Source organism: Gasterosteus aculeatus, chromosome Y (genome assembly GCF_964276395.1).
Source record: "Gasterosteus aculeatus chromosome Y, fGasAcu3.hap1.1, whole genome shotgun sequence".
NCBI lineage: Eukaryota > Metazoa > Chordata > Actinopteri > Perciformes > Gasterosteidae > Gasterosteus > Gasterosteus aculeatus.
Window position 1 is genome coordinate 7,828,478 of NC_135709.1, and position 144,179 is coordinate 7,972,656.

Sequence of the window (144,179 nt, forward strand, 5' to 3'; positions counted from 1 at the left end):
GTAAACAATTGAAGGTCTGTTCTACCTCCAGGTGATACTGTGGTGTAAACAGATATGCTGATAAAATGTAGATTCTTGTGGCGTTTAGAAACATTTACTGAATTTATTGAAAGGTGAAGAACAGCAAATTGATTAATTCTATATGGCAAAGGTAAGGTGGCAGAGCTCATGTAGTTAGTTGGAATAACAGCCAACGAGTCATGTTGCACACATGCTCGTCAGAATTTGATCATTTTAGAAGAAATTGCAAAATTGTTATAATTAGCATTCATTGAATGATGGCCAAAACATGTTTAGTGAGGTCACAGTGACCTTTGCCAACCAAATCTAAAACTGTTAATCATTCAGTCCAGGTAGACATTTGTGTCAGATTGACCATAGCGGGCCAATCGTTATTTATTACAACTGTAGGATTACAATGTACAGTTGTGATTGTATTTGATGTAATGTAATCAACTGGAATGCATGCATGTAATACTTGAACAACAACTGATATTGACTATGGGTCATTCGAAATCCGAGTTACATTGAACTCACCAGAAGACCACTCCCAGAGGTGTGGACACTAACTTTCACACCTTTACGCATTGGTATAAATACCTGTAGGAACCATTGTTCTCGAGTTCACTGGTGGAGGCAACAAACGGGCACTAGGGATGGTCAAAAGGACTGACCTGGGGCCTGTTGGTGGCTGAGACCAGTGGCTCCTCAGCTGAGATGTTCTTTTTACCACAACACCATCTCCTTTATTAAATACATTTGATTTTAACCGTTCGATCTGCGATGACCTCTGTCCGTCCGGCGTTTCTTCATTTATGAACACAACACAACCAAAAGAGACACAAGATGCTTGAGCTGAGTACAACCGGACGCTGAATAAGACATTTTTAGGCAACCAAGCGCTGAACACTATGCAAACATTTTCAGGAAATGGAATCTGTGAATTTTATAATAAATGGGACCAGAATTTTACCAACAATTAAAGTTCTTGCTCTGTTGATGAAGACTTGAAACTTGACTTGATTGAGACTATGCACCCATTTTTACTCAAGTAGTACATCATTAAGAAGTAAGCTTGTTTCCTCATAGACGTCTTTACTACAGACTTCATCTTTTCAACCAAAGGAGTTGCTCGCCGCTGTCATTTAGAAATAAGGCAATTTTAAGGAACTTCCGTGTTGACTTCAGGTATAAAACCTGTAGGGTGCCTCCTGGTAGGTACATATTTACGGACAACCCCCAAGACATAATACTGACAGAAAGTAACCTTCTGCACAGCTGTTGCAGATCTCAGGGTCCTCTGTGCAAAAATAAACAAAAGGGGATTATTGGAACTCATAGGGAAAAGCATCCTGCTTTGTGCACCACTATTATAACCATGATTACAAAAATACATAGCCAATCAACCTTACATTAAGAAGTCACTAGTGTGGTGCTGTTAGCCTCAAATAGCACGATTGTGTCACTTGCCTGTGGAGCAAGTCTTGCAGTCCATCTCAGTCGATGCACTCTCCCGTATCCGGGTCCCGCACCTGCTCTGAAACGCAGACATCCATCATGAAGACACCGAATCACTATCCCTTGAGCCACAGGCGACACAGAAACTGCACTTTACATTTACCTACGGCACAGGACGCAGTTTGGCAGACTCCATTTTGGAGTTTGTAGTGTTCCTGACATTTGGCGAACATTTTGCCATCTGTGCAGAGTTCACAATTGGCCATGCAGGGCAGACATGCATAGTGACCTCTGTCAGGATAGAAACCCCGGGGGCAGTGCGTCCGACAGCGACCTTGCTGAAGGAAACGCTCCTGTCCATCTTCATCTGGGGAGGGAGAGTAGGAGGAGGACACAGGGGATTTGTTAAAGTAAAGCCTACTGTATTTTCTCATCTGACTCAGCTGCCATCAGCCATATGGAGCTCCTGCCAGGAAACGCCCCCCCCCCAAAATCTGCTCTCTTCTAAAAGTGGAAATCAATGAGCTCGTCGTGATGAATGCAGACGTAGAGCCAAATGGGCCTGAGCCTCGCAGGGAGAGAAAGAGTGATAAAAATACGCGCTACTGACTGTGTTCAAGTTTGTTGTGTCTACAGCACCTGAAATATATCGCCTTAATCTAAAACCCAATATAGTCGCTAAACAAATGGATTTCAACGTCATGAACCGACGGCCGCGGCACAGGGCGGCTCTCGGCTTACAAATGACAGATCACAGTTTCGTATGAATTCGAGACTGATGATGTCGGGATCGGCGCTGTGAGCAGAGACAGAGGCACAGTCTGCTGTTGACCAATTCCCTGCCACCCACATGCAGCCTGGAAACATCTGAGCTTCAGCATCATCTCGTCTGCTCGTTGCTGCACTTGAGGCGAGCGAGACGGGGTGCAAAAGCGGCCAGTAAGTAATTCACTGATCACATGTGTGAGGAGGTCACAACCGAGGGAATCCTGGAATTAGGAGGCAGGCAAGCGAGACTTGGTCCAGGTAAAAAAAAAAAAAATTTAAACTTTTTTCTTTATTTGTATAAAAAAGGAAGTTTCCTGATACAGGTTTGATTAAACAGATAAACAACCAAACAAAACCTAAATCATTAACTGAATAAACTTAACATCACCTCATCTGACATCAGCCCTCAGCTACGCATGTTCCACCATTTCCCCCCAACAGTCAATGTCCTTTATTGCACCGTCAACAATGTGCACAGGTGACACTCATTAGGACAATCCAACCCGACATCATCCCCTGTAAAAACAGTGACAGCCTCACTGCCAGCCCTCTCCTCTAGCCTCCAGCACACCTGCAGAGCATGGCAAGCATTCAACCCACATACCATGGGGACAAAGGTGAGTTGTCACCCACTTTGTCACAACATGGGAATTCAATCAAGGTGAAGGATATTGTCTAACTTCAATGAAGCCTTTGTTTAGCTAGCGGTGATTTATTTATTGTCCTTTGCATAGAAAAAATAGAAAACATCCCGTTTTTCAATAAAATATATAAAATATTGAATTCATAATGGCATATGTGAAGGATTCCGTGATGACACGGCGAGTTGCAAGAAGGTGTGCAGGACATTTCACTCACCCACTCCACAGGTAGTGCATTGGAACAGCTCCTGCCCGTCGCACTCGGAGCAGGTGGGATGGCAGTGGACACACTGCTGCTTCCTCAGCAGAAACTGTCCTCTCGAACAGGACGAGGACGGCTTGCATCAGATAAATCCGACACTTCCGAGGACGACGAGAAACGCGACGACGGACCACATGGCTGGGAGTGAGAAGGAGGAGGAGAAGGAGGAGAAGCCCGCGGTCAGTCATGAGGAGTTTGTGCAGAGGCGCGCAGTGTCCGTGCAGCAGGTGCGCTGTGACTGCAGGACAGAAATACCTTCTTCGATCGCAGAGAGCAGCGATGGGGACAATGAGCGCGGACTGCACTCAGCATTTAGGGAAAAGAGGATGTGGCAGAGTGGCTCCGCTCACTTCCATCTCCATGTTTTTGGGGTGTTCTACATCAAGTGGCTTTCCATCTGGGCTCCACCCTCCCACTGTGTGTCACCAAGCTGTGACTAATTATCCTGTCAGGTTGATCACGGGGCTGCTGAGGCTACATGAATGAACAGCCCATCCACTGCAGGTGTGTCTCCCTACCTCTTCTCGGGGGTGAACTTTGGCGTCGGCAGTGTGAGCGAGGCTCAACTAGGCTCAACTTGCCACACAAGTTGTGGCGGTTTTAGACTTTTAGGTAAGTTTCGGGCAATGTTGTTTTACATTCAGGCATTGGTAGCTGATGCGCTCTGTGTTTGCCATAGTCAGCCACTTGTCTGGCTGGAGGTTGTTGGACGAGGGAGCGTGGCTGCCGCATTGTGTGCGTGGCGTCCCATGTGCGGCACGGAGCGTCTTTTGTGTCTCCCCATTCCGCGTCATCGATGGCGCCTGCCTGTCTGCCGACTGAGGTTGGAGGCGGAAGTATGGCCTTCAAACCGGTACAGATCCCCTTAGGCGTAGCATCCAATTCCTACGGTCGGCTGTCTCATCTGTACTGCTTAGATGCACATGGGCCTTGTCCAGCTGTTTCATAGTTGCCTCTGTTACCTTTGATTTGCATGGCGTCGTTGTGGTGCACGATCCTGGCGCAGGAGCACTGAAGCTTCTACGTCCTGCTAGTGGCCTGCTGAAGCGGGCCTCTAAACAGTGCGGGACCCCACTGCTGTTCTGTCTGGGCTGTTTTTCTGTTTTGTGATTTAATCCTTCGTTTCCTTTGTGTGTGTGTGAGTGTGTGGGCCTCCTGGCCGGTATTGTGTTACTAATGGTTGCTACTTTTGTTTTGATGAACAGGAGCTGTTGGTGCCACTGGTAGTAGTGACTGGCTGACCCCGGTGGTGGTGGTTCCCTTCATTTTTTTGTTGTAGTGCACCTCGGTGTCAATAGTTGGTGTGTGGTTTGTTTTTGTTTTCACGTGTGGTGGAACATTAGGCCCATTCCCCCTCAGCAAGTCACCTCTGCCAGTGAGTCCCCAGTCTCAGCCCCCTACTGTATGTTGCATCTCATGGTAACTTGAATGACTGAGAACCTGGGAAAGAGGTTCTGATGTCACCTGCAAAGCTATGTCAATTATAGATTTGCCGTTGTGTATCAGCACAACATCAAACGTGTACAGCCATCATAATATGTAGATACTTTTGGCTGTTAGATTTATATAATTACAACATAAAATGTGTGTCCATTGTCAAAGCCGGGTTATCTCACTAGTAAATGTAGAGAATGGTATATTTGGTAACGTTTCAGCAAGAAATAGAATGTAAAGTCGTTTAAGTGTTTATTAGGTTAAAGCAGCGGTTCCCAAACTCAAGAATGCCGCGGCCCAATTTGAAATCTGAAAGTCTTTTGCGGCCCAGCCAGACCTTTAATCACAACTCTGATCAAAACATAAACTAGGGATGATTAAATGACCTTAAGAATTTAACCTAATAAAAATGTATTAACCGACAATGTTTTGTATACCATTTTCTCCGGAGCTCATATCTATTTACTTTAATACTACAAGAGGGCGCCCCATTTGGCATTGTTTTGTTTGGCGGTGCCTTTTGTTGAATAACGACCGGCGTCGAGCAACCGTTTCGAGCGAGAGCCTTATTGTTTTATTAATCTGCATCATAAATAAAAAATAAATAGTCTTAAGCCACACGCCACAGACAGGTAAAGAGGTGCCTCTTGCGGCTCCTTCCCGGAAGTGCGTTTCTAAGGGAACGTGGGCCGAACGTGCTCGCTGGCTGACGTCACGCCGTGGCGGCTTCTGGAGGAGGCGTGGCTTTGTTCTGCTGCAGCGGAGAAATATGACATGGGGACGAGAGAGAGAGAGACAGCCTGACAGGAATTAACGGCTCGACAGAGTTTCTGGACTGCGAAACGTGAGGATGGGGAGTAATGACTGAAAGCAAAAGGGTAAGGGACGGTCTTGTTTTCATTTATTTGTCCACATAGAGCAACACGGGCCGATTCGTGGCTGATTTGGTAGGCAACACAATGGGCTGCCACTGCAGACAGGTGCACCTGCCTTCATGCCAGTGCTTCGATGCATTCAACTTCAGGTTTCTGTGCGAATTTCTTTTGGTTTTAGGTCAAAGACAAATGCATTCAGGGCCACAAATGTCATCGACGGCTCGGGGTGAAACGTTAGTCGTAGTCTTGCGAGTTAAATGCTGTAAACATGGATGTGGGGCTCCATCTGTATGTTTAGTCACAGACCTTTGTGATGTAGGAACATACAGTTAGCATGTGTAAAACAAACATGAGAGAGCTGAGTATATTCTTTTGTGATGCATATTCTAGAATATCATCTTATTGAAGGCTACGGCTTTTTACAGACGTGTCATTTCAATTACCACAGTATGTTGGGCCAGATGGCTGAACATGTAGATGGTGATGGAATACATAACGGCCATATGTTTCATATAGTAAATCAAAGCAAATTTACTCTTGGTTATCTGTTAATTTTAAAAGGAAACCTTACCATCACTGCAAATACCACAGCTTGATTTAATTCCGATGCCTATGTACGCTTCTTTTAATGTTGGCCTGATTTGAAACATCTACCACATACACCTGCCTATGAAGATGGTAAGGCCACTAATTCATTGCTACGGTATTTTTGCAGTGCAGCAGGGCACCGAGGAGAGGGCGCTTGACACCTGATCAATTGCAACAGTGGATTGTGTTCCTGTCATTGGCATTTAGCTACAGAAAAGCAGAGATGACGCTTGTTGTTAAACCCAGTTGGATTTCATTGTGGCAGTGCCTCTTTATCAAAGTGCTTGTCGACTGATGCTTCTGTGCCAGTTGCTCAAGACCTACTTCAAAAATAAAATGTCACGCAAATAAGTCTTATTTTTATTCACATATTTGGCACCAAAGGACCCAGCAGCCAGGATGTTTTTTTTCTCTCACTCTGGTATCAGGAGGCAGGATCTTAAAAAAACAGTCTAGGTAAATCATCATGTAAACCCCTGAAAGGCACCTGGAAAGGGGGCTTAAATCTCTCGTTTCCTTTTGAAAAAAATTCTACTTCTTCATGCCGGACTCGACCAAAAGTCCTGCAGTGCAGAGGACATGCAGTGAGTCAAGTCCCCATGATAATCACAGCCCAATCACTGCACGGCTTTGAGGCCAGCGTTGTTCTTCAGAAATCTCCACAGGTGGGATGGCGATGTTAAGTGTCTGCAGGCAGAGTGAGGTCAGCTAGAGGCCATGCAGGCGAGCAAACAGACGTCTCTCACAGACACACACACAAAAAAGAGGAGGGAGGAGCTTTCAGGAGTCACTGCCCAGTGGTCACATGTGAGTCTGCACGTTGGCCTTAATGTTGGACAGGCACTTTTGGGAAAATGTGTCCCCCGAACATTCTCAAATGTGTTCGAGAATACAACACACAGAGAAGTTGTAAGCTTGTATGATGGAGCTGCAATAAATGCTTACACCAGTATTCCCTTACCTGCTCTGATAAAGGCTTCAACCACCGAAATGTTGTAATATCTTTTGTGTTTTGTGCCACCATGAGGAAATCTAAACGCCAAAGTGTGAATTTCACTTTTTGTATTGCAATGTGATAGAATGGTTCATTATATTTGCAATGTTCTGCCCCTGAAGACACAATCGAGGTGGCTTTTATGGCTATTCTGGTAATATTATAATAAGAGGCAGTAGAGGTAGTGGCTGTTGAGGTTCCAGTACACCCGGAAGTTTTGCAATAGATGATGTTTTTGTAGAACATTTTCCAGCCAACCCAGTTCGTTGAGTTGGCGTATATGCATTTTTCCATTTGCACACTTTAAACTCTCATGACCGATGTTGTGATACAGACTCAGACAGTGTCCCTCTCGGACAGAAAGAGATCAAAAGGTGTGTGTTCATGTGTGACAGAGACAGTCCTTTCTCATTCCGTTATCCAAATGTGACACATTCAGCAACAGGATTTGAATGTTACCATTTGCCAAGAAGAAACCCTCTCTGACAGACACGAGCCTAACTTGTTTGTGTGTGTCTGCACTTAATTGCATTTATGTTGCCTCACGCCTGGTGTTTAGTCTGGGAGCAGGCTGGTTTGCTGGAGACGTCTGTCGTTGTGACATTCTCCCCAAAAGGCCCAATGTGTGCCGCCATCCCCTGACCGGCCTCCAGTCAGCGAGGGAGCCGTTTCTACATCAAACCGTTTTTAAAGGAAACCCTTGGTGACTCGATTTAGACTCAACCAGGCCCACAGCGTAGGTCATTTACAGTTATTCACAGTCCTTCAGAAAAAGAGGTCAGGCCCATCTCTTGGAGATTCCGTGTGTCTCCATTTTGTGTCCCTTACAGTTCGTTGCCGTTGAAGGAAATATAAAAAAATGTGAACGCAAGTTTGATGCCACCCTGAGAAAAGAGGAGTGCTTGTTGAGCTCGCTTTCTATGTCATTAATTTTCCTAAGTAGAGAAAAGAAACGCTGTGCTATTTGTCACTGTGCCTACTCCTTTCATCATTCCCTTTGTCATTGTAATGTCAATATTAGGTTTGCTGCCCCTTTAGCTGGCTTGTTAAATTGTTCTTTGCCATCAGGCACAGGTGGGAGTGATGTTTCGACGCAGACACACAAAAGATTTTCCAGCGATGATTGTGGTTGAGGTTTGTAGTTTATTGCAGGCAATTGTATAAACAGATGAAGTTTTGCTTGACTTCTGATCGGCTCTGTTCAAGAGTGTCGAAATAAAACTGTTGCATTTGGATAGCTCACTTTTGTTCCCTCAGTCAAACGGATCAAAGTAAAGCGCCGGAAGCTGTGCAGTTAAGTTCAGTGTCATGTGTAACTTCCTTCTACAGGTTTGTTCGACCACACGCTTCAGAAGTGCATTCAGTCCTGCTCTTCAGTTCAGTACAAGTGTGTGTTGATTCTGGACAGGATGAGTGCAATAATCACTTTTTAAGCACGTATTTCTTAGACAAATTAAATTCAATGATTCAATGGATGCACACAACAGTCAAAAACAAAGGCAATTAACCACAATACTGAAAATCAGAAAGCGTGTCGCTTCTTCCTGACCTTCAGGAGGAGATGTAGCGTGCAGCTATAGAAAGTTGTTTGTAACGGTACAAAACATCAAAACTATATTTATGAATCTACTTCTTAATGACTGCAGCAACCTACAAGTGGCAGTACAGGTGTTGGCGTTCGTAATACCTGCTTTATCTCTTTGCTGAAGGACACCCAGTATCTGTACTTCAGTATTTGTGGTAATTGGTGACAGAGCATCACAGCATTCTCGTGGTTCAGCCAGAAAGTTCTTCCCTTTTTTTCCCTCCGGGAACCTGCTTGTTTGTGGGTTTTCATGTATTGTTCTAAATTGAGAACAATGTTATGATATTTCCCCCACATATAATCAATCCAAATAACAGGTGGAAAAAATTCTCTCAGCATTTCCTTTCTTATTGGAGGGGTGGAGATAATGCAATCCTTATCTTTGGGGGTCCTCGTAGGGCTGAATGCAACTACAGTAGTTCCTGGATTTTTCTGTACATCTCCGATGCTTGTTTAAAAAGAAAAAAGCTACTGCAGTAGTGGATTTAGCCAACCTGTCGTTGTGCACTGCTTTGCAGTAAATGCTGTTTTACTGGGTTCTCTTATGGTACAAAAAAGGAATAATCAGGTTGACAAGAGAACAAGTACTGTACACCTCTGCTTATCCCAGCTAGTATGTATGTCTCTGTGTGTGCATGGATTTAGAGGAGAAATCATCATAACCTACTAACATAAAGCTAACCAGGCGTCATCTAAAAGCGCTCTGATAGAGCATATCGATCTGCTATCGTACATATGTATTTAGGCTGAATGTAGGTCTCTGAGCTGGCGAGGCCGGTGGGGAGAGCAAAAGAATCTGTCTTTTCAACACTAGAGAGGACGCTCTCCCTCAGCACAAACTCAAATAGGACATGCCAGCTGGTTTCAGCTAGTCGGTCTGTTTATCGCACGTGGGATTAGAGGAGAAGTTTGCAGATAGCAAGCAATTCTTAAATGCAAGCCTCCTAGCTTCCATGCATGAAACTGCTTTTCCATTCAAAGTATTGTTAACACACCTCACACCACATTGCACTCATTTCCGTCTTCTTCAAATCAACATAGAGGCAGAAGCCTGCTTCTTCAGGTTAAGGCTTTTGTCCCTTTTCACAGCTGGGTGCTCATGCATTCTGTGGAAAAGGGTCCGGTGGGGGGAAAGAAGGCATTGGCTGCTGTCGTGGTTGTGGGGGGGCTGGAGGGACTGACATTTTAAAGGGTTACGATCTTGTTCTGCACGCCGCACACACAGCCGAGCTGCAGCCCCGTTAGAACGAAAGGTCTGACTTGACTATAAGGTCACACAGAAGAATTATCCGCTTTGTTACATGGTTTTTATTTCGATATACGTCGTTCTTGTTTCCGTAGATGTAAAGTCGTAAAATGTATAATTTTCATGGCAAACCTATACCTTCTAAACTTCTTCAGAAATAGTAAAAGGTTTTCTAGAAACCTTCATGTCCCTCAGGTACGCAGTGCTTATGCTCTCCACCGCAGCATTAATTGAAATTTGCTTCAAATATTAATGCATTTAGTGCAAATTGACGACGACTCTCTCCCTCTGTGCATATGTTGGGCTGGCAGTGTGCAGCGCAGCAACAAGATGCAAAGTGACATTCTTGCTTCCTGCAGGATTTTTCTTGCAGCACGTGAGGCGCAGACGTCTGGCTTGTCTTTAAGTTTAGAGAAGGCCCTGAGGAAGGCCGGTTCTTGTGGGAGTGTCAGTGCTTGTGCACGGCTCGATTTACAGACTCTGTCTAGCGGTCAACACCACGGAGTGTTTATCTCGCCTGGTTGGTGTTCGTCCCTCCACAGTTTTGCATTTCTCGCTGTTGGTCTCTCCATCTTCTTGCCACTGGAAGTGGAAGTCAGCGTGGATTTCTTTACTGCAAACAAAGGCCTCCTGTAAGTCCTGCAGGCAGGTGAAGTCAACCTGTAAATATAGAGCACTGCATAGGGAGCCTTTCGGCACACTCGCAGGAGTTGACTGGCAACAAAGGCGGCCGTGGATTGAGCTCTCAGAAATCAAAATGGCTTAATTTGATGAGCGGGTACAGGGTGAAGCGCTCCCGCTTGAATATCTTCTAGATGGCGGCGTATACGAACAGGTACACGCACACATCTGCTGCCCTGAGCCAGAGGTCAGGCACACACACACACACACACACACAATCGCCACGAGAACAAGCTTGCTGTTGTGACTGCAGGAGGCGGAGGGACAGAGATTGAGGCTGAATGACTGACATGGAGGTTGAATTGCAAGTGGTGCTTCCGGTTTGCATTGAAATTCACTGATTAAATCTTGTGCTGTCAAGCGAGGACTTCCAAATAGTTGAAGTGCGTGGTCTGTAGTTTGAGACATTATAGTGTCCCATTACATTCATTTTCCATGCCACTCAAGTGTGCTGTGTTATGACGCAAGCTAATGGATTGTGTTGATTATTCCGCAGCGATGCAAGGAGGAAATTAACTGTTTCCACTGCGTTCATTTTTTTCTTCAACATACAGTTTAATTACCAGAAGTCCACCATAACGGGGATCAGGGGTGGACTTACCATTAGGCGAAACTAGGCGGTTGCCTAGGGCCCCAAGGTCCTGATATTTATGATTAAAATTCTCTCGCTAAAATGCCAGCGGAATGCGTATCGTATTATGTGTGTGTCGGGGCCCCCCCTTCAGTGTCCACTATATTGGATCAGTCCATCTTTTCTGCGCATGTGCAGAACGGATCCAAGAAACGGACAAAACTAAAACCTAACGGCGCGAAGTGGACAGTAAGAGGAGAGTATCACATGGATGAAGCGAAGCGACCCCAGCGGTGCTGAAAGAGGAGGAAGAAGGAAGAAAACCAAACGTCAAAGTTGCAGAAAGTGACAAGTTTCTTCACTGCTCCTGCGGCAGCGGCCAGCAGCAGCAACCCACAACCTGCTCAACCGACTTGGACACCCGTTGAGGAGGCTCCGTCGTGTGCAAATGAACAGGTGAGTATCAAGACTGTCCAAGGGCGATTTAGTCCTGAATGTGTAAAGTTATGCATTAAAAACATAAGAAACTATGTAAGTTATTAAAAACTATCAGTCAGTGTTATAACTTCATATTCATATCGTTTTAATGCGTGTTATCATTTACTGTTGTAGATATTTAAGATTAAGCTAATTTTGAATGAACTCATGTACTAAGTTTTTGCTTTAAAAGTCACCCCACAATGGAAGACCCTTTCAGTTTATCACAAATATTAGCATTAAATCATCATTTGGAGGATACATGGTTTTCACTGGGCAGGAAAGGTTTGAAATATGTAACCAGCCATTTCATTTAATGTACTGTAGTGGAGTTTAAAGTACAGTGTTTGCCTCTAAGATACAGCAGAGCAGACAAAATTGAAGTTGCATGAATTCCTCAAATGTCTACATTAGTAAATATACTGTACATTTCACCACTTGGGAAAAGCCTTATGCTGTGTTTTGTATTTGTTTTCAGAATGAGACAGGGATGGGCTGTAAGAGCGCTCCAGCATCATCCACTGTACTTCTAAAATGATCCAGCACTCTGGCCAAAACAGCTGTCAGATAGTGCACGCTGCTCAATAGTGGAGAGAGGACCACTTCAGGTGAAGGACAGGATCTTCCCGAGGAATGAAGACGGGCACAGAATTACCAGCAGCAACTACATGCAGATGAAAAATGGAGAACAGATATGCAGATCATGGCTTGTTTACAGTGAAAAGAAGGACTGTGTTATTTGTTTTTGCTGCCGCCTATTTGGAAACAGAGAAAGGAGCAATCAGCTGAGTGAGGATGGGTTTAATGATTGGAAAAACATTTCAGCCCACCTGAGAAAGCATGAAAAGTCTGCTGAGCACATTGCAAATATGGATGCTTGGCGCAACCTATTGCAGAATTTCTTAAATCCGCCACTGACGGGGATTGTTTCTGTGATTTATTTATTTAATTCCATCAATACAGCTACAAAACTGTTTTGAAACGGTGTGGTTTTAGTGTTTCCATCTCGCTGTATATTAAAAAAGCAGATATTTTTCTTTTGACTATAACTGAGGTGGGTGGCTTGCTTGCACAGGCACGTGGACAAGTTCTGGATAAGAATGAATTCAATCTTTTACTAGATGCCTCTGATGTTTTGACTCAGATTGGTACACACACAGAACATTAACATGTGTTTTTATACACACACACACACACACACACACACACACACACACACACACACTACAAAACAATGCTTTGTTCGAGGATTTCCAGTCAGGATTTCGAGTGCATCATAGCACAGAAACAGCACTGGTGAAAATTCTATTTGCATCGGTCCAAGGACTCATCTTTTTTCTTGTCTTGCTGGACCTGCTGAAAATCAGGAACTTCCCGTCTCAAAGTGATGCAGACAAATTAGTTCATGCGTTTGTCACTTCCAGACTGGACTATTGTAATTCTTTGTTATCAGGCTGCTCTTGTAAATCTCTTAAGCCTCTCCAGTTGATTCAGAATGCTGCAGCACGTGTATTAACAAGAACTAAGAAAAGGGATCATATCACTCCTGTATTAACTTCTCTGCACTGGCTCCCTGTTAAATCAAGAATAGATTTGAAGGTACTTCTCCTCACCTACAAGGCAGCTGCGCTCCATAGATGCTGGGTTACTTGTTGTTCCTATGGTTTTAAAAAGTAGGATGGGGGCCAGAGCCTTCAATTATCAAGCTCCTCTTTTGTGGAACCAGGTTCCACTTTCAGTCCGGGGGGCAGATTCGGTCAGCTCTTTTAAAGTAAAACTTAAAACTTTCCTCTTTGATTGTGCCTATAGTTAGGGCTGGCTCAGGTTAGCCCGGACCAGCCCTTAGTTAAGCTGCTATAGGCTTAGAATGCCGGGGGAATTCTTAGGACACACCGAGCTCCTCTCTCACGCTCTCGTTCTACAATAATCCACGTTTTATTAATGCACATGACTAATTCAGCTTCTTTCCGGGAGTTTTTTGTTTTTTGTGCTTTCTCCCCTAGCAGGTGTCCGTAGATCGTAGTTCCTTCTGGACCCTGGTCCTGACACCTGCCGTGGCCCTGCTGGCGCCTGCTGCTGCCATCATCATCATCATCATCATCATCATTATTTTAGATATTAATCATATTACTGTACTCGTAAACCAACATTACCCTCTCCTAAAGTCTCTGTGCTCTTCCTCCCCACAGGCTTCTGTAGATGGTGGTTCTATCTGATGGTGGTTCTATGTGATGGTGGTTCTATGTGACGGTGGTTCTATGTGATGGTGGTTCTATCTGATGGTACAGACTGTAAAGCCCTCTGAGGAAAATTTGTAATTTGCGATTTTGGGCTATACAAAATAAAATGAATTGAATTGAATTGACACACGACCCCACACTGCCTCTGTTTTATTGATGAGGCTCTGTTATTGCTATTGTTATTTAACGAAGATATTAACACTCCAACCAATAATTGGCCTAAATGCTGTCACTACGGGGACTGTTTTTTCCCCCAGTGTAACTGGACCCCGACATGTGCCTTGAAGCAAAACATTTTTACAGGTGGAATGTTTCAGGCTCTTGGATGTGCTTTTATCTAGACACACTTTGAACAATCATACAGGATGAATTACATTGTAAAAAAAGCAATTGCAATTGCCAGTGGCCTCACACAAGCAAAACAGCGCATCAAAAAACATTGTGAGGTGCTTCTACAAGAATGGAATTTTTCTTAACAGCATCAGTATGTCATGCTGTAGTGTACTCTGACATCTGCATGCCAAATATATAATAGCTGTAAAATAGACTGAGAATATTTGCCATGCTGTTCAAATTGGTGTGCATGTATAGGATCTGCTGCTGGACCATATTCCAGTTGAGAAGGAGATGCAGTGTCTGTACACCATGTTCACCTCCCACCTGCTGTGTATCTGCCCTGCATGTGGGTGATCATGGCTCACTATGGAGACAATTATCTCATCTACAATTCATCCTGTTACTGTAGTGTGGTTATGCATCTGTGCATTGTGGGAAAATAGCCTGTTGCACATTTGCATTTAACAGTGGGCATTATGGAGAAGAACATCTGTATTAAATGGCAAGAAAGCAATTGTGCATCAAGTATTCTCAGATTAAAGGCTCCCAGTCTTCATTGTTGAATCCTGTAGATCCTCTCACAGTAAGTATTTCCACACTTTATACTCAGCTAATTGGTGTACGGGTGGTTTAAAAAGGAATCTTCCAATTGTGTTCTAAGTAAAAAAAGGAAGGCGTGGGTGGGGAGTTGTTGTACTGGATTAGCATGCATCGCATTGGGTGGTTTCGCATACAATTATTTGTGCAGCAGAGTCCACAACACCTGTGTTTTGTAGTGTAAGAATACGTGTTCAAGATTTGGAGCCTGGTCAGGTTATCAAAAATTCAGCCAATTGACTTCTCTCGTTCTGGGAAATTTATTTGTCAGATCACAGGTCAAGTATCAGCGCTGCGTTTGCAAAGGCAGGAGCAGTTCAGGCAGCACACAGGCCGGAAGAACAACTAACTAACATCAGCAAGAACATCATGTTTTATAACCCTTGAAAGACAGAGAAGGAAAGATTTCTATTGGCCCTAAACTGTGGTAGAGGAGGACCTTCCACCTCCCGCATCTAAGATCCGGTCACATCCAATGTCCAGACTCCTGACTTAACGTAAACATTGTAAACAGAGTGTGTATGTTGAATAGTGTTGGTGTGTCTCTAACCCCCCTTTGGCTGGTAAATCTTCTAGTTGACCCGCAGACCTTACATTCCTCAGCCAGGACATAAACTGACTCCCCATCCTGTCAGACTCGTGTCTGCCTGCTTGGCAGATCCTGCTTACCCCCCTTTACCTAATTCTTAAATCAAGACTAGACAGCAAACCCCCAACTAAGCCCATGAAAATAACTTTTGATTATCAATTCCCCCTTTTTACATAATTCATTATGTAAACCAAAAAAAAAAATCAAAAGAAACCACCAATCTAAACGCTAAATATCTATATCAGTGAATACGGGTGAATGCAGCAGTCCTGGAAATCCCTAAACAGTACAAAAAATCTAAACCGAGTATAATAGACACAGAATACATCCTAGCCTAGAAATATCACACCATCTACGTGTATGCATCCACTATATATGATGTGTGCAACAGTTAGCAGATCACGCGGACAGGAATGTTGAACCTAAAAGGATTTCTTCTTCAGGTCCCTCGAAGTCGGTTCTTACCATACCTATCTCCTCTCCAATCTCCTCCGGCCCTAACAATTGGATCCTTTCATGTAACAAAGCCATCTGGTATGGCAGGGGTATTTTAGCATCTATTGCAGAGGTGATGCATCGGAGACATAGTTGTCTGATAAAGGGGATGCAGCAGCATCCACAAAGGGCAAAAACCACTATTGCGATTACTAAGGTCAGAAAAACTGACAGGAAGAAGCCCTTCCATTGTCCAAAGTATTTACCAAACCAATTACCGACGGTGCCGTCTATACCAGAGTGTTCAGCTAATTCAACAGACATGGCTCTTAGTCCGTGTAATGCTCTAGTAAAGGATCCATCTGGGGCGGTGTTATTGGGGATAAAAGTGCAGCACGCTTGGCCAAACATCGCACACACTCCTCCTTTTTCAGCTAATAACATATCCAAAGCCATCCGGTTCTGGTAAGTCATCAATGAGGTGGCCGATAGTTGGCTGTGCACCCCTTCCAGAGCATCTCTTGTCATATTGGTGAGCCGCTGGATATTGAAATGTACATAATTTAGTTGATCCACATTTTTGTTCACAGTTATAAAAAGGAACAATGATTCCCATCCGGCCGCTATCTGATCCGTTAACTTGTATTGATCAGGTACCCCTCTCGGCACACTATCACACAGTGCGTGGTTACTTCTGCAACTTTGTATGGACCTTCCCAGCGGGGATCAGTCCAACTGAATCTGGCTACTTTACGTATTACCCAGTCATCCACCTCCACTGGTGCACACTCTGCTACATCTTCAGAAAGGATCTCTGTCACCTGTTGAGAGATACTCATCACAGTATTATTACACATTCTCATATAGTCAGATATTTCCACATGTTGGTACTGCAATGGGCTGACAGTGGTAGGCAAAGTGGTTGTTAACGGACAAGGCATCTTTCTTCCCGTTCATACCTCATGGGGGCTTATCCCTAACTTAGAGTTAGGACATGATCTTATCCCATACAGCACTATTGGCAGGGCTGCCACCCACGTCAGCTTCGTTTCAGCACAGACTTTAGCCAAACCTTCCTTTATGGTTCTGTTAGCTCTCTCAACTAGCCCTTGAGACTGAGGATGATAAACTGCCCCGAATTTATGTTTGATCCCAAACGTTTTCTCTATTTCTTGTAGTTCAGCGTTCGAGAAGTGTGAACCATTATCCGATCGTATGACTTCTGGAATACCAAATCTGGGTATTAGTTCTCTGGTCAGCCATTTTACTACGTCTGCTGCTCTTTCTGATTTTGTGGGGATCGCCTCCACCCACCTAGAAAAAGGATCAACGCATACCAACAAATACCTCTTGCCCTCAACTCGATTCTTCATTCCCATGTCTGTGAAGTCAATTACCACCTCTTTCCATGGTGCCATAGGGGCAGGGAAACTTCCAAGTCCAGCCTTCAGTGTTAATCTCCACTTTTATTGCTCTTCAGCCCAAAAGCAAAGCAGAGGGTGGGAGACATGTCTGTTACTTGCAGATACAACTCAGCTCATGCTCAGTTTGATCCAATCTATTCATTCATTACTGATAGATCACCAACCTCTCATGGTTAGCGTGTCCAAATGTAAGGGTGTACTACCTGTTGAACATTACAGGATGACCGTCTGTAACAAGTTTCCATATTTCGTGTACTGGTGCTATAGATGTTCCTTTGATCAGACATTTGCTTCCATCATCAAGATACTGTATCAAGTGTATCGTGCACTATACACTCAATAGCAGCGCTCAACAATTTACCGCCCATCTCTGAATTTAGGAGAAAACTCGAAAAACTACGAACATTAATCTAAAAAATGGACAATATAAACAACAACTCTCCTAATTCCTTATCACCTTCATTCCTCATTTAACTCCTACACAACCTTATCTCTTAATTTTCAATGACTGATTTCCCCTTTTTTAATCAACCTTCCCTACGGGTTTAAGTCTAGTTTCAGCTGACACTCTCAGCAGTCTATAATCTCTAGTCTCCCTTTTTCTACCTGGAATGTGAGTCGTAAACCGTGGAGGCTGAGGGTGCTTATCTAAGCTGTTGGAAAGCAGCAGGGGTTGGTGTGTCACCAGTCAGTTGTTTAGGGCTCGTCAGAACTCTGTCTCCATCAGAGCAAGTGGCATCTGTTGCTGTGGTCACCACATATGGGGAGGTGGAGGCTGGGGTGTGCCCAGTCCCTGGTTCTACCTGGGCTGCAGTGGGTAGGGAAACCTTCCAGGAGGAGCGTTCGACCGTGTGTTTTGGTCAATAGGCTTTGCAAAGCTGATTGTCTTGCCGTGGAAAGTGTGAACGCGTTTGACTGTAAGAACGCAACTATTCCATGCGATGTGTGCACAACAGTCTGGTGTTCCATTGTTATATGGGCCGTTTTAATCAACGCTCTTCCAATAGCAGCTACGTTTCTGACACACAAGGGATGCCCGATTTCCACGTTATCCAGCTTACCACTATAGTACATCAAAACCTTACGATCTGTGTTACCCTCCCCCTTTTGAAACAGAACGGAATTCACAAATACGTTCTTTTCATCAACATCCAGATGGAAGGGTCTCGAGTAGTCAGGGGGGTGAAACGTGCCTGCGCTGGCCATGGCCTGCTTGGTGGCAATAAATGCAGTCTCTGCCCCCCGGGTCCACACCAAAAGCTTTGAGTAGTTTTTATAGCCTGCACCCAATATTAGCGCCCTCAAGGGAGCCACCTGCACCGAGAAATCAGGTATAATATTCTAGCTCCATGTTACAAGTCCTAAGAATTTCATCATTTCTCTAACCGTCGTGGGCCGAGGATGTTGCAAAATGGACGACTTCTGTGTGTCAGTCATAGCTTGCCCTGATGGTGACACAATTCTCCCCAGAAAATTCACCTTATGTCTCCCAATCTGCAATTTCGATTTAGACACTTTGAAGCCGTTTTCCTGTAACCACTGCAGAACCGTTCTGGTAGCGAACATAATCGTTTCTGAACTAGTCCCTGCTAGGAGGATGTCATCCACATATTGTAGTAAAACAACTCCTTCTGGTAGTTCCAACTCGGCCAAAATGGCCGAGTGAGTCCACTCACCCTGTGGTAACCGCGTATATGTATATTGGCGCCCCTTATACGTAAACGCGAACATTTGTCTCGAGCGCACAGCTAGAGGGACACAGAAAAAAGCATTCGCCAGGTCAATGCAGGTGAACCATCTTTTATCAGGGCCTATTGCATTTAACATTGTATAAGGATTTGGGGTGCCATAGTGTGTTGGTACTACAACTTTGTTGACGAGCCTCAAATCATGCACCATTCTATAGTCAGGCTTTCCAGGTTTAGGGACCGGGTTAATCGGGGTATTCCAGGGGGACCCCGTCCTCTCCAATACACCTGCCTGCAGCAACCCTTCAATCGTTTTTTCTATCCCTGCGATTTGTTCCTCCCTTAAGGGGTACTGAGGACGGTAAATTGGGACCGTTCCGGTTCTTAATTCAATTACCACTGGGGCCATTGGAATCAATCCCACATCAGCTCCCCCTTTTGTCCAAAATGTATCAGGAAAATCATCTAGCATGAGCTGTGTGTTCTCATGGTCGGTATTTTCCCTACCATGTGTGCAGCTTAGCAGGTGTTTCTCTGGTATAAGTTTTACTTCTGAGGTATGTGCAATACGGTACATGTCATTAGCCTGAGAGTAATGTAAGTTAACATTTTGAGTGGGCACCCAGTCCGTGGCATCAACCCCCGCTTTAACCATCGGCCCCATGTTCTTAGCTTCTCCTCCGCTTTGGATGAGCAAGGTGATGTGAGGAGCAGAGGTCTCTTGTAGTGCATATAGAACTTGTAACTCAGAGGTTAGTTCCACCGCAGCTGCCACACCTTGTTTCCCCACATAGATCTCTCGGACCTTAACAGCAGAATGTCCATGGACCTCGCTTTCAAACTCAAGTCCACTCCACAGGGTGTCATAGTTCTCATCAGGAGACGGCGAATAGTTCATCGTGCAATGAGGAGGATCCGCAGGTGGTTCAGTCGTGTGTAATACCTTGAACCATGGGCCCCAACGGCGGACAGTCTCATGCAGAACAGTTCGATCATAGTCCTCCACTTTCCCCCACCATTCCTCTGCTTCGTCATTCAGCGTCTGTTGAACTTCAGCTTGCAGCAACTGGTGGCCATAAGAGTGGGGTGTGGCACATCGTTGCTGTGTCCCATCCGGGAATGTTACAGTGATACATCCCTTCGTCATTTGCATAATGATATTTTGGGAACACAAAATGTCTCTTCCCACCAGGTTAATCGGGCAGGCAGTGGAAACCAAAAAGGATTGGTCAAAACAGAGTGATTTCCATTTACATGGGACTCGAATAGAAAGTGGCCACTCCTCTGATTGACCCGAAAATCCGATAACTGGCACAGTATTCCTTGATGGTGGCAGTGGCGTGTTTATTGTGGAATACCTAGCACCTGAGTCCAGCATACATCTGTAATCTCTTCCGTTGATCGTCAGAGTCACCATGGGTTCTGGAAACAGGTTACCGTCAGCCGTCGGATCTGGGCACCCCTATGGCATTTGCTGATGACCTGGGGCCTGATGCCGCAGGCTATTACCCTGTTGTAGTGTATGTGGTGCTTGTGGTGGATAGATATCGTAAGGGTATTGAGCTGGGTTGGACTGAGGCCTCTGACCCTGAGGTGGATGGGGGCATGCGTCGGACCAATGTCCAAGCTGCCCACAGCTGAAACAAGTATTCTGTCGTTGTCTAAACTGCCCTCCATTGTTTGGAACTCGGCCACGATTTCCCCCTCCCCACTGTCTTTTCGGTTGCCTGAAGCCACCGTACAGTGGGGCCCCCATCATGTGTTGTGGTTGCGGGGCATAAGGTTGGGGATAGTAAGCCTGTGGAGGAGTGTACACGGCCTGTTGTGGCTGCTGGCAGGCTGGCGCACATGGGAAGGGAGGGGGGTCTGGATAAGGGCCATATTGAGGTGGCCCTTCCCCCTGAGATGGCGCTGTTGTTTGGGTCATCTGTTTGGCTTCACTCTTGCCCTGGTTCAACTTCTCTCTGCTTTCCTTCAGCTGTGCTTTCGCCAATTGTAACTGAATATTGTTTAATTCACCCTTTTCCTTATCATATTTTTCTTTGCTCCGGTCCACATAGTGTTTAATCTGTGAGGACCAAGCATCAAAATTCATGTCAGACAACCCCACTATTCCTCTTAGTTGGTTCTTCATTGTCTCCGAGACAGATGACTCTATGGCGCCGCGAAAAAGAAGCTCGGTTCTGTGATCATCCATGACATCTTCCCCGAACTTGTTGTCCCATAATTCTCCGACTCTCCTTAAATAACTATTTCCACCCTCACTGTCGTGTGGGGGAACATAAGTGAGTTCTGTGGTAGCCACCTTCACAGGATATTGGAGTCTGAGCTTTGGCCAGAGCACTGACACCCAATTTGCCAGAGGCTCCTCGTCAGGGAGGTCAGAGGTCCCGGCTTCCCCCTCTAACTTCTGGAGGTCAGCTAGTGAGGCACACGCCACAAAAATTATTCTAAGATCCCCCAAACCGGGAACACTACCCGCACACTGAGCAAGGAACCCACGAATCCACGCTGCACCACCCTTCTCTATTTTAGGTAATGCGAGCTTCATCATGCTTAGGTCTGACAATGCGAGTGGCGCATATGTTGTTTTTTCACTTCCGTCTCTACAAATAGCCGTTAACAGTGGTAGTTGATGAGAGGCCGGAGCATCCCGTTTGACTTAGGTTTCAAATCATTACATTGATGCACATTCGCTCTGGCTGCATTCCCCTGATAATATCTGTTCCTATTACCTCTTAACCCCCCTGTCTCATGGCGCTCCATCGGAGTAGATGACTGTGGTTTTTGTGACTCTAGCGCTGCTCCATGCTCCTGAAATTCCTCGTCCCAATCATCTGCAGGGACAGGCTCATCTTCCTCTGACTCAACCTGCCTCCCCCGCTCATCCTGTCCACGCCGGGTGATTGATTGCCGCTCTGCCTGGGCTATGACTTCTAACAAAGTCTCTTCTCCTGCAACTCTTCCTCCCCCTACATTAAATGAGGTCATAGGTCTGTGCTCGGGTTGCCGCTTCTTTACGACTGTCGAGTGACCCTGTGTTGTGTTAGGATTACTCCAATCGACAGGCTCCGGCTGGGGCCTGTCCTCCAAATATTGTACCGTCTCTGAGAGAAAAGCAGAAACCTTCTCCACCCCATCATTCTCTTCATGTGGATATGCGGTTACCTGTAACAACCCTTTTTGAACTACCAAAACCTGAGATTCTCCTGGATTAGTAGCTTTCCCTTGCCTCAGTGGCATCTGATGTGGTTCATTTAACAACCGATTAGCCTCCGCATATGGGCCTGTCGAGTAGGGAGGAGGCGCACTAGATTTACAACCGGTCTCATGCACTTTCTCTTCTCCTGCTTTGGTTTGCGGCAACTGCATTGCCGTCTTACTCACGAATACCGCATTTATTTCTCCCAGAAATGTTCTACAGTCCACTAAGAACTCATCTGCCGTTTCTGCACTTTTCTTCTCTTTTCCACAAAATCTCCCCTTAACGGCAAGGAGCGCATGCGCTTGGTCTTTTCCTCTTCTCGCCATCCTAAGATGGTCCTGCAGCTGCTCGCCTGTTGGTTGAGAATCTGTCTCCCTTCCAAACATTCCTCTTTCCTGCATCTGTGCAACCCACTTCACATATTTTTTTGTTACACATTTCCTATCTTTTTCTAGGGTTTTATCCATATGTCTCTTATAAGTCTTAAACAGGGCGAAACCCAGAGTGCCTTCTTTACACCTCTCCCATATCGTTATGGTTTCCTCCATTTTCATCACAGGTTATTTATTTATTCACACGTGGTTTTTGAACACAAGAGAAAGGACTCAATGCCCAATACTGTGAACCCAATCAAGAACCTTCTACTGTATTAGAGGAAAACAGCGCTCGATTGTTGAGGCTTATAACACCAGTTCACTTGTATTGTTTTATTTCTCTCGTATTTATACCACCATCATTTAACTATGATTTTCCCTTTTACCCTTTAATACATATCCCCACAGATGTGTAATCCGGTCAAACACTTTTCACTGTCGGATTCTCAGTCCTTTTTCAAGTCCTGATACGCCCAGCTTCCGGGTTCGGTAAAACACCAGGAGTTACACCAACCACCCACACATTTCCCAGTATGAAAAACAACAAATCTTTCCCTGTGTCCTTATTTCTTCATCTAATATTCTAACCTGCCAGTCCAAGAATCACACGAGTAGGACTACAGGACCAGAGGTATCTACGTACCACACGGATTGCAATTTGGATTTCTACAGACTAAGATTAACATAAATCCCTGCTCTATTCTAAACTGCCAGTCCACGACATGCAAACGTGGGACCCCAGTCACCAGAGGTATCTACGTACCACACGGATTGCAACTTGGATTTCTACAGACTAAGAGTCGACCTCAGGGAACTCAAGTGAGCCCCGTCGTTCCTTTTTAAACTCTTCATATATTTACCTAAGTCCCTAAACCTAAACCTAAACCCCTACACTGTTCTAAACTGCCAGTCCACTGCATGCAAACGTGGGACTGCAGTTACCAGAGGTATCTACGTACCACACGGATTGCAACTTGGATTTCTACCGACTAAGAGTCGACCTCAGGGAACTCAAGTGAGCCCCGTCGTTCCTTTTTAAACTCTTCATATATTTACCTAAGTCCCTAAACCTAAACCCCTACACTATTCTAAACTGCCAGTCCACTGCATGCAAACGTGTGACTGCAGTTACCAGAGGTATCTACGTACCACACGGATTGCAACTTGGATTTCTACCGACTAAGAGTATATATATTTTTACCTAAATCCCTAAACCTATGGACACTTATTCACTTTCCCTAACGTTGAATTCAGTGTGAGTATGTGCTTATACTTTACATGTGATCAACAGGAAATTTTCAAATTTAGTTTTAAATTTAATGGTCTTATAACGACCTTATTCAGTCAATGGACAGAGACGAATTCTGCAGTGGACAACAAATCTTTTTAGAAGTATCCAATCACAGACATTTTATTCATTTAGAACAAAAGGTTGTCTGCTCACCTGATTCTGTTTTGCGCGCCTGTTGTCAATGCTGAACCACGCCGCCGGTCCTTTCAGCTCGGTCCGGAAAACGGACGTCCCCGTCTTTCTTTGTCCAGGTCAGCAAATCACGTCGGGGTCACCAAATTGTAAGAATACGTGTTCAAGATTTGGAGCCTGGTCGGGGTTATCAAAAATTCAGCCGAATGACTTCTCTCGTTCTGGGAAATTTATTTGTCAGATCACAGGTCAAGTATCAGCGCTGCGTTTGCAAAGGCAGGACCAGTTCAGGCAGCACACAGGCCGGAAGAACAACTAACTAACATCAGCAAGAACATCATGTTTTATAACCCTTGAAAGACAGAGAAGGAAATATTTCTATTGGCCCTAAACTGGCGTAGAGGAGGACCTTCCACCTCCCGCATCTAAGATCCGGTCACATCCAATGTCCAGACTCCTGACTTAACGTAAACATCGTAAACAGAGTGTGTATGTTGAATAGTGTTGGTGTGTCTCTAACCCCCCTTTGGCTGGTAAATCTTCTAGTTGACCCGCAGACCTTACATTCCTCAGCCAGGACATAAACTGACTCCCCATCCTGTCAGACTCGTGTCTGCCTGCTTGGCAGATCCTGCTTACCCCCCTTTACCTAATTCTTAAATCAAGACTAGACAGCAAACCCCCAACTAAGCCCATGAAAATAACTTTTGATTATCAGTAGGCATTTTTTTATTGTTGCCCAAGTTCACGACAGATCGTTGAGAGAAGGTTAAAATGTAAACACCCGCCAGCAGAATTTACAGAGGTGGCTTCATTCGTCTTGTGGTGGTGGAAAGGCGTGATAGATGGGTGCTAATGGTTGATTTAGTAAAGTGGTAATAGTTGTTTACACAAAACAAAGATTCTACATTTTAAATTTCCAACCATCAGCAATGTACGGCTCTCAGCAGGACGCTTGCGACGGCTCTACGGGGGACTCATTTATTACAGTAGGCCCAGCTTTCATGCTTGCATCCACATTACAGCTGTTGTTTGTGGGGGGAAAATGTATTTGAGCTGAGACGTATTAAGTGGGTGTTTCATTCATGTCCTGTCACACTCTACAGGACCATTCGATGGACCATGGGGCAGTCAGTCTTTTGTCTGTCTTTTACTGTCTACGGGCCCTTGTATACATTTGGAGTGGACCATAGACACACGCAGTGTGTTTTTAGTGCTGCTGTGAATAAAGTCAGGAGACTGAACAACTTGGCTCTTCCAAGTTGCTAATACGCCCGATATTGTAATGCAGCTCAATTGTAATTGAGCACCATAAAAACGTGAGTAAATTTACAGAGGTATTGGAGAAAAAATGTGTTTCTGCAATAGCCCGTGTCAGTGCAATATAATTATGTTAGTGAATGTGTACGAGCCATATACATTTGGTATTATTTCATTTAATTTTGCTCTATGCCACTAGGGGGCTGTATGTGCTTTGTGGCTCAGCTGACCTCGGATCAGCCCAGGTAGGCCATTTAACCTGCAGGAATCTAAGACACAGGTGTTACTAATTTGGGAAGCAAACAGTTTTCGACTGTGCCAGTGTGCGTGTGTGCCTTTGTGGTGAGCAATGCGGTTTGTTATTTGGGTACATGTATTATCAGTTAAAGTTTTGCCGTTTTATAATATTTGGATGTAAAATAAACATGCAAGGTAATTTAACATCAGAGAACTCTCCGTTTTGCTGTGTTCGAGCGCACCGGGCGCACGTCTAAACTAATCCACCATATTAGCAACCAGTACTAGACTTCGTTTAGGACTTCGTCAGTACAGAATGATTATTAGTTTAATCTAAAGCATTGATTGATATTTTGAATGCAGTGTAGAATAGTCTTTGATAAATACAATGAACTACAATGTCTATTTGCAGTGTCTACCATAAGGGATGTAATTAGAACTTTTAAGCTTGCATGGACCTTTCATTTAGACTTTTTTCATTTCAAGTAATCAGACTTTTTCTTCAGGACACCAGTGAGTTCTGCTTGGGTAAAATACTCTCGTGCCGTGCAGCCATGCTACTTGAATTTGTAATAGGCATCACCACTACGTTGGCCAAGCAGCAACGCTTAAACTAGTGATAGGGTTAGGGTTAGGGTTAGGGTTTATGCATGGCACTGAAGAATATTTCAGTCCCACTTAGGAGGGCTTCGACGCCGACTCCTCAACAACCGAAGGAAGGCGGCGGCAGCGGTAGAGCGTCCTCTGTCGCTCGCCGTGGCTGCTCTCGCTCTGTTGTTAGGGGTTCGCCTCCACAAGCTGACACTCTCATCTCTCCGCCCGCTGCCTCGTGCGCGATCATCACCATCATCAGCGTGTTTCTTGCGACCCATCGAGGTAAAAGCAGAGATCGCGAGCTCTTTCAGCTGGCGCTGCTTTTTTCTTCACCGCGTCAGTGTCCCACAAACATCAACGCCAGGCTGTTTAAGGAAATGCTTATGAAGAAGACCTTTAGGCAGCTTTACGGGGCTGTTGACTGCTGTAGTTACACACATCACAAGGCAGATTTAAACAAGCATGACATGATGTCATTCTGCATTGTAGGAAATAGGTCGATGATCAAACATTGCCTGTTCAAGTGCTCTACTCGTGAATAGTCAGTCAACTAAGTTGTTTCTAAATGGCACATGATGAAAGTAACAGCTCCAGGGGTGTTTTGGGATTTGTATTTTAACACATCAGGTGTGTGTGTGTGTGTGTGTGTGTGTGTGTGTTCGTGTGTGTGTCAAATAGAGCTCTGTCGATCAGAACTTGGGGCCATAACTTTCAGTGTGATAACTCTCAATGTGTATGTGTGTGTTTCAGGGTCCTCTGCCTCGCCGCTGTCTTCCTGTCCGGCGCTGCCCCTTGGAGCCATGGACTAGCGCTGCGTCTGGTCCTGACAGTCCCACGGACAGCAGATGGCTTTTCAACAACCCTCAGCAAAAACACAGAACGTACGTGTCATAACCGGCAGACCGAGGTTCAGTCACAGTGCTGCGCGTTGTCACAGACAGCTGCTAAATAACACAATGAATGAGGATGGAGATATTTGATACGGTTTTGTATAACAACAAACGAAAAGACCAAAGAAAACCAACAATGACTTCATCCTTTTATCGTGGGCTGTCTCTGTGTGAAATTATTTATTTATACATCTGTGACTGCTGCACTAGGTAACATGTTCCTTTTATTAAGATGGAACACTCTTCTGTTGGAAATTGTATAACTTTTATACTACTATAATACTAAGTACAAAAGTATTATCAGGGAAGTACACTGAAGGTTTAACACCCCATGTCATTTCAACCACATTATCCTGTTTCATTTGTCATCTTTTATAAACTTTAACACTTTTTTTTTTCAAAACCTAATGAGGGGAATAAGTGCAGTTGCCAAATAAATGTGGTCCACTCGAGTACTATACATTACAGGTCATTTAGCAGACACTTTTATCCAAAGCGAATTACATTACACTTTAAACTCATGGCTTTTACATTTTTGCCCAGGGAGCAATTAGGGGTTAGGTGTCTTGCTCATAGACACTTCAATTTGAGAGATGGGCAGTCGGGACTCAAACCACCAACCTTGTGCTTCCCAGCACACCTTCTCAACCCCTGCGCCATGACGACCCTATACAAGGAGTACTACACAAAGTACCTGTGTACTTGAGTAAAAGGAGGTTAAATTTTATCAATGCACCTGAAGCCATGAAGACAGTCAACTAGCTCACCAAATGTGTCTTAATCCACTTAATCCCTGTTTACTCCTGCTTTTTCAGACAAGCCCAGTTGTTTCAGAGAATGATGTTGCCTTTTTTATTTTATATAAATTATTACTAACTAAATGATTGAGACAATTTTTCTAATGATTTACATTCAATTGCAGCATATTGGCTTTGGACTGAGAGTCACGGCTGAGGCTGAAAGTTATGACTTATAATATTCAGCTGTTCCTGTGACTCGCTTCCCGGCACTACACTTGCAAGTCCCTGCAAATCAATAGTGTGATTCTCACCTGATGAGCAGCTAATTATTCTTTACTGAGGTACCGGTTGACCTTTTAGAGTGTAATTATGTGCACATATGTTGTCTCTTTATCTCCTGACATTCCTTTTTAGAAGTGTCTAAAATGCTGTTATCATAAACATTCAGTTGATTTCTAGCAAAGAAGTGTCCATAAAGAGAAAACTATCTTCTCGTCCAGCCAGACATTAGAGGTCACCTTTGATCTGATAACAGAATCTCATCATCAATGACAAACCTTTGGTTGTGACCGCTCCAGCAAATGCCATGCAAGGCAGCCGGCTGAAAGTACGTCGGCTCAACTACGGCTTTGACTCATCAATGATGCGTATGATAACGACTAAAGTTGCCGGTTCTGAACAAAGATGTTTTCTATAATAATGAAGCGGTGCTCGGCTCTGTTTTTTAAAGCTTTTCATTGTCACGTGACGATAAAGCTGAGAGAGACGTCCCGCGGGCGCCCCAGTAGCTGGAGCTGTGCTCAGCGATGTGGGCCGAGTCCCAGAAGGCCGACATGCACGCTCTCCCTCCGCTTGAGGTCACCGCGGGCCTGGCGCCCGAGCCCCGGACCCGTGGGTGTTTGTTTTGTCGCTGACGGGCGCTCTGAACGCCGTTCCTCTTCCGGACCGCTATGCCCGGACGCGTTGGTCCCACGGGGGCCCGAGGGCGGCAACACTTGTGCATCCCAGAAGTGGCATTTAGGATCTAACAAAAGAACGCTTGTTGATCATTAGAGTCTTGGTGTTGACCTGTTCTCTGGCTACGGCCATACCAAACAACATCACGCTGAGTCGCTCCCCAAACCGTTGCTTGGCATCGGCCCTCGCTATCCAGCTCGCGTGGTTTGAGGTACCGGCTCAGACCACAAAAGCCCTGTAAGGCACCCAGAGGCAGGAAGAGGGTTTGGGTTGTTTTGAGTCGTGGGCGGTGGGCCAGAAGCTTTGGAGATAAGCAGGTGTGTCCGCATCTCTGGTCGTACTGTTGATGTTACACGGTGCTGTTGGATATTGTGTTATGACTGTTAGCGAGAGCTGGGTGGAGTTCTGGTGGAGCAGATCGCTGTACTTCCAGCTCAAAGCATTACACATCTGTACGAATGAGCCAAGACAGCCGGCTGGGATAAGAATAAGTGAGAGGGGGGCCGCCCGGTCTCTGTTTTCTCACAGGGGTTTTCAGGAAGTGGCGGGTTTTTAAAAGTGCTTCACTTTAAGAAATGGATTTACTGCAAAATGGTGTCTTTTTCCAGATGACAACGTGAAGGCTGGCGTCCACCAAGGCCACCGCTGCACCTTGGGCAGTGCACACACATGATCACATGACTCTGGACATGGACGTGGTCCTGTCAGACTTTGTTCGGTCCACGGGGGCAGAACCGGGTCTGGCAAGAGACCTGCTGGAAGGTAAGAGACTCAAAGTGTCCTCCGAGATCTGAGGCCGGTGACCAAACAGTTCTGTGAACAGTGAGCCCGGCCTGCTGATTTAGAGGCCTGTGTGACGGTTTTACGAGTGCGCTCCCCAGGGAGAGCTTTGTGCCCTTTCATTGGAACTCATTGAGGAGCAGAGTGCTACTGGCACTTGTATAACTTACATACAGGGCCACTTTGGGGGGGAGAACAGGGGTGAAAAAGTGTACACGGCAACAGAAAGCCGGTTGATGGTCAGTTTAATTGGCTTTCTCGAGACGGTCAAGTGAGGTTTGTGGTTTTTATTTCCACTTTTTGTGGCAACTTCAGTCTCGGACGGTTTTCGCATTGCACTCAAGCCTCTGGTCAAACTGTAGAAGAGAAATGCGGAAATCCGGTTGTGTCTACTTTACAGGAATAAAAGCATGCTCCACAAAAATCAGACCTCCATTAGGCAATGAAATCCTGCGTGTCCAAGAATGTATTTATTTGTAGTCTCTGCGTGTTTATTATGCAGCTAGTGTCTGGTCTGATAAAAGAATTAAAGTGTTGGTGGCTGTTTGTCGATCCCACCCCTTCAGTCATTTTTTTTTTTGATTCTGCTTTGGCCCGACGCCACAGGGACACTAACAAGACACCAAACAAGACACTCTCAGACGACTGGATGTCCTATTTCAGTATCATGCCTGCTGCTTCTCTCTGGTGTTGGCTCTGTTCTCCAGACCTGCATCAATCAGCTGTGACCCCAGGTCTGAGTCTGGATGCTGTGACGAGCAGCAATATGACAGCAAATCATGTGGTGCTTCCCCCTAGAGCAGACCTGGGCATTGTACGACCCGCGGGATGATTCTGACCGGTCCGGGAAAGACTACATGATTTAGAAAAAAAAACATTTTCTAACTAAAACCGCATTGCTTTTATTTTGAAGCCCATTTATTCTCACGATGCACGCAATCGTGCACGTCAACTGTGCGCGTGAAATACGTGTGATTGACAACCTGTCTTCCCTCCGGGTCACCCCTGAACTCTCTACCTTCTGTTTCAAACAAAAATGGACTACTATTTCTTTCTTTACTGAAGTCAAAGGTAAACCTGTGTGTTTCGTTTGTGGGGAGCATGTCGGCGTGTTTAAAGAGTACAATTTGAAACGGCTTTACGAGACCAAACATGGCGATAAATACAACAACTGATGCCAAACGAGCGCGGATCAACGGATTTACTAGCAAAGCTAGAAAAACAACACGGCTGTTTTACAAAGCTGCAGCCAGAGATGCAGCGACCAGAACCAGCTTTGTGATGGCCCACAAAATCGCCTAGAACACTAAGCCATTCTCTGAGGGGCAGTTTGTGAAAGAGTGCGTGGTCAAGTCTGCAGTGCTGCTGCCCAGAGAAAAAAGAAGCGTTTGAAACATCCCGCTGTCCCGCCACACCGTGACGAGAAGGGTGGAGGACATCGCGAAGAATCTGGAGTTTCAGCTGCAAGGTGCAGTGTGAAGCTTTGGATGAGAGCTGTGACGTCCGTCACACGGCCCAGCTGCTCATATCTCCCCGGTGGACGACGAGCGACTTCAAGCTTACGGAAGAGCTGGCAGCAATGCGGGCAATGAAAGGAACCACAACGGGGAGTGATCTGTTCACCGAGGTAAACGCATGCATGGACAAACCGGGACTCCAATGGGACAGACTGGCAGGGGTCACCACGGATGGATGTCCAAATTTGACTGGGAAGGATGTTGGGCTTTTGAAAAGAATGCAAGATAAAGTGAGTGAACTCACCGCAGAGCAGAAATTGGTGTTCATACATTGTGTTATTTATCAGCAAGCGTTGTCTAAGTCAGTGCTTAAACTTAGGCATGTGGTTGATGTTGTTACTACAACAGTTAATTTCATCGGAGCGGGAGCATTGAATCACAGGCAGTTTGTTTCACTATTGTAGGAGCAAGAGAGCGAACATGGTGATGTCCGGTACCACACAGCTGTCACCTGGTTCAGTCTGGGCAAAATGCTAAAAAGGTTTTGAGTTCTGAAATCAGAGATAAAAGAGTTTTGTGAGATGAAAGACAAAACCATCCCAGAGCTGTCTGATAAGGACTGGATGGCAGATTGAACATTTGCTGTTAATGTGACTGCAGTGATGAATGAACTGAACACACAGCTGCAGGCCGAGGGCCTTTTTGCTCATGAAATCCATGTGAAAGCCTTCATGACAAAGTTGCAATTCATTTCAAGGCAACTAGGCAGCAACAATCTCAAACACATGAAAACCCTGAAAGAAGTCAAACCATCATCTGATCACCGGCACAGGTACTCATCCATGTTAGGAGCACTGCATGATGAATTTTCAAGGCGTTTTCAAGATTTCAAAAAGGTTGAGGATGAAATGCAGCTGGTTTTCTCTCCCTTTACCTGCAGTGTTGATAGTGCACCCACTCACTGACCTGCAGTCTGATTCACTACTGAAAGAGCACTTTAAGTCAGCATCACTGCCAGAGTTCTACTCTGCTCTCAAGGAGGAGAACTTTCCAAACACGAGGAGACGTGCTCAGAAGATGTTGATTCTCTGTGGATCCACCTACATATGTGAACAGACATTCTCAGTCATGAAGTTTACCAAATCCAGGTACAGATCCTCTCTCACTGCTGTACATCTGTCAGCTGTGCTTCGCATCTCCACCTCAGACATTCAACCTGACTTTGATGGACTTGTTAAAGCTCCACAGTGACTGGATTTCTCACACTGAATGAAAAAAGAAGAACTGAAGAACACAAAAATGTGGGAATATAACAAGTGAAATGGGACACTTGATATGCTTCTATTCTTTTTTTGCACAGTTCTGAAAATGTTTTAATACAGGCATGTAAAGTCAAAAAGGCTACGAAACTGGGACTGGGACTGATGATGTGATGTCTTTAGAAAGCTAAGAAAATCCTTGTTTCATTAGTATATGAAACTCAAAATGCCCTTTGTTATTAATGTGACTGAAAATGAGTCAAATGTTTCACATTTTGAAAATTATATTTGAATAAATTATACTTTTGAAAGCTAACCTCACCTTTGAATTGCCAAATAATAACATACACTCTTACCAGCAGTCAAAACAATGCCATTTACTGCTTTTAATATAGAAAAAAATGTATATTATACATAATTGAGTTCGGCATTTTGGCCTGGCCCTCCAAAATATTTTCAGTTTCTCATTTGGCCCCCTGGGAAAAATAATTGCCCACCCCTGCCCTAGAGGCTGCTTTATGTGCTGAGGAGGAAAAAGGGTTAAGAAACTAATTTAGGATATTTTGTTTTATTAAAGAAACCGGGTGGTGAGTAAAGCTTGCTCATAAAGATCAACATCAATTTCCCACAAGTCCGCCAATGGATCTGGTTTAATTGAAAGTAATTTACTGAAAAGAAAGGAGTTTTGTAAAGCTGCTGTAGATAGATAGAGATGTTCATACTGCGGACAAATTGTTCCTTTTGCTGAGGACAGCCATTCATAATGAGGGAGCTGAAACAACGTTGATCATGCCACCGTACCAGAAGACTAATGTAGAAGCATTTAAAGAACATGCATTAGGTGCTGAGTGTTGCTGCACCTTCAGTTGTGTTCCTGTATCGGTGCAGCTCAATAAGGTAGAACCAGTTTTGCATTGATCGTGGGGAGAAACGGGGGTTCAGTGGTGCCAGGTTTATCCTTAAGACTGCCCAGAATCATCTGGTCTGGAAGAAAGAAAGGAGACAACTTCCTGCAGGTCTCTTGTTAGGGTTCGGAAAGCCCTCGAGGAAGGCCCGACTCCTTTGTTCTCGTCCTTTGTTCTCGTCCCGGCCGGAAACGAAGATACAAAAGTGTCAATTTGTTTAAATTCAAAAATCAAAAAGTATTTAATGACTAAACAACGTAATAAGGAATAAAATTACACAGTGAAATACAAAGCGAACAGTAAAATCTTTCGCGAAACAGAGAATTCTCTGAGCAAGTCTGACTTATCACAGCGGCTGCAGGAAAATTTTGTCCTTTCCCCGCTTTGGTCCTTTGAAAACTCCTGAGGTGTGTCTTCTTTGGTGCATTTGAATGTCATTGGCTTCTCCTTCAAAGTATCTCCTCCTGGACTCTCCCCTTCACATCGAGGTGTGAAGCTGCAGCTGTAACCTAAACCTCTCTGTCCTATCTGTCCCTCACATTCCAACACATTCAATGTAGATACATTTGGCTTTATGCCTCAATGAGTGAATATAACAAAGCATACATAGCTTAAGTTTTCATCTTATAACTCAAGATGGCGCCGTTGATGGCCGCCACGGTGCTTCGGTGCGCTTCGGTGCGCTTCGTTTTTTGTTGTTTTTGTTGTTAATTACGTTTGCTGCTGCGATTCCCGGAGCTCTTTCACCAGAGATGAGCTCTTGAACATCCGTGGAACAACTCCAGCGGAGTTACTTCCAACTTTCCTGCTTTCTTCCGTGGAATTACTGGACATTCCCCAGTGAGCATTTTTTGGTTGAAAAGACGTTTAAAAGACGTCTATGCCCGACGTTGAAAAGACGTTGCAAAATGGTTTAAAAGTGAAAGTTGTTTCAACGTCTATTCGTAGACGTTGAAAAGACGTCTATGTTTAGACCACATTTCAACGTGATTTTTTAATACGGTAATATTTCGTCCTCTCTTGTGTGCTATATCATTATTTTAGATGTTTAAAAAGAAACTACGTCCACATTTGTAAGTTTACCACCAATATTATAAATCACGTTGAAAACAGGTCGGGCCATAGACGTCTTTTCAACGTTGTTTCAACGGATAAATTGCTCGCTGGAAACTTACAAGTTACATACTTAGTCACAGTTGTCATGTTAACAGCCCTTAACAAGGACAAACACATTATTTTATTAATTTGCATTTATTATAAATATAACACTATACATATAACACTTTTCCTAATTAAAAATACAAAAATAAAATATATATTTCAGGGAAATTAACTATGGATTTAAAAGTGCAGAAACAACATTTCTGTGTTCAACAACAACAATTCTGTGTTTGTAGACCATTTTTCTGAATCATTTGAACTTCATTTTTAGATTCTGTAACAAGATGTGGCTGTGAGTCACTTGAGTTGGGATAGTATACCTGAAATCAGCTGCATCTCCCTCATCCTCACTTGATGATTCTTTGTGTAAAGGGAGTCAGAGTGCACAGAACAGCCCTCAATTGCAGATTTCTCTGGTCAACGTGTTTATTCAATTCAAATCATTTTATTTTGTTCAGCTTTGCAATCTGTAAACATGCAACATCCTGTCCCAAAACCCCCAAAATGTAAAAAACCTTCAACCGGGAGAAACCTGAGGGGAAAACAGCAAGGCAGTAGGTGTGTAGAGTATGAACAATTTAAAGATGTACAGTACATCCAATTCCTACGACAGAAATGATTCTAATATTGTGGATTACTAAGCCAGGGGTAAGGCAGGACCAGTGCAGGGACAACCATCATCAGACGTAACCTCCATCAGATGCAACCACCACCCGCAGAAACCTGTGAGGTGGGAAAGCACAAAGGCAAAGTTGGTCATTTGGGTTTATGATGACAGTAATAAACTAATAATAATAACAGCAGCAGCAGGTGCGTTAGAACACTCATTTATAGATGGTTTACTTATTACATTATCAACAAGATAACAATCAATCTGCAACTTATGGTATTTCTGGAGTAACATGTCCAGGTATATTACACAGTATCATGCTTTAAGCAGCAGTAACTTACAATGTGTTGGCCCTCTTGTTTACAGAGCACAACTTGTTGAATTCAGCCCTTCACCCTTGCAATCTGTATTTAGCCCCCATTGCTTTAAAAACGTATCTTCAATGTGAAATGCAATAACATTTATGGGTACAGCAACAACCTAACGCATTAGTAACACCAAACACACGAAAAATATTCTGGGATGTTTACTTTTGGTCCAGGTCATCATGCTGCACGCTAGCATGCTCCAAGCTAGCATGCTAACTAGCAAACTACCTGCGCTAACGCTAACTAGCTTAACAAAAAGGGCCGTCTTTCCTGTATCGGGTGGGCAGCACAAGTAAAACACCCGGTTATAGTTCCATGTGTGCTTCATTCAAACACTCCCGTACTTACAGAGCAGTGGAGCCGGTAGTCGTGGTTCTATCAGCCCGTTCATGTCGCTCTGCTGCCGTAACTTCGCCTCGTCCGGTCGGAGCTCTGCAGGCGTCTAAGAACTCGCGCATGCGCGTTACAGATGTGAGCGGAGTTACGTGTTTACAAGTAATGTTTGAACCTGCCCGCATTATTATGCCTTAAACGCATCTTATTAACAGCACGCAGTCCGTAGTTTCATATTTATAACGTTTTAAGTGAAATATTAAATACGTTGAAATTACGTCTTCGCGTAGACCAAATTTCGCCGACCAGTTCATTAATTATTATGAAAATCTTAACGTTAATATCGTCTATCTTTCAACCTTACGTTACATCATGACACATTTATCAACAAATTGATGTTTTCTGGCACGTTGATGTTTCATCCCATTTTTAGCCGGTTGAAAAGACGTTGAAATGAGGTCTTAGACGTTCAGACCTCATTTCAACCCGATTTCAACCATATTTCAACGTTGAAATTACGTCTTGTGCTCACTGGGTCTAGTCAAAGGTGCGCTCACCTTTCGTCACGCGGTGAGACGAGAGGAAAACGGGCCGGCTCGCTGGTGAGACTCCGCAGGCGTGGTTCTCGCACTCCGCTGCCATGCATCTTTCTCTCCAACGTGCGCTCGCTGTGCAACAAACTGGACGAAATTCAGCTGCTGATGAGGAGAGACAGAGACTTCTCTACATCCTCCGTCTTGTGCTTCACGGAGACGTGGCTCTGCGGATCGATACCGGACTCCGCGCTCCAGCTGGCGGGCTTCCAGCTGCTCCGAGCGGACCGCGACACGGAGCTCTCCGGCAAGACGAAGGGTGGAGGAATCTGCTTCTACTTCAACAACAGCTGGTGCAACGACGTAACGGTGATCCTACAACACTGTTCTCCTGATCTGGAAACTTTTTTCGTCAACTGCAAACCCTTTTATTCCCCCCGTGAGTTCGATTCATTCATCCTGGTCGGTGTTTACATGCCGCCGGCGGGCAACGTGCACGAGGCTCAGCGGACACTCGCCGACCAGATACGGCGTGTGGAGCGGACCAACCCGGACTCTTTAGTTATTGTCCTCGGGGACTTTAACAAAGGAAATCTCACCCATGAACTCCCTAAATACAGACCGTTTATTAAATGCCCCACCAGAGAGGAGAACACGCTGGATCACTGTTACACCACAGTAAGCAGGGCTTATCACGCCGTCCCTCGTGCTGCACTGGGACACTCTGACCACGTCATGGTCCATCTGATTCCTGCATACAGGCAGAAACTAAAGCTCTGCAAACCTGTGGTGAGGGAATTCAAGAAGTGGACCAGTGAGGCGCTGGAGGATCTTCGGGCGTGCTTTGACTGCACAGACTGGGATGTTTTCAGGACTGCTACTGACAGTCTGGATGAGTTCACAGAGGCTGTAACTTCCTACATCGGCTTCTGTGAGGACAGCTGTGTACCATCATGCACCAGGATGAGTTACAACAATGACAAACCCTGGTTCACAGCGGAACTCAGAACACTACGCCTGCAGAAGGATCAGGCATTTAGGAGTGGGGACAAAGACTTGTACACAGAGGCAAAATACAAGTTTAGCAAGGCGGTGAGAGATGCTAAACGACTGTACTCTGAGAAACTCCAACAACAGTTCTCAGCAAGTGACTCTGCTTCGGTTTGGAGAGGCCTCAAACACCACACTAACTACAAGCCAAAAAAACCCCACTCCATGAATGACCTCCGCCTGGCAGACGAGCTCAATGAGTTCTACTGCAGATTTGAAAGACAATGTCCTGATTCCATCCCCCACAGCTCCACCAACCTGCTGCAGTCCCCCTCCCCTCCCTCCCCCAGCCCATCAGGTGCTCACGCCTCTTCATCATTATCACCTTCCCCTCCCCCACCAGCAACGACCCTCTCTATTCTGGAGAGAGACGTTAACCGGCTCTTTAGAAGACTAAATCCCCGTAAGGCAGCCGGTCCGGACTCCGTTTCCCCTCACTCCCTGAAGCATTGTGCTGACCAGCTGTCTCCGGTGTTCACTGACATCTTCAACACCTCCCTGGAGACATGCCACGTACCAGCCTGCTTCAAGGCCTCCACCATCATCCCTGTCCCCAAGAAGCCCAGGATCACAGGACTCAATGACTACAGGCCCGTCGCCCTGACCTCTGTAGTCATGAAGTCTTTTGAACGGCTAGTCCTGTCCCACCTGAAGTCCCTCACCGACCCCCTCCTGGACCCCCTGCAGTTCGCCTACAGAGCCAACAGGTCTGTGGACGATGCTGTCAACATGGCCCTCCACTACATCCTCCAGCATCTGGACTCCCCAGGAACCTACGCCAGGATCCTGTTTGTGGACTTCAGCTCTGCTTTTAACACTATCATCCCGTCTCTGCTGCAGGACAAACTCTCCCAGCTGCACGTGCCCGACTCCACCTGCAAGTGGATCACAGACTTCCTGTCTGACAGGAAGCAGCATGTGAAGCTGGGGAAACATGTCTCAGCCTCTCGGACCATCAGCACCGGTTCCCCCCAAGGCTGCGTTCTTTCCCCTCTGCTCTTCTCCCTGTACACCAACAGCTGCACCTCCAGTCATCAGTCCGTCAAGCTCCTGAAGTTTGCGGATGACACCACCCTCATTGGACTAATCTCTGGTGGGGACGAGTCCGCCTACAGGTGGGAGTCTGACCATCTGGTGTCGTGGTGCAGCCAGAACAACCTGGAGCTCAACGCTCTAAAGACAGTGGAGATGGTTGTGGATTTCAGGAGGAACAGAGCCCCACCCTCCCCCATCACCCTGTGTGACTCCCCCGTCACTATTGTGGATTCCTTCCGTTTCCTGGGCTCCATCATCACCCAGGACCTCAAGTGGGAGCTGAACATCAGCTCCATCACCAAGAAGGCTCAGCAGAGGTTGTTCTTCCTGAGGCAGCTGAAGAAACTCAACCTGCCAAAGACGATGATGGTCCACTTCTACACGGCCATCATCGAGTCCATCCTCTGCTCCTCCATCACCGTCTGGTACGCTGCAGCCACAGCCAAGGACAAGGGCAGGCTTCAGCGTGTCATCCGCTCTGCAGAGTGGGTGATCGGCTGCAATCTGCCGTCCCTGGAGGACTTGTTCGCTTCCAGGTCTCTGAAGCGAGCTAAAAAGATCGCGGCCGACCCCTCCCACCCCGGACATAAACTGTTTGTGCCCCTTCCATCTGGCAGGAGGCTGAGGTCCATCAGGACTAAGACCTCCCGCCACACGAACAGTTTCTTCCCGTCGGCAGTCGGGCTCATCAACAGAGCCCGGTCCCCCACTGCCTGACTATAACACTCCACCGGTCACTCCCCCTCATACTGCACATGTCACTTTAACTGCAATTCATCACTTGGTCACTTGTCACTTTGTCTCTTGTCTGTTACTTGTTTGTTAGTGCACTTTATGCTTAATATTTAAAATGTGTTTAACTTTATTCCCCTGTTTTATACTAACCCATAGCCTTAGCCTTATTCTTACTAACCCATTGCATTAGCATTTCATTCCACTTTATTTTATTACCTGTGCACTGTTGTCTTGTCTGTCTACTGTCGCGCACTAACCGCCAAGACAAATTCTTTGTATGTTTGACATATTTTGGCTAATAAATGTTTCCTGTTTCCTGTTTCCTGTTTAGTACACCTTTATTACAACACATCATTAATGATCCCCGTTTATCACACTACATCATAAGATCTAAGACAGTTCATGTGGTTCAATTCTCAAGACATTTGCCTCAGTCGGCTGCCTTACATTAAGTTGTTCATTTACTACCTGACAGGAGAAAAAACTCCCAAAAAACCCTCTTTGGGGATAAAATTGTGAGAAATCCATAAAGGACGGCAATTAGCATCCGTCCCCAGGTTTTAACATCACATTGTGACAGAATGTTAATGTGTGCAGTGTTTATATGATTTACATGACTATACATTGTGTTTGATTCAAATTGCATTCACTTCATCTAACATGTTAATCTAACAACACACAAACTATGTGTGTGTGTGTCTGCGTGCATTTGTTACCAGGGTGGGGGTCCCTGCTGCACAACAGGATATTGCTGTCACTCTGTTTAATGATCTGTCTCCCATCAGTGTCTTCAACATCAACATCAAGTTTATTCTTCTCATGCCGCTGCATGTGTTACTCAGCCACTGTTGGGCTTTGTTCCATACGGGCCATGTAAACCATTTCTGGTGCGGCTCATTATTTAAAGTTTGTAAAGAGCTGGGAATTCATAAGATCTTTTTTTTTCTTTCTAAAGACCGTAATCCAAAAATCTGTAGATGTATAGACATGTGTTTCCTCCCATTTCTCTCTTCCCTTTTCTGCTATTGATAACATATTCTGATTGTAAACTGCAGCAAAAAAATACTTTTGATGCATTGAACATAATATTTGGTCAACAACTCTAAACATACTTGTTTAGAAATTCAGGATATCTGAATGTTAAAAAATAAAATCACCCTTCAATAATCATACACATTATATTTTTGTGATATGAGCAATCACGCAGACCATTTTTTTTGTGTCACCCAGGTAAAAATTGGGACCTCGGCGCTGCTCTGAATGATTACGAGGAGCTCAGGCAGGTCCACACTGCCAACCTGCCGCAGGTCTTCAACGAGGGCCGCTACTACAAGCAACCAGAGGCACGTGACACGCCCACCCATGTCAGCAAGATCGACAGGCCATGTGCACAGAAGCAGGAGGACAATGCACAAGGCAAGAGACCTCTCATAACACCACAGTGCCACCACCAGTCACCTTGAGTGAGGTTTCTTCCTCTGTCTCTACCGGCTTCCAACTCATCCGCGGTGTTCTCGCTTCCTCCCCCTTCCAGAGAAGCGTCTGTCCCGCGGGATCTCCCACGCCAGCTCCGCTATAGTCTCGCTGGCGCGGCTGCAGGTGGCCAGTGAGTGTACCAGCGAGCAGTTCCCCCTCGAGATGCCCATCTACACATTCCAGCTACCAGATCTCAGCATGTATAGCGAGGATTTCAGGAGCTTCATAGAGAGAGATCTGATCGAACAGTCCACGATGATGGCTCTGGAGCAAGCCGGTGAGTACTGCTGCGCCATAGAATATGATGCATTCTGGCACAGTGCTTCCCCTGCTTGCTGATGAGGTATGCCACACGATTGGCCGCATTTCGGCGTGTTCTTTTTTTAGATTACACTGCGGTGCAGAAGGCCCACAAAGCGGCGCAAAGGGAAGATACCTCTGGAGGCTAGTAATGTAGACGTGTAGTGTGACAGACTGAGAGTAGGGACACAGAGCAGCAGCATCTGGAAGACGACAGCAACTAATTCAAATCACCCCGGATCCCAAACAATTGATCTCCCAGCTAAAGTTTCCAAACTGACTGAGATTAGTTGTCAAAGTTTCAAATATTCAAGTCTCGAGTCTGCAGAGATTGTAAAGCCTTTCTCAGCTAATTCTTGGAATGGTCACCACATCTTCCTAAAAAGATATGTATCTGCAAATAAAAAATTTAAATTTAATTAATTACAACAACCAGCTGAGCATTAGCCTCCCTTTTACGATCACAGGGATTCTCAAGCAGCATAACAATCGTTCTTTGATATGGCATCAATAAACATATGTAATAGGTTGTAATTGTAGTCCAAGTTTCAAGAAAACCGACTTTTATATCTGACAAAAAAACAAAAGGAGAAATGCACCTGCGTTTTGATCCCGTCCGCGCCAAGGGGTGAATCATTCAGAGCCTCCTCTGTGTTTGCTGTTGTTGAATAAATGATGCAGTCAGATCACCCGAGGCGGCCTGCAGTAAAGCAGCGTGCCGTCCCTCCCTCAGGGACACTGGCAGGGCGGTGATGGAGCAGAAACTAGATAACTGTATAAGTCAGGCTGAGGGAGAGGATACTCACAGCGGGTGTTCGCACGCTGTACGAGTGCAAAGCGTATTGCGTTTGCTAAACATCGGCGTCAAAGTTCAGCTCATTAAGCTAATTAGGGTAATTGTCTTTGGGCCATCGTTGGTACCCTCTCCAGTAGTGTGGAGCTGGAGGACATTCAGTTGCAACGGACTATTGAAGGCTCTTGTAAACATTCCTTATGCATTTCTGACCGAGATGTTTTTGTGTAGAATCTGAAAGGACTGATTAGACTAGGAAGGAGTAGGTAAAAATCTTCCCACAAAATGGCCAATTACATATGTCCCATGTCTAAAATAATGTAATTAGGATATAAACTACACTCAAAATGACAAATTTATAAAGATAAATAAAGTAACCCTTAAAAATGTGATAAATCATTCAAGACATGTATGTGCTACAGTATGTAGGTTGTTTATGGACCTGAGAGTGAGTTATTTATTTTATTGCTCTTAATATGTCTTACTGAAACTTGCTATGAATAAAAAATACATATATCTAATATATATTATATATATATAATATATATTATATAATATATATAATAATAATAATAATTATATATATATATATACATACATATATATATATATATATATATATTTACATTATTGACAAACCCAGTCACCCGTGGAATTAACGTCTTGTTGGTTATTGTCTTTCCCAAAATGTATAATCTTTTCTCTTGTCCTGCCACTTGTCTTTATAGATCGTATTCTCATCCCCGTAAAATCCCTGTAAAGCCCAATTATTCATTACTTTGAAAACATACAAATACCCTTTTTGTGTGTACATTTTAAAAGTACTGTCTCGAAAGTGGATTGAAATGTTTGTAAATGTGCAGGTTGTCTGAACTGGTGGTCCACCATGTGCATTAGCTGTAAGAAGCTGCTTCCTCTGGCCACCACAGGGGACGGGAACTGCCTTCTGCATGCTGCCTCTTTAGGTGAGTCACCCGTGTAACCTAGAGCAGCGGTTCCCAAACTCAAGAATGCCGCGGCCCACTTTGAAATCTGAAAATCTTTTGCGGCCCACCCAAACCTTTAATCTGATCAAAACATAAACTAGGGATGATTAAATGACCTTAAGAATTTAACCGATTAAAATGTATTAACCGACAATGTATTGTAGCGTGTCTTACAGTATGTTTTGTATATCATTTTCTTCAGAGCTCATGTGCCGTGTTTTCCGCACAATAAGGCACACCTTCAATGAATGACATTTTAGAACATTTTTCATATATAGCGCGCATCGGATTATAATGCGCATAAGATACTGCAGTCAGACGTTTGGCGTCGGGGCGGGTGGATGGGGGGGTGTGGGGAGGTGGAGACGGTGCTTTCAGGGTCCGATCGATGCTGCGAGGTGCGTCCGCTCCCGCCGCCCCCCTCGCCATCCACGCCTTAAATCTTAGGCCGCTATCTCGGCAGCGAGGAGAGAATACGCGACCGATGCTCCCCGTCCGTCTCCGCTTCGGTTCGAGCTCGGCCCGCCTCACCTTGGCGGGGGCCGTCGGGCCGCGACATGGCCGCACGGTGCAGATTCTCGTCTCCTTCGGCTGCTCTCCAGCCACGCCACCTGCCAAGGGCCCCTTTTAGAATAACTTATTTTTCCCGTTAAGATGGTTCATCTACTGTAGAGAGAAGGGAACCGTCTCTCGCTCTTTAATCTCATGAAATGCCTGGCAAGCATTTGGCATGTTTGGCAGAGCGCCGTGTACAGCCAGTATGGATCAACCGATTAACCAATTGATCCATATATATAAGGCCAGGGCCGGCGCTAGCCATTTGGGTGCCCTAAGCACAAATGCTTGGTGGTGCCCCCCCCCCCAACCAACCAACCAACCAACCACCACCACCACCAAGGAATAACAACCATTCAGAATTTCTTAGTTAGGTTCTCTTTATTCCCCAAATAACTTCTAAACATAAATAATTTACATAAACAAACATGAAAAGAAATACATTATATAAAAGATAAAATTATAAATACCAAATACCACCACAATTACTAAAAACACAGATTTGGAACTGAATATTGTAAACGCAGAAAGTATTCAAGTATATAACCGTGTAAGTAATAATGTGCACATTTCTTCAGTAAATAATATACATAAGTACAAATAATAATAATAATAAAGTGCAAATTTTAAAGTGCAAATAACCATACATAAGTACAAACTGCACAGTAGAATTTACTTTACCATCTCTATAAAAGAGACCATTCTGCTATCCGATAGAACTATATTACAAACATTTTCACTACCATCATTTGTCAAAGGCCCTACAGAGGCACACGCCTGCATTTCCTAGCTGCAAAATCAGCTATCAGGTCATCATATGACAGTTTCTGAGTCCCCATTGATGCTGATGACAGCCAGACCACTTAAACGTTCCTGCCCCATTGATGAGCGCAGGTACGTTTTGATTAGTTTGAGCTTTGAAAAGCTTCGCTCACCAGAGGCAACTGTGACAGGGAGAGTCAGTGCAATACGAAGAGCAATCCACAGATTGGGATACACCTCTTGAAGCCGATTGTTATGCAGAAATGTCAGCATTTCCACGGCAGATGTCTGTGGTGAAAGCTGAGGAAGGTTGATGATTTCCTGCATCATCTCAGGTCCATCAATGTCAGCCAGTCCCTTATCCGTCAGTGTCTTGTGTACTTCCTTGCAGTGTTTCTTCAAGTCCTCCTTGGACATTCCTTTCACTTTGCTGAAGTCAAGCAGCACTCCATATTTTCTTTGACCTGATTCATGGTCTCAAACCTCTCCTGTAGTGACATGATGGCAGAGTCCACAACACAACTGACAGCAGCTTCGTATGCAAAGAGCCTTTTTGTGCTCCTGAGCCATTTCTCCTTAAGCTCTGGTTCAATATTCAGGGCCTCACAGAGTTCCTTGGCAGTTGACACAGCCTCATCAAACCCAGATTGTCTGTATTTGGAGAGGTTGATTTTGGTACTGTCAATGAGCCTGACAGCAATATCAAGCTGCATGGAACTGGATCGCAGTAGCTTGTTCACCTGGTTTGTAATGGTGAGAAGTTCACACCACACAACAGAGCAAATCACGAATCCCGAAGCACGAAACGAAATGAGGCTACTTCCTCAGCAAGAGCTTGAGCCTCCACTTTTTCCACTGGATCATTAACAGTCCTCCCTTGCCCCCAGGAGAGCATCTCTCACTTCCTTGGTTTGATTTCGGACAGCTGTTACACTCTGAAGCCTGCTCTCCCATCTAACGTCACTCCAAGATTTCAGAGTAAGTTTAACATGTTTTGTTAAAATGGCCCATCGCTGGGTGGCACCAGAGAAGAAATTGAAGAGCTTCTGCAAATATCCAAAGTAGTCAGTGGCATCTTGGGAGGACTTGGCAGCATCAGCTATGACAAGATTGTGTGAGCTCCACAGGGGACAAACAATGCTCTTGGGTTCAACTCTAGCAGTCTAGCCTGAACACCTTGCTTCTTCCCTCTCATGTTGGCTCCATTGTCATAAGCCTGTCCTCGACAATTTTCAAAGGAAATGCCAAGCTCCTTCAATTTCTCAAGGACAACATTGGACAGGTTAAGGCCAGTAGTTTGCTCCACATCAATGTATCCTAGAAAGTATTCTTTAATGTCCAGTTGCAGTTGGAAACAGACAATGCGCACGATGACTGACATCTGTTCTGTGTGACTCACATCTGGAGTACAGTCAAGAATGATGGAGAAATATTTGGCAAAATGGATTTGTCTCACAATTGTGTGTAGTGTCTCTGAAGAGATGATCTGCGTTAGTTTGTTTTGTATCTCATGGCTGAGGTAATGTGTGTGGGAACTGTCACCTTTTAATCTGGCCAAATGATTTTCCATGACAGGGTCATATGTTTCCATAAGCTCTTACTTCCTTCCAGTCGGCTTTATACATTTTGTGCTAAAAAGCTTGCATGCAAAGCAGAACACAGCATTGTTCTGTGAAGAGTACACTACCCAGCTCCTGTGCACCTTTTCTCCATTAGAGAGAACTTTGAACTGGAGGCTAGTATGAAACGCTCTTCCATCCGGTTCCTTAGGGAAGTTAAAATCAGAGCTGACTTTAAAAGGCCCTCTCCGCACAATTTCCACACAATCAGCATCTACAATGTGAGCTGACCATAGAGCAGGATCAATTGGAGGGGGCAGATATGTCTCTGCAGTGTCACTTGCTGATGGCCCCGATGTGACAGGACTCGCTCTGCCTTCAGAAGCGGATGCGGTACCTGGGCTGTATGATGGTTGTTGGTCAGGGTTGAGTGTTGTTACATAGTCTGCAGAACTTATTGATGGTTGTTCTAATTCTTCCTCCTGGCCTTGAGTTGCTCCTTGCATGTATCCAAGCATTGACCCTGCATTCAGAAATACAAGACAAAATATTAAGGGATTTTACTAAAATGCATTTTTGATTGAACCATCATACAAACATATTGCACACATTAGTCTTTGAGGTTTATATAGGCCAATGTTCCAGTGACATAGGTCAAAGAAAAATATCAATCCAAACATAGTTTCAGCATGAGCATAATATACTCTAAGAAATCAGGGAAACGCGTGTTCTATTTGTTGTGTTTTATTAAACTTAACATCATCCTAATGCCAAGATGGCACAGGCTTTATGCCCAGGTATCTCTTAAGCCTAGTTTATGCTTCTGCGTTTTCCCTTGTGTCGCTTTTCACACCTCCTTGCGTCCTTGAGCCTTCATACCACCAACAGCGCGACGACACACACACACAAACACACAAGTTGGCTCTTTTTTTTCCACCAATGAAGTGACAGTATGTAAAAAAAAAAAAAATTCACGGCACACCTGACAGCCTTGTGCCGCGGCACATTGGTTGAAAAACACTGCACTAGAGGATACCCAACACGTAATATTACCATGTCATCCGTAACAACTGTGCAAGACGCTCTCTATTAACCGTGTCTGTGCTGCGTCACAGCTGCTGGATCCAGAGGTGAGAGGGAGAAAGAACTATTTGGAAGAGCAAAAAAGTTCGGGAGGGAGATAACTTACCTACGTGTTGCAGAAAACTGTCATCCCAGGTTCAGTGGGTTGACAGTTTATTCGGGTCCGTGCTGAAGAAGATTGTTTGACTTCACAGTCTGAGGACTGCCGGCGCTGTCATTGTTGGAGCCACCAGAGCTGATTGAATTTACACTGGCAGTCGGACAACAAAGGGCCTTCGATTATATAGTCTGGTGCAATGGCTGTGTCATTGTTTTTATGTCCTCAATCTCACCAAGAAGTAACGCTATCTTGCGTCTGTGTCGATCAGGGATGTGGGGCTTCCATGACAGAGACCTGATGCTGAGGAAATCCCTGTATACCATGATGAAGAGCGGAGCGGAGAGAGACGCTCTGAAGAGGAGGTGGAGGTGGCAGCAAACCCAACAGAACAAGGAGGTTGGAAGAGTAAATGCACCAGATCCACTTTCACGAACGATCCATTAACAAATCCATAACAACGAGCGGAGGGATGAGCCACATGTAACCTGTGTTACCAATGATACCAAGGGTGCAATAGTAGCAGAAAATTCCTTTTGCACTTCATCTCCCTTCTCTTGATGTTCCTGGATTAAAGTGTTTGCCCATCTAATAGAAAAATGGTGTCACCAAAAAGACAAAGAAGCAGTCCAGATGTTCATATTGGTGGTCTCATGTAAACACTTGGAGTCTTGGTTTGTTGTGTGGTAGATGAACTATGAAGAATAGAGATAACTATTGTCCGTGTGTGTGTGTGTTGGTGCAGTCGGGGCTGGTGTACACCGAGGACGAGTGGGAGAGGGAGTGGAACGAGCTGCTGAAGTTGGCCTCCAGCGAGCCGCGCACTCACCTCAGCAAAAACGTCCACACGAGTGGAGGGTAAGCTACTTCCCTGCCGTTCCATCCCCAATTCTTCCTCCCGAGACGCAGCGCGTCTTCCGTTCCCAACGAAGCCGAGCAGCCACGGCGAGTCGCACCGCTCTCGTCCCACATCACACTCTCCCGCCGCGCTGTAATGGCTCGTTCGTTGAGTCACCGCAGGAGGCCCACGATTAAAGCAGGAGTGACCTCCTCACTAAGATGAGCGCGTCGTGGCAATTGATTGCTCCCCCTCATCCTGTTGCTCTTTTTAATCGACTGCATGATTTAATAACATTGCCGAAGCTGCAGTGTGAGACTGTGCCACCTACTGGCTGCCATCGGTATTAATCGTTCGTCTCCGCCACCCTTCCCCACCCCTACCTTTTGCGTAAACAAGTGTAGGAGTGGGTTTATCACAAGCTACTGAGGCAGTTTGGAAACTAAATGTAGTTTCCTCCTCCTACGCACAGAAACCTGGTGGTTTGTCTCTCGTTTCCATTCTCACTGAAATTGCACACGCTTTCTGTTTTGTAGGCGATCGGCATCGCAGCTCTATTTTGGATCGAGAAAAAAACACAACTGTTCATTCAAATATTGTTGACTTACATAACATGGGATTCAACCCGGTTGTGGCAGTCTGCGGAAAATACGGTTTAAAAAATGTAAAGTGTCCATTTAAAAACCATGTAAGAAACCAGGCAAAGACTATTGTATTGATAGTGGGACAGCAGCATCTGAAAACAATTGAATAACTGTGGAATTAGCCGTCCTCGCCGGCATTAACTCGCCCAGTATCAAAGCCCTCACTGAAAATATCCTACAATTTACTCCTTCTTTCTGGCGAGTTTTAACCTGCCTGAGTTAGACTAATACAATAATCAGTTCAGGGACGTTTGATTGTCCTGGTGCGAGATGAGCCCCTAAATAGGATGAGTGGGATTCTCATATTAAGAGGATCTTTATTAGAGTGAATTTGGCTGCGTGGCTGACAACTTAATTGTTGCACATCCTTTGGTTCCCTGGTGGTCTCACGCCCGATAGCTCTGCCTCTGCTTTTTCTCTCGGCCTTAAGCCACCCTCCCTCTTTATCTCTCCCGCCTTCTCTCATTCAATCTCATACGGATCTTTGTACCAGTCTGTTTAAGGTAGCCAGAGGGCAAAACGGATCAGGTCAGATCACACAGGCTCTTGGCATTTACTGTTTTGGCAGATGTTTTTTTGCACCAGTCAATTCCAAGTCAGGAAACGGTCACAGTATCCCATGATCCCACTGTGTTACATGGTTGTCGTTGTTTCTCTCGCAGGGTGGATAACTCTGAGGATCCGGTCTATGAGAGTCTGGAGGAGTTCCATGTGTTTGTGCTGGCCCACGTGTTACGCAGGCCAATCATAGTGGTGGCGGACACGATGCTCAGAGACTCGGAGGGAGAAGGTAGGCTGACCGCATCTTGCACTGATTGGGTTGGATGAGCAGAGTGCTGACACCAGATGTTGCGTTCCAGCGTTTGCTCCCATCCCGTTTGGAGGGCTCTATCTGCCTCTGGAGGTTCCCCCGAGCCGGTGTCACTGCTCCCCTCTGGTCCTGGCCTACGATCAGGCTCACTTCTCCGCATTGGTGTCCATGGAGCAGAGAGACCAGCAGCGAGAGCAAGGTATGCAACTGTGCATCGTCAAAAAAAAAAACACTTGCATAATCTTGACGAAAAGGAATCTGGCGATTTTCTTGACCTCGTGTTTCCTGACAGCAGTGTCACCCGCTGCAATGTGCATTAGTTAGGCCGTCTCTTAACTTTAAGTGGCTTGATCGCAAGAATGAGGGCGAGTGGTCTGCCCGAGGTGAATAATGTATGAGAAAGCAGTTTAATTACCTGTGATCCATTATTAAAGCAGGCCGGTTGACGGTGGGAGGCTGGGAGGGGCCGACAGGGACGGGGAGCGGACAGCGGACGCACTGAGCACCGATCAAATCGTTTAATTGTACAGTGTTGTTTGTCTACATTTCTCTCTCCGAGGTCACTGTTTGACTTTAGATTTGTTACAGTACGTGTTTCCCTATGCAGTTTGCCTCTCTCACGGGGGTCCGTGGTATGTCGCTGCGTAGGACACGTCGATTGTGTTATGTTGACTTTCCGTTTGCTTTGAGTGACTGTTCTCGTCTTGTTGTGCTCCCACTCCGGATGTGTTGCTCATTCTCGAGGTCTGAGCAATCTTCACATGGAGTTCCTTTTAATTGATAAATAGAGAGGATCTCCTTGACAACCAGTCTAAGTAGTCACGGCACTCGTCTTTATCTGACTCAGTGGGTGGAGAACTCGCTTGTCTCTTGTGTGGGCTTCCGGCCAACTCCGTCCCTCTGGCTCCTTTTCTCCCTCCTTCTCCCCCTCGAACACTTATGCAAACTGTTTCTTGCTTCCTGTCCTCCTCCTCCTCCTCTTGTGCTTTTCTGAGCGTGTGAGTTTCGTGTTCTCGTCGTTTTAACACCAACCTGGTTATTAAGTCTGAGCACAACCACTGCAGGCTGGCAGACAGACATGATTACTAACCTGCAGGCCGAGCCCTGAAGTCATTGTCTTTAATGCCAGCAGCACATCAAAGGCAGCCCGCCCCACACACCACTTAGCTATTCAGCTCTTCCACCTTCTTTTGGCCGTTATAATCTGGCTGATCGGGTTCTCCTTTTGTCCACCAGATGGTGCATATGTCCAAATAACCGGCTGTAGCTAGATCACTACACATAACTGTACTTTTTCATTCTGGTACACTGTGTCCTGTGATAGGATCACAGTGCTTTTTGTTTGCAGTCTGAAAACATTTGCACGCCTAGCTTGGTGCATTTGTTCGTCATGTAGTGACTCATATTTCACCGCAATGATACAAATCTGGGCTTGTTTTCCTCTGTTATGTATGTAAGAGGTAATGATGATGTATAATGTTATGAGTGTGTCTTTCTGAATTTTAAGAAATGCTACAATACGGGCTTATATCACTGATCGAATACCAGACAGACAGGCAGAGGGTCAGATAGACGGGCAGATCTAATCTTCTAATGCCAATTAGGACGGAAGAGCACCACCGGGCCCCTAAGCCCTAACTTCATCACCACATATAGACGGGGTCCCGGGGTGAGGCCTACATAGACCCATCCTCTCTGCTTCCAGTCAGGCCGGTGTGTGGACGTATCAGGTGGAGCCTTTGGTCTCAGTTTCCCCCGGCAACAGCGAAGAGCATCCAAGAAGCCGTTGGCCCCTGGTGTGTTCAGGTGCCAGAGGCTGGCTTGGAATACTGGCTCTTTCTTCAGCCGTCGGTAGGGCCGTCGGTGTGTTACAAGGAAGTCCCCCCCCCTCAGTAACCTGACTCTAAATCACACTGCTGCTGACCCCTTGAATGGCTGCTAGGTGGATAGTGAAAAACAAATAGGAGAGGTGTGTAAAGTCAGAGGTTATTGCTAAATAATCTTTTCAAAACAGTGAAGTGTCTATTTTCTGAATGAGGTAGTCAGGTGAGCCCGGAGCTTTCTATGTGTTTTCTATCATCCTGCTGCTGGTCACCTGCTGTGTGATGATGACTGGCTCTTGAGTAGGCGCCGTTGCCGATGTCTTTTATTAGCTTGTTTGTACTGCGGTGGTTACTGTGAATGAGTGGAACTGGACCTCTAAAAAACTGTGGCGCTATTTCAAGTTATGGCCGCTGAACAAAAACACTTCCAGGTTTTCTCTGGCATCCCACCATCAACCCCCTGACACACATTTCAATGAAGTAAATGGCCGTCTTTTACACAAAGACCACCTACATAACGGTGCGGAGTAACCCACCCAGGTCTGGCCAGGTTCCACTATTCTATCTATCAAGCACACCCAGTGTATTTCTCCAAATGCAGCTGGCGCAATTAAATCAATGTGGCTATCAGAATTAAAACTTGATGCAGTTGTATATGTTACCTCAAATAGGATGCTCTTCTAATTACCACCATGGTTCCTCTGTTAAAATCAGTTGCAGAAAGAAGCTCAGGCAATCCTTTGTAAATCTGCCGCTCTGCAGAGTGACCAAAGTCAAGGATTCAAATTTTTCAGTACAAATTGTTCTTGGAAATTTGGAAACATTGGCCCAGTGTCCCTGCTGTGAATATAAGCTTGCGATGGTTGAGGTTTATTCCCACTTGAGGATTTCACTTTCAAGAGGAGAGCGAATCCTCTCTCATGACACAATCGCACTTTCTTGTCTCTTGTTCTCCTGAGTTTGTACCCTATGGTTGAATGCACTTATTGTACGTCGCTTTGGATAAAAGCGTCCGCTAAATGACATATAATGTAATGTTCATTTTGTGTAAAAAAACAAAAAAAGCAATCAAACCACGTAAGCGCATGCTAAGAAAGGTTAACCACCTCATTTCCAACAGCTGTGTCCTCACAGGTTACACCTAAGCCCTCCCGCCGAATCAAAGATGCCAACGTAGCAAGGCGATGCTGGCTGGCGGGTATGTTGCTGAGTGCACAGCTTGCATACCGCGGAGGGCTGTGATGATGTCATCCACGCGTAAGCCATGGGAATCGGTCACTCAAGAACAACAAAACAAGGCCGCCAACAGCGATAGTAAATACATTTCAGCACACTTTAGTCCCTCGGAGCTCAATTGGGAGTGTTGAATCCTAAAATCTGGACCGTGCCCAAGCGGGAACAACAACAACAGCACACACACAGAACTTTGGAATGGTGTGAAAGGAGGACAGCTGCATCGTGGGAGCCAGGACGCCACCTCACACACCTCCGCTGCCTGCCGCATGACCCTTAGTGGGAACTGAGTGGGAGCCAGTTAACTGCTTTCTGTCTGTGTGTGTTTTTAATTATGACTAAATTCTTCTGGGTAGGAGCCTTCTAGGAAATCCCTCTTATTTCCGCTGCTATGACCCTGCTCTCGTTGCCGTTTCTCTCTCCAGGGCCACAGGCATTGGTCATGTTTTTCTGTTGCAAGGTGTAAAATGCGTGCACACGTATAATGCAAAGCCAACAGTGACATTTTATAACACGTGTAGTGATTCATTCTGCTATTAGTGACGTATTTACTCAGCTGTTTAAGCTGTGTTTGCTTAGCAACCACGGGTGTCCGATACAAATAACAGATCATTTTTGCAAATCATTTTTCTCTGTTTCCAAATAGGCGGCAGCCAAAACAAATAACACAGTCCTTCTTTTCACTGTAAACAAGCCATGATCTGCATATCTGTTCTCCATTTTTCATCTGCATGTAGTTGCTGCTGGTAATTCTGTGCCCGTCTTCATTCCTCGGGAAGATCCTGTCCTTCACCTGAAGTGGTCCTCTCTCCACTATTGAGCAGCGTGCACTATCCGACAGCTGTTTTGGTGGATCATTTTAGAAGTACAGTGGATGATGCTGGAGCGCTCTTACAGCCCATCCCTGTCTCATTCTGAAAACAAATACAAAACACAGCATAAGGCTTTTCCTAAGTGGTGAAATGTACAGTATATTTACTAATGTAGACATTTGAGGAATTCATGCAACTTCAATTGTGTCTGCTCTGCTGTATCTTAGAGGCAAACACTGTACTTTAAACTCCACTACAGTACATTAAATGAAATGGCTGGTTACATATTTCAAACCTTTCCTGCCCAATGAAAACCATGTATCCTCCAAATGATGATTTAATGCTAATATTTGTGATAAACTGAAAGGGTCTTCCTTTGTGGGGTGACTTTTAAAGCAAAAACGTAGTACATGAGTTCATTCAAAATTAGCTTAATCTTAAATATCTACAGCAGTAAATGATAACACGCATTAAAACGATATGAATATGAAGTTATAACACTGACGGAGCCTCCTCAACGGGTGTCCAAGTCGGTTGAGCAGGTTGTGGGTTGCTGCTGCTGGCCGCTGCCGCAGGAGCAGTGAAGAAACTTGTCACTTTCTGCAACTTTGACGTTTGGTTTTCTTCCTTCTTCCTCCTCTTTCAGCACCGCTGGGGTCGCTTCGCTTCATCCATGTGATACTCTCCTCTTACTGTCCACTTCGCGCCGTTAGGTTTTAGTTTTGGCCGTTTCTTGGATCCGTTCTGCACATGCGCAGAAAAGATGGACTGATCCAATATAGTGGACACTGAAGGGGGGGCCCCGACACACACATAATACGATACGCATTCCGCTGGCATTTTAGCGAGAGAATTTTAATCATAAATATAATTAATATACGCAAATAAGTGATAACTTTATTAACCATAAGTGTATGAGCATTTTACGGGGCCCCTCAGGACCTTGGGGCCCTAGGCAACCGCCTAGTTTCGCCTAATGGTAAGTCCGCCCCTGGTTTCAGAGACGTAATGCGTCATCCCTTTGCATGTACGAACACTATTTTGACACATAGCATGATTAATAGTGTCAGTAGAGTAGTTGGCAGTAGAGGAATTGATAAGGCAGGGAGGAGGCGGTATCGTCCATCTGGGGCTGCTGTCATGTGGACGACAGCCCCCACAGCAGGCTGCCTGAGGAGAGCGGTCACGTGGACCTGTGGGGTCTAGCTGGTCCTCTTAACACTCTGGTTTTGAAAGGCAGCCATGCACCCGGACACATACACCCCCACACTGCTCTTGTAATGTAAGCACCGCCGCCCACGAGAGGAAGCTCGGGTGGGTGTCTGTTTTGTGTGGTCTGTCCAGTGATTAATGTTAAAAAAAACATCTTTCTACTTGTAAGAAGCTGATCAAACCAGCAGGGTGTGAATGACATTATTTAGCACTCATTCTCCTTCTTTCTGTACTCCAGTGGCTGATTGGACTCTAAACTAAATCATCATGTACATTCCTAAAAGGCTGCAGCGCTACTCAGCTCAATATATATCCAAATAGTCGGCTCATGCCAGACTGAGACTCCTTTACTTTAGCTAACGGATGGTTTCAGTTTGTCACAACCTGGGTCCTATTTTTGTAGCTTTGACCGTCATTCATCCTGCTAATGATACAGCTCAAAGTCTCTGCAGATGTCGGAGTCATCTTTAAAATAAATGAAAATAATATACACAAAAGGAAGGCACCAAGGAAAATCAACAAGGACAAATTCATGTGGAAGAGAAAACAAAAAGCAATGGTAAAATTACCCACGCTGTGTGTTGTGAATCACATTACGGCCTGACTTGTTTCTGTGACTCAACATTTAAAGTGTTCTCAGTTTGGATTTACCTAAATACGGCTGTGGTTGAAATGCTTCTTTGCTGAGACCCCCCCTGGAGTATTATCTCTAGAGATCGCAGTGTTACCATTACAGAGTGTAAAGATCCCATGAAAACCCATTTCACAATTATTTCTTGACGTGGAAAACACACTTTTTTCAAAGTGGTCCGAACAAATGATCAATGTGGTGGAAGATTTTGCACAGACAATCGTTAAGTAAGAAACAAAGGCTCTGAGTCAAGTATTTCTTTTCTCCGTTTATTTCCTTGCAAGGGAAAAAGGGTCACAACAGCTACGTGGTCAGTAGACTGTCAAGAACCTCCTTTTTCCCCCAACACATCGAGGCAGTTCTTATACCTAAATTTAGATATCGGTGGCGTCAACAGAAACCGTTAACCATCTTGTTGAGTATCTATAGCCAGGGTACTGGGAACATCTTATCCATGTAAGACACGTCAGTTCTATGACCGTGTCCCTGCTCTCCCAACATGCTTAAACAAAGGTGGTCATAGACATAACAAACACTTTGTTCAATCTCTACAGCTATGACGCTGGAAACATCTAATCCAAGTGGGAGACATCAGTTCTTATGTCAGGGCCTTTGTGACCTAAGCACTTGCAACTAATAAACTGGTTATACAAATGAAGCATTTAAAAGGGTCACATATCATTTCCCCATTACATTCCACTCTTTTGATTACATAATAATCACAAACTATGCAATCAATTTAGAATGACTACTCTAAAAATTTACCATCCGATATCTACCACATCAAATATCACAAAACATGAACATCTGGACATCGCTCACAAAACTTTGCCTGCCACAGAACAAAAACTCCCTAAAAAACCCTCCGAAATGGGAAAATAGGAAGAAATCTGTTAGGAGAAGATAAAGACTGGAAACCTTCTCACAGGATTTGAGCGTTACACCCCAGATGTCATGTGTACAGTATTGAAATAAAAAAGAAATGAAAACATGTTTAAATCACAATACCAGAACTTGACACATCACACAACACAGATATAGAATATTGTGGAAAGGTCATTATATCAATCATATTTACGTTACATACTAATAAATGCAGGGATAAAAGCTGTTTTTGTGAAAATGTTATTTCTCATTGTTTTAGCAAGCTACTGTGAAACCAAAAACATTTAGAACACCAGGAATGCACACAGACAGTGTGTCACTATGTCACTATGCGTATGTGTCGAGGTCGTAAGTGTTCAGCTCGTCAAGGGAGTCCGAGTCACTGTTGGGGTTAACGTCAGAGTCGTTCCATGATAAGAGAGAACCACTCTTTAGGCAGCGGACTACGGAATCACAAAAAGATGCTGAGATATAATGAAACTGAAGCAAGCAATAATATGAATAAAACCGTAGTGACACAAACGACTACTGTGTCTATGTGGAGGGGTCCTGGCCGTGTTCTTCTTCTTGTGTTGGTCCGCAGGTACACGTTGGGATGTGGAGTCTGCCAACCTTCTTTCTTGTGAGGCACCCGCGTTGTAGACAGTCAACACAGATCACCATGCACTGTGTGTCTGTCGGTCAACTGTCCGTCCGTGGTCACTGGATCGGTGGTGTCGGTTGATTGACACTTTTTGTGGAGGTAGGGTCGCCTGAGCCCACTGCTGGTACTGGATCTGGAACCTTCTTGCAATGGGATGCGTGGACCCAAGTTGCTCTTTCAGCTACCTTGACCGCTGTTTGGGTGACCAGGAGAATCTGGAATGGACCCTGCCACCGTTTAGCTTTCCAACTTTTCCTCCTGAAGTCTTTTACCACCACGAAGTCACCTGGTTGCAGTCGGTGTAGTGGACCCGTTGCTTCTCTTGGAAGTGCAGCTACAACCTGTTTTCTTACATCAGACAAAGTGGAAGACAGTCGAATGCAATAGGTTAACATGTCATTCTCGCACATTGTGGTGGAAGGGAGTGGTGTTCCAGGAGCTTCCACACCTATATGGGGAGGAACTGCGAAAAGGATTTCAAATGGGCTTAGGTTGCTGCGTGTTCGTTTCCTCATCCGCATGTACATCAGAACCAAGGGCAGTGCTTTTGTCCACGGTAGACCTGTGTCTGTGCAACATTTGGCCAGTTCTGTTTTCAATGTTCCATTCTCTCTCTCTACCGCTCCTCCACTAGCTGGATGGTATGCGCAGTGTGTTTTTAAGTCAATACCCAGGTATGCACTTAATTCTGTGATTGCTTGGTTGACAAAATGTGAACCATTGTCGCTAGAAATTTTGCTTGGGATTCCCCAGCGGGGAATGATCTCTGAAATCAAGGCTTTAGCCACTGTGGAGGCTGTCTGCTTACTGGAGGGAAACACCTCAACCCATTTGGACCACATGTCTACCATTACAAGACAGTGTTTCTTACCTTCCGATGGGGAGAGTTCCACAAAATCCATCATTACATGTTCAAACGGTCTTGCAGGCGGTGGATGTGCTGCATGATGTGACACCTGTACTGAACGACCTACATTGTGAGTTGCACATGTTATGCATGCTTGGCAGAACCTTTGTGCGTAAGCTGCAAAGCCTTTTGTGAACCATGTTGCATCAATGATACTTAACATTCCCCCTTTTGACACATGGTCTAACCCATGAGTCAATTTCGCATAGTGAGGGAAGAAATGTTTAGGTAAGCATGGATTACCATTCGGACCATACCAGATGCCGTCTATGAATTTGGAGCCTGAGGAGGACCAAAAACGTCTCTCATCTGAAGTAGAGAGGGACTGCACGGCTGCAAGAGAGGAGGGAAGAGAACACATGGCAGGAACTGGGCGTGATGGTTTGGGAAGAGGACGTCTAGCAGCCGCTTTTGCAGCTAAGTCCGCTCGCTCATTCCCCTTTGCGATGTCGCCTGTGCCGGATGTGTGCGCTGCACATTTACAAACGGCAATAGCTGTGGGCAACAAAATGGCATCCAATAGTTCTGCTATCAGAGTGTGGTGTAACACTGGTTTGCCATCCAATTTGAGAAAATTTCTGTGTCTCCACAGCGCGCCGAAATCATGAACCACGCCAAAAGCGTATCTGGAATCAGATTGTCGGTTGTCGTTTTATCCTTAGCTAGTTTACAAGCTTCTGTTAGCGCGATTAATTCTGCTGCTTGGGCTGAGAGGTGACATGGAAGAGGGCCGGAGCACAGAACAGCTGAGTCTGAAACAACAGAGAAACCCACAAGATTAGAACCAGTCAGGGGATCCCGTGAAGCAGATCCGTCAACATACATTACCATGTCACTGTTGAGCAGAGGTGTATCTGCGAGGTCTGGTCGAGGTATGCACTGAGCTTCCAGCTCAGCCAAACAATTATGCTCCTCTCCATCCTCCGGAGTGGGGAGAAGAGACGCAGGATTGAGGACATTGCAGCGTTTTACTGTAACATTCGGCATGTCTAGGAGACATGTGTGATATCGAAGGTAACGCGCTGCAGATAAATGAGACGACTTCTGTTCGAGAAGAATCAGTGAAACCGAATGTGGAACCAATAATGTTAGCGTAGCATAGCCTACAATGTCACGAGAGGCTGTAAGAGCCTTTTCAGCAGCTGCCACAGCTCGAAGGCACTGTGGTAAGCCTGCTGCTACCGGATCGAGTTTTGCAGAGAAATAAGCTACTGGTCGTTGTTTATCGCCATGGGATTGTAGGAGCACTGATGTGATACATCCAGAACGTTCGTCAACGGTTTGTGTGAACGGTTTGTGAGGATCAGGAAGACCCAAAGTCGGAGGAACTTGTAACGCGCATTTCATGTCCGTGAAAGCTTGAGAGGCTGCAGGGAGCCACTGAATTTTATCATGCGCGCTGAGATTCTTTCCATGTATCAATGCGGACAGAGGTTGCTCGAGTTGGGAGTAATTTGGAATAAATGACCTACAGTAGGAACACGTTCCCAAAAATGACATCATCTGTTTCTTGGTTTGTGGTTTTGGAAGTGTTACAATTGAGGCGATGCGTTTTGGTGATAGTGTCTTCCCTTCACCGGAAATGTTATGGCCTAGGAAATGAACGTTTTGTGAAACAAACTGTAGTTTGGATAGGCTGGCCTTGTGTCCTTCCGCTGCTAAGTGTTGAAGCAATTTGAGTGTGTCCTGTTCACACTGCTGTTGTGTTGGAGCTGCAATTAAACAGTCATCAACATACTGCAAAAGCGCTGTTCCTGGAGACAAAGTGAGGCTCTCCAAACTTTCCCTGAGTGCCTCGTTGTAGATCGTAGGTGATTCTGTGTAGCCCTGACACAAGCGTGTGAAAGTGTAAGGCTTGCCATTGAAATTAAACGCAAACCAAAACTGACTGTCAATGTCCACAGGGACACTGAAAAAAGCATTTGAGAGGAAAACCATCGAGCATCAGGTGGAACCTGTGCCATAATGGAACATTTGGGGCTCGTGCGTGGACGGCTGCATTAACTGCTTTTAGGTCCTGCACGAAGCGCCACTCAGTTGGTTTGCCTGCATCTCTGATCTTTTTAACTGGAAAAATAGGTGTTCTTACCGGCGAGTCAGGACATGGAACAATGACTCCGGCCTTTAAGAGGGAGTTGAACACCGGTGTTATACCGTCAATGGCCTCTTGGCGCAGTGGGTATTGATGTTTGTGGGGACGGAAGTCTGATCGAGGAGTGATGACCACAGGTTGACATTTTTTGATGAGTCCCACGTCATATTTATGCGCTGCCCACAAGGTGTCTGGAACAGAACTGAGGGCAGGAGAAATAGAGGAGACATTAGTCAAAAATGTATCAGTGTGTGTGTCAGAAAATATGTTATTTTCATCCATGACATAAACAGATCTGAGAGCAGGTGTGCAAAATGCGAATGGCTGTTTAAAGAAGCCTGTCGACGGAGAGCGCATCACAAGTGGATCTGGTGTAGCCTCCCAATCTGTCAATGCCTCGCACGCTGCGACAAAAGGTCCCAAATCTCTCCATTGGTCTGTTGCTGCTTTAGACAAGGAGATGTGTGGGAAAGAAGAGTCCACATTAAAGAGGTGCTGCTGAGAGGGGGTGAGAGAAACGGAAACAGCACATTTAAGTGTGGACCAAAACAATGTCATACATGCAATTTGATCATTCAGATCCTGTAGAAATAATGCATCATATTGCTTATCTGGCCCATGTGACACATGAGCTGTGCAGTGGAGATATGAAGCATCCATGCACTCTGCCTCAGGCTGGACGCGTGATGCTGCCAGGTGGGACAGTTCTGATTGTGGGTCAACCGGAAGCCACCACTGGTACACAAACATTGGATCACTTATAACTGTCTTTGCCATCTGGTCAATGGCTCTGCATCTCACCACTTGCAACCCTGTAGGAGTGGAGATGAGGCTAATGCCGAAAGAACACATGAGGTCTCTGCCCATTAGATTAATGGGACAGGTAGAGGACAGCAAAAAGGAATGTTTTACTGTGATGTCTGGTTCAGGGTCAGTTGAGTCAGTGTGTGTACTGGTCATAGGTGCCGTAAACCCCTCTACAATAGTCATCCCTGAAGCTCCTTGTGAGAAAACCTGTTTTCCACTAAGTTTCTGACCTGGAAAATACTTCTGTTGTATTACAGAATGTGTAGCCCCCGAATCAACCAAAAACGATAAAAGTTTCCCTTCAATTTGCACCATAGTGGTGGGCATATTTTCAAATGATTTTCCTGAAAACTTTGCATATGTGTGTTTAAGTGAAAGCTTTTGTTGTGTTCTCAATTGCTCTGTGATGTCCATGAGAGCTTGTTGTTGCTCTGGTGTGTGAGTGTGAGTGTGAGTGCAGGGAGTTAGTGCAGAAAGCGTTTCTTCATTGCAGGCTGTGGTGTGTGTGTGTTTTACTTCCCTTCCCCTGTGAGGCCTCAGCATGGTTGCCGTCTCCCCCTCACATGCAGCCTCCTCCCCCTCCGCCTCACGTCAATCGGAATGTGCGTTGCCACCCCTTCCTCGTCTGGCCAGTCCATTCCAGCAACAGAGCGCTGCACATTCATTTTTATGTCGGGCAATAGTCCATTCATGAAAGCATTCTTCAGGTGTGATTCCCACGTCCCCAGAGCGTCTCCTGTTGGTTCACAGATGAAGCAGGGTACGGTGGTGGGCATGTGTTGAGGAGAGGGCCGCCAGCCCCTGTGAGACTCGGATACAAGGGAGAAGAAGCACATCGGTCATTCTGTTCAATAACATTTGGATCTGGTTTTTCAACCAATGTGGTTTTTGCGCATTTCAATTCTTTAGCCAATTGTTTCCTTTCTCTACATTCACATTCATCCTCCCACCATTTTAACCATTTACTTTGTTTCTCAATGTTCTCCAAGTCTTTGCCTTTTATCACCCTCTGAGTTTTTATACCCTTCTCTTTTCCCTCTAAGCCTGTTCGTAACATGTTCAGTTTTATTCTACTGAAAGAACCATTTGCAGGGAACCCAAAATCTTTTGACCACTCGGGCAAAAACTCTAGAGATTGATCTCCATATTTCCTTCTCATCAGATCCACAATGGGTCCCTCCGGAGAACCCATTTCCTTTTTACCTTTACCGTGTACACCACCCATCTTTCAGGCGTGGTGAAGTAGTTAAAATATAGTCGTCACTATAAGTCTTGATTTTCTTTTACGTAGGAAAAATACAAGTTAAAACCCAACCAGAACTATTGGTTAATAAATATAGGTCAAGGGCGCAAATATCTGTTTTCAGATTACTGTCCGAAAACCCCGATATTGTTCCTGTCTTCCTGTTAGGTCAAGGGCTGAGATTTTGCGATTTCAGTGAACTCTCAAAATCCCTCCTATCTTCCCCTTCGGTCAAGGGTCACAATTGTCAATTGCACCTGTCTTCGCCTTTGGTCAAGGGTCACAATTATGCGTTTTCAGACTGTTAGTCTGAATACAATCGTAATACGCAAATTGCCCCTGTCTTCCCCTTTTAGGTCAAGGGTCACAATAATGCGACGCAAATTGCCCCTGTCTTCCCCCTTGGTCAAGGGTCACAATTATGCGATTTTCAGATAGTTAGTCTGAATACAATCGTAAATGCGCACATTGCTCCCTGTCTTCCTCAGTAAAAAGTTGGATGCTGATGAACCGGAAATACTGTACAATTACTCTTATAATTTTATACACATTTTTCAAATAACCGGATAAAAAGACAAGTTATCATCATTAGAAGCCCAATCAAATAACCGAAATTTGGATTTTCTAAGAAGAGAGAGAAAAAATAATTTAAAAAATCCCAAAGTACTAAATACCCGTCTTTGTAATCTGTTATCACCCGTTATAATTCAGGAAGCCCCGTTTGAAAATCAGAATATCAACTTCTTACCCGATTCGTGTGAAAATCTTCCTCATCGGATCGTGTTGAAGCCAATCAGGTCTCTTTTGGTCGCCGGTCCCCTCTCTCTGAGTGTGATGAGGTATAGGGCAGAATCACGTTTTGGTGGATCCTGAAGGGGCCCCTTCCCGGACGTCCTCGGAGTCCCGACGGAGCTTCAAACGATCCCACTTCTGAAACCAAATTGTGGTGGAAGATTTTGCACAGACAATCGTTAAGTAAGAAACAAAGGCTCTGAGTCAAGTATGTCTTTTCTCCGTTTATTTCCTTGTAAGGGAAAAAGGGTCACAACAGCTACGTGGTCAGTAGACTGTTAAGAACCTCCTTTTTCTTCCCAACACCTCGAGGCAGTTCTTATACCTAAATTTAGATATCGGTGGCGTCAACAGAAACCGTTAACCATCTTGTTGAGTATCTACAGCCAGGGTACTGGGAACATCTTATCCATGTAAGACACGTCAGTTCTATGACCGTGTCCCTGCTCTCCCAACATGCTTAAACAAAGGTGGTCATAGACATAACAAACACTTTGTTCAATCTCTACAGCTATGACGCTGGAAACATCTAATCCAAGTGGGAGACATCAGTTCTTATGTCAGGGCCTTTGTGACCTAAGCACTTGCAACTAATAAACTGGTTATACAAATGAAGCCTTTAAAAGGGTCACATATCATTTTCCCATTACATTAATCAATCAGCTAATCTTCCTCGGTGGACGGAGTTGTCATAGAATTGTAGATGTTAAAATGTCTAATTTGTCTGATGCCCTTTTAAGACATCTTATCCCTGTTTGTTGAAAAAATCCAACCTTAAATTGAAAACTCACTGTTTTGAAGCTTTTGATTGTACTGATATGATTCCAGATCCAGAATAGCTTCAACTCACATTGTAATTTTGTTTTCAGACACGTCCTCATGGGGAAAAAGTACATAGCATGGTTACACTTGACCAGAGATGCCACTACAGTGTACTTTAGCCCATGCAGACAGGCCTCTGAGATAGTCAACATGGCATTACTCTAGTTCTATTTGTGAGGGAGCGGGTGGTGTGAGACGTAGACTCTGGTGGTAAAGCCAGACTAAACTAACCTTCTGATAATCTCATCTCTTCCAGCTGTTATCCCCCTGACCGACTCTGAGCACAAGCTGCTGGCACTCCATTTTGCCGTGGACCCCGGCAGGGACTGGGAGTGGGGGAGGGACGACAATGATAATACCCTGCTAGCCAAGTAAGTCCCGTTGAGCCTATAGCAGGTTGTTGATGCTCATCAACAAAGCACACAGTGACGCTGACTGCGGCGCTCCCACGCAGATGGAAAACATCTGGGCGGTACGTGGGGGATTTCACCCTCTAATTATGAGTCTGTGAGCTCAGGTGACGTTAAAGAGTGAGCAGAGGGGGAACAAATGGTGAGACACGTCAGTCGTCCATAAGGGTTTCCAAGGAATGGCTTCACCAGAGCAGCAACACACTTTTATGTGAGTTTATGTGAGGGTTTGCATTCCTGTCCGGAAAGGGGTCAGCTAAACATTCAACAGTTCACCTCAAGATCAAAAGTGCAAATTTGTTCTCTCAGCAGTAGTTCTATTTATCAGTTGAGATGGTTTTGCTGCGAGTTGTCTACGTTTTTGGATGGAGCCAAGGACATTTTGGCCGTCTTGAATATATTGGGACGAGAAGTGACTCAAAAAAACTACAGCAATGTCTTTCTTTAGAGATAATCCACAGACCTGGTTTCATGTAGGATCTATTTTCTGTCAACCAAACTACACCGGCCAACCGTATTTCCTTATTTAGGAAGGATATAATAGATCCTGCAAGCTCACCTAGCACCACTGAGCTGGCTTATGTTACAGCTCAGTCAAGTACTCGTTCTGTCGTTCTTTTTGCCTGCTGATACCGCTTGCGGGCCTAGCTGGTGGGTCTCTGAATTATCTTGATTTAAAGGGTTTTGTTTCATGTTTCAAGTGGAAAGATATTTTGCTGTTTTCAAAAATAAATAATTTTGAATGTTTCATACCATATATTACCCTTAATGCATTGCAAGCATTCATAGTTTTCTCTAATTAATAATCAATCAAACTTTTATTTTAGACTCAAGGTCCAGATACTACAAAACAGTAAAAGATAATATAAAGATTAAGTCCGTTCCATTAATATGCTAAATATGCCACCGAATTCTGGTCAAAAACACTGTTATGTCACTGCGTGTTATTAATTGTTCTCCACAGTCTCATCTTGTCTCTTGAGGCCAAACTCATCCTGCTGCACAACTACATGAATGTAACATGGATCCGAATTCCATCGGAAACAAGGGTAACTCTTTCTCACACGTGTTTGTGGTTCGTCACGGGTAATTTAGCCCTGGGGAGACTTCAGATTCCAGATGTTCTTGAAACTGCATACTGTTCAATCAATCAGATACATTTACTGTCAGACTGCAATAACCCTAAGAATTCATCTGTTTGTTCTGGCTATAAATCACCGAAAATCAAGACATCAAAGACCCTAACTTTTTATATCTGTTGGGGAATTTGTCTGGAATAGATTGGAAGTCCGTTAGACGTCATTGCTGTGTTTTACTGATTACTGTACTTATGTGTGTGTGCATTTCTATGCAGGCTCCCCTCGCTCAGCCGGAGTCTCCCACAGCCTCTGCAGGTGAGGATGTCCATTCTCTTGCCGAGTCCATGGACTCTGACCGCGAGTCCGTCGGCAGCAACTCCAACGTCAACAACGGCAAGCCCGGCAAGGAGAAGGACAAAGACAAGCAGCGCAAGGACAAAGACAAGGGCCGGGCCGATTCTGTAGCCAACAAACTAGGTAGCTTCAGCAAAACCTTGGGAATCAAGCTGAAGAAGAACATGGGAGGTCTGGGTGGCCTTGTGCACGGAAAAATGAACAAATCTAACGCTGGCTCAGGTCGCAGCGTGGAGAATGGAGGGGAGAAGACAAAGAAAAAACAGTCTAAGTCAACCAAAGGGAACAAGGAGGAGTCGGGGCAGTCAGCCAGCTCCACTTCCTCTGAGAAGGCCACTAGTCCCTCCCCCACAGACCGAGACGGACCCTCCAGCTCCTGCCCCCCGGGGAGACAGGACAGCGCTGCGCGAGAGAAGACCCTGGAAAACTGGAAATACAGCACCGACGTCAAGCTCAGCCTCAACATCCTGCGAGCCGCCATGCAAGGGGAGCGCAAGTTCATTTTCGCAGGCCTCCTACTCACCAGCCATCGACACCAGTTCCACGAGGAGATGATCAGCTACTACCTGACCAACGCCCAGGAGCGCTTCAGTCAGGAGCAGGAGCAGAGGCGGAAGGAGGCCGAGAAGAAGCCGCCCGCCACCAATGAGGTGGCCGCGAAGAAGCCCGAGCACGAGAGCATCTTCCAGAGGGAGAGGTCGGACAGCTCGCCGCCGGAAAGCGGCTCTCCCACCCTGCCTCACCTCGCCCACGCCTGCAACCACAACCCCCAGCCCGCGCTGGGTCTCAGGGTGCAGGGCAGGAACAGTCCCGGTCCCGCAGCCCCTCTCGTCTCTGTCCCAGTCGTTCCACTCACCCCGCCAACAGCCTCCCCGGCCGCCCCGGCGCCCGCGCCTTACTCCTCCCCCAGTATTGGTGCCAAGAGACCCGTGCCCGTTCCGGTGTCGGCCCACTACAGCCATACGCCGTCCATCCAGCGGCACAGCGTGATTCACTTACAAGATGTCAACCTGCAATCATCCATCTTCCAAGATGACCCGTACAAACCTGTGGTGGGCACCCTGAAGACGTGCGCCACCTACCCCCAGCAGAACCGCACACTCTCGTCCCAGAGCTACAGCCCCGCGCGTCTGTCTGGGACCCGCACTGTTAACGCTGCAGAGACGCTGTCCTACAACATGCCTGGCGAACACAAGTCCCACACCTACACCAACGGATTCAACGCGGGAGACATTCAGGACTGCTTGGAGTTTGCTGTTGAGGACAACTCGTCTCATGCGTGGCTGAACCAGGAGAAAACCAAAGTGCGGGGCACCGTCAGCCCTCTGTACTGCTTCCAGCAGCGCCGCTGCAAGAGGGAGAACTGCTCCTTCTACGGCAGGCCAGAGACGGACTACTACTGCTCCTACTGCTACAGAGAGGAGGTGAGGCGCAGGGAGAGGGAGAGCAAAGCGCAGAGGCCCGCGTAGCCTTCACAGCCCCAAGCAGCGGGAGACGCTAGGGGACGACACCATCTGCACTCCGCATTTAGAAAAACCCGACGGCAAACATTTTCCTATTTTGTTGATTGACTGCTCTTGCATTCCTGTCACCCCTCACTTGTTAGTAAGGTTTATTATTTTTTTTATTATATGGAAGCAGTTGAAGAAGTTGAAACGGTGAACAGCTTTGGCCAGAAATTGCGCTGTTTTTTTGTTTGTTTTTTCATTTTGTTCTCATTGAAGTTTACTTTTACTTGTTTTAGAGTGAAAGTCATCTCTCTGTGATGTAACTTTCTGTATTCAAGGGAAAGTTCTTTGTTTTTTAAAGTACAAAAAGATTTGCATCTCATCAGGAGGGAACATTTTAGCTCTTTTAATCAGTTTGAATGCAATACCTCTGCTTGGTTCTTCAGATATTTGTAGTTGTTTTGCAATCAAAAGAAATTCAATGAGAGATTTATATTAGACTAAAGCAATAAATTGGTGATTTTTGCTACACCCTCTCTCAGTTTTGTCTATGCACCAATAATATAGTTACGGTAGGTTTACTGTGTCTTGTAAATTGTAAAGGATTGTCACGGTGTGCTTTTGTAAGGAGATAGATTGTAATGTTGGATTAGGGTGAAAATGTAAAACTATCTGAATTCTTAAGTGTAACTTTGTTCTTGCCAGGGTTTCCTGTGTCAGAATTTGACTCAAGATAGTGTGTAAGATATCATTTCACGTTTGTACCCGGAGTCAACCTCCTTAAGGCCTCAAGCACTGCCAAACTGGCTTCCGTTAACAAGATTACCATTCAAATGTTTCAAGATGCTTTCTTCGGAAAAAAACACACCGAACAATGTGCAGAGGATGTACTGCCCCTAAAATATGCAGCGTGCCTGGTGTGTTTCCCTGAATCGCCTGTTAACTACTCTATTCGGTCAATGTGTTAGATGAGAAGTGTAGAATGATGCGTATTTGCCCAAAGTGTGATCACGTGTCTCTTCCCCTTCTACACAAACAACCTCGGTGTGCAGTCATGCTATTAGCACAGCGCGGTGACCTGCAGTATAGATGTGTCACCGGTCCAGTGTGAGATTGTCTGTCTGTTCTTCTTCCATATCTAGGATGTCCACTGCTCCCTGGCTTCTGTCTCTCTCCTGTACATACTGCAGTGTTGCTCCTCTTTGTTTGTATGTGACAGATTCATGGACTCTCACCATGTTAGGACTGTAAGATATGATTTTGTATTCCTTTAAGAGTTTTACACTACTATAAATTATTAATTTGCACATTAGGTACAGATGTAAATATGAAAAAAAATAGTTTATTGTTACAAACATGGTGTGTCCGCGTCTTTTTTGCTTTTTCCTCAAGGAGGTTTTCATCTGGAAATTGAAAGATAAGATTTTTTTAATCAATATCCAATCAAGTCACGATGTTTCTCTCGATCACGCATGTTGCAATACACTTTTGATATCTACTTGTCTTCACCCTTTTTCTTTTTTCTTGTGAGGCCTAAACACAGACAATAACTCTATAAATTACTCAATTAGGTTGACAGAACGATAAACTGAACATGCATATGTTGTTTTAAACCACATTCAGGATCACCAAAGCCATCACCAAACTGAACCATAAAGGGTCCCGCATTTTCAAAAGCCTCTTTCGCTGTGTCCTCTCTAATAACAGGGCATCTCTGCAGAGTAAAAAGCAGAATTTGAGCTCCAAGTTCAGAGTTCTACCGTTCACTCCCAAGACACCAAACCACATGTCACACGGTTCCCTGAAAATTATAATTGGCACTACTAGAATTCAGCAGCATCTTTAAAGCTATTCTCTGCATTTAACATTGCTGGTCCATAATGTTGTTGGACTCGCGAAAGAGATCTAGACAGATCTGTCTATATTGATGCAAAGGCCACCAAAATATAGAGATTTTTTGTTGCAGATGTTGGTTAAGGTCTAAACAGACTGAATTCAACAATTTCTATTGTAAAACCCTTATGGCTGGTCATTACACTCCATCCCCCAACTTCAAAGTTGGGTTTAAAGTCCCCGAGCTGAAGCTGAGATAACCCTGGTGACATCACCAGGATTAATTTCTCAGACTTCACAAAGCTTCTCCAGAGCCTCGAGACACATACAACTGCAAAGTGCTTCCAAGGTAGTGATGTGTCGTTCGTGAACGATTCGTTTATTTTGAACGAATCCTTACAAGGACTCGAGAGTAACGAGTTTTCTCAAAAAAAGATTTGTTCATTTTCTCATGGCCACGCATCGGGACTTGCATAGGCTCAGCAAAGGAAACAGAAATGATTCGAATGCAGGTCACGTGGAAAATGATCCTTCTGCCAACCAAGTGGTACCAGTGCTGAGCCTCTGCAGGTCACGTGAAAAATGAACGATGAACGAATCATTGATCTACTCGCTACCAGTGCTGAGCCTATGCAGGTCACGTGAAGAATGAACGATGAACGAATCATTGACCCGAAGACTCGGTTGGCAGATGAACGAAACATTTACCCAAAGACACGGCGTTAAACATCACCACACCACACCACAGACTTGGAGCTCAAACTCTGCTTTTCTGCAAATGGGAAACCACAACAACCAATAGGGAAACACAACGACAAATGGGAAACCACCACGGCAAATAGGAAAACACAAAGATAGATAAGAAACCACAACGAAACAACCTCTGGAATCAGCACAGGATTAAACCCTCCAGACTTGCATCACGTCACAGCTAATTCCATATCGACTGACAATAAATTGACTTTTCCATTCTTACACAGATACGTGTATGAAATAATAACTTGCACCACATTGGAATTACATTTGGGTCTAGTCATGTTTTCCCTTTATGATGAATTATTGTGTCACTATGCAGGTGTAGTTCAAGGGACTGTGGATTGGCCATTGAAGACAGGGAACTGGATACATTTCCAGAGTCAAGGCAAACTCTTCATCCATGCAGGGATCCAGACATGCAGGATTATCTTCAACAAACTGTTATGCAAAATGGATTACAGCAGCCACATAATTGGGAGTCAGCCTCAGAACTATATGTCACCTTGAAAGAGATAGCTGGCCTATAAATATGGTCCACTGCAGCCCACACTTAAAGGCCAGATGTTAAAGGAAAACATTCTCGAATATGGCTTAGCTGTTTATTGATGATCAGGTTCACTTAAGTAATGAACGGGAATAACAATCATTAAAAAACTTGGAACTGAACTGGGCATGCACTCTTTGTATGCTTTATGAACTGCATGACAAAAATCCAGACATGGCACAGGATTAAATGCACCCAAAGCCTGGAGAGTTCTGTAAACCAAACCTCATGTTTGTCTTAAAGACACTAGGTTTCAAGGAGAGGGAGCTCCAGCGGATTTGCACAAGTGTTCGACATGGGAAATGGCGAATTTCTTGAGAACTCAACCTTTTTTTCCATAAGACAGGACTAAGACGTGACGAAAAATATCTTAAAAAATCAAAACTGTGACTAAATCTAGTCTAACTTTCGTTAACAGACAACAGACAGGCAAAGTACGGCGGATATTAACGCGTCATGATGACGTCATCCATGAACCGTGGTTCTTGTGTTCTTGTGCACCGACTACGGACCGCAATGACTATTTTACGCTTCGGCGAGTTTGAATGTGGCTTCGTTAGTTTAGCTCAGCTATCTCGGTTTAGCTGACTGTTAGCAGGCTGAAGCCGCGCTGCTTCACAGAAACATGAAGACCCGTTTAACAGACTGTCGGCCCTTTCTGCTCTGTTCTCTGGCGACGGCAGCCAGCGTTTCCTCGCTGGATGAGACGCTCCGTTACAAACGCGTCTAACGTAATAAACTCATTGCAGGTTCTGAAGCCTCACGCATTTCAACTATAATTCACGCGCCACATCGTGAGAAGACGGTGTTAAACCGTCTCGGCCACGGTACGCTCGTTACTAAGCAACATAGAGGCGCCACACACGTGACAGGTGGATCCTTTTGATAGAAGTGCGCAGAAGGGTAGGGGAAGGGAGGGGGGCTACGGGTAAGCAGATGAGAAAATATGTGTTTTAAGGCGGGACTGGAATGTGGTGATTGAGTCAGAGTCTCTGATGAGAATGGGGAGTGAGTTCCAGAGCTTGGGAGCTGCCCTGGAGAATGCTCCGTCCCCAAAGCTGCGGAGTTTGGATGTGGGGGTGAAAAGTAGTCTGGCCGAGGTGGATCTGAGGGACCGATGAGGTTGGTAGGGGGAAAGGAGTTCAGAGAGATAGGGAGGTGCAAGTTGGTGGAGGGCTTTGTAGGTGTGGGTCAAGATTTTGTAGGAGATCCGGTGGGAGACGGGGAGCCAGTGGAGGTCTTTCAGGTCTGGGGTGATATGGTGCCATGATTTGGTGTGGGTGAGTAGTCGTGCAGCTGCATTCTGGACCAGTTGTAATTTATTCATGGAGGTGTTGCTGATGCCGTAGAGGAGTGAGTTGCAATAGTCAAGACGGAAGGAAATGAAAGCGTGGATGAGTTTCTCTGCTGTAGGGGGTGTGAGAGACGGACGGATTTTTGCGATGTTGCGTAGGTGGAAGAAGGATATTTTGACCAGTTGACGGATGTGTGGCTCAAGGGAGAGGGTGGAGTCGAATATTACGCCAAGGTTGCGTGCCTGGGGGGAGGGGGAAACAGATATGCCATCGATGATGAGTGTGAGGTTGTTGGTTTTGGTGAGGGTAGATTTGGAGCCGATGAGGAAGAGTTGTGTTTTGTCGCTGTTGAGTTTGAGAGAGTTCTGTTGCATCCAGGCTTTAATTGCAGAGAGGCAGGCGTTGATGTGGGAGAGCGGTGGGTTGTGAGGGGTGTTGGTGCTGAGGTAGATCTGAGTGTCGTCAGCATAGCAGTGGAAGTCCAGGTTGAAGTGACGAAGGATCTGACCAAGGGGGAATAAGTAGATTATGAACAGGAGTGGACCTAATGCAGAGCCTTGGGGGACACCTTGTGTAACTCTGGATGTGGCAGAGGAGTTTTTGTGAAGGGAGATGAAGTGAGATCTGGTCGTGAGGTATGACTGGAGCCAGCTGAGTGCAGTACCTTCGATACCGATGGCTTGGAGTCTGGTGAACAGGATAGTGTGACTCACGGTGTCGAAGGCTGCACTTAGGTCCAGGAGGATGAGGATGTTGAGGGCTCCGGTGTCGGCAGAGGTGAGGAGGTTATTGAGGACTTGGAGGAGTGCAGTTTCTGTGCTGTGTAGGGGGCGAAAGCCAGATTGAAGGGGTTCAAGCAGTTTATTGGAATGTAGGTGGGATTGAAGCTGGGTGGAGACAAGGCGTTCAAGGGTTTTGGAGAGGAAGGGGAGGTTGGAAATAGGGTGGTAGTGATTAAGACAGGAGGGGGCTAGGCCAGGTTTCTTGAGTATGGGGGTGATTTTAGTCTAGTTTTCGTCGACAAAAACTAAGAAGGATTATAACGACTAAATGTGACTAAAACTAATATGCATTTTTCGTCTAAAGACTGAGACTAAATCAAAAATAGCTGCCAAAATGAATACTGATACGTATGCCAACTCAAACACAAGTTCAATGAAAAAACAAAACAGCCAGCTGGTAGCGATGCTAGAGAGGGAACTATTCCCTTTTACACTGATTTAGCTAAAAAACCCAAAGTGTATTTTAAAGACACAAGGTATTACAACATACCTAACAATTAAGAATCTTCAGCCATTTCAAACAAACTCAACAGTTTTCATGCACAAACAAAAAAGTGGAAAAAAGACTCAATGACCTAACTTTAACAAATATGACAAACATTATGTCTTGAGGAGCAGCTTTGGCAACAAATTCAAAATAAATTAAATAAAAATTCAAAAGGATTCAAATATACAAAATGAACGTTTCTTGTGATTACCTCATCAGGAGGTAAATCCTGAAAAAACAGAAAATTAAGCAGCACTCACTACAACCTGAGGGGAAAAAAGGGGTCATTGATTGCAAAACCGATTTTCCCTTGTCATGGGTAAAATGGACAAAGTGAACCTCATTGATACATTGTCATTGATCCATCGATTGATACCGCTTTCCTATCTAAATCTCGCAACTTGAAACTGCAGCTGTAAAACGATCGGTTTCGAAAAGGCTGAATTTGTGACGTCACAAATGTAGCATCGCCTTTGTCACCCCACTACCTGAAGTTACATACAGAACAGCCCTCTGGTGTTCTGGCCCAAGATCTCAGACACTAGTTTAGCTGTGCGCTGCTTTGTGTACTTCCACAGGAATTACAAAGGAGCTAGTTTGGACATTTTTTAGAAGGATATTCAAAATGGACCTGGGCCATTTTCAGCCCAACCAATGTTACTGAACATACCCTTTTCAGAGACCTTAAAGAACAGTGTGAAATACCCTTAAAATCCAGTCAATGACCCCTTTAATATTTCATATTCTAGAATATTTAAAACAAAAGCCCCAAAACCAAACCTGTAATATGTTCTCGCCATTCCAGGACATCCGGAGGTACTTGGACGGATATCTCTGTAGTAGTCTGTATTGGAGTGCTTTCATGCACAGGTTCACATGGCTGTAGTAAAGCATTAAAAAGACAGTGGGGTTGATCAGAACTTAACACGGCAAACAAAAGACAAAGTTTTCATTAAAAAAAAAGCATACAATAGAGAACAAAAACAAAACAATATGCTTTACATAGCACTCACCAACGTGTCAGCTAGCTCAAATGTTGTGACGGGTCTTTTTATCAGAATCTCTGTGTCAGAGTCAGAAATGTCGGACACTTTTCCAACTGCAAAAACGAAACAATTAAAGTTAGCTTGATTGGTGTCAGTCAAAGACAAACATTTAAAACAAAGTTAACTCCAGAAGAAAGTGATAAATGGAAAGCTGGTTTGAGACACTGCACCAGAAACAGTTGGTTTTTTTACGCATCTACAACTCCAACTTGCAACTCCTTGCAGTAATTTTAACATGAATGCAGACAACACCATGGGGAACTATTTTTAAACTTATTTACGTATGTATCAGAGGTGAAATATCTAGCCACAGAAATGAATGGATATGGCAAAACATGTCAACTTACCTTCTTCAAAATCCTTCTTTGGGCAGATAAAAATCGTGATCCTTGCATATGGTTTGCCTAATTCTGCTGAATATTCTTCTAGAATAAAAGGTCTTTGTGTCCCAGGGGTATTGATGACTTCAAATGCATTTGGATACAGAAGGATGAAGTCTCCTTCATCCAGGTCTTGGTTGAAGTCCCTCATTGTCTTCACACTCTGATGAAGAAGACTTTGAGCGGTGATGTCAGAGACGGTTGATAAGGGAATGATTTTCCCATGTGAGGGCTTTAAAACACCCTTCTGAGCAGTCATCAAGACAAGATTAATCTGCAATAGAAAAAACACAAACTGGTAAGGAGGGTCTTCATCTGGGTTAAATAACAGTGCTTAAAAAAGTGGTTGTTTCTCTGTTGGCAAATGTTACACATAGACCCCAAATGGATCTTTCTTTCAAAATGTGACTCAAAGGAGAGCAACCTTAATCCTTCCTTCAATTCATAGTAAACAGCAGTTTTGGAAGGCCCTTTTGTAATAAAATGAATCAAAATTAATTGATCTTGGTCAACTAACAGGTAATAATATTTTTTTATTCATTTCCACAGAACACATCATATTCATAATCAGGAATATGTCCAACAGATAAACTCAGGGAATGTTGTTTGAGTTTAGGTATAGGGTTCAAATGATGATGGGAAGTCGACAGCAAGTCAACACTGAAATAATGATTTGCTCTCACTCTGAGCTATATCAAGCACAACATGCATTCTTATAAAATGGCAAAGCATACATTGCAGGTTCATAGAAACAAACAAAAGTAACGGTACAAAATAAAACACATGGCTGAGGACACGGTTTCCTTAACAGATATCTAATCATATCTCATATCTCATTATCACCTTAATCATAAATAATTGACTGAATCCTTGATTCAAGTGTTACACTTGGAACACGCCCATTCTTCCTGTAGAAAAGACCGGTAAATATCGCATGGCACATGACCTCAGAAAAATAAAGGACAGACTGGTAACCACTACAGTACCTGTCCCAAACCCGTACACTACGTCTGACTAGTCTGACACCACAACAGCAATGGTTCACTTGCATTGATTTGGCGAACGCATTCTTTTGCCTGCCGCTACACGAAGACTTACGGGATGTGTTCTAATTCACGTATGGAAACAGACAGCTACGGTATACTCGGCTACCACAAGGGTTCACGCTTTCGTCAGGTATCTTTAACCAAGTGTTGAAACAGGCATTAACAGGGTGCTCCCTGCCAGAGGGCACAACATTAATCTAATACGTGGACGACATCCTCCTCACAGCCACTTCAGCGGAATCCTGTTTGGAAGCAACAGACACCGTCCTACGCCGGTTGGCCAAAACAGGTTTTAAGGACAGTAAGTCTAAGTTGCAGGTCGCTAGAACTCAAGAGAGGAGTACTGTCGGGAAGCGGCTCAGGGCTCTCGGCCGCTCACCGGTTCAGTATTCTCCATCATCCACGTCCACAAAACGTAAAAGAAATGCTTTCATTTTTGGGCCTCACGGGGTTCAGTAGACAATTCATTCCGCGCTATTCGAATCTCACTAGTCCTGCGTGCGAAAGTAAACGAGAAAGGGATGCGAAATCTCATTGCTAATCTCGAATGGGACCAAGGGGCGGAGGAGGCGTTTATCAAGCTAAAAACAGGACTGGCACAGGCCGCGGACCTTGCAGTACCGGATTGCAGCGCGCCGTTTTACCTGGATGTTTCCGAAACAACAGGGGTTGTTAATGGGGTTTTGTTTCATAAAAAGGGGGATGGTAAAAGGAAGGGGCTTCTGTATAACAGTGTCATGTTGGATAACATGGAAAAACGACATCATGAATGCACACAACACGCAGCAGGGGTCGCAAAGCTTGTAATAAAAATAGCACACCACTGATTGGCAATTGTTCAGTGATGGCAGCTGCTTTAGACATCCACAGAAGGGGTTGCAGTTGGGATACGCGTTAGTCAGAAGCCATGGGGCAGGGACAGAGGTTCTGGAAGCAGAAAGAATTCAGGGAAGTCAGTCAGCTCAAAGAGCTGAGGTACTCGCATTGATAAGAGCATTACAGCTGGCAGAAGGGAAGGCAGTGAACATCTATACTGACGTATGCAGTAGGAGCAGCTCATGTGGAGCTGGGACAGTGGTTAAGAGCAGCTTTTCTGATGGCTGGAGGAAAACCGATTGAACAGGAACAAGAAATGAAAGATTTGGTGCACTGAAAAAAATCTAACATTGGCTCAAATTAGAAAAATTGAGGTAATCGATCACAACTAATATTCTAGTGTTATACAATATAAATAATTCATTTGATTTGACCTGAAATATTTAACTTCGTGTAAACCCATTTCTGAAGGTTGAACCAAAGCAATTATTTCAGATTTTCCTAAATTAAAATAAATACATTGGTTTTATTGCTTAATGTAAATAATCTACTTTGTTAAACCTGAATATTTTAAATTCATTTAAACAACTTTTGAATATCGGAGAAAACTATTTTTTTAAGTTGTCTCAAATAAAAATTTAAAGTGATACTTTAATATTTATAGACCTGAATTAAAAAAAGATATTTTAATACATTTTAAATTAAACTCAGAAGCCATTCCTTTTCAACACATTTATTGTTGAATGAACATTTTTTGGAACATAGTCCCACCTTAAAAACAGTCCTTCTCAATGATGTCTTTTCCCCTCAAATACAACAGCAACATCTCATTGTATTAACATAAACCAGTGCTTCTCAACCATCACATCTCAAACACAAACAGTAATGAAGACATGCATTTTCAAGTAAACCAACAGCATTTGGGAACATTTTTCTCACTGAACAGTGACCATTTGAAAATGCAATGTAATACAGTCAGAGAGGAATTATTCCTTAAAATCAAAAGTGATGTGTGTGAACGTCCTCAGTTCCATAACTTGCAAACGAGTGAGGTAGCTCCTGATCCTCTTGGTCAGAAAATGCTGCAATAAACAAATCAGTGCTCTCCAGCACAATACCCACTTGTGCCTGTGAAACCTTAGGCAGATTCTTTTGTCCATACTGTAGCAGAAATGTAGTTGTGCGTGTTTCAAACACCAACCCCAGATAAAACGGTGCAAAGTCTTGGTTGTAGAAATGCCATTAAATCAGGCCTAACAGTGGAACTCTACTGTGCCTACTCTTGGCTGCCAAGCTGGGTACTCAGCCTATGAATTTTTGGGGACATCTTTTTTCCACCAAGCTTCATCAGGACCTTTTGCACAAACTCAAGGGTATAGTGCAGATTTTTGGGATAATTTATGTTGAGAACATAGGTGAGCCCGAAGAACATAGCAACAGCCGTTGCTATTGTGGGCACCTCTCTGAGGACCTCTGTCAATGACAATTTTAATGTCCTCGTTTCCACTGACGATTACCATGGCTGCTTCATTTTCCTGCACACACAAAAAAACAAGAAATGAGGACAATTTGATTTGATTTTTGATTTGAAGAATTTTATTTCTTGAACATGTAGACACCAAATAATAAAAAATTTAAAAATCAACATAGACGTAGACCACAAAATGAGAAAATACACCTTTTGTTCAAGAAAAGGAGTAGGGGGAAGCAAAAGCTTATAGATACCCACCCCTTTCTTATCCATATTCTCAATTAGTATATATTACTTTGAAGATTAATATCATACATACATACACACACTGACACACACTCTCACCCACACACACGCACGCATACTCACACGCAAAAATAAATACAATTTAAAATTGGAAAGAACATTTCCTGAAGACAATGCATGCCAATGCTGAACATCATTGTTGAAGCAAAGTTGGTATATAGATATTGTTTGTGTTAGTGAGGGAGATGCCCTTACCTGGCAGTCTTTAATGAGATGATGAACAGGTTCACCCAGGTAGATCATCAAAGATTTGAAGATGCACTCTCTTCTAATTGTGATGTCCACGGTCTGAGGAAATATAGGTATTAATAAAAGCACATACACACCAACTATTCAACTATGGATCGCATTAAGAACCAATTCATAAATAGATACCTCATCTAAAACCTGCAAAGTTGCCTTGGTCAGCTCTTTCACACGCCCTCCCTTGCTCCTGATGACCTCCAGCAGTTTTGACGTGTGCTTGTCCAACTGCGCTAAGAACTTTGTCTCCAAGGGTACTGTTGTCACCCGCATGAACTCAGCATTAATCTGGAGAAACAATAACAGAGCACGCAGAAAGAACTTTTAAAAAGTGTATTAAATAAATTCTCCTCTGAAAAGACCTAAGTTTTTAAGGTTAAAAAAAAATCATCTTTCATGAATGCTCATGAACACCATTGGCATTAACAAATATATTAAGTCCCTCTCCTCTCAAAAATAGGCTTACAGTGCCTTGCATCTGAAAACATACCTCTTCCATCTGAAAAAGTGCTGGCCATCTTGTCAACATGTCTTCAATGCTCGGCTGCTTATGCACTATTTCTTGTCTACGGTATCCAAACGTCTTTGCCATCTTTTCTTTTATTGTTTGACGGTTGTTGTTTTTCTGTAGTTTACATTTCCACATACATGGATAACTGAGGAAAAATAAAAAGGCAGAGGAAAGGACGGTTTTAGGAGAGTGATCTAATTATCACAAATACACTCATGATATTGTACTCAGAACTTACTACAATAAGATGAGGGACTTCCAAACTGGTAGTTGCACAGCAGGAACACAGTGGATCTTGTGGCAGCTCTCCTTAAATTAAGAGAAAAAACGTTTTAATGATGGATATTCTCAATGTTACATGAACTACATCTTAATACAGTTTAAAAATGACAAAACATTATTATGCCTTCTGTTCTTTTTAAATCGGATTTACTATGCCTATGAAATAAAATACCTGACAAAAAATTATTTAAATTGCTTCATTATTACACAGGTCAGTTTAGCTTTACCAAAACGAGAAAATACAGCACAGTAAGCAATGACACACAGTACAATAGCAGAGTAAACACCACAGTACCAGTAATATTTATTCCACTATCCAAAAGTCACAAGAACATTTTTTTTATTTTTACACCGGGAGTTTTAACTAACGTTAGCCCGTTAGCTACGTGCTAACGCCGTGTATAGTGTTAGCTAGCTAGTTAGCCACGTGCTAACGCCATGTATAGTGTTAGCTAGATAGTTAGCTACGATGCTAACGCCGTGTATAGTGTTAGCTAGCTAGTTAGCCACGTGCTAACACCGTATATAGTTTTAGCTAGGTAGTTAGCTACGCGCTAACGCCGTATATACGCTTTTCAGAATGTAAACGTCGACTGGAACACTGTCGCCATCTGCTCCCACCTCACCCGCCTCCCTCCCGAACGGCGAACCCCCTCCCCCCAGCGCCAACCCTAGCCGTACGATTAATTGCCCACAAAAGCAAACACTTAAGACAGACACTTTGTCTGCGGGCTAACATTTTCGCCCAGTCATCTTTAAAAATCGTAATGACTTACCTTAACGTTACCAAAATGCCGTGGGGTCTGATATTTTTCACAACGTCCTCTGCAATGGAAGATTGAGGTGGAAATAAGTTTCCGCCAGAACTTTTTAAAAAATGCGCATGCGCGAATCACTCAATCTAATAAAAATGCTTTGATTAAAATAAAAAAAATCAGTTTGGTGCCTTGCTATCAGTTTACATTGTAGTAAAGTAAAAAATTCGATTAAACCCTAACCCATAAATAAAAAAGTTTAGTTTAATAGAGCAAAGTATTTTTTTTTATTCATTGGAATGAAAAAAAACACATTAAATGAACAACAGCTTTGTTACGCTTTTTTCAGTGTGGCAGCCTTGGCTCTACCGAGCACCGTGGCTATTATTAAGTGCAAAGGACACGAGAACTCCAACATAATGGTGGCAAAGGGAAACCAGGCAGCGGACCAACCTGCAAAACAGCCTGCAGGTTACCAAATGGGCTCCAAAGGGTAAGTGCAGAAGATGAGGGACAGTTGGGGCCACAACTTAATGGGGAACGTATTAGGGAAGCCCAAAAGGGGGCGTCTCCTCAGGAGAAAACGGTGTGGAAGCAAAGGGGGGCTTAAGAGGTTGGAGGCCTCTGGAGGTCCCCTGAGGGTCGCCCAGTTCTGCCGCCGGGCATCAGAAACAAGTGTTTACAGGAGGCGCATGGCTCATGTGGGGCAAACAAAAATTGGCTAAAATCTGTGCACAGACAAATTTTACCTGGGTTCAAGCCCTCCCATTCTTGTTAATGGTCATTAGAAGCTCAGCAAATCAGGGTACGAACTGACCACCGGGAGACAGTTCCCTGGACCCAGTGCCGGCCTGAAGCTTAGGCCCAACCCGGAAGCTCCACCAGGTGAGTATGCATGTCGTATAACAATCTACGAGCTCTTGTTTCAGATTTTGCGGACCAGGTGCGAGACAAAACAGGGGATCAGAACGCCAACAACCCCCACACAGCAGCCTGGGTCATCCTGAGGGTCATTAAGAGAAAGTGGTCAGAGCCTCCAAGGGCGAGTCGTATTATGCCTATTTCTTAAGTCGTGCGTTTTATGTTTTCGCCAGCAGCGGAACTACTTTATAGTCACTGTGTATCTCATCGTTATTAGCGAGTAAGTTCTAACATCGATCATATTCTTTAAGGTTTTTTAGCTGACTCATATTTGTTCGGTACACACAGTATTGCTTATCTTCCACCCAATATCTAACATGGATGATGATGAAGTAGGTTGTTAAGACGATACATTCGTGACACTCATTCTAACACTTTATTGAGTTAAGGAACCTTTTGATTAAGTTCTCACCCGGGACCTACGTATATCTTTGACCTGTAACCCCTCCGTCGAGTGAGCTCGTCCTTACATACCGATTAGGTCCCTATTGCCTTTGGGGGATGACTGGTACCTCTATGTATCAAGATAAGGGCACTCACCGGTGTCTGCAGGTTTTGAAGCGGTGTTCTTGTCATTCAGCCCCTTGGAGGAGGCCCCTCAGTGGAAAGGTTTTGTTCCCCAAAAAGGAGAATTTTTATTTATATAAAAAAGCGAAAAGGTTTACAAAAATTGAATAGAAAACCATAAAAGCAGTTATATCGTTCAAACCCTAAAGGTTAAAAGAGCTAGATTCCCCGTCTTCATGTGTGAGCAAGAAACAAGGAGTAAGCGCGCCGTGTGTTAAAACATCTTGGTTTATATACTTTTTTTTACAGAAGCAATGTGCAAGGCACTGTTTGCGCTACCAGGTCATCTACGGTCATCTCTATACAGAGAAAACAGCTTTGCATATCAAACAGAAACATCTTTATCTTGTATTCTGGTGTTAGTACTAGTACTAGTACTAGTTTTGGTGCAGGACTCTTGGTGCACAAAGCAAAGCATTATGTTTTTGTAAGCATTTTTGTTTTACACAGTATCCGGCTATACAACACAACCCAGAGAGTGACCCGGCAACACAACCACCGAAACCTGAGATCTTTCTTCTATTTCAACATTATAGCCAGTGGTCTGCTGAGCGTCCAGAGGCTCCATTTTCAAAAACGTCCTATTTTACTTGACAAGCCTACGACAATGAGAAATAAAAACTAGAAAATTCCGCAGTAATTTTAAGAGTGTGGCCTAGCCTGCCCGCAGGTTCCTGTGCATGAAACGGCCAAGAAGGTAAATGGTAGCCACAAAGGTTAGCTAACAAACTAAAGACATGACCCATTTTTCTCTGGCTGTTTTAGCCACGTGTCAGCAGTTGGGTCCTGTTACTAGTGCAATTCTAGCTGCCGCCATGTTAGCGTCACGCCCCCCGTCGTCGGCCGTATCGTCGCCGCGCCCACCTTCGTAGCACCGCCCCCCACCGCAACGTCCATGCCTTGCCCCGCCGTCGGCCATATTGTTCCCCCCCCTCGATTTCCTCTAGTGGTTTAAGCCACGTGTCAGCAGTAGGGTCCTGTTACTAGTTCAATGCTAGCTCTCGCCATGTTAGCGTCATGCTTGCGCCCCCCTGCCGTCGTCGCCCTTGACTACTCCCACAAAAACCACACAGACAAAGCCTGGCAAAAAGAGGTATGCTGTCCATTCATTCCAATGGAGCACGAGACTACATTTTATTTAAAAATTAATTGCAGCACCGCCTATTCTTTAAATATTCTGAAAGAAATAGGGTGTGTTCAGGGGTTCAATCCCCACATGCGTTACAAGTTTGGTGAGTTATGAGTCTTGCCAGATTAAGCGCACAAGACTACATTTCAATAAACAATTAATTGCAGCGCCCCCTAGTCCGTCCCAGATCGATCATTTTGTCAATACTGCTACAGGCTCTTTGAGAGTGGCGCTGGATGCTATTGCTCCTCTGGAAAGAAGAATAGCAACAAGAAGGAAGTCTGCTCCGTGGTATAACCCTCAAACACGGAACCTAAAGCAAACTGTGCGGAAACTTGAACGATTATGGCGTTCCACCAAATCAGAAGGATCTAGGCTAGTTTGGCAAGACAGCCTTAAAACATATAAGAAGGCTCTCCGTAACGCAAGAGCATCTTATTACTCATCATTAATAGAGAAAAATAAAAACAACTCCAGGTTTCTCTTAAGTACTGTAGCCAGACTGACTGAGAGTCACAGCTCTGTTGAGCCGTGTATTCCTTTGGACCTCACTAGTAACAACTTCATGAACTTCTTCAATGATAAGATTCTGACTATCAAAGAGAAAATTTATGGTCTCCTGCCTTCAACCAGTGCCGACCTGTCCTCCAATGTAGGAACCTTGGATGCAGCAGTGGGCCCTGATGCCTGTTTGGATGCCTTCTCTTCCATCAACCTTGATCAACGGACTTCTTTATTTTCAAAGTCTAAATCTTCTACTTGTCTCTTGGATCTGATTCCGACCAAGCTGCTTAAGGAAGTTTTTCCTTTAGTTAGCACATCCTTATTAGATATTATGAATCTGTCTTTGTTGACAGGACATGTACCACAGTCGTTCAAGGTAGCTGTAATTAAACCTCTTCTTAAGAAACCTACTCTTGCTCCAGAGGTGTTGGCTAACTACAGACCTATCTCTAATCTTCCCTTCCTCTCTAAGATCCTTGTCCATCGCAAATCAATTATGGGACTTTCTACAAAACAATGCTTTGTTCGAGGATTTCCAGTCAGGATTTTGAGCGCATCACAGTACAGAAACAGCACTGGTGAAAATTATGAATGATCTTCTACTTGCTCAGAAAAAACGGAAGTTATCCTGATAGGCCCAGAGCGCCTTCGAAGCCAGCTGTCAGGTGATACAGTTTTTATGGATGGAATTGCATTGGTACCCAGCAGCACCGTCAGGAATCTGGGAGTTCTCTTCAACCAGGATATGACCTTCAACTCGCATATAAAGAAGACTTCACGGACTGCCTATTTTCATCTACGTAACATATCAAAAATCAGGAACTTCCTGTCTCAGAGTGATGCAGAAAAATTAGTTAATGCGTTTGTCACTTCCAGACTGGACTGTGTAACTTGTATTAACTTCTCTGCACTGGCTCCCTGTTAAATCAAGAATAGATTTTAAGGTACTTCTCCTCACCTACAAGGCACTTGCTGGTGAGGCACCGTCGTATCTGAAAGAGCTTATTACACCTTATTGCCCTACAAGGCAGCTGCGCTCCATAGATGCTGGGTTACTTGTTGTTCCTATGGTTTTAAAAAGTAGGCTGGGGGCCAGAGCCTTCAGTTATCAAGCTCCTCTTTTGTGGAACCAGGTTCCACTTTCAGTCCGGGGGGCAGATTCGGTCAGCTCTTTTAAAGTAAAACTTAAAACTTTCCTCTTTGATTCTGCATATAGTTAGGGCTGGCTCAGGTTAGCCCGGACCAGCCCTTAGTTAAGCTGCTATAGGCTTAGACTGCCGGGGGACTTCGTAGGACACACCGAGCTCCTCTCTCACGCTCTCGTTCTACCATAATTCATGTTTTATTAATGCAAATGACAAATTCAGCTTCTTTCCAGGAGTTTTTTTGTGCTTTCTCCCCCAGCAGGTCTCCGTAGATCGTAGTTCCTTCTGGACCCTGGTCCTGACACCGACCGTGGCCCTGCTGACGCCTGCTGCTCCCATCATCATTATTATTTTAGATATTAATCATATTACTGTACTTGTAAACCAACATTACCCTCTCCTAAAGTCTCTGTGCTCTCCCTCCCCACAGGCTTCGGTAGATGGTGGTTCTATCTGATGGTGGTTGCCCCTGCAGTCGTCCTGCTGTGCGCATGGCTTACTACTCACAATTACTTGAATCATTTCTGTCATAGGAATTGCATGTATTATACATTGTTCATTCTGTACACATGGCATCCATTGTAGTCTGTCCATCCCGGGAGTGGGATCCCTCCTCTGACGTTCTCCCTAAGGTTTCTTCCCTTTTTTCCCTCTTGGAAGGGTTTTGGGGAGTTTTTCCTGTGCCGATGGTGGGTTTCAGGACAGAGGATGTTGTATGTGTACAGACTGTAAAGCCCTCTGAGGCAAATTTGTAATTTGCGATCTTGGGCTATACAAAATAAAATGAATTGAATTGAATTGAATGTTCACATGTGTTACAAGTTTGGTGAGGGCAGGCGAAACCATTTGGAAGTTACGAGTCTTGTCATATTAAGTGTCAGGATCTCCGATCCCCCCGAGTTGGTTGATGAGAAGAATCGCAGCACGTTGATCAATTAAAGTCAAAAGTTAACATTTATTTAGAAGAGAAAAAGATTACATGAGCAATTCTCCGCAGATATCTGGATCTAACTATTGCTTGCAAGCAGGATGTCCAACACACCAGCACGTATCTCAGCGCTCGGTGTAATGACGTCTCCGAGCAGTAAAAACGCTGAGTTTTTATACACATGTGAAGGACATTCTCTGTGCCAGTTACGAGAAGCTACAAAGCAGGTTGAGATAAGAACCCAGGTGAACCTGAGGGTAGCACACACACACACACAAGATCCTCCTCAGTGGCCAGTGCAAATCATAATTAATTGACATAAAGTAAAAAATGTGGATCCGGAACTTTCGTACCGAATAAGATATGAACCAAGGCCATGGACAGAAGTCCTTTGTTTTGAAGCGTCTACGAGCTCGAGCTGACCGCCCTCCCTTCTCAGGGCACAGCTGCAAAGCAACATTTTGTATCATGCTGCTCTTTGAACATCAGGGTCAAAAACAGGACACTTGAGACACGGCTTTAGCACAAAACAATGTTATAATATATTTTACCAGTACATGCATCTCACATAAGCCACACCTATTGTGAAGTTCATTAGCCCATAACTTCTCAAAACAATAAGATATCAACACGATCCTAGGGGGAGACAGGGGCATTGACCCAATAATGATCCTTAGAAAATTTTGTGACCATCGGATATAGCGGGAGAAAATGGCCAAAAACGTGTTTTTCACAAAATTCAAAATGGCGGAAAATCTAGTTTGGTGCATTTGCATACCGCGATTGACTTTTTTGAAGAGCATGTCGAAGAGCACATGTGTGCCAAATTTTAAGTCAATCGGGCATCGGAGGGAAAAACTGGCACTTTTCAACTTTCTAGGCGGCGCTGTGGAGACTTTTCTTAGTTTATTCTCTTATTCAGATAATAGCACACGATTCCCGATCTGTACCGACAGTTTGAGACTATTTTGAGGCAATTCCGACCAAGGAAGGAGATGCATGCCAAACTTTTGTACGGAAGGAGAATAATATAGAAGTAACTAGAAAATGCATTTCCTGTTGAAAATGCATTGGAATGCAAAAAGCTGAAAGCTGAAATGACCTTCAGAAAATTGCTGAAATTACAGAAAGTTGAAGGGAATTTTAATACATTTGCTGATATTTGACAGATATTCTGAAGCTGAATTTTAATAGATTTTCTAAAAAACATACAGAAGTTGCAGGAGCTTAAATGAATTAAAAAAAATACAGAAATAACAAAAGCGGAGATGAATAAAAATAGGTTTTAAATTGTTTGTAGTAATATTAGTAGTAGTATTAGTTATAGTTGCAAATGTGGTAGTAGTAGTACTAGCAGTAGAAGTCGGTTTAGTATCAATAGCAGTAGAAACAGCTGGAATACTAATACTATTAGCCATAGTAGTATTTGTAATAACATTAGTAGTAGTTGTAGTATTAATAGCAGTAGAAATACTAGTAGTATGGTAGTAGAAGTATCATTTGTAGTACTAGAAGTACTAGTAATATTCGTAGTGGTTGTAGTAGTATTTGAAAGAGCAATACGTATTTCAACGAAACCGCTTCATTCTGAGCTTCATGGTTAAGGTACAGATAATCATTGAGGCTTTAATTTTGTAATGATGGAATTGGGTGAAGGGGGGTTGGGAGACAGAATGTTTGTTATTCAAACTAAGAAATTTTTAATTAATAGGCCTCATCACAAACATTAGAGTAAAAATTCCCTCCATGGGGCTTTTATTTTGAAATTATTGGATTGGGTGGGGTGGGGGGGTGTAGATAGAGGGAGGGAGGGTGAGGAAGGGAGGGGTGGTGAGGAAGAGATAGAGGGAGAGAGAGAGGAGGAGAAATAGACAGACAGACTGGCTGATTAACAGTGAGAAGAGGTCAGGGTGGAGGGGGGAGGGGGGGCGAGTGTCTTTATCATATTGGTCTGTTGACAGAAAGCATAGCTGCGTCATGTGACTCCACTAATCAGGTCATAGGAGCAGCTGTGAGTCACAGACAGAGATCCTGCAGCGTGTGAGCGAGTAACCACGACAACGACGCACCTGTGCTCATTAACGAGCAGCTGCAAAGGGCAGAAACGGGACAGCGAGTTACACAGAATCCACACCTCAAACAAATGACATTCAGCGCAAAACTATAACAGCTATCTAAAAAATACAGCGTTTTGACGAGACCCAAGACTCTACCGAACGCATGGATGTGCTTTTTATGTCTGTCCGGTAATAAATACGGCTCCTATGGCCGTTGACAAAACGTGTACCTTCTGGATTTTTTGAGAAATATGTCGGCAGATTTGTATTGGAGCCTATGGGGCTTTTAGCAGAGGTTGTGTGACTGTTGGTCTCCGTAGGTCAAAACTAAAGAACTCTGGGATTCTATGAACACATTAATCCAATCAGCACAACCATGCCCTCATTAATCTGAAGAAATGAAGCCTCTAGAGTGTATACTTTGGCTGCAAGGACAGAAGTTCCATATTTTTTTAACCAGATTCTGGCGCTGCCTCACACTCTTGCCCTCGAGGTCCCCACTCTAGCAGACGCAATACACACTCATGTAAAAGTCATAAACGGAGCGAAGAACTAGTGAAACATAATCAGTGTTTATGAAAAAAGTACAATAGATATCAAGAAGCAGTTTTTTTCATAAAATAGTTGAGACTTGTGTCAACATTTGAAAGTTTAAATGGTGTCTGTAGCTGAAAGATTTGCGAAGCTGAAAAATCTGAAAGTTGAAGAACTTTAAGAGGATTTGAAAACAAACTCCATTTGAAAACCATGTTAAAATATTAATGATTATTGATTTATATAAATTCAAGCTTAAGAGGTAGAAAGCTGAAAAGTCATAGCCCGGAAGCCGGAAAGAAGCTGAACATTTTAATATTTGAAGTATTTTAATAGCTGAAAGTGTGAAGGAGTTGAAAGGTGCCACGGAAGAAATAGAAGATGGAGAAATAAAGATTCGAAGAACAATACTTGGAATGCTTAATGCATTCCAACAATTACATTTTAGTCTAGTTTTCGTCGACTTAAACTGAGAAAGATTAAAATGACTAAATGTGACTAAAACTAATATGCATTTTTTGTCTAAAGACTAAGACTAAATCAAAAATAGCTGCCAAAATTAACACTGGTCTGATGCAAATTTGGCATTAAATAGAAGAACACTGGAGCGAACAAAATCAGACTACCAACACCTCTGAAGTTCACCAATTCAGATTTTGCATCTCTTTTATATAATTTGTAGGAAATGTTTGAATAACTCTCTCTCTCCTTGCACTAAAAGGCTGACTTGGCATTAACCGTTATCCCCAAAGTTAAGCAAACCTCACTGTTTCTCTTCAACAGAAAGAAAATGAGTACAAAACAACATTTTAGATGCTTATTTTAGGAATGTATTTCCAAATGTAAACTTCACTATATCATGCATACAAGTTATGACAACATACATTTTTCAACAATCTGTTATTTTTCATATTTGCATAGGACATGGTCACAATATATTGTCTAACATGTAGAAAATAATGCCATAAAAAAGTACAGCAGAGCAGCTAAGACCAGCACATGTGTATAGAATCCGAGGAACTGTACAACTGTAATACTTGAATGTAGTGATTTTGGTTTGCTGAGAGAGAAAACATACATGACACCTGAAGGTTAGAGTGAGGTCATAAGAAAATATACTGGCCATAGCTGAGTCGAGAGTTATTTACAGATCAGATTATACCGATGCTGAAAGGGGAAGCAGCACCATGGAGTCACTACAACAGGCAACTGATGGTGATGGGCAGAGGAAAAACACACAGAGGTATCAAGAGAGCAACATTACACCGAGGAGCTACGCCGAGGACAAACAGGTACAGGACACCGTAACCAGAAGGCCGGCGGGTGGCTCTCTCTTTGCAATTAAAGGGAGGTCATTCACAGCGCTGTGTGCTGCATAACCTGGAACCGACTAATCCTTTTAGGGCAACAACAACCGAAGCTTGAGCAGAAGACGTTAATGTCAGCAGTTTGGGCAGACAAGCAAGACCACATGCTCAGTGAAGGGTACTAGCAGATGTGGTTTACTGCCCAGCACGTTTCTACTCACTCCGCTTCTCGTCTTTTAGCTCAACCAGAATTACTTTTCTCATAAGATTTAACAGGTTCCGTTTATTCAAGTGACTTTTGAAAAAAAAAAAAATTTTAAAGAAAGAAAACAAAGTTTCTGATTTGAGATGAAGAAAAAGTTCCATATCAAGCACAACATCCATAAATCGACACTTACAGAATGTAACGTTGAAATGTCCAAGCCGAGTTGGGTTCAAAGTTACTGCCACATTCATCTTTCCCTTCATAGCCTTTGGTAACAACTTGTAACGGTGTAGCCTTTGATGCGCAGTGAGAACTAAAAGCTTGTTCTTACTGGGAAGAACTGCTCTCTCTCTTATCATGGCTTCCTCCTAAAACTTTACTCCCCAAGCATTGGGGTTTTGTTGCAAGGGAGGACGTGCATCGGTTTGTCCTGGTCTTTTAAATATTACATATTGCATGTATGTTGTTCATTCAAATTGGCTTTGCCTACAGAGCCCACAGAGGAGAAAGTAGAGATTAAACCTGGGAAATGTTTACAATGAGAAACGTACCTTATGCACAACTCACAATGTGTAAAACCTCAGTCAAGACAGACTTTAATTCATAACCTACAAAAATGCATCGGGTCCATGAAAGCAGCACATTTATAGCAAATGCAATTTTCAATCCTTTGGAAAGGTCAGGCGTTCTTCATCACTAAGATTGTTTATGTCAAAAAATACCGGCAACAAGACATTATTCATTGCTAGAATATTGTATAGCAAAAAAAAGATGCAAAAATGAAATAACAAGAACCAAATGAAAACAAAGCTACACATTCAGATTGTTTACATAAAGCCAAAATTATTATTTAACAGAGAGCACTTGCATAGAAAATATGCAGAGTTGGTTCTGTAATTCCTGTACATCACATAAGAACATTTCAACACTTAAAAAAACTGTACAAGTTTGTTAAATGTCCTATAGTAGCTAGATGTTTTTACCTTTTGAATCTTTATGAAGTTACCATTTTAGTTTTGGCACACAATTGCATCAATCATGCTTGTACACTGACACCAGTGATAAAGATGAGACGATCAGATTCATGTAACTAATATGATTTTTTAAAATAAGATTTATGTTAGTTCTTTACATGCTTTGCTGCAACCAATTCACTTTATATATTTACAATAAGGAGAACAAATATTAACTGGTAAACCTTGTATTTCCATTTTGATGTCATCTAAAAAAAATTTTCTTTGTCAGATGTCAGAATCTGTCAATGATTATAATCATTCAGTTTGATGACAAGATGCTGAAGTAGAGTTTCAAAATAATTTCCAGCTGACATCATCCCTCATGTAGATGATGTTTAAATATATGCATCTGGGAAGAAGAGAGGTGTTTTAAATATCTGTGTAACATAAAATAATAAGAACAAGGTTTTATTATTTCCTGGAAAGATTACATGTGGAATCTATGAGGATGTGCAAGAACCTGACAAAATGATTATATAAAATTTAGCCCAGTGTTTCTTTGTTTTACAAAAAAAACTTTAAATTCTGTCTGTCTTCTTTTCTGCCTTCCTTTCCTCATTCAAGTTGGCACAAATAAAACCACCAAATATTTGTGCTACTCTTAAAGCAAACGTAGGCTACATGATGAATGTTTTGAAAAGATATGAAGCTACAACAAAAGTCAAATATTTCAAGAGGTATGATTTTTGAAAAATATACAAGCATTTTTATATGAGACAAAAAAACAATAATACAAAATCAAGGCTACATTGCAAATTCACAATTCTGTGGTATCTATTATTATGGAAACACCTTTAAAATAGTCTAAATAAGAAAAAAAATGAAATATCTGAAATTTGTTGAACATAAAAAGTTCATCAACCCAAACAGTGCTTTCGTTTTCTGACTTGGAGGAACTTTTGTATAACAGGCTAACTGGAATGACCCGTATCCCGACATCAAGAGTATAACGTGTTTCTGATAAAACGGGTTGAACACTGTTTACAGGGATAAACGTATTATTTTTAACAAAATATTGGGCCTTTAAACAGTTTGGAAAAAAAAGATTCAACCTTATGCTGTATATACCAAAGAGATGCTGAAATTACCCGAAGACAATGGAAACCCAAAGAAATCTGACCATACACCCTTCTAAATAATTATTTGACAACAAAAGCAAGTACAGTAAAAATGGACATGTACAAAACTGTGTTCAATGGCCTTTTGTGTTGAATTATTCAAGTAGATTTTGTACAATGAGAATAAAGGTTTTGAGACACTCGTGCCTGCGGAGGCCTGTATGTCACTGCCGTCAGTCTGGATGGATGGATAGACTGGGATGTTTACACTGTCACAGTCGGCTTGTTTTCAGATGGTAGGAGCTTCCTGCCTGCTGCAAGTCCACTGACACCAAAGGGTCAAAGGTGTTTAAAGGGGCGTTTCACTGAAAAGAGCGCCAGGGTGCCCGGTGCTTACCAAGGCACATGTCAGGACTGTAGTAGGCGTTTCCAATGTGGTCACACAACGACCAGCAGTGAGCACCAAGCCACTGGGAACACTGGGAATACTGGTGGGGGGAGACTGGCAGAATCGTCTGTGCAGCGACTGATGTTACAACAGTGTCCACAAACTGTCCCATATCTGCTTTGTGGACGTCAACCCTGAGGTAAATGTACAGATTATGGATTAAGAAAATGATTCATGAAACCTGCTTGAGGGTGAGATACTCAGAGAAAGTTACACTAAAAACCATGTCAGAAATGGACTATAACAAAGAAAAGAAAATTCATCCATAGATACCACAAAAGCTGCTCAACAGCCAGTTGAAGAGTTTGTTTGTGAAAATCAAAGTTTTTTTTTCCAGAAATTGTGAACGTAAAACCCTCTCAGTGATGATTTTACAAATAGCTGCTGATCAGTGGCATTCAAAGTGTCATCTCACAACCTGGAAACTATTTGAACATTACAGGGTTTTTTTCTTTCATTTTAAAACGTGGTGTTTTGAGGAAACTACTGCATTTGATCCAAATAAGGGATGTTTTCTTTCTGGAGGATGTGACAGAGCTTATTCTTCTTCTGCTGTGGAGAACGAAGGACAAGGCCAGCCATTCATGGACTTACATCTGCCAGATTGCCTCAGAAACCCTCTGTGATTCCAAGGCCCAGTTGTTAACATGCATATAGTGTGAAGCACTGGATTGCAGGGCAGAAGTTCCTGATAGAATGAAGCTGGCACATGCGATTCATGAGGACAAAAGGCTGGAGGGGTTCGACAGGAACAAACACACTGCATGCAACCATTTCGAGCCATAGTGCTGAAGCATTAAAAGAAAATGTTTGCATAACACAGACGGGCCGGGCTGCAGCCGTTTTGATAGTGGTTCCCACTTTCATGGAAGGTTCACAGTGCCTTTTGCCTGACTTATTGAGACGTGTACGTCTAGAAACACAACTCCTCTTTCTCACGGGACATCTGAGATCACAGGGAGGACGACATGAGGCCGGAGAGCACTGCACTTTGCTGATATGTGGGTTTTGGTTCAAATGCTTAAAACAGTTTAAAAGACCCCTTGTGACAAGTTTCAAACCAGCTGTTTTAGAGCGCTGAATTTGGAGCAACGTTTTCCTTGGCATCGTGAAATTGGACTCCCCAGCACTAGTAGAGGATTTCCCCCTGTGCTTAGGAGGGAGTTTAGTGCATTACACACTGCTACCGTTGTCTAGGTAGTAATGTTGTTCATACACTTCTCTTTCTCTTTTACTACAAGTTGTAAGAAACCCGCTAGTTAAAGCCATGTTTCACTCACGGTGTCTACAGTTGGAGGGAGGAAGGTGGAAGGAGGAGGAGATGAGGGTCTTCTTCTCTGTAATAAAATTTGCCTCTTTCATCAGGACCTGCCCTCTCTTGCCTGTCTACTGCAGATAGCTAGTCTGTGCCAGCATTTCCCCACATTTGACCCCCCCACTGCCCTCCAATGCAATTTGCTCAAAGTCCACCACTCTCTGGCAGGGCAGGTAGAGACAGATGGGCGGGGAGGGGGGGCACGCCCCGGAAAAACGTATGGACGCTCTCTTTGAATAGTTTCTTGAGGGATACAGCCGTTACCTCAAGGGAGCCAACAAAAGAGCCACTAGGAGGGAAGCAAGCACGCCGTCTGGTTCTACCTTTGATACTACCAACCACTATCTACAGGCCTCAATAAAGGGCAGCTTACAAGACTGAGTAGACAGCTTTCATTCACTCTTGTCTTTGGTAATTTTTCCAATGTGCTTTGGAGGATGGACATTGATTTATCTAAAGTCGCCTTTGTGTCTATTTTGAAGGAAACTCTGGCTGATGATACAGACCTTAGAGAAAGCACAAACAGCTGCTTTACAACTGTCTCTATTTAGAGGCTATAAAGTTTCTTAAACTGAGTAAAACTGTGAACGCAATACAACCCGGATCCTCTCAGCATGCAGATTTACACAGTACGTACTGTTAAATTAAATACATATTCAACCCAGTGTCATGGCAACGACATTGCAATGGAGGAACAGATGTATTTTTGTTTACTGAGGTGTAGGTTTGGGGATCGTCTTGTTAACACACAGCAATTGCATTACGTATGAACCCCCCAGAGCACGAGGACATACGTTCTGTGCACGATTGACTGAAATAGGGCTAGATTTCCCGACCAAAAAAACAAAAACAGAGTGCAAAATTGTGTCGAGTGTAAGGCTGCTATATATGTACTGTATGTTTTCTCTTTATTGTGTTCATTCTTTTAAGCTAACAAGGCCATCCCTGAGCAGGGTGTAAAATTCAACCCCTGTTGAATTTAAGAGTAAAGTGATGAGTACATTGTGCAGTCGATGCGAGTACTGTGAAGTACTGTGGTATTACAGAAATGTCTTCAATCCTGAGGTGTGTGTGTACCCCTTCTCCAAATGAAAACCCTGTCTCAATATGACTTGTCTCTGTTTTTTTTCTCTTCTAAACCTTGTTCAGCTGACTGAGAACATAAATTGGACAACTACCCATGATCAGAAGCTAAAAAAAATACAGACATTTGGTACAGACAGTAAATATTGCCATCTGGGAAAGGCATTACCTTCTTTTAGGATCACACGAGTAATTGCACTACAATAAGCAGTTATGTACAGTATGGTACACCACAGCAAGCGCAGGAATAGCAAAGGGTGGTTGCCGACAACTGTGCAACACAAGTGTTAGGACAAAAAACGCAGGCCTCGTGGGTCAGAGGCAGAAAGTGCGACTGGGTATCAGTTTAAGGCGAGTTGGCGGGGGCTGATGGCGGGGCTGAGGGCGGGGCTGAGGGTGGGGCTGAGGGTGGGGCTGGAGGCGTCTGAGCGGCTGTAGTTGCTGAGGGAGCTGGGGCGTGTGATGCTTCCGCCATGGGGCCTCTTCAGCATGCCGGGCTGGAAATCTGAGTGGCGGCGAGCGTGCTTCATGAGGTGGTCGCTGCGCATGAAGCACTTGTCACAAAGCGGGCAGCCAAACTTCTTCTCCCCCGTGTGGGTGCGGTAGTGGCGGGCCAGCTCGTCCGACCGGGCGAACTTCTTACTGCAGTCGGGCCAAGTACATGGGAAAGGCCGTTCTCCTGTAACACACACACATGGAAAGGGGAGACTTCAGTGTTGAATCACACAAGAAGGTAGCAACATGGAAATATGAACAACAACCCTAATTTGGTTTTATCATTTAGTCTGCTTCTTTAAATACAACACACAACACTCTGTCACATTCCAAGCAGTCATCGTTTTATTGGGATGTTTAAGTGATTCCTTCTACGCTTTGAAATGGAAAAGTAACAGTGACATTGATGTAATAAAAGTTACATTGTAACGTTACAATAAATAAAAATAGACACAACGTCCACTTGCTGAGTTACTTATGTTGAATTAACTATGAGTCCGGGCAAGCTGACCTCAACAAAGTACTGTGATGAATGAGAGCCATTTGCTGATGGAATAAAACTGCCAAAACGGAAACTAAAAATCTAAAAATTAAACTATTCCTGGAGGAATGGTGCGCAAGAATGTAAAGTAGAAGTGATTTGAAGTAGATGGGCCAGAACATGTTTACAATACGCCAAGAACAAAATATTGATAGTGTGAGTGAGCGTAACATGGAACAAAGGAAACTCTGATGCACCCTGGTGCTCATCATGATCCAAAGTGAAAGCAGTCTGTCAATCAATCAAACTTTTATTTTAAAACAAGAAAATACACAATCATTACAAATTCTTTACATGTTAACAAGTCAAGAAGAACGTTGTTGTTTTCTGTGCATAGTAGACTGAGTCATTAAAGGATATTGGTAACAAGGTCATTGCTGGTTTTAATAGGTCAGTAAAGCAAAGGCTAATAATAAAACCACCCGAGAGATTAAAAGAACGCTGTACTGAGACATGAAACTTGAGATAAATCAACAAAAAAATGGAATTGTGCTGTAGGAGCTGACGTAGTATACTTATCTAAGCTCCAGATGCTAATCACAGTCGCAATGGTAACCCAGCCCATTTTTAAACGTACAACTATCTGTGACTCGACACATGGGAAATTACACCCCTTCCCCCTCAATCAGGCAGTAAAAGTGGGCTTTGATACAAATCTACTTAAAGCCAGATGGTACTATATATCTTGTGGTTTTCTTCCATGCTGATGTGGAAACAATATGCATGGAGCATGAACGCAGCCTCTGGACCAACTGGCCAACATGAATAATACTGTATTCCATTTAGTTCCATTTCAGTGAGTTTCTGCCTGACAATGCAACATCCAGCATTCTAATTTTACCGGCGTGACCTTGCAGTACTATATTGAAGGGTGGCGCTTCGCACTCTTTTAATGTTATGGCATTTTCCTTTTTGCAGCTACCTAAAGCGAGAACAAGCCTTATTAAGGCTAATAAATAATTTATTATGCATTATTATGCCTTTATTAATGGTGTTATCATTAGTTAACTATGTACTTGTTAACAATTAACTAGGCTTTTTGCAGCTACCGGATATAAAGCGAGAACAAGCCTTATTAAGGCTAATAAATAATTTCTTATGCATTATCATGCCTTTATTAATGCTGTTATTATTAGTTAACTATGCACCTGTTAACAGTTAACTAGGCTTTTTGCAGCTACCGGATCTAAAGCGAGAACAAGCCTTATTAAGTCTAATAAGTATTTCTGGTTAATGACTTTCACAACCTCCACATCTAAAATGTGGTCAAGGCTAAAATAATGGGAAATTATTAATAAAGGAAAAAAAGCATGATACAAATGTTTCAACTGTGAAGGCAAAAATAGTTTTATTTATTGCTGTGGACTACAAATGTAGAAAATAACACTTTCAGGATCTGTAAAAATCGAGGCATATTATGAAAAACATTGAAATTACCTTAAAGCGCATGATAAAACTGAGGTAGATTATTATAATTTTTTTTATTCCTCTGAACATTTAACGGTTTAACTTTTTTTTAAAACATGGTCCATCAGCACAACATCAATTCAAAATTCCCCTTTTCCAACGGCCAATAGTTTCCCTGCTTTCTTCAGTGCCCCAACTGTGTCACCAATATCTGGACAGTCACGGATGGCATCTCGACATTTCCCAGCAAAATCCTACAGAGCTTGTGCTTTGTTGTATGCTGATCTTTAAACTCAATACTTTACCTCATATGGAACACGTGCTGATGGTGAAGAAGAAAGAGTAGATATTTGTCTCAGTGACATAAAGGATCTTCCATTCAATAACCTTAAACCATTCCTGAAGTTTACTAACTATGCAACACTAATATCATTCAGGAGGCATAGTCTACAACACAACAGTGTCACAGCTTTCTTGCACATAGGTAGACTACATAAGTGTTACTTTCACCTTTTACCTGCAAGTTCACTCCTCTTTATTGAAACTGACGACATTAAGTCACACACCAAAAAATAAACAGCCAGTAACTATCTTCTAAATCTTCGTTTTCCTTTACATAAATTACCCCTTGAAACACGGCTCTGTCTGATATTTTTGCTTCCTCTCTCCCTTGTTACTTTCTTTCCCTTCTTCTTTTTCTTTATGTTCTTCTTTGACTTCATCTTCTTCTCCTTTTTTCCATTCTCCAAGATTGAGGAGCTTGGAGAGGAGTCTGAGGAGTAGTTGGTAGAGGATTAACATTTTCCTGTGGTAGCCTAATATTTGTTACAAATATCAGACATGTGGTCATTATAAAGGATATTTGGTGGTTACATAAAAAAGTCTGATTTCCATACAAAATACCTAAATTTAAAAGGGGGCAGCAGTAATGGATATAAAACATAATATATTTTTGTTTCAGGTTATATGTATAGATAATTAGAGATGCTCCGATCTGATCGGCGGCGATCCATATCGGCCGATATTGCCATTATCGGTTTTGATCGACGTTCTCAAAACGGCCGATCAAATTTGGCCGATCAGAATTTTTTTTTGAAAAGCTTGTGATTGGCTGTCTCTCCATGTTATTAAATTTCATTGGCCCCCGTCTCCGGTGGCGGGTGGGTGAAACCACTGAGACAAAATGGCTTCGCTGGTCTGGCAATATTACAAGGTGTCGGAAAAAGATAATAAATTTGCAGTTTGCAACGTCTGCTCAAAAGTAGTTCCCCGTGGAGGAACGCGTCAAAGGGGTTTCAACACCACGAACCTCATACGGCATTTGAAAGCTTGTCACATCAAGGAATTTGAGGAGTTTACGAAGTTGGCGAGCGTTAAGGCAGATAAAGACAAAGAGCGTGCAACCTCTTCCCAAACGCCACTCACTCAGCTGACCATAACAGAGACATTGAAACGACAGCAACCATACAGCAATGACAACAAGAGACAAAAGGAATTAAATGCAAAGGTAATGGAATTCATATGCCTTGCTCAGCAGCCGCTGTCTGTTGTGGAAGACGCCGGGTTCAAACGCCTTGTATCCTGCTTGGATCCACGCTATACGCTGCCGGGCCGAAAATACCTAACTGATGTTTGTCTGCCGGAATTATACCGAAATGTCTACACGCACATCGAGAGCCTTATGAAGGACAACATCAGGGCAGTTAGCTTCACGAGTGACATTTGGAGTTTGAGTGTCTGTCCTGTGTCTATGCTGAGCCTAACTGTGCCGTTTATTAATGAACACTTCGAGCTGACCAAAGTGGTGCTTCACTCACAAGAGTTTCCCGGATCGCACACCGCGGAGGCCCTTGCTGCAGTTTTCACAGACATGTTCCAAGCATGGGGAATCCCACAAGAAAAGGTGCACGTTATTCTGCGGGATAACGCCAGGAACATGGAGAAGGCCATGAGGGACGCGCGTTTACCTAGCCTACCGTGCATGGCGCACACCCTCCAGCTCGCTGTGCATGAGGGAGTTTTGGCACAGCGTGCCATCATTGATGTCATCGCAAGTGGAAGACGCATCGTCGGTCATTTTAAGCATTCACAGCTTGCTTACTCCCGACTGTTCAGTATTCAGAAACAAATGAATCCGAACCAGCCTCCAAAGAGGCTACAACGGGATATACCCACCCAGTGGAATAGCACTGTTGCCATGCTAAAAAGTTTACTGGAACAGAAACGTGCCCTATGTGCTTATGCAGCTGACTTTGAATTGCCTTCCATGTTGACCGTCCATGAGTGGAAATTGGTGGAGAATATGATTTCAGTGCTTGACCCTTTTGACGAGCTTACAAAAACGATAAGTTCATCAACTGCAGCAGCTGCAGATGTCATACCATCCGTCAGAGCTTTAACTCGTCTTCTTGAGAAAACAACAGAGACTGACCACGGTGTGAAGACAGCGAAAACCACGCTCCTGGAAGCTGTCAAGAGGAGATTCAGCGACATTGAATCTGAGCGCCTGTATACCATCGCTACACTCCTTGATCCACGGTGAGAACTCCACATTTGTGTGTGTGTGTGTGTTTGTGGTATATATGTGTGTGTGCGCGGTGTGTGTGTGTGAGAGAGAGAAAGACATGATTTAATATGGTTATTTAACTATGGCCTAAACATGATTGATAAAAGGGGCAATGCTGAAATTAAAGGTAAAATATAATACTGTTGTGTCATTCTGTAGTGTAGGATGGTTTGCATTTCCTCCAAACTCACCTGAATTTGATTTTAAAAGCAGTTCATCTCAACTATGAACACTTCCTTAAGCTGCATGGAGATGGACAATACAAGAACACAACGCTCGCTGAATTCAAGGTGAAGAGAGCCAGATTCGATGAAAAGGCTACTCTGTCTGTTCTCGGCTTTGTACCCATCAACAAACCGATCTTCACAGCATCGTACGAAGTTGCTTACCTGATCGCAAAGCAGGGCAAACCACACACCATTGGTGAAACACTCATAAAACCAGCTGTGTTGAAGATGGCGAATATCATGCTGGGAAAAGCAGCTGAAGTTAAGTTATCCCAAATTCCTCTTTCAAATGACACCATTAGCGACAGAATAGAGGACATGAGCAAAGAAATCTTGGCTCAAGTAGTTGCAGATCTGATTTCAAGCCCGGCAAAATTCAGCCTTCAACTCGACGAGACCACAGACGTTTCCAATCTAAGCCAGGTTGCTGTATTTGTGCGCTATGTGAAAGACGACGTGATAAAGGAAGATTTTTTATTTTGTAAGCCTCTTACGACAACAACTAAGGCAGCCGATGTGAAGAAACTTGTGGATGACTTCTTCAAAGACAACAATCTTTCGTGGGACATGGTTTCTGCAGTTTGTTCGCACGGAGCTCCAGTCATGCTGGGAAGAAAGTCTGGTTTTGGTGCGCTAGTGAAAGCCGATGCACCACACATCATTGTTACTCATTGTATTCTGCACAGGCATGCGTTGGCAACAAAAACCTTGCCTCCAAAACTGGCAGAAGTATTAAAAATTGTTTTAATGGTTTTGTTCTTCGAACACTGATGTTGATGCACGGTTCATTTTGTGCACCATTAAAATATATACCTATGTTTTGAATTTTATTTTTCCAATTAAGAAGGGTTCGGTGACTGCGCATATGAAACTGGTGGGGGTCAGTACCTCCAACAAGGTTAAGAACCACTGCTCTAATACTACGAGATGGCTGTAAATCCCTCCAATGTCCTGAAAGAAAATAAGTGGCACCACCTGGCAGACCAATTCCACTGCCATGTAGACCCAGTTATTGATCCATGCACTTTATTTTCAGCCAAATAACTGTGGTTAATCACACTTTTTTCAAAACGTGAAATTATCCCAAATTCCACACGAAACAAAAAGGAGCAGGTCTCTCTGATTATATATACTGCATCTCTGCCAGATGTTTTATATTTGGCTGCACTGCTACATAGAGCACACTGTTCCTGTGTGGCTGGTGGCACTGATGAGGTAGTAGGGCGGAGATGGGGTTTTCCTGCTCTTGCTTGACCTTGGCAATGGGTCTGTCTACCTGCCACACGGCAGGATTTCCACCATCCCACCCACTTGAGCACGATATCTCCTGATGTGTGATAAAACAACGACCCCTCCATCAGAATATGCTCACTGTTTCCATTTATCCACATTCTGATGACTTAGCATTTTTATCCACCACTGGGGTCTAGACCAGTGGTTCTTAACCTCTTTGGAGGTACTGACCCCCACCAGTTTCATATGCGCATTCACCGAACCCTTCTTAATTGGAAAAATAAAATTCAAAACATAGGTATATATTTTACTGGTGCACAAAATGAACTGTGCATCAACATCAGTGTTCAAAGAACAAAACCATTAAAACATGATTTTCACACAAAAACAAAAACATAATAATGAATATTTACTTCAAATCAGTGTGACTTCTGCTGTTGCCTTTCAGAGACCAGTTCAGAAATGCGCGGCTTCACCTTGGCAAGTGTCACTCTCATGTCATTTTCGCAACAAAGTCTGTTCCTTTTGTTCGTTTTTATGTCCAGCATCCTCGAAAAGGATTGCTCGCAAAGATATGTTGTAACAAACGGTATGAAAATCTCCAGAGCTTTCTTAGCAATAACAGGGTACGTTACCATTTGTTGACACCAAAACGTTGAGAGCGTTGTTGTTCTGAAGAGTTGCTGTTGAACCTGGCTCTGCTGAATTTTAATGATTTCATCGAGGAATTCATCATTGACATCTGTTGTCTCAACACTAAACGTGAACGGCTGTCTCACCCATGCTGGATATGACTCTCTTGTAGGGAAGTATCCGTCGAGAGACTTTGCAAGCTCATCTAAGTGCGTGGCAATTGCTTGCTTCAGTTCCGCGGGTACAGAAATGTCTCCGATTCCAGATACATCTTCGATCTTACTTACACAGTCGTCCAGCAGGGGAAAGTTTGCGAAGTTATTGTTCTCTGTTTGTCGTTTCCATAATGGTAGCTTATTTTGAAAAGCCTTCAGGTTTTCTTCCGCTTCGATGATGTTGACTCCACCGCCCTGCATCTGTTGATTGAGATGATTGAGAGCTGCGACGATATCAGCCATGTATGCTAAAATGAGAATGAACTCAGAATTTTATAAGCAATCTGCATGACGATGTTGGTGCTCTTGCAAAAACAGGGCTAATTCCACACGCACGGCAAAAACACGATGCAGCACCTGTCCCCGGGATAACCACCGAACGTTAGAATGGTACAGAAGTACCTCGAATTCAGAGCCCATTTCTTTACACAGCTCACTGAAGATGCGGTGCCTCAGAGCACTATTTCGCATGTAGTTCACGCATTCCACTACAATTTTTAATACTTCTGCCAGTTTTGGAGGCAAGGTTTTTGTTGCCAACGCATGCCTGTGCAGAATACAATGAGTAACAATGATGTGTGGTGCATCGGCTTTCACTAGCGCACCAAAACCAGACTTTCTTCCCAGCATGACTGGAGCTCCGTGCGAACAAACTGCAGAAACCATGTCCCACGAAAGATTGTTGTCTTTGAAGAAGTCATCCACAAGTTTCTTCATATCGGCTGCCTTAGTTGTTGTCGTAAGAGGCTTACAAAATAAAAAATCTTCCTTTATCACGTCGTCTTTCACATAGCGCACAAATACAGCAACCTGGCTTAGATTGGAAACGTCTGTGGTCTCGTCGAGTTGAAGGCTGAATTTTGCCGGGCTTGAAATCAGATCTGCAACTACTTGAGCCAAGATGTCTTTGCTCATGTCCTCTATTCTGTCGCTAATGGTGTCATTTGAAAGAGGAATTTGGGATAACTTAACTTCAGCCGCTTTTCCCAGCATAATATTCGCCATCTTCAACACAGCTGGTTTTATGAGTGTTTCACCAATGGTGTGTGGTTTGCCCTGCTTTGCGATCAGGTAAGCAACTTCGTACGATGCTGTGAGGATCGGTTTGTTGATGGGTACAAAGCCGAGAACAGGCAGAGTAGCCTTTTCATCGAATCTGGCTCTCTTCACCTTGAATTCAGCGAGCGTTGTGTTCTTGTATTGTCCATCTCCATGCAGCTTAAGGAAGTGTTCTCTTAGTTTTGCCGGTGCTAGACTAGAATTGCTCAACTTGGCATTGCAAATCATGCAGTTAGGACGCTGACTCCCATCACGTTCCGTTATACATGTGAATCCATATTGTACATATTCGTCCGACCACTTTCTTTTTTTGCTCGACATAGTTAGTATGAAGGGATTAAAATATTAAGAAAGAAATCACACGACGTACCATCACGACAGTCACATTTAGACTACTGAGCGCGCCAAATTCCCTGCAGCACAGATAGGCCAAGCGATGTTGCGTGATCACCTGCAGCCAATGATGGCCAAGCGGGGCGTGTCATCACGAATCATATGAGTCGGGTGTGTGTCTTGACCTCCGCCGAACCCCTGAGACTGACTCACCGAACCCCTGGGGTTCGATCGAACCCAGGTTAAGAACCACTGTATTAGAGGTACCCCCAGCTGAACACAAAAGAGGTCCAGACAAAATGGCAAACCAACTGTAAAATATGTCATTAAGGCTCTTTGTCTCTGTGAGATATTGACCCTTTTCGTCCCGGTGATTCAAATAGTTTTCAAATAGGTCCCGGATACTGACAGGATGGGCTTTTGTCAGGCCCAGCTGTGGGGGGTGGGTGGGGCACCAAGGGCGTGTCAGGGGCCATCGCTCCTTTGGAGACGAGGGCAGAGTAATGAGGCTTCACACAGAACGCCATGTACTTGGTAACCACAGGACACCTCTTGAGAAAGTGGGTCTTTGTCGTTTAACCGAGTCCGTTACGCTTCTTATGACAAAGAGTTGCCAAAGAATGATTGAGAAGAATCCAGTTAGTGCTGAGAAATGTCTTGATGAACATTAAATGTAATTGTGTCTGTGTTTAATTGGCCCTTCATTTTTTTTCAATTTAAAACCGAGTTGATCTGCATTTAATGACGTCATTATGCATCCTGGAAGATAAGTGTCCACCCCACCCTCCCACACTAGGAGACCAGACAAAAGCTGTCTGGTAGCCTTAGAGGCCCAAACTGTGGACATTCCTTGTCATCAAACTCAATGCAGTATAATGAGCGATTTAAATTCAGCGTGTTCCCTCATGTCTGCTAAATCCTCTTACACTGTGAGGGAACTTTAATGAAAATTGTTCACAACAAGGTTTGTGGGCTGAACCGTATGATCATTCCTAAAGAACACATTGCTGTTGAGTTTATTTTTAAGCACTTCTATATTGGAGCAGCAGGGAATCTAAGTTGAACTATCTCCCTGGCTAATGTAATTGAGGAGTGCTGATCCTTAGTTCACAAATGATTATATGCAATAGACTGATTCTGAATTTAAACAAACGTCTTCCTTCATAGCATCATTATGAAATAGAAAAGGATACTTCTACTATAGCTTGAAAAGAAAGATAGGTATTAGAACCACAATATAAGTTACACTGAAAGTGAGTAAAGTTAACAGATTTTATGGAACACAAACCAATCCTGATGCCAGACGTCAGAGCACATCTAAGCGGAAAGGAAGGCGAAAGGAAAGGCTTTAATAGGAAAAGGGACATGGGCTGGGCTTATAGAGAGGGGGGGGGGGCTGCTCTAAAAACACGTGGTGGAGGCTGAAAGGGAGCACACTGAGCACCGGAGGCTGGCTCTCTGTGGGTGCTGCTGCTGCAAGTTTGGCTGAGATGAGGAAGCTAAACTGAGATAACTCACATTCTCTCACCACCCAATCAAATTAACCGCATTAACCGTATCTGAAAATGATACACAGACCCGTCATGAAGCAGAAGTGTATCCCCAAAAAGGAAAGGATTGTGAGGGTTTCAACACTGACTATACATCACTGTACAATGTGCTGATACCGTTATTAATAATGAATGACATTGGACTAATCTACAAGAACAATCACTATATAACAGACGTGTCTTAGGATATTCTAATACAAAGGCAGACGAGGAGAGAGGAACAGGCAATGAGACAAGAAGGATCCGATGTAAGGAGGGGTCACTGATTTCTAACATGGAGACAAACTAGAGGTGGATGTGTGCAAAAAAAAAGAGGGTCAATGTCAAGAAGCTCTCGGAATATTGTAATGATTAGCTTTTATTGCACATATTTCTTCAGAATGAAACGTATATAAAGTCAAAACGTGGGTGTTCTTCACACGGGGGATGTGTTTTGTTTTTTGGGGGGTCTGACAGGCGTGTGTGAGAGGAGAATGGGGCACAGTGGCGGGAGGGCAAGCAGCAGAGGGAAGGAGAGGCTCAGGTAGTTTGAGTCTGTTGCTGGCCAGATCAGCTGGCAGCCTGTCTGGCGGGGGTGTGGCGCATCACAACAAAGGGCGTTTGGGGCAGACGGGTGACCCTGAATGTCCCTGAACAAGACATCTAACGTCTAATTGCTCCCTGGGCAGAATGTAAAAAGCCATGGGTTAAAAATGTAATGTAAGTCGCTTTGGATAAAAGGTTCTGCTAAATGACCTGTAAAAAGACCTGTAATGTAAATGTAATTTAGAGGAGCGTTTGCACTGCAGGCTCGGTTTGTACATAGTGTCCAGGGAGGGAGGGGGAGGTGGTGTGTGTGTGTGTAGGGGGGGGGGGGGGTTGTAAGAGGAAAGCGGTGACAAAGCTCAGGGACTTGAGTGGGAGTGGCACTGTTTTGACTACCTCCCTCTGCCGAAATTAAAAGACATTACGTAAAGTTCACACAACTTAAAGAGACACAATGCGAAATCACATCTTGTATCATTGGCTCAATGACCCATTCTCATGTGGATCATTGAGCCGAGGGAGCTACAATAAGTCAATAAGCAAAGAATTCACTGGAACTGACCTGTGTGGGTCCTTAGATGAGCTTTGAGGTGGGAAGATTTGCCATAAACTTTTTCGCAACCTGAATAGTGGCATTTATGTTTTTTCTGAGGCGAGTCTTCCGCAATCCGACCTCGCGATCGTTTGCCTCTTTGTTTGAGCGAAGGCTCGGAGATGGTGGAAGGTGTGGCAGAGATTCCATCATCTGTGAGGTTCGCCATGCTCTCGTCCTTTATTTTTGCCTGCTCGGCAACATTGTTGGGAGTCTGCTGGTTAAAATCCGCCAGAATCCGCGCCACCACAAACAGAGAGGAGTTGTCTCTCACCAAAGGTTCTTTAATGTCCTCTCCGATCCGAGAGGAGGACGCGGCTTCTGGTCTTATCTCTCTATTCCCTTTAGGAGCGTGAACAATTGCACGGCTGGACATCGAAACAAGGCACTCTGCTGCAAAGTGATCCATTTTGTCTTTGAAACAGCCCCCTCTGCTTCTTAGTGACATTAAAAAAAAAATTTTTTAAAACGAAGGAAAACTTGTTCCGTCGTTCCCCTTTGTGTGCCGCTGGTGGCGTTGCGTGGAGGAGAGAGCTGACTTTATGATCGCACCCGGCTTTCCAACGGTGCCGACATCCTGTAGAGAGACACGTCACGGGCAAAAACAAACGCAGACAAGCCCCCCCTTAGGAGGAAACAACAACAACAAAAAACACAGAAAACCCCCCGGAAGTCTTTGTCTAGTGCAACGACGGTGGTGACAGGACCTCGGCAAACTTGAATGCGTTCACTCCCATCGCGCCTCCCAACGCCGCCCGGCAGAGTGATCGTGTCTCCGGAGCGCGCCGCTCCTGCGCGTTGTACCCACACTGGGGGCGTGTCGAGCGGCACCGCTCAGCCAGCACCGTCAGCACCGGCCGCTCCTTCATTGGGCGCCGCGCGTCCCCAAGTACACCGGGAAGAGCACACGGCTGACTTGGAAGTTTTTTCACCGCGGGTACGGTGAAAGGACACGCCGATGCACTGCGGAGACCTTTTAGGAAGGGGATCGTGTCCGCCCTGTCCACGCGTGCACACAAATATTTTGTAATGTGTGTATGGAATTCAAAGTGCAGAAAAAACATGGACCCCAGTGAGCACAAGACGTAATTTCAACGTTGATATGGTTGAAATCGGGTTGAAATGAGGTCTGAACGTGTAAGACCTCATTTCAACGTCTTTTCAACCGGCTAAAAATGGGATGAAACATCAACGTGCCAGAAAACGTTAATTTGTTGATAAATGTGTCATGATGTAACGTAAGGTTGAAAGAGAGACGATATTAACGTTAAGATTTTCATAATAATTAATGAACTGGTCGGCGAAATTTGGTCTACGCGAAGACGTGATTTCAACGTATTTAATATTTCACTTAAAACGTCATAAATATGAAACTACGGACTGCGTGCTGTTAATAAGATGCGTTTAAGACATAATAATGCGGGCAGGTTCAAACGTTACCTGTAAACACGTGACTCCGCTCACATCTGTAACGCGCATGCGCGAGTTCTTAGACGCCTGCAGAGCTCCGAGCGGACGCAGCACGAGGCGAAGTTACGGCAGCAGAGCGACATGAACGGGCTGATAGAACCACGACTACCGGCTCCAATGCTCTGTAAGTATGGGAGTGTTTGAATGAAGCACACATGGAACTATAACCGGGTGTTTTACTTGTGCTGCCCACCCGATACGGGAAAGACGGTCCTTTTTGTTAAGCTAGTTAGCGTTAGCTCAGGTAGTTTGCTAGTTAGCATGCTAGCGTGCAGCATGATGACCTGGACCAAAAGTAAACATCCCAGAATATTTTTCGTGTGTTTGGTGTTACTAATGCGTTAGATTGTTGCTGTACCCATAAATATTATTGCATTTCACATTGAAAAAAATACGTTTTTAAAGCAATGGTGGCTAAGTTGCATTGCAAGGGTGAAGGGCTGAATTCAACAAGTTGTGCTCTGTAAACAAGAGGCCGAAACATTGTAAGTTACTGCTGCTTAAAGCATGATACTGTGTAATATACCTGGAAATGTTACTCCAGAAATGCCATAAGTTGCAGATGAATTGTTATCTTGTTTATAATGTAATAAGTAAACCATCTATAAATGAGTGTTCTAACACACCTGCTGCTGTTATTATTATTATTAGTTTATTACTGTCATCATAAACCCAAATGACCAACTTTGCCTTTGTCCTTCCCTCCTCACAGGTTTCTGCGGGTGGTGGTTGCATCTGATGGAGGTTACGTCTGATGATGGTTGTCCCTGCACTGGTCCTGCCTTACCCCTGGCTTAATAATCCACAATATTTGAATCATTTTTGTTGTAGGAATCGGATGTACTGTACATCTTTTAAGTTGTTCACACCTTCTTCCCTACTGTTTTCCCCTCAGGTTTCTCCAGGTTGAAGGTTTCTTACATTTTGGGGTTTAGGGAAGAGGGTGTTGCATGTTTACAGATTGCAAAGCTGAACAAAATAAAATGATTTGAATTGAATAAACACGTTGACCAGAGGAATCTGCTCCGTGCACTCTGACTCCCTTTACACAAAGAATCCTCAAGTGAGGATGAGGGAGATGCAGCTGATTTCAGGTATACTATCCCAACTCAAGTGAGCCACATCTTGTTACAGAATCTATAATGAAGTTCCAATGATTCAGAAAAATGGTCTACAAACACAGAATTGTTGAACACAGAAATGTTGTTTCTGCACTTTTAATTCCATAATTTATTTTCCTGAAAAATATATTTTATTTCTGTATTGTTTTTAATTAGCAAAAGTGTTGTTATATGTATAGTGTTATATTTATAATAAATACAAATCAATAAAATAATGTGTTTGTCCTTGTTAAGGGCTGTTAACATGACAACTGTGACAAGTATGTAACTTGTAAGTTTCCAGCGAGTAATTTATCCGTTGAAACAACGTTTAAAAGACGTCTATGGCCCGACGTTGAAAAGACGTCTATGGCCCGACGTTGAAAAGAGGTTGCAAATTGGTTTAAAAGTGAAAGTTGTTTCAACGTCTATTCGTAGACGTTGAAAAGACGTTCACGTATAGACCCGTTTTCAACGTGATTTATAATATCGGTGGTAAACTTACAAATGTGGACGTAGTTTCTTTTTAAACTTCTAAAATAATGATATAGCACACAAGAGAAGACGAAATATTACCGTATTAAAAAATCACGTTGAAATGTGGTCTAAACATAGACGTCTTTTCAACGTCTACGAATAGACGTTGAAACAACTTTCACTTTTAAACCATTTTGCAACGTCTTTTCAACGTCGGGCATAGAGGTCTTTTAAACGTCTTTTCAACCAAAAAATGCTCACTGGGACAGGTTAGTTTATAATTCGTGTTTCTAGCCCATTTTTCTGGATTATTGGAACTTAATTTTCAGATTCTGTAACAAGATGTGGCTGTGAGTCACTTGAGTTGGGATAGTATACCTGAAATCAGCTGCGTCTCCCTCATCCTCACTTGAGGATTCTTTGTGTAAAGGGAGTGCACAGAACACCCCTCAATTGCAGAATTGCAGGCACAACCTCCATCAGATGTAACCTCCGTCAGATGCAACCACCACCCACAGAAACCTGTGAGGAGGGAAAGCACAAAGACTTCAAGGGAAAGGCAAAGTTGGTCATTTGGGTTTATGATGACAGTAATAAACTAATAATAATAACAGCAGCAGCAGGTGTGTTAGGACCCTAATTTATAGATTGTTTACTTATTACATTATAAACAAGATAACAATTCATCTGCAACTTATGGCATTTCTGGAGTAACATTTCCAGGTATATCACACAGTATCATATGGAAGTAAATCTGTGTCATCAGATTTTGAAAGAAAAAGGTGATTGAATTTCTAGCACTGAATATTTATGCCGGATTTTTTAAAGAAAAAGGTGATTGAATTTCTAGCACTGAATATTTATGCATTGAAATCATGTATCTGAATGTTTTTCAACGTTAAAATATTCAACTGCAAAAAAATCAACTGCAAATAATTCAACCGCAAAAAATTCAATGCAAAAAAATTCGAACCGCAACATCCGGAAACCCAAGGAAGAGCAATCGATTCTAGATTCAAGATCGGGAGCGTGCGTCAAGCAAAAGGAGCGAGCGCCCCAATACAACTTGGGCTTGTCGACTATGGTGACCGGATTTCAGCCATGTCCATTAATAACGGGGCTTCGTTGAGTGTTTTAACTTTAACTTCATGCGGAATATTATAGTATTTCTGTGTCTGTTTCTCTCCGAAAAGCTGAGCTAAAGGCTCTTGTGTGTGATGGTCTTGTTAGCCAGGGAGTTTTCTCTGCACCCATGAGCGACCCTGATGAAGAGGTGAGTGCACCTGACGTGAAAGATCAGGCCGTTAATGTTACTCCGGTTGTTCGACATGAGGGAACCGAACGACAGCCAGTCACCTTGCCGCCGTTTAAACCGATGTCGGTAGATTCGTCTCCGGGGTCTAAACTAGATGCCAGGTTAAGGGTGCGGTTAGTTCGTCTTCAGGTAGAGCGGGAGGAGAGAGAGAGGGATTTTCAGCTCCGTAGAGAGTTGGAGTTGAAGAAATTGGAGGCGGAGACTGCTTTAAAGATGCGTCAGATGGAAATACAGGCTGGTTTAGGAGTTGCCCGTAACATTACCACAGCTGGAGCGCCTTCTCCTAGTTCTATCACTTTTGATGTCAGTAAGCACATTTCACTGGTGCCGGTCTTCCGTGAGTCATAGGTAGAAGCTTACTTTGGTGCATTTGAGCGTATTGCTGCTGCGTTACATTGGCCTAAAGATGTGTGGGCGATCCTTTTTCAGTGCAAATTGGTGGGTAAGGCTCAAGAGGCCTGCTCCTCTTTGTCCGTGGAGGACGGGCTCACTTATGATAAGGTCAAGAGTGCCATTTTGCAAACGTATGAGCTAGTGCCTGAGGCCTACAGACAGCGTTTCCGCGGTCTTCGGAAGGGACAGAGCCAGTCATATGTCGATTTTGCACGGGAGAAAGGGATACTTTTTGACAGGTGGAGTACAGCGTGTAAGGTTGCCGATATGTCTTCATTGCGTGAGCTGATGTTATTGGAGGAGTTTAAAAACTGCGTACCCGAGCGCACTACTGTGTATCTAAACCAGTGGTTCTGGTGAGTCAGTCTCAGTGGTTCGGCGGTCAAGACACACACCCGACTCATATGATTCGTGATGACACGCCCCGCTTGGCCATCATTGGCTGCAGGTGATCACGCAACATCGCTTGGCCTATCTGTGCTGCAGGGAATTTGGCGCGCTCAGTAGTCGAACATTCTTCTTCTGCTTTCTTCTCGACAGGCCTGCATGCTGAGCTGCATCGTTCTCCTCCTTCCCCCTCAGTTGCAATTCCAACTGCTCCAATTAATTCTTACTCAAACTCCCCTTTGAAGGAAACCCCAATTCAACGCATTTTTGTATTTGATTCAAACTGCCAGGATAACGCTCTGACATAAATTTACACAATAGTGGCAGGATATTAGTCTCATGGTTATCACCCGTCTCCCCTTTACTCTGAACACTACCCATTTAGGTATCTGTATCTGTATACCCGGAATGTGCGCGCCTATAAAGGTGCGCACAAACGGAGAAATACCACATGCATAACTAAGGCAAGTACCTAGACCAGTTCACCTCACCGTTCAGTGTAATCGCAATCTCGGAGACCTGGATTAGTCTGGAGAAAGGGGTGGAATTTGAGTTGGATGGTTATAATCTGAATTATGTAAACAGAGGCAACAAAAGGGGAGGGGGAGTTGCACTTTATGTTGATAGAAGACTTAAGTACAAGATTGTTGAAAGTATGACGGCTGCAATTGATGATATATGTGAATGTATTACTATTGAAATAGATATGGGGAAAAGGAAGAACATCATTGTCAGCTGTGCATACCGGGCTCCCAACAATAGCATAGAGAAGTTCAAGGAGGTGATGGAGAGTATGGCTACAAACACCGAGCAAAAGGTAACTTTTCTCTGTGGCGATTACAACATCGATCTTCTGAATCCTAACAAACTAACACCGATAGAGAAATTCATGGATGCAATGTACAGCAGAAGCTTGTATCCTACTATTACTAAACCTAGTCGAATTACAGTCCACTCTGCAACACTTATAGATAATATTTTTACTAATAACCTAATAGATAATATAGAAAGTGGATTATTATTAAATGATACTAGTGACCATCTGCCGGTGTTTGCAATCTACAGCGGTGCACCTAGGTTGGCTGAAAGGAATGAAATGATAGAAAGGAGATTAAGAACGGTTGACAATCTAAACAAGTTCAGAAATGAATTAAGTGCACAAAACTGGAGAAAGGTTTATGAGGCAGAGGAGGTTGATTATGCTTATGATTCCTTCCTGAAAACTTTTCTGATGTTATATGACAGATGCTGTCCAATTCAGCAAAGCAGAAAACGAGCAAATCGCTCAGATAAACCTTGGCTTACAAAGGGTCTGTTGAACGCCTGTAAAAAGAAGAACTTCTTATATAAAGAGTTTATCAAGAATAGAAATAAGGAGAAAGAAATGAAGTATAAAAGATATAAAAATAAATTAACTGATATTATGCGAAATTGTAAAAAGGATTATTATTGTAAACTACTAGATAAAAATAAAAATAATATAAAGGAAACATGAAAGATCTTAAATTCAATTATAAGAAATCAATCGACCAGCTCTGGATTGCCAGAAGAAATTCTAGATAATGATAAGATTATTAATGACAAAAAGGAGATGGTAGAAGGCTTCAATAAATTCTTTGTAAATGTGGGCCCTAAACTAGAAGAGCAGATAAACCTTCCTCAAGGGGGATGCGTAGCACATTATTTGGGCAAGAGGAACCCAGATACTATCTTTCTGAAAGACACCGATAAAAATGAAATTATTGCCATAGTTAATAACTTCAAAAAAAAACCATCAAGAGACTGGAATGGTATTGATATGACAATAGTAAAAGAAGTCATTATTAATATAGCAGATCCCCTAGCACATATCTGCAATGTTTCACTTCAAACGGGCTTCTTTCCAACCAAAATGAAAACTGCTAAGGTAATTCCGATTTTTAAAGAAGGTGAAAAAAACCTTTACAATAACTACAGACCAGTCTCCCTGCTTTCCCAATTTTCCAAAATTTTGGAAAAAATATTTGATACAAGGATGGACAGTTTCATAGATAAACATGGATTACTCATAGATAGTCAATATGGTTTTAGGCCAAACCGATCAACATCATTGGCACTCATGGACTTAGTAGAAGAACTGACAAGCACAATAGATAACAAAAAGATGGCAATAGGGGTCTTCATAGATCTGAAGAAGGCATTTGACACAATAAACCATGATACACTGCTACACAAACTGGAAAGCTATGGGATCAGAGGGGTTGGACTAAATTGGGTACAAAGTTACATAGGACAAAGAAAACAGTTTGTACAGATAGGGGATAAGAAGTCCACCTTAAGAAATATTACCTGTGGTGTGCCGCAAGTATCAATACTGGGTCCAAAACTATTTATTATTTATATAAATGACATAAGTAATGCTTCCAGGATCCTGAAAAATGTTATTTTTGCAGATGACACAAATGTATTCTGTGAAGGAGGGAACCTCGAACAGTTGTTGGAGGCGGTCTCGACTGAGTTAACCAAGCTGAAATTGCGGTTTGATATAAATAGATTATCACTTAATGTAAAGAAAACCAAATTTCTGGTCTTTGGTAAAAGTAACACACAAGCAAACACACACATTGAACTAAAGATTGATAATATAAAAATTGAAAGGGTGTTTGAATACTCCTTTCTAGGTGTAATGATAGACCACAAGCTCAGCTGGAGGCCACAGGTCACTCGTGTACAATCAAAATTGGCACGATGTGTAGGGATACTAGTCAGAGTCAGACATATATTGAATATACAATCACTGCATACACTGTACTGTACACTGTTTGCCCCCTATTTGAGTTACTGTGTGGAAGTGTGGGGTAATACCTACAAAAGCACCCTACAGGCAATATGCACAATTTAAAAAAAAGCAATGCGGATAGTTAATAAGGTGGGGTACTATGAACACACAAACACATTATTTCTGAAATTAAATATATTAAAATTTATGGACTTGAAAGATTTTAAAATGTTACAGATTGTATTTAAAGCAAGAAACAGTCTACTCTCAGGAAACATTCAAAGTTGGTTTAGCGACAGACTAGGAGACTATAATTTAAGAGGGAGACTGAAACTGAGGCAACCAAAGGTGCACTCTACACTCAAAAGCAGGTGCATATCGGTCTGTGGGGTGAAGTTGTGGAACAACTTACCAGATAAGATCAAAGATTGTAAACATATTGCACAGTTCAAAAAACATCTTAAATTATACACATTAGCCAAATATGAGATCTGTGAAAATATTAAGTGAAGGAAATTTAAATTGTATTTATTTGTGCGTGTGAGTATGCGTGCGTGTGTGTGGGTGAGAGTGTGTGTGAGAGAGTGTGTGTATGTATGTATGATATTAATCTTCAAAGTAATATATACTAATTGAGAATATGGATAAGAAAGGGGTGGGTATCTATAAGCTTTTGCTTCCCCCTACTCCTTTTCTTGAACAAAAGGTGTATTTTCTCATTTTGTGGTCTACGTCTATGTTGATTTTTAAATTTTTTATTATTTGGTGTCTACATGTTCAAGAAATAAAATGCTTCAAATCAAATCAAAGTCAGTTGACCGTTGCTTTCTCTGGTCACTCAGTCTACTGCACTGATCCAAAGTTGCGCCTGTGAACTTCAGACACAGGATGTTGCAACTTTGTGACGAATACTACAGGTGACCCAGACACGTCTGTCTACAACACACTCGTTGTGAGATAGGCCTAAAACCCTTTTGTCAATGACTCTGTCTGCCCTAAAATAATTTTGATCTCTCACCGCGTGTTCGTCGTTTCTTTTTCTTGAACAGGAATGGATCGGCAATCCAGGTCTCGTCTGGACGGCAGCTTCTCACCCTCAGGGAGGAATCACCTATACTATATGGCCTCCTGTCCGTCCATCAGAGTCCAGATCACGCGTCCATCCCATCCTCGTCGCCAAGTTTGTGGTGGAAATTTGTGGATTTAGCCCATGTGAGAAATCAAAAGTATCTTGAGCTTGCTTTGTGATTAAGTATTTATTACTAACTAGAATATAGAAAAAAGATAAAGAATACAGAAATCATCAGCACAAGTCGTAAGCACAGACAGAAGTCAAATGACTACAATTCAGCTGAAAAGGGACAGATGTTCCTTCCCCCAAAAGGAGCAGGAAGATCTGACCCAGTTGAAGAGGAGAACAGGAGCTTATATACACTTTAGGGAGGTTTGTGCTGCCTCAGGACAGGACAGCCCACCCCTCAAAGAGGAGTGTTGGAAAAGTACCAGATGATGTAGGGGTGACCCCGTGACCCTCCCTTTATGGACCCAGACAATCAACAACATCTAAAAGGTCAGTCAGGGCACGTATGATTACATCTGTGTCTTATCTCACCCTGGACTGCCTTAAGTCACCGGCTCACATCAAAGGTCACATTCCTGAGAGCCTCACCCCACGCAGGCTCAATAATTTTCCCCCAACAAACACTTCCTTAAGCTGCATGGAGATGGACAATACAAGAACACAACGCTCGCTGAATTCAAGGTGAAGAGAGCCAGATTCGATGAAAAGGCTACTCTGTCTGTTCTCGGCTTTGTACCCATCAACAAACCGATCCTCACAGCATCGTACGAAGTTGCTTACCTGATCGCAAAGCAGGGCAAACCACACACCATTGGTGAAACACTCATAAAACCAGCTGTGTTGAAGATGGCGAATATCATGCTGGGAAAAGCGGCTGAAGTTAAGTTATCCCAAATTCCTCTTTCAAATGACACCATTACGACAGAATAGAGGACATGAGCAAAGACATCTTGGCTCAAGTAGTTCAAGCCCGGCAAAATTCAGCCTTCAACTCGACGAGACCACAGACGTTTCCAATCTAAGCCAGCTTGCCGTATTTGTGCGCTATGTGAAAGACGACGTGATAAAGGAAGATTTTTTATTTTGTAAGCCTCTTACGACAACAACTAAGGCAGCCGATATGAAGAAACTTGTGGATGACTTCTTCAAAGACAACAATCTTTCGTGGGATATGGTTTCTGCCGTTTGTTCGGACGGAGCTTCAGTCATGCTGGGAAGAAAGTCTGGTTTTGGTGCGCTAGTGAAAGCCGATGCACCACACACCATTGTTACTCATTGTATTCTGCACAGGCATGCGTTGGCAACAAAAACCTTGCCTCCAAAACTGGCAGAAGTATTAAAAATTGTAGTGCAATGCGTGAACTATGTGCGAAATAGTGCTCTGAGGCACCGCATTTTCAGTGAGCTGTGTAAAGAAATGGGCTCTGAATTCGAGGTACTTCTGTACCATTCTAACGTTCGGTGGTTATCCCGGGGACAGGTGCTGCATCGTGTTTTTGCCGTGCGTGTGGAATCAGCCCTGTTTTTGCAAGAGCACCAACATTGTCATGCAGATTGCTTTAAAAATTCTGAGTTCATTCTCATTTTAGCATACATGGCTGATATCTTCGCAGCTCTCAATCGTCTTAATCAAAAGATGCAGGACGGTGGAGTCAACATCATCGAAGCGGAAGAACACCTGAAGGCTTTTCAAAAAAAGCTACCGTTATGGAAACGACGAACAGAGAACGATAACTTCGCAAACTTTCCCCTGCTGGACGACTGTGTAAGTAAGATCGAAGATATATCTGGAATCGGAGACATTTCTGTACCCGCGGAACTGAAGCAAGCAATTGCCACGCACACACACAAGAAAAAGAACAGACTTTGTTGCGAAAATGACATGAGAGTGGCACTTGCCAAGGTGAAGCCGCGCATTTCTGAACTGGTCTCTGAAAGGCAACAGCAGAAGTCACACTGATTTGCAGTAAATATTCATTATTATGTTTTTGTTTTTGTGTGAAAATTAGGTTTTAATGGTTTTGTTCTTTGAACACTGATGTTGATGCACGGTTCATTTTGTGCACCATTAAAATATATACCTATGTTTTGAATTTTATTTTTCCAATTAAGAAGGGTTCGGTGAATGCGCATATGAAACTGGTGGGGGTCAGTACCTCCAACAAAGTTAAGAACCACTGATCTAAACGAACAGAAAGTTTCCACCCTGCAGCAAGCCGCAACTCTTGCTGATGAGTTTACGCTCACACATAAAGCCATTTCCAATAAACGGGATACTTCCCCACGTGAAGCTCTCCAACAATCTGGTCTTCCGGTGCATTACGACAGCACTCACTCACGTCCAAAGCCAGAGAAACTATGTATCTTCTGCCGAAAGTCCGGTCACCTGGTTGCTAATTGTGACGCTTGGAAGCGGAAGCAGCAGGGGTCGTTTCAGAAACCACCTAAGGGTGTGGGATTGATTAAAACTTCTCCCAGAGTCCAGTCCTTGGAGTCCCTGGCTCCTGAAGTGCCTGATGACTGTTTTTAACCGTTCATCTTTAATGGTTTTGTGTCTTTTTCAGGGAAATCTGAGGATCATCATCCTGTGAAAATACTGCGAGATACGGCTTGTTCGCAGTCCCTGATCCTGTCTGATGTTCTGCCACTAGGTCTCAGCTCAAGTGTGAGTGCAATTGTAAGGGGCATTGAAATGGGTTTTGTGCCGCCACCACTGTACCAGATTCATGTACATTCTGGCCTTGTGTCAGGTTTTTTCACAGTGGGCGCCAGGGCAGGATTTTCTATTGATGGAGTTGACTTTATCATGGGGAATGATATTGCAGGTGGGAAAGTGTATCCCGTTCCCGAAGTTGTGTGTACTCCCATTCCTGAGTCGGAAAGCGATAAGCTAGCCATAGAACATCCTCAGGTGTTTGTAGCTAGCGTGACCACTAGAGCGCAGGGTCGTAAGCAGGCCCAAGAGATTAACTTATCTGATTCTTTGTTTGCTTCTGTCCTTTCTGGGGAAAGTGAGACCTCGGGTGGTGGACAATTAAGCTGTCCTGCAGGTGAGCCTATTGAAACGGTTACGGATTCAGTTTTGCTGGCTGACTCTTCTGCACCCTTGCCGCTTACTCGTGAGGCTCTCATTAAAGCGCAGAAAAAAGATCCCTCGTTGGATAAGTGTTGGAAGTCTGTTGTCAAAAAAAACGAGTGTAATGGTAAACGCCCGTTCTTCGTGGAGAATGAGTGTTGATGCGTAGGTGGGTCGTACGGTCAGGATGGGTGGAGACTGATTCAGAAGACGATTGGGGGGTAGTTATTCAGGTAGTGATCCCGGTTGACTGTCAGCAACATGTCTTGGCGCTAGCGCATGAGCACTTATGGTCCAGTCATTTGGTCATCAACAAAACTTATGATTGTGTTCTTAAGCAGTTCTTTTGGCCAGGAATGAAGGCTGATGTTGTGCATTTTTGTAACACCTGCAGTACTTGCCAGATGGTAGGTAAGCCTAATCAGCCTGTGCCGACTGCTCCGTTGCGGCCAGTTCCCGCAGTTGGTGAGCCCTTTGAGCACGTTCTGGTCGACTGTGTTGGTCCATTGCCGAAAGCCAAGTCTGGGAATCAGTTTTTGCTCACCATGATGTGTATTTCCACTCCTTTTCCTGAGGCCATTCCTTTGCGCAAGATAACTGCCAAGGCAGTCACCAAAGCGTTGATTAAGTTCTTCACGACTTACTGCCAAAGACAGTACGGATGACTAATCCTCTTTTTTTTTTACGGATCAGGGAACAAACTTCCTGTCCAGGGTTTTCAAGCAGAAAAAAAGCAGTCTCTCGGTATTTCCCACTCTGTATCCAGTGCATATCATCCGGAGTCGCAGGGTGCGCTTGAGCGATGGCACCAGACTTTGAAGTCAATGCTGAAAAAGTACTGTTATGAGACTGGTAATGACTGGGATGAGGGGGTGCCTTTTGTTCTCTTTGCTATTCGTGATGCAAAGCAGGAGTCCTCAGGGTTTAGCCCAGCAGAACTAGTGTTCGGTCACAATGTGCTTGGCCCCTTGAAAGTGTTGAAAGAGAAGCTAGTGGGTGATAACTCTTGTGAAAATGTGTCTGATTTTGTAACCAGCTGTAGAGAGCGTCTGCACCAGGCTACAAAGCTAGCCAAGGAGTCACTCTCTTCCTCTCAGGTCAACATGAAGAGACGCTTTGACAAGAAGGCAGTCGAGCGACAGTTCGGCGCAGGGGATAAAGTGCTGGTCTTGCTGCCCACACCTGGCTCTGCTCTTGCCGCCGGATTCTAAGGTCCGTACGTGGTGGAAGGTAAAGTTTCAGATACTGATTATGTTATCCGTACACCTGAGCGTAGACGGAAGACACGTTTGTGTCATGTTAACATGCTGAAATCCTTTCATCCCAGAGAAGCTGACCTGAGAGGGCCAGAGAAGACCCCAGACAATGCTGTGGTAGGGGTTTCTTCTCTTGTTGGTGCTCAGCCTGAGTTGGAGATTGACTTGATGACACCCTTTGAAGGTCATCTGTGTGGTAGGCTAGCCAACTCTGAGTTCTTGTCTACAATCGACCAGCAGCTGTCCTATCTCCCCGCGTTTTGAGTCTGCTTTGTGTATGAAAAGCGCTATACAAATAAAATTGCCTTGCCTTGCCTTCATAAACAGGATGTGATAAACTTGCTTGGCAGGTATTCTAGTATTTTACAAGATGTACCATCACGTACAAGTGTGTTAGAGCACGATATTGATGTGGGCGATGCCGTTCCCATTAAGCAGCACGCATACCGCTGTCCACTAGCTAAAAGGGAGGCCATGAGGAAAGAGGTTCATTACCTGATAGAAAATGGTCTTGCTAAGCCCATCTATAGTCCCTGGAGTTCTCTGTGCTTGTTGGCGCTAAAGTCTGACGGTAGTCCTCGCTTCTGCACAGATTTTCGCAAAGTGAATGCGGTTACTGTGGCGGACTCTTTCCCCTTACCCCGAATGGATGACTGTGTTGACAGAGTTGCACCAGCTGTGTGTATTTCAAAGCTTGACCTACTCAAAGGATACTGGCAGGTTCCTTTGACACAGCGAGCTTCTGACATATCAGCTTTTGTCACGCCTGATGCGTTTATGCAGTACACAGTGATGCCCTTCGGCACGAAGAACGCGCCTGCCGCTTTTCAGCGCCTTATGCAGCGGGTATTAGGAGCTGTACCTAACTGCAGTGTGTATCTTGACGATGTGGTGGTCTACTCTGATGAGTGCGAGAGTCACAGATCCAGTCTGGAAACCGTACTCCAGCGTTCTGGCAGACGCCTCTCTTACCCTTAACTTGTCCAAGTGTGAGTTTGGTAAGGCTACTGTTACCTACCTTGGTAAGCAGGTTGGCCAGGGGCAGGTCAGGCCTGTGGATGCTAAGGTAGCTGCGGTTGTGTCGCTACCAGTGCCCAGCTCAAGGCGAGAGCTTAGGCGTTTCTTAGGGATGGCAGGTTACTATCGCTGTTTCTGTAAAAACTTCTCGGTAGTAGTCGCTCCCCTGACCAGGTTGTGTAGTCCTTTGGTTCCTTTTGTGTGGAATGAAGAGTGTGACCATGCCTTTAACTCTTCTAAGTCTCTTCTTTGTAATGCTCCTGTGCTGGCTGCACCGGACATTACTCGGCCTTTCCAGCTTGAGGTGGATGTCAGTGCCACTGGAGCTGGTGCGGTGTTGTTGCAGGACGGTGACGGGGATGTGTGTAATCCTGTTTGTTTCTTTTCCACCAAGTTCAAACGTCATCAGCTGAACTACTCCGCAATCGAGAAGGAGACGTTAGCCATGCTCCTTGCCCTACAGCACTTTGAAGTATACGTGGGATCAACTTCATGCCCAGTCACTGTATACACTGACCATAACCCGCCTGTTTTTTTAGCACAGATGTGTAACAGCAATCAGCGCTTGATGCGCTGGGCCCTTTTGGCCCAGGGTTACAACATCTGCATCAAGCACAAGAAGGGAGCTGACAACATTGTGGCTGACGCGCTGTCCCGTGGGTTGGACTACATTTGAGTAATGAAAGTGAGATCCTGGTTAGACTGGTGGATCAGTAGTGATGTATTAAATGGTGATTTTGTATAATCACGCATATGGGGGAGAAGTTTCCTCTTATGGGAGGGGGTGTTACGTACCGTGTTTGCGTGTGTGTGTGTGTGCGAGTGCGTGTGTGTGTGTGTGTGTGTGTGTGTGTGTGTGTGTGTGTGTGTGTGTGTGTGTGTGTGTGTGTGTGTGTGTGTGTGTGTGTGTGTGTGTGATTTCCTTCAGGTGTGCTGGCGATGTCACTCCTGCAGCTGATCAGAAGGAGATTAAATGGCTGTGCCAAGCCAGAGGGGGTGGTTGCTTCAGTGGCCAGAGCAGAACCAGAGAGGTTGCGAGGTGCTGACGTTTTGGGAGCCAGTAACGAAGAAGCCATACGCTGTACTCGTCTTCCTTTGGAGATTGTTTTCAGTCGTGTTGTTTTCCTTCATTAAATATCCTTGTTTTGCCGTTGATCCAGATCTCCCGGGTTTATTATTTTAACTTGTTTACGTCCTCCACCCCTAGACACTTTAGGGACGTAACATTTCCTTTGAGGCAAGTCAGTCGATAATTAAATTATATTGTGTCACCTTCTTTGCATGCTGAGGCAACTGGCCAACGAGTCAATGCACAAAGAGCTTGAATGCTTCCAATTGACAAATTATTGGTTCAGCCTGCTGAAGTTTCATACAAGCAAAATAACCCTTCCTCACAGCCACTCAAAGACTGTAATTTGAAGTAGTCAAAGAGAAGTGTGTGTTTAAAACACAACTCAAAGTCCTTCCATGCATGTTAATTAAAGCTATACCTTTCACTGTATTTCAGTCTTACCCAAATGCGTTTGGTAATACTTGACTATTTTGAATGTATGAATGCATGTAGGACAGAAATAAAGAAACGTTGTGTGTTATTTAACAACTTTAAAAAGGTATTCATAAGTTTTTATGCTTTTTGATCATGAGCCATTTTCAAGATAATTATTCTGCTCGTTGCTCAACAACAGCAGCTTGTACACTTATTTGTAAGATGGCAGCTTCCTTTCAGCAAACTATATCAATTCACCTCAAAACATTCCTCCGAGCAACAACGGTGTCTGCCAACACGGGCCGTGTCTTCTTCAATGGCCAGAGACAAGTGACACCATTGTGGGGAGGAAATAGTCAAAGCTGCATGATATGCTGGTTTTGTCATTACTAGACAATTATTCATTTCAAGGTGCGAGTCTTACAGCTGCTCCGTGTAGACACATCATCAGACAGCTGGATTCAACGCCATTCAATGTGTTGTCTTCACTTTTCTTTCATTTTAAACTTTGAGGTTTCACAAGACAGAAGCGAGCCTGGTTTGTATAGTAGCAAGTAACCAGCTCCAAGTCCTCGTGGAAAACGAGCCAGCGGATTCTATTGATTAGTAGCTCAGGACACGCTTGAATGTCACTGTTAACCCCATGCAACTAAATTGACCGCACTATTTCCAGGAAATAAACAGCACCCCTGTTATGTATTGTCTCAGAACAGGAACACAAGTACATGTTACAATGTACACAATGTTTCTTGTGATCTGCGCTACATTTAGTCTCTTTCTTTGTTTCATTCAGCTTGAAGGCAAATTAACAAAAAAAAGCAACTTTCATGAGGAATAAAAATAAACATGCACTGGGCCGATACATGATCAGATCTGCTTTCCTGCAGCAGCTGATCCTCGGCTGTGAGAATGAATGCACACTTTCAGCACTGTGTACAAAAGCCCACGCTAAAAAGTTCCCAGTGTTCGGTGTGAGCAAGGCGACATTCAGAAGGCCATCTGGCTGTTTTATTTGACATATTCTTTCACTACAAAAACGTGGTGTTCTTGTATTTCATGGGGTGCTTTGGCGATCTTTTCTAACAAGAGCACGACAAGAGGGCACGGTTCCTCTTTCACACGGTTGTTTCCCAGAGTGTTTGTCCACTCCCACTGCACGTCAAGCACAAGGAGGCAGAAACTGACTGGAAGGAAATCAAATCTAAAACTCTAAGAAGCTGTATGGATATTTTAAAAAAAGAAGAAGAAAATCTCACTCAGAAAGGAACTGTGAAATATCTCCCTATGTGGCTGCAGCAGCAATGTGATGATTCAAGAGACCTTTTGTATGTTCCCAAATCCCGGCATCAACCACCAGTGCACAGTGTCCAAACAGCAAACCGTCTGACCCTGGCACGACGTACTCAGGCAGGAAGGCGCTGTGATTGGCAGATCGGAGCGACACCGGGTGGGAAAAGTGGTCGGTGGAAAGTTGGTATTTAGCGACATGGAGCCTCCTCCTCTTCCTCCTCCTCCTCCTCTTCCTCACGCAGATTCCATGTAACGTTAGATGAGTATCTTCATGACCGTGGGTTTGTCCTAAATGTTTTATTGAGAGTCTGGCACAACACAGCGACTTGCAAGTAGCGTATTAAATAAAGTGATGTGTCTTAATGCGGCTTTGCAAATGAACACAAAGGGATTCTGTATTTGCTCATGAAGCCTGAACATACTGGTTATTTGGCCAATGTTTTGATAACCGACCGCTGCCAGTTCAGTGTTTCCCATCATTATAAACAGGGGTGCGTCCCCCCCATGACGTAGTAAACCTGGGGGAGACACTGCAGTCTACCTCATCAATGCGAACAACGCGTGTGTGACTCGTGTCACTGGAAAATGGGTTGTGGTTTTATCTGTTTAAGTCAGATACATTTGTTGTTGTTGTTGTTGTTTCCACCATCCCAACGGCAGGTCATGTGATCTGCAGGCACCTTCTGATCACATTGTAACGGACTGACGTGTTGTGTGAGCGAGGTTACGCATTAAGAGTTTGTCCTTAATGGAATTTCTTACATTACTTTTACTTTTATACTTTAAGTAGTTTTACTTTTATACTTAGGTAAAAAGCTTGAGTCGATACTTCAACTTCTACAGGAGTCTTTTTTAAACCCTAGTATCTGTACTTCTACTGAGTAATGAATGTGAATACTTTTGACACCTCTGGTAACTGGAGAGATCCTCTTTAAGTACAGGACAGTCTGACCACTGTTGCAATTTTGGTGGTGCTGCCGTGTCGAGACCCGGCTCCTAAGGCAGAGAGAGAGAGAGAGAGACAAACAAACAGAGAGCCATAAAAGCATGAAACACCATGAGTGGATTTAAATTGTTGGAAGAGTGTTCTCTTCCCCTGGGGCAGGTGGTGATGGTCAGTGGAGGGCACTGACCTCTGGCTTATGGCCCAAGGTTGATCCTCACATTTCGCTAAAACATTGAGTCAGAGACCGAGTACAAGCAGTTTATCGCTGCTGTTTACTCCCAGGATCATACTTACTTTTATAATCAAAACAGAATCTTTGTTTGAGTTCTTCAAAGGTGAAAAAGAGAGACCCATTTAGTACATTCAACAAGACTTGACCTGCTTTTTTTAAGTGGTGCTTTGAGCTAAACACTAACATCAGCATGCAAATATCCTCACAGGGAGGAAGCTAACATGCTGCTGTTTGACGACCTGTAACGTTTACCCCGTCTATCATCTCGGTTTAGCATGTTAACATCTGCCATCTGCCTTTTTTATGTCAATCAATCAATTGATTTTACCTGGTTAAATAAAGGTAAAAAAAATGTCCTGAATTGAACTCAACACAAAGTACATTTGAGTTTGATAAATTATTAGTCTTTAAAGGTCAAATTAGATTAGAGATTAGTGTTCTTTTGAGGTGTGAGTAGGGTGATTTATTGTGACCCACCTTTGGTCGTTGCTACGACTAAAAATGTAGCCTCTGTTTAAACAACACTCATTTTCAAGAGATGTTACGTCTGGTGAGCCTTTATTTGCTTTGAGCTAAATGGTCCTGAAAGCAAGTTAGAAGTTTACTACAGTCTTCCATTTAGTTTAACATTAGTCTAACATTTGCCAAACTAAGAATAGTCCGACAGCTAAGTTGGAAAGGAGAAGGTTTTGCACGCCATTCCCCGTACACTTTGGACACATTTAAGTGACAATGGCTGAGGATTTTAATTTCAGTTATTACTTTTATCGTGGCTGAAAGAAATGCATCAGCACTCATGGAGCCAGCATTTATTGACTTCCTTCTGGGATTCCTTCAATCTAGTGCTGACATAGCAAGTGCACTCAAACTTCCGAACGAACATACCCCTATCACGATGGTAGAAGGTATAAACCTCCTTGGGTGTTTTACTGCAAATATAATGTGTCTTAACTGTTTTTAATTTGAGAACAACATTGATTAAACTTGTGATTTAATGTACTGTATACCAGGGGCTAGTCGTGGCGCAGGGGGTAGAGCGGGTGTGCTGGGAACTGCAAGGTTGGTGGTTTGAGTTCCGGCTGCCCCATGTTTCAAGTCAAAGTGTTCCTGAGCAAGATACCTAACCCCTAATTGCTCCTGGAGCAAAAATGTAAAAAGCTATGGGTTTAAAGTGTAATGTGAGTCGCGTCTGCTAAATGACTTGTAATGTACACATTTATTCACTAATCAGACCAAAGGTAAGTTGTGTAAGTGGTACGAACTGAACCAAAATCCATAGCGTATTTATATAACAATGGCATAGCTTACTCATCCTCAGTGACCAACAGTTTGGCACAATGACAAAGTAGGCTGTAATTTCACCTGTATGGAAAAAAAAGAGGATTAGTCAGAGAGGTAGGGACCCAAAAAAACAAACAAACATGCAAGTCATTAGTGGACACTAAACTGTGCACTGACTTTCTTTAATTATGTGGCTGGCATGTGATGGTGTTTCAATAGACCAAGGGTTAAATATTGTTCTTTCTTTCTTTGCTTTGACCGAAAAGAACAGCACGTATGAATGTAGTAATCACATGAGGTCCAATGAGTCAGTCAGGCTCAGACGGGTAAATAAGTCCAAACTACCTGTTATTGTAACAAAGTGTGATCTGGCTGCTGTCTAGCAGGATATACTTGCTGCAGTGGTATTGGGTCCTTATCATCAACACTGCGTGCGAGTGAAAGCCAAATAATTTCCTGAAACATGTACGGATAAGATCACATGTCTCTGCCCGTTTCATACCATTCTGAGAAATCCTTTGGCTTTATTTTGATCTGGATTCTGAAGATGTGTTTGGCTTTAAAGTGTTTTCAACTTTAAACTTTACATGAACAACTTCATGAGGACCAGGGATCTAAACGCAACACTTTGTTGTTTTTGTCTGTTTACTTGCAATGCTTTTGAAACTTCATGGTCCTTTATTGTTTCCACTGTCCCAACAAAACAGACCTTAACGTCCTACATCGGTGCAATACATTATTTTTTTGGCTGCATCATAAACCAGCCATTCTAAACTGGACCCTGTAGGATATTAGAAACAAATATACGAACCGGTTCATAAAATTAATAAAAATGCATATAGTGTACACCAGAATACAGCCATGATTCTGAAACTGTGTAATCAATAAAGTAATGACAATATTGTAAAACCATTGTAAATCTGCAACTGTAATAGAATAATACCAATGCAGTTATGATTGTATTTGATGTAATGTAATCAACTGGAATGCATGCATGTAATACTTGCACAACAACTGATATTGACTAAGGATCATTCGAAATCCGAGACCAGCGGCTCCTCAGCTGAGATGTTCTTTTTACCACAACGCCATCTCCTTTATTAAATACATTTGATTTTAACCTTTTGATCAGCGATGACCTCTGTCCGTCCGGCGTTTCTTCATTTTTGAACACAACAAAACCGTGACGTTAATTGTCCAATTCACTTTACTATATAGGATGCACTTGTACATTTACTGTGATATGATAACCGAAGGGGCATTGTCCTCCTTGAAAAGTTAGTTAAGTAAAGGACTCCTAATATAGTGCCATGGAGTCTGACTGTCTATTCTATCATGTTAATGCTAGCTTTACCTCACATCGTCGGGAATTTTCCCCTTAAAAGCATCCCGTATTTGAAGGAGGACTGCCCCATTGTCCCAGGTTTTGTTGAACTCGAAAGCATTCAGGATGTGCCCGTTTTTGTACAACTCCTCCTTCTTCCGCTGCTTGACAACTATGTCGTCTGTAGGACTAAACAGCAAAATAACGTCCTTGTTAAAGGTCCGATGGTACGGCGTTTTCTGTCGGACTCTGAAAAAAAAGTACAAGTCAAACAAGCTAACGTTAGCTACTTAGGCTAACACCAATGCTAGCTAGCAAGCAACACTACGGTTACTATGGAATGCCGGTTATCCTAAACAATACAACAAAAATAATTCAACTTACTTTTGTCTTGGTTTGGATTTCCATGTGCTATAAGTTGCCCTCGTTTCATAGCGGGGACAACAGTTCCGTATTTCGTTGCCTGGGGCTGGTGTGGTTTGCATGCTGCTAGACCCGAGTTCGTAGAGAGACCTTATTTCCAAATTAACTGCTGCATTCGAAGGTGTAGCTACAGAGCTAGTTATGGAGTTTATTAGCGTAGGTGATACAGAGTTAGAAATCAAGTTAATTAGAGTAGGTGACTGAAGCAGGTTTCTGAGTAGGGATACAGCTTCCGCTGTCACAAGTCTATTGTCCGCTGCCATACCATTGACCGTTGGCCTTGGCTAAGATTGGCGCTTTTTCACTACTTTGTTTCCGCCTTCCGGTGTAACTGAGATGCCTTCCGGTGTAACTGAGATGCCTTCCGGTGTAACTGAGATGCTCTCACGTTGTATAGTGAAATGCTCTCACACACACTAATGAGATGGCATGAGTGTCTCAGTAGTGTGTGTGAGTGTGTCTCAGTAGTGTGTGTGAGTGTGTCTCAGTAGTGTGTGTGAGTGTGTCTCAGTAGTGTGTGTGAGTGTGTCTCAGTAGTGTGTGTGAGTGTGTCTCAGTAGTGTGTGTGAGTGTGTCTCAGTAGTGTGTGTGAGAGTGTCTCAGTAGTGTGTGTGAGAGTGTCTCAGTAGTGTGTGTGAGAGTGTCTCAGTAGTGTGTGTGAGTGTGTCTCAGTAGTGTGTGTGAGTGTGTCTCAGTAGTGTGTGTGAGTGTGTCTCAGTAGTGTGTGTGAGTGTGTCTCAGTAGTGTGTGTGAGTGTGTCTCAGTAGTGTGTGTGAGTGTGTCTCAGTAGTGTGTGTGAGTGTGTCTCAGTAGTGTGTGTGAGTGTGTCTCAGTAGTGTGTGTGAGTGTGTCTCAGTAGTGTGTGTGAGAGTGTCTCAGTAGTGTGTGTGAGAGTGTCTCAGTAGTGTGTGTGAGAGTGTCTCAGTAGTGTGTGTGAGAGAGTGTCTCAGTAGTGTGTGTGAGTGTGTCTCAGTAGTGTGTGTGAGTGTGTCTCAGTAGTGTGTGTGAGTGTGTCTCAGTAGTGTGTGTGAGTGTGTCTCAGTAGTGTGTGTGAGTGTGTCTCAGTAGTGTGTGTGAGTGTGTCTCAGTAGTGTGTGTGAGTGTGTCTCAGTAGTGTGTGTGAGTGTGTCTCAGTAGTGTGTGTGAGAGTGTCTCAGTAGTGTGTGTGAGAGTGTCTCAGTAGTGTGTGTGAGAGTGTCTCAGTAGTGTGTTTGAGTGTTTAGTGTCTCAGTAGTGTGTGTGAGAGTGTCTCAGTAGTGTGTGTGAGAGTGTCTCAGTAGTGTGTGTGAGAGTGTCTCAGTAGTGTGTGTGAGAGTGTCTCAGTAGTGTGTTTGAGTGTTTAGTGTCTCAGTAGTGTGTGTGAGAGTGTCTCAGTAGTTAAGTCCTAAACGGACCCTCATACGAAGGTGCTCTGTGGGGCACGCCGCAGGAAGTACGTAGAGGCTGAAAAGGAGGGAAAGCAAAGCTGCAATAGTTCACACAAGGGTGAGATGTGTTGTTTAAGCCGGAGTTGAATTTGTTCGTCATCCTCCCTCTGCCTCTAGGCTGTCCCATGTTCAGCCATATAATAGAGGCCGCCTTTTTCACTAGTATGTTAATCCTGCCTGCCTCCTCTGCCTCGGTGCTGCCTCCCCTCCCCTGCACACCACCACAGAATGGACTGCTGCCCGAAACTCATTGAAGGAACACATTGAATTGCTGTTCACATTGAAAAGCATTAGAGCCCTCTCAAGACTGCGACTCCACCCTGTGATGTGAAAGTGACGACTGGCATGCTTGCAGAGTTGAATATGTAATCGCACGCTGAAAATAAACGTCACTCACTTGACTCTATGGGCCGACACTGGGGCCATGTCTATGTGCTGCCGTCATTGTTACTACACATCACAGCGTGGTGCCTTTGTCCGCTCAACACAATAAAGCTCAAAAGAGCAGAACAAAGCGGACGCGGCTTTGTTGCGCCCATTTGCTGGTCAGTCCTGGCCCTATTCAGGCTGCATTGATCGGCGGAGTGGCTGGGGAGGGATGTGCCTCGCAGGCGAGGGGACCTGATTCTGAAACACACCATTCAGCAGAGTGGCGAGTCCGCAGGCGCTGCATTGACTCGCCATGCTGATGCTATAGCGACGGGGGTCTCTTTTCTATGGCCATTCAACAGAGGCACTTATATGGCGTGTTATCCACAAGGGATGGAGCGCCTCATGCTCGAGTCTAAAGGCAAGACTGCACCGGGCCCCATGGAAAACACATGGGGTACATATATTAAATGATGCAAAACATAATTGTTTGAGACATTTTTTTGTCAATAGAATATCAAGAAATAGTGTGAGATGCTTTTTATGAGCCACAGCTATCAAAAAAATGAATAAAGATATTCAATGTAAAACACTATAAAACAGAGAAACAGCACGTAACACGTAGAACTAACTAAAATGATGAATTGATTATTGTCATTGACAAATAATTGTTTGGGATCAATAAAACATGCCCTTGGACATATAGATACCAATCCAATTCAACTTTGGCTTTTGAGTCCTCTGTAATTTGGACGGAGCAGTTTGGAGAATCGGCCCGTCTGCGGTTCAGAGCAAAAAAAGAAAAAACAGCCAGGTTGGGTTTCAGAACACACAAATTCTGGAGTAGTACAGATGCCTCACGTGGCTGTTTTTCACCGCCTGGACACCAGCGCGCTCTCGTGTCAGCGGGTTCGCACGTGGGCACGGCTCCACGCGGACTGACTCCAGCTCGGTACCTGTGCAAGGCTGACCCCGGGGATGAGCCCGACGCGACCGGGGGGATTGGAGGGTGTATGTGTGTGTGTTGGGGCGGGTGTTGAATCGAAATGCAAGAAGTTGTAGCGCCCCCCCCCCCCCCCCTCAATAAAACGTCTCCGCGTGTTTATCCTCGAATGACCCCGAAGCTGAAGCGAGAACATCCCGTTCTCTTGAGATATTAATAGCTTCCCTGGCGTCAAGTGTGGTGCATCGCTTTGCTAGACACGCATTGAAGCCACAAAGTCTGTGGCAGGCAACACATTTTCCTTCAGAGCAAACGTGGTTATAAAACCGCTCGTCATCGTTCTCCATCGGCTGTCAGCGGCTCCTCCGAAAACAATATGCGATAACCGCTTACGAGGGATGCGCACCTTGTTATTGAGGTGCCGAGAGCCGAGTCTGTCTGTTTAGTGTCACACCGAAGAGCGACTCATTGCATTGAAAACGGAATATGGGTCAGTCAGTGTGTTTACATGATGGTATAATTGGAATCTTTGCTTAGTCGGACTATGCTATCTTTCGGGGGGCGGTGCTATTATCCCAATATACATGGCAGTGAATAAATCGGATCATTGGCCGAAAGCATGTCATATCCGATACGATAGGTGGCGCTGTTTTCATTACAACTAGTTGTGATACAGCCATTTCCGCTTGACCTCTTCACCACTACCAACAACAACCAACAACAACAACATCAACATTACGAGAAAGATGGCGAACGGAGAGCAAGGTGAAGCTACATCCCTCTCCTATTTTTGCATGACGTTAATAGGAGTAAAAGTACAGCCAATGCGAATGGCGCTATTGGCTGATTTGATAACGGAGAGAAGACGCCGTCGCCGAAGGTACATGGAGAATTTAATTCTGACCAACAATATATTGTTGAACTCTGCCATTGTACCGCAAAGGTCTCGAAGAGCACTCTGGATGAAGAGCAGAAACAAAGTCTTCTGGGAGAGAGATGTTTTAACCGTATTTGATGACGAGGACTGGAAACCGAACTTTCGCATGACTCGAGGATCTTTCCACAAGTTGTGTGGAATTATGAAAGGAGTCATGAAGCCCGCGGAGGTGACTGTTCGAGCACCAATACCGCTGTCCTCCAAGGCGTAGTGGACGACATGTATTGGTAAGTTTGGTCCAAATACATTTAGTTGTCTGCACTGTGCAACGTGAATGCTTACTGATATGTTCAATTCACCGCGACCTCAGGCCTGCGTGTGCGTGTTTGTGTGTGTGTCCTGACCAAAAGTAAGTCGTACTCTGAAGACATATTAATGTATGGGTAAAATCAATAAGATCAATAAATGAGTGAAGCTACTGAAAGTTATTCATGCAGAAACTAGTGGAGCTACCACCAAGCTATTGAGATTTCTAGGTATGTTACAAGCTTAAAGTAGTATGATGTTTTAAAGAGGCTTTATTAGGTTTTTATGTATATTATGTTTTATTTATGCTGAGCCATTTAGTAAGCAAGTCCAACACTGGTAACCATTTCTGTTTCTCCTCCCAGGAACCAAGAGAAATCGATGGCGTCTCAATCGGTCACTTCCTGTTGGTAGAACCAGCGTATCCTCTCATGGACTGGATCATGAAAGGCTACACCCATTCCCCAAACATCACCCCTGAGCAAGAGTCCTTCAATGTCTACTTAAGCTCTGCAAGGACCACGGTGGAGATTGCGTTTGGGAGACTGAAGTCACGCTGGAGAGAGCGTAGTGACTTCCACTTTACATTCACCTCTAAAGTGATTGCTACCTGTTGTGCATTGCACAATTTCTGTGAGAATGAGAAGGAAGTTGTGAATCCCAACCGGTCAGTGGAAGCGGCTACACTTGCATCGAACCTGCCACAGCCAGGTGGTCGTGCCAACAATCACGCAGACAACACAAATGGACAGAGGATCAGAGCCGACCTCACAGATTACCTGAGTGCAAACTTCCCCCTGCGCTGACCATACCTTTAGACGTCTTCATTACATAATTGCCAGTTTGTCATAGGTTTGTAAATACAATTCTTGTACAGTTCATGTGTGTTTCATTCCACAAATAAAGAAACTCACAGAAGTTTTAGTTAAGTGTTTTATTTATAAGAAAAAATAAGAAAAGTAAAACAAGGTATAAAAGCACACAAGTATAAAAGGTAAAACCTTGAATGTCACAAAAAAACAAATATTTAAATATATAAATTCTGATTGTGTATGTATATATATATATACACACTGAGGTAGAGTGTAGAAATTGTGCTGTATGAACGGTAAGGTGCTTTTCAGGCGGTAGTGCAAATAAGTAAGGCATCCATAACCATAATACGCATCATGTGGTGGTTGATGTTGTGGTGGTGGTGACAATGTGTTTGGTTGAGGTTGAATGTTATCCATTCTCTGCATCAGCTTCTCAACCATACTGTCAGTGCGGAGGATGCTGGCGATCAACCGTGTCCATGTCCTCCTTCCATTGTTGAGTCATGACTTGCATCTGGTTTACCAGCACATCGACGTCTCTCATTCGCCTTGTTTGCTGGGTCCTCGTTCCTTTAAGAAATGGAGGTATAAAGTCAGTTGTATTCCTACCGATTAGGCATGTGGTAGTAACCATCTTGACATCAGCTGTTTGTTAGACTACACAGGATGAGTGAAAGCATGGCATGAAGATTCTTTGTGATGCCCATATGTTGATGCAGTTATAATATTGCAGAACTTACCAGGTAGATCATCGGTAATTGTAGCACGCAGTGGAGTAGTTGAAGGTGGTGGAGTGCAAGCTAGGAGGATCCAGATGAGCCTCCGAGCAGCGTCTCTTTTGGGTCCATTGTAGTATCTATAAGATGGTACAGCACAAATTATAATAAAACGTTATTTATATAGCACCTTTCATGCAAAAGAATGCTGCTCAGAGTGCTTTACAGCAAATACGTGCATAATTATGTGCACAAAGAAATTACATGCACATAAAAATAGACAAAGAAACATAAAAACTCAAGTATAGTGCAAAAACAAATCTAGAAAGTACAGTTTATGTAATGTACACTTTATTACGTTTGTAACTAGCTTTCATTCTAAATTGAATTCCTTACAAGTTACCGGGAAGATCTACACGTTTCTCAAAGACTAAGGGCTAGCTAGCAAGTGGCACCCATGTTAGCTGCGAAAGTTACGGTTATCAAGTGGGACCCAGGTTAGCCTTACGTTTTATGATTGTACATTGTTTTCATCGTCAATTTAATTCCTTGCAAGTTATGGGAAGTTACACATGTTTCAACACATATTAGCACTGCTAACACATCTCACAAACAGCATCAGCTAGCATCTGGTATCTAGCACTTGTTTTAGTGTGATGCAACTGAAATTAACTTACCCATGGTAGTTGGCAACCGAACACCTGAATCTACGCCGTTGTGCTCTACTAGGGACTCTTGTGTTGTCCATAGCATTGTTTGTTTGTTTTCTGCCGGCCAGGCTCCCAGCAGTCTCTTTCGACTTCTGGGTCACGACCTGGGAGGGAGGAGGGCGGCGGGATCTCAAGCATGCGCAAAGACGCAAAGTCCAGTTCCTTATCCGATTCACCGTTACATGCCGCAATAGTCGAACTATCAACTGGATCGGATCGGAAGTTATCCTGGGGTGTTAATCGGATTGTAGTCAGACCGCACACAGTCGGACAAAGGTGTTTATATAAAACGGATAATTCAATTTCATTCCGACTAAGCCAGTTATTTGAATCCATGTAACCACGCTGAGTGTACCAGAAATAAAAAAAACACATAGATGCAGCGTGAAAGGTGTAAAGTACAAACGTCTGCAGACGAACAATCACATGCAGTTTGACGCCGTTATGGGAGCTGTTTTTTTTTTTGTGGACCGGCTGAAAAGCATAAGCGCACAATGCACTATAAGCCGTATGCTAACTCAGTCCCCTTCCCCCTATCCTGGAGCCCTGTAAGACCGGAGCTACTGAGCTTGGCCTGCACAGCTCCAGAGGGAGGGAGGGAGGGAGGGGAGTTTCTGTTGCTATGTTCCCGGGGAGTATCCCGTGTGGAGGATCTATGGGCTGGCCCATTTGGAGGGCTGACATCGCAGTGTCTTATGTAGGTCAGCGCCCCTAAGGCACGCTGAGGGGAAAGCATCCTCACACAAGGCCCATACTGTGCCGTGAGTCTTTACATTTGACTGGTGACCAGAGACCTGATGTCGCAACCGCTCTGTGTTATTTCATCGTCTCCATGCAACGTGCTAACTGCTCCACAAACAAGTGAGCCCGGCCTGTTTTGTCATCTGCTGTTTCAAGGCCAAGAAAAAAGTGAGCTTCAACTGTGTTCTGCAACTCGATATAACAGTTCTTCCTGTAAAATAGTTAGTTCAGTTTGAGTAGCTACCTTAAGTCTATTTAATGGAAGTTTATTCTATTATGTTTTAAGTTTGTAGTGCTTCATAACCATCGAGGTGCATGCTCCGCTGCAGGGAGTTTCTGTATTACATCAGCCGCGTCTCAGCTAAACCCCACTTCCTGTGAGTGTGAGGCAATTGTTTGTGGGAAATTATTTGATTTGAGCAGACCACGAAGCCTCAGCAGAAACACAGAGCAAAAGTCTCATGTGTATACTTAGCGAGTGAGCGCCTTGTACATGCAGCTCAGGAAGGAGCTTTTATTCAGAACTCACAGCACAGCATGTGCTTGAACAATGTCCGAGTTTGGTAAAGTTAATGATTAGTGAAATTACTTTCTGTAATTCAATGTTTATTGGCCGTGTTCTGGATTTGACATCCTCAAATGTCACACATTCATAGGTCTGGCTGCAACACAGCTGATGAGGTTTTTCTCGACAATACGTCTCTCGAATGAAGAAGTTTGCTTAGTCTCCCAACACAAAGTTTCAGATTATCTAATGATCTAATTACAGTCAGAGGAAAGAGCCCCTAGATGACAATATAATCAGCACTCGCTTGTCAACTTGCTTTGACTTTGGCTTTTATGGTTTCTAGAGATGCTCCGATCTGATCGGCGCCGATCCATATCGGCCGATATTGCCATTATCGGTTTTGATCGGCGTTCTCAAAACGGCCGATCAAATTTGGCCGATCAGATGACATAAAATCTGCGAGAACTACTATCAGAGACGTTTCAATAAAACGTTAGAGATAGGCATTTCAGGCCGCCAATGTTAAGACATTATTATTATATATTTTTTTTTGAAAAGCTTGTAATTGGCTGTCTCTCCATGTTATTAAATTTCATTGGCCCCCGTCTCCGGTGGCGGGTGGGTGAAACCACTGAGACAAAATGGCTTCGCCGGTCTGGCAATATTACAAGGTGTCGGAAAAAGATAATAAATTTGCATTTTGCAACGTCTGCTCAAAAGTAGTTCCCCGTGGAGGAACGCGTCAAAGGGGTTTCAACACCACGAACCTCATACGGCATTTGAAAGCTTGTCACATCAAGGAATTTGAGGAGTTTACGAAGTTGGCGAGCGTTAAGGCAGATAAAGACAAAGAGCGTGCAACCTCTTCCCAAACGCCACTCACTCAGCTGACCGTAACAGAGACATTGAAACGACAGCAACCATACAGCAATGACAACAAGAGACAAAAGGAATTAAATGCAAAGGTAATGGAATTCATATGCCTTGCTCAGCAGCCGCTGTCTGTTGTGGAAGACGCCGGGTTCAAACGCCTTGTATCCTGCTTGGATCCACGCTATACGCTGCCGGGCCGAAAATACCTAACTGATGTTTGTCTGCCGGAATTATACCGAAATGTCTACACGCACATCGAGAGCCTTATGAAGGACAACATCAGGGCAGTTAGCTTCACGAGTGACATTTGGAGTTTGAGTGTCTGTCCTGTGTCTATGCTGAGCCTAACTGTGCAGTTTATTAATGAACACTTCGAGCTGACCAAAGTGGTGCTTCACTCACAAGAGTTTCCCGGATCGCACACCGCGGAGGCACTTGCTGCAGTTTTCACAGACATGTTCCAAGCATGGGGAATCCCACAAGAAAAGGTGCACGTTATTCTGCGGGATAACGCCAGGAACATGGAGAAGGCCATGAGGGACGCGCGTTTACCTAGCCTACCGTGCATGGCGCACACCCTCCAGCTCGCTGTGCATGAGGGAGTTTTGGCACAGCGTGCCATCATTGATGTCATCGCAAGTGGAAGACGCATCGTCGGTCATTTTAAGCATTCACAGCTTGCTTACTCCCGACTGTTCAGTATTCAGAAACAAATGAATCCGAACCAGCCTCCAAAGAGGCTACAACGGGATATACCCACCCAGTGGAATAGCACTGTTGCCATGCTAAAAAGTTTACTGGAACAGAAACGTGCCCTATGTGCTTATGCAGCTGACTTTGAATTGCCTTCCATGTTGACCGTCCATGAGTGGAAATTGGTGGAGAATATGATTTCAGTGCTTGACCCTTTTGACGAGCTTACAAAAACGATAAGTTCATCAACTGCAGCAGCTGCAGATGTCATACCATCCGTCAGAGCTTTAACTCGTCTTCTTGAGAAAACAACAGAGACTGACCACGGTGTGAAGACAGCGAAAACCACGCTCCTGGAAGCTGTCAAGAGGAGATTCAGCGACATTGAATCTGAGCGCCTGTATACCATCGCTACACTCCTTGATCCACGGTGAGAACTCCACATTTGTGTGTGTGTGTGTTTGTGGTATATATGTGTGTGTGCGCGGTGTGTGTGTGTGAGAGAGAGAAAGACATGATTTAATATGGTTATTTAACTATGGCCTAAACATGATTGATAAAAGGGGCAATGCTGAAATTAAAGGTAAAATTTAATACTGTTGTGTTATTCTGTAGTGTAGGATGGTTTGCATTTCCTCCAAACTCACCTGAATTTGATTTTAAAAGCAGTTCATCTCAACTATAAAGAATGGAAATTGGGGCTATGCTATGGGGCCAAGCCCATGCCTAATTTATTCAAGAGTTGAGCATGATGACCTACAACATGTATTAAATACATGAATTAATTAATGTTGCCTTTTGTTTCTCTCATAAAAAAAGATATAAGGACCGATATTTCCCCGTCGGACTCAAGCCACAAGTGCGCAGGCTGCTTTCTGATGTCCTGGCTGCTGCAGCAGAGCAAGAGGAAGTGAGTGAGCCCCCACAGAAGGTACCACGAGCTGGCTCCTTGCATGCTATGCATGCTGAACTGTTGGCTGAAGATGAGCAACATGAGGGCGGCGGTGGTAACATCAGCTCAGCAGCATCACAGATCAATCTCTACCTATCAGAGCCAGTTATCCCAAACAGTCACGGACAGCCACTTGCTTTTTGGAAGGCCAATAAAGACCGCTTTCCTGCTCTCGCACAAGCAGCACGAGTCTTCCTCTCCGCACCTTGTACAAGTGTAGATAGCGAGCAACTTTTCAGCACAGCAGGACATATTTTAGATGAGAAGAGGAACAGGTTGACTCCTAAAAATGCTGAGATGCTTATATTTATCAAGGCAAATCTGCCAGTGATGCTGCTTAATCAGAAGTAAGGTTTGAATACTCTAGTATGCCCCCTCTCCGAGTGAGTTGAGTGAGTGAAGTATGTGAGTGAGTGAGACACTATACAGATAGATATACATGTTTTGTTTAATTGCTAACTTCTTGTGCATCTTTAATCTTTATTCTGTCTGTTATCTCCTCCTATAAGCTCCAAGTTCTATTGAGAGTGGAATGTTGCACATGTTATTCTATTGTTGTGATTTTCATTTAAAGATTTATATTTTTATTATTGTTTTAATATTTGTTATTATTTACACATTTTATAGTAAGCGAGAGAGCTTTTCTACATTGGAATGTTGCACGTTCCCTGCAATAAAACGAATGGTTGTCAATTCATGATACTCTCTCGTCTCGTAATTTAAATACTTAAAATACAAAACCAATGTTGTTAAGAATAATTCATTTCATAAATAATGCTACACAATAAATAGAATGCTTAAATCGACACCGTGATCGGTGATCGGTATTATCGGATCGGCAGATACTGATTTCAGTGATCGGTGATCGGCACCAAAAAACCTGATCGGAGCATCTCTAATGGTTTCTAACTCACCCTGGACCAATCAATGAGGATACGAGACCCTCACTGACTCTTTGTCTCCTGCTTACATTGATAAGGCAATCTTGTCACCATTGTAGAGTTTGGTCTTCTGACAATGTAATTTGGTAATAGTGGATTTGTAACGCCTGTAATGAATTTCCACGCAGTTACTAATTCTGTCACTGTAAAGGTCGGCTCTGTAAAAGAGAACAATTTCAACTGCTGAAGTGAGTCTGAGCAATGTGATCTGATTTTGATGAAACAATATGGCTTTACACTCAAATATGACATCTGTGTGTTTTGGTGGTTCTGAACATTGGCCGTATAAATATCTCCAATGCGATAGATCCTGCAGTTTTAGTCGGTTGAGAGCATAAGAGAACAGTCGGAGCGCATTGCTTCCTGATGAGTTTCCGTCATGGTCCGTGGCTCGGATGAAGTACCTAAAATATTGACTGTTTTTGGCTCACAATGCTCAGTTTGGTTGCTGAGGTAATGAAGCAAGCATAGACTATTTATTTCTTTTTTAAACGGCAGATTCTGACATCTGTTAAGCTGTGGTCGTGGTCCAGCTCGGGGACAACTGCGTGATGGGCCTTCAGTTCCCAGTGCAAAAGTGTTGATCAGCAGTTTTGTGCTTTCTGTCTGCCCAGCTGTCTGCGTCTGTCTACAACTTCTCCAGAGTGCTACTGGAGGGTAACTCTCCCTTTGATCAAATCCACCGCCAGTTCCTCAAAACGATTAGGAAAAGCGGTGGGAAATCAGGCCTTTGTGTGTGAATCCCACATGTTGATGGTTGGATGGTGGACGGTGAGCGGATTCTGGTTTATGCAGCTGAGCCCGGGACTCATTCCTCCTTGAAAAGACCGTTGTGTGACTTTTACACACATTTCACTTATATTACCTGCACATTAAAACATGTTTGAAAACCAGAATTTTTGTTTTGACAAGAAGAAGCCATGTCGTTTTTAACGTAAGAAGAGTAAATATTTGATTTACGCGTCTGCTCCACTTGACAGTGAGGATACAGCAGACCGTCAACATATTTCAGTTCCATTTCTATTTAACACATAATGCGGTTTGGCATCAGTAAATTAAGTAAATAGGAAAAAAGTGCTTAAGGAAGGATTTAAAAAATATACTCATTGAGCAATAAAACCATTGGGAAAGTAACTGACGATGAAGCTTCATATTTATAAAATAATCCAAACAAGAAAAAAAATGTCATTATTGTGTTACAATGCTTTATACTACTGTAGGAAGAAGTTCAATGCAGCAAAAATACACCAAAAAATACAAACGTCTCTTTTGTGTACGTTTAGAGTTAGGGTTACGGCACATCCTACGTAACAAGACTGAACTACTTCTCTTTACGGTAAAAGATTCTCCGACCGAGGACCTGACTGTTAACTTTGGCAACTCCGTGTTAACGCCCACTTTAACCGCTAGGAACCTCGGCGTCACACTTGACAGTCAACTCTCCCTGACTCCCAACATCACTGCAACAACATGATCCTGTAGATACACGCTCTACAACATCAGGAGAACACGTCCTCTTCTCACTCAGAAGGCAGCGCAGGTACTGATTCAGGCTCTTGTTATCTCCCTCCTGGACTACTGCAACTCCCTCCTAGCAGGTCTCCCTGCTACCGCCATTCCACCTCTGCAGCTCATCCAGAATGCAGAAGCTCGACTGGTCTTTAACCTTCTGAAATTCTCCCACACTACTCCACTCCTCGGCTCTCTTCACTGGTACCGGTGGCCGCCCTCATCCAGTTCAAAACATTGGTGCTCACGTACCATGCTGTGAATGGCTTACATCCAGGACATCGTCAAACCCGACATCCCGACCCGCACTCTCCACTCTGCAAAACTGCTTGTTCCTCCTCACTGAGAGCAAAACACTTGACTAGATCACCACTCTTTGCTTTCCTTGCTCCGAAATGGTGCAAACGAGCTCTCTGAAGACACCAGGACCACAGAGAGCCTTCACATCTTCAGACTAAAGACACACCTCTTCAGACTCTACCTCCACTAAAGACTAACAAATTGTAGCACTTAAATTGTACTTGTAGCGTCACTCATCTATAGCAAATTGTAAATTGGCTTATTTGAGGAAAATGGACTTTCTTGTTTCTTGTTCTTCTGAGTTTGTATCTCTATGGTTGAATGCACTTATTGTAAGCTAAATGACATGTAATGTAACGTAACATGGAGTAGAGAGTATGAGGGGCCGTTTAGGACTTAACTACTGAGACACTCTCACGCATACTAATGAAACTGAGACACTCATGTTCGCTATTGAAATGCTCTCGCACGCACTACTGAGACACTCTTACATACTAATGAAACACTCGTGCGCATTTCACTGGTGTGTATGAGTGAAATATCATATGAGAGGGTACGCTAAGTCTCTTGGGATAAAAGGGTCAGCTAAATGACCTGTAATGTAATATATATATTAGGGGTGGTTACAAACCCCGTCTTTGGATTGGCTGGAGTGATGCATTCACACAAGCCCATTTCCGCACTAAAGAAAGGGGACAGAAAGTCGAATTTATGAGATAAAACGTTGTCAAAAAACAAACCCCCCCTTCGGTAATCGTAGTGGACCGTAGATGACAACCAGCTACAACCATCATTTACCATCATTACCGGCACACTAAGAGCAATGCGTCCAGCTCGCAGACTGGTCCGTCAGTCTGAATCTGAATATCTTGCCAACTTTACCGAACTATGAAGGAGCCTGAGCATATCTTACCTCATTATTTTGATTTTCCAAAAAGTTGATCCGTATTGAAAGTTGGCAAGATATTCACAGATTTTTTCTGATTTTGCCTTTTTTCCGGTATTTTACAAATACGGAGACCAAGAGCAGCTTTTTCTTCATTTAAAAGAAAAATGAATCTGTTTAATATATTTTTTTACATAGGCTACTTCCATATTGTGTTGAAATGCAAGCTGCGTTGGTTCTTACATTGTTGATAGAAAATCATATTTGTACATTCTGTTGATTCATCTGTTGATTTTCTTTAAATATCAAATAAAGTAGGAAGTGATTAGCAAACTCTGAGTAACAAAGTCAGATTTGAGAAAATTGAGATGCATCGATAGTTGTTTAAACGGTTTAGAATCGATAATCGGTTTAGAATCGAATCTCTGACCTCTGAATCGGAATCGAATCGAATCGTGAGGTGCCAAGAGATTCCCACCCCTTATAAATATATCTCCTTCTTGGGGCCAAACGTTGAAAGACATACAAATCAAGTGTAACGCCTCATACGTGGTTGTTATGTGGGGAGCACAAGGAGCTGTGGAAATGCAGAAAGCAGCAGGAACATGCGCTAACATGACCGTTTCGGCAGTGCATTTGGTCTGTGGAGACAGACGAAGTGTCAGCACTCACACATTGGTGGCACGTTGTTGTCCCCCCTGTACACATGTGACTGTTTTAAACACATCTTTGTCCAGCTTCGTGCTAGTCATTATCGGATGAATGTGTTTGTCCTCTTCTGCAGGGCCGAGGGAACGAACACACCTGGGGAACCGAGGTCTCAGGTGAGGGCGTGGTCTGTTTCCCTAGCAACAAGGAGAAACAGTGGCCGCTCACCGTGTCAGAAACACGCACCTTTTATTGTTTTGTTACTGTACGTCTTGCCTGATCACCTTGATAAAAAAAAGTGCACACACAAAAGCGAACAAAACTAGTTTGTTGTGTTTGTTTTTTTCCAAGCAAGTGAAACACGTCCTCTTCCTTGAAGAGTGTCTGCTTCTCGAGTTTCACACGCGGAAGTCATTTCACCTTGACCTGCTTTCCAGCTGTTGTTTTTATCCCATCCGGCTTATGTGATGACATTAGTCACACAATACATTGACAAATTATCACGTTAAACAACCAAAGGTAAATTGAGCTTAATGCAGCAGAGCAGAAGCCTGAAATGAAACTGGAAACTAGCGTGCCATGATGTTTCTCTCGGTGTCGAGCGTGCAGATTTCTTATCAAGGTTCTAGCTGAGGTTATGACCTTTGAGACAAATTAATTATAGAGTCAAAACACAAACCGACGCCCTGTGACCCCCATGGTCAGAGACATTCATTTAGAAGCTCCTTGGCCGTTCAAGAGGTCAGAGCGCCCTCCTGTGGAGCAAACTGGGAATGAATTGTTCCAAGTACTTATAGATTTGCAGTTTGAGGTACAGTATGTAGCTGATATAACTGCTGAGATGCGCACGAGCCTACATTTTAATCAACAATTAATTGCAGCGCACCTATTCTTCAAATATTCTGAAAAAATTAGGGTGTGTTCAGGGGTCCAATGTTTACATGTATTACAAGTTTGTTGAGGGCATGCCAAACCATTTGAAAGTAACGAGTCTTGCGAGATTAAGCGCACAAGATTACATTTTAACAACAACAAGCGCACCCTATTCTTAAAATATACTGAAAAGATTAGGGTGTGTTCAGGGTTTCAATGTTCACATGTGTTACAAGGTTGGTGAGGGCATGCCAAACCATTTGAGAGTTACGAGTCTTGCCAGATTAAGCGCACAAGCCTACATTTTAATCAACAATTAATTGCAAGGCCCTATTCTTCAAATATTCTGAAAGAATTATGCTGTGTTCAGGGGTTCAATGTACACATGTGTTACAAGTTTGGTGAGGGCAGGCCAAACCATTTGAGAGTTACGAGTCTTGCCAGATTAAGCGTACAAGCCTACATTTTAATCAACAATTAATTGCAGCGCACCTATTCTTCAAATATTCTGAAAAAATAGCATGTGTTCAGGGGTTCAATGTCCACATGTGTTTTAAGTTTGGTGACCATTTGGAAGTTGCCAGATTAAGCCACACGCCTTACAAAGTTCATTAGCCCATATCTTCTCAAATGAAGATATCAACACGATATTGATAGGGCAGGGGTACATTGATCCAATAATGATCCACAGAAAACTTTGTGACAATCGGACATAGCGTTTAGGATAAATGGCCAAAAACGTGTTTTTCACAAAATTCAAAAAGGCGGAAAATCTAGTTAGGGGCATTTGCATACATGATGGACTTGTCTGTAAAAGCACCTGTCTGTAAATTTTCAATTTAATCGGTGAAACTGGGCAAAAATTTTCCCAGAAAGAGCACTTCCAGCGGGCGCAAGAGAGCAATTTTTGTACCCCCAGAAAACTATGTCTGCAAGAAGGATCAGGCATTTAGGAGTGGGGACAAAGACTCGTATACATAGCCAAAATACAAGTTTAGCAAGGCGGTGAGAGATGCTAAACGTCTGTACTATGAGAAACTCCAACAACAGTTCTCAGCAAGTGACTCTGCTTCGGTTTGGAGAGGCCTCAAACTCCTCATAAACTACAAGCCAAAAATCCCCCACTGCCCCCCAGTCCATCGGGGGGTCATGCCTCTGTATCACCTTCCCCATCCCCCTCCCCCACCACCGGCAATGACCCTCTCTATTCTGGAGAGAGATTTTAACCGTCTCTTTAAAAGACAAACCCCCCCTTAAGGCAGCTGGCCCGGGCTCCATCTCTCCCCGCACCCTGAAGCATTGTGCTGACCATCTGTCTCCGGTTTTCACTGTCATCTTCAACACTTGTGTGTCTGTCTGTGTGTGTGTGCATGTGTGTATGTGTATGCACGTGTGTGTGTGCTCTGGACACCTGAAATATATCTGCTGCTAAAGAGAAGAGAGGCGTGGTTCCCAAATGTTTAAACGTCAGCCAGGTGTGAAAGCCACTATCAGGGGTTCTCTGTAAGAGGTTTTAATATTCTGTAAACAGAAATTGGGCATTTAAAGATCTGTGTCGACCTGCTTTTAGAGCCTCAAGTGGCCATTTGCAAAACTGCAGTTTGTGGTGGAAGATTTTGCACAGACAATCGTTAAGTAAGAATCAAAGGCTCTGAGTCAAGTATGTCTTTTCTCCGTTTATTTCCTTGCAAGGGAAAAAGGGTCACAACAGCTACGTGGTCAGTAGACTGTCAAGAACCTCCTTTTTCTCCCAACACATCGAGGCAGTTCTTATACCTAAATTTAGATATCGGTGGCGTCAACAGAAACCGTTAACCATCTTGTTGAGTCTCTACAGCCAGGGTACTGGGAACATCTTGTCCATGTGAGACACGTCAGTTCTTTGACCGTGTCCCTGCTCTCCCAACATGCTTAAACAAAGGTGGTCATAGACATAACAAACACTTTGTTCAATCTCTACAGCTATGACTCTGGAAACATCTAATCCAAGTGGGAGACATCAGTTCTTATGTCAGGGCCTTTGTGACCTAAGCACTTGCAACTAATAAACTGGTTATACAAATGAAGCATTTAAAAGGGTCACATATCATTTTCCCATTACATTCCACTCTTTTGATTACATAATAATCACAAACTATGCAATCAATTTAGAATGACTACTCTAAAAATTTACCACATATAATCTACCACATCAAATATCACAAAACATGAACATCTGGACATCGCTCACAAAACTTTGCCTGCCACAGAACAAAAACTCCCTAAAAAACCCTCCAAAATGGGAAAATAGGAAGAAATCTGTTAGGAGAAGATAAAGACTGGAAACCTTCTCACAGGATTTGAGCGTTACACCCCAGATGTCATGTGTACAGTATTGAAATAAAAAAGAAATGAGAACATGTTTAAATCACAATACCAGAACTTGATCCCCTTTCACACAATATCCACCGCCTCAGATATAGAGTATTGTTGAAAGGTCATTATATCAATCATATTTACGTTACATACTAATAAATGCAGGGATAAAAGCTGTTTTTGTGAGAATGTTATTTCTCATTGTTTTAGCAAGCTACTGTGAAACAAAAAACATTTAGAACACCAGGAATGCACACACAGTGTGTCACTATGTCACTATGCGTATGTGTCGAGGTCGTAAGTGTTCAGCTCGTCAAGGGAGTCCGAGTCACTGTTGGGGTTATTGTCAGAGTCATTCCATGATAAGAGAGAACCACTCTTTAGATAGCTGATTACAAAATCTCAAAAACCGTAGTGACACAAACGACTACTGTGTCTATGTGGAGGGGTCCTGGCCGTGTTCTTCTTCTTGTGTTGGTCCGCAGGTACACGTTGGGATGTGGAGTCTGCCAACCTTCTTTCTTGTGAGGCACCCGCGTTGTAGACAGTCAACACAGATCACCATGCACTGTGTGTCTGTCGGTCAACTGCCCGTCCGTGGTCACTGGATCGGTGGTGTCGGTTGATTGACACTTGTTGTGGAGGTAGGGTCGCCTGAGCCCACTGCTGGTACTGGATCTGGAACCTTCTTGCAATGGGATGCGTGGACCCAAGTTGCTCTTTCAGCTACTTTGACCGCTGTTTGGGTGACCAGGAGAATCTGGAATGGACCCTGCCACCGTTTAGCTTTCCAACTTTTCCTCCTGAAGTCCTTTACCACCACGAAGTCACCTGGTTGCAGTCGGTGTAGTGGACCCGTTGCTTCTCTTGGAAGTGCAGCTACAACCTGTTTTCTTACATCAGACAAAGTGGAAGACAGTCGAATGCAATAGGTTAACATGTCATTCTCGCACATTGTGGTGGAAGGGAGTGGTGTTCCTGGAGCTTCCACACCTATATGGGGAGGAACTGCGAAAAGGATTTCAAATGGGCTTAGGTTGCTGCGTGTTCGTTTCCTCATCCGCATGTACATCAGAACCAAGGGCAGTGCTTTTGTCCACGGTAGACCTGTGTCTGTGCAACATTTGGCCAGTTTTGTTTTTTTAATGTTCCATTTTCTCTCTCTACCGCTCCTCCACTAGCTGGGTGGTATGCGCAGTGTGTTTTTAAGTCAATACCCAGGTATGCACTTAATTCTGTGATTGCTTGGTTGACAAAATGTGAACCATTGTCGCTAGAAATTTTGCTTGGGATTCCCCAGCGGGGAATGATCTCTGAAATCAAGGCTTTAGCCACTGTGGAGGCTGTCTGCTTACTGGAGGGAAACACCTCAACCCATTTGGACCAC

At 43.8% G+C, this 144,179-nt stretch overlaps 4 protein-coding genes, 5 long non-coding RNA genes and 1 pseudogene across 10 annotated transcripts; 4 read left to right on the top strand and 6 right to left on the bottom strand.

Annotated features, from left to right (window-relative positions):
- Window positions 1–5,305: 5,305 nt before the first annotated feature.
- On the top strand, window positions 5,306–67,247 carry LOC120812705 (OTU domain-containing protein 7A-like). 2 transcript variants are annotated; one of them, XM_040168879.2, is made up of 13 exons: window positions 5,306–5,441; window positions 26,733–26,863; window positions 29,178–29,331; window positions 40,026–40,211; window positions 40,330–40,548; window positions 42,228–42,329; window positions 46,678–46,805; window positions 47,152–47,264; window positions 48,551–48,678; window positions 48,749–48,898; window positions 62,858–62,972; window positions 63,976–64,060; window positions 64,366–67,247. In XM_040168879.2, the coding sequence occupies exons 3-13, from the start codon at window positions 29,247–29,249 to the stop codon at window positions 65,911–65,913; spliced, it is 2,859 nt and encodes a 952-aa protein (XP_040024813.2). In that variant the 5' UTR covers window positions 5,306–5,441; window positions 26,733–26,863; window positions 29,178–29,246; the 3' UTR covers window positions 65,914–67,247. The 2 variants fall into 2 exon arrangements, with proteins under 2 accessions (XP_040024813.2, XP_040024812.2); XM_040168878.2 differs by having other exon boundaries at window positions 5,312–5,441; window positions 46,678–46,814.
- LOC144390971 (general transcription factor II-I repeat domain-containing protein 2B-like) lies at window positions 29,805–32,599 on the top strand (annotated as a pseudogene).
- LOC120812707 (uncharacterized) lies at window positions 52,284–53,294 on the bottom strand. Its single transcript, XR_005710710.2, has 2 exons — window positions 53,073–53,294; window positions 52,284–52,669 (listed from the first exon to the last, which is right to left on the bottom strand). It is a non-coding gene; the product is annotated as an uncharacterized LOC120812707 (long non-coding RNA).
- Window positions 54,666–61,921, bottom strand: LOC144390972 (uncharacterized). The gene is made up of 3 exons (XR_013454819.1): window positions 61,736–61,921; window positions 56,387–60,553; window positions 54,666–56,286 (listed from the first exon to the last, which is right to left on the bottom strand). It is a non-coding gene; the product is annotated as an uncharacterized LOC144390972 (long non-coding RNA).
- An 8,348-nt stretch (window positions 67,248–75,595) lies between the features above and the next one.
- LOC120826975 (uncharacterized) lies at window positions 75,596–78,587 on the bottom strand. Its single transcript, XM_078097476.1, has 6 exons — window positions 78,467–78,587; window positions 77,647–77,717; window positions 77,388–77,553; window positions 77,030–77,185; window positions 76,850–76,942; window positions 75,596–76,412 (listed from the first exon to the last, which is right to left on the bottom strand). The coding sequence occupies exons 3-6, from the start codon at window positions 77,541–77,543 to the stop codon at window positions 76,245–76,247; spliced, it is 573 nt and encodes a 190-aa protein (XP_077953602.1). The 5' UTR covers window positions 77,544–77,553; window positions 77,647–77,717; window positions 78,467–78,587; the 3' UTR covers window positions 75,596–76,244.
- Window positions 78,588–89,436: 10,849 nt separating this feature from the next.
- Window positions 89,437–105,002, bottom strand: LOC120812695 (Krueppel-like factor 13). The gene is made up of 2 exons (XM_040168867.2): window positions 104,009–105,002; window positions 89,437–93,341 (listed from the first exon to the last, which is right to left on the bottom strand). Exons 1-2 carry the CDS (start codon window positions 104,484–104,486, stop codon window positions 93,004–93,006), a joined length of 816 nt encoding a protein of 271 aa, XP_040024801.2. The 5' UTR covers window positions 104,487–105,002; the 3' UTR covers window positions 89,437–93,003.
- A 526-nt stretch (window positions 105,003–105,528) lies between these two features.
- LOC144390980 (uncharacterized) lies at window positions 105,529–106,841 on the top strand. The gene is made up of 2 exons (XR_013454833.1): window positions 105,529–105,632; window positions 106,221–106,841. It is a non-coding gene; the product is annotated as an uncharacterized LOC144390980 (long non-coding RNA).
- An 18,150-nt stretch (window positions 106,842–124,991) lies between these two features.
- LOC120812661 (uncharacterized) lies at window positions 124,992–125,404 on the bottom strand. The gene is made up of 3 exons (XR_005710701.2): window positions 125,312–125,404; window positions 125,118–125,176; window positions 124,992–125,076 (listed from the first exon to the last, which is right to left on the bottom strand). It is a non-coding gene; the product is annotated as an uncharacterized LOC120812661 (long non-coding RNA).
- A 5,119-nt stretch (window positions 125,405–130,523) lies between these two features.
- On the bottom strand, window positions 130,524–131,609 carry LOC144390986 (uncharacterized). Its single transcript, XR_013454838.1, has 3 exons — window positions 131,481–131,609; window positions 130,828–130,943; window positions 130,524–130,657 (listed from the first exon to the last, which is right to left on the bottom strand). It is a non-coding gene; the product is annotated as an uncharacterized LOC144390986 (long non-coding RNA).
- A 499-nt stretch (window positions 131,610–132,108) lies between these two features.
- On the top strand, window positions 132,109–135,976 carry LOC144390975 (zinc finger BED domain-containing protein 4-like). The gene is made up of 2 exons (XM_078097482.1): window positions 132,109–134,758; window positions 135,148–135,976. Exons 1-2 carry the CDS (start codon window positions 133,404–133,406, stop codon window positions 135,629–135,631), a joined length of 1,839 nt encoding a protein of 612 aa, XP_077953608.1. The 5' UTR covers window positions 132,109–133,403; the 3' UTR covers window positions 135,632–135,976.
- Window positions 135,977–144,179: the final 8,203 nt, after the last annotated feature.

Bases quoted from the DNA above. Each gene is read 5' to 3' on its own strand.
- LOC144390975 (XM_078097482.1), top strand. From the start codon at position 133,404: ATGGCTTCGCCGGTCTGGCAATATTACAAGGTGTCGGAAAAAGATAAT. The intron at 134,759-135,147 runs GTGAGAACTCCA...TCATAAAAAAAG, and splicing joins GCTACACTCCTTGATCCACG to ATATAAGGACCGATATTTCC.
- LOC120812695 (XM_040168867.2), bottom strand. From the start codon at position 104,486: ATGTCACTAAGAAGCAGAGGGGGCTGTTTCAAAGACAAAATGGATCAC. The intron at 93,342-104,008 runs GTCAGTTCCAGT...TGTGTGTTACAG, and splicing joins TCATCTAAGGACCCACACAG to GAGAACGGCCTTTCCCATGT.
- LOC120812705 (XM_040168878.2), top strand. From the start codon at position 29,247: ATGACTCTGGACATGGACGTGGTCCTGTCAGACTTTGTTCGGTCCACG. The intron at 46,815-47,151 runs GTAAATGCACCA...GTGTTGGTGCAG, and splicing joins AGAACAAGGAGGTTGGAAGA to TCGGGGCTGGTGTACACCGA. The intron at 48,899-62,857 runs GTATGCAACTGT...CATCTCTTCCAG, and splicing joins AGACCAGCAGCGAGAGCAAG to CTGTTATCCCCCTGACCGAC.
- LOC120826975 (XM_078097476.1), bottom strand. From the start codon at position 77,543: ATGTGGAAATGTAAACTACAGAAAAACAACAACCGTCAAACAATAAAA. The intron at 77,186-77,387 runs GTATGTTTTCAG...TTGTTTCTCCAG, and splicing joins CACTTTTTCAGATGGAAGAG to ATTAATGCTGAGTTCATGCG. The intron at 76,943-77,029 runs GTATCTATTTAT...ATATTTCCTCAG, and splicing joins CTTTGCAGGTTTTAGATGAG to ACCGTGGACATCACAATTAG.